General features: G+C 42.6%; 1 protein-coding gene and 3 long non-coding RNA genes across 6 annotated transcripts; all 4 read left to right on the top strand.

Moving 5' to 3' along the window:
* Window positions 1-49454: 49454 nt before the first annotated feature.
* Window positions 49455-55851, top strand: LOC142020242 (uncharacterized). 2 transcript variants are annotated; one of them, XR_012647319.1, is made up of 3 exons: window positions 49455-49557; window positions 52587-52751; window positions 55664-55851. It is a non-coding gene; the product is annotated as an uncharacterized LOC142020242 (long non-coding RNA). The 2 variants fall into 2 exon arrangements; XR_012647320.1 differs by having other exon boundaries at window positions 49459-49557; window positions 52592-52751.
* Window positions 55852-62798: 6947 nt separating this feature from the next.
* On the top strand, window positions 62799-110292 carry LOC142020337 (uncharacterized). Of its 2 annotated transcripts, none has more exons than XR_012647369.1 (5): window positions 62799-63593; window positions 64239-64345; window positions 65576-65680; window positions 86944-87042; window positions 109480-110292. It is a non-coding gene; the product is annotated as an uncharacterized LOC142020337 (long non-coding RNA). The 2 variants fall into 2 exon arrangements; XR_012647370.1 differs by lacking the exon at window positions 109480-110292 and adding an exon at window positions 89853-90218.
* Window positions 110293-112622: 2330 nt separating this feature from the next.
* On the top strand, window positions 112623-115114 carry LOC142020234 (uncharacterized). The gene is made up of 2 exons (XM_075007917.1): window positions 112623-113442; window positions 114252-115114. The coding sequence occupies exons 1-2, from the start codon at window positions 112797-112799 to the stop codon at window positions 114821-114823; spliced, it is 1218 nt and encodes a 405-aa protein (XP_074864018.1). The 5' UTR covers window positions 112623-112796; the 3' UTR covers window positions 114824-115114.
* A 2402-nt stretch (window positions 115115-117516) lies between these two features.
* On the top strand, window positions 117517-124190 carry LOC142020113 (uncharacterized). The gene is made up of 3 exons (XR_012647276.1): window positions 117517-120140; window positions 122604-122700; window positions 123199-124190. It is a non-coding gene; the product is annotated as an uncharacterized LOC142020113 (long non-coding RNA).
* Window positions 124191-144179: the final 19989 nt, after the last annotated feature.

The following is a 144179-nucleotide window of genomic DNA, read 5'->3' as shown; positions in this document are numbered from 1 at the left end:
ATTTAGTTCTTTGTGGTTCTGCAGTTCGAAGGAGTCTGATGTAAGGAAAGTTTCCAATATTAATTAAGAACGGTAAAGTTTAATTTATTTATGTTGATTCAGTTACATTGTTCTCAACAGAAAAAATATCTGATCACTTCACACATCCTTTTTACTTTGCATTATTGTAACATAAATGCTTTAAGGAGAGTAAAAATTGTGGGAAAGAGTTTGAAAGTGGAGGAGCTAAATTAACAGCTTGATTTAAATCTCCAATTAGCTATACAATTATGCATATCTTTGCCTGAGAGTCAGAGCTCAATTATTTTCCCATTTTGTCCACAACATGAAGTTTTGAGAATAATGATATCAGCCTGTGTGAAATTACTTGTGGGTTTAGCTTGAATGTGAAATGCTTCCTGTGATTCCTGACATTTAAGATAAAGATTGCAGTGGTTTCATACTGATGACATTCTTAGACTAAGACATCCATTCTGCTTAGGATTCATTCTGAAAGTTTACTACAGTACATCCTGAAATCCAGTTTGCCATCTGCAGATCAATTTCTTCTTTTAATGAATGAAAGCCATCAGGTTTAGATAATAAGAAGTGTGTAGTATATTTCAAGCAAACATTATTTGTTGGGAACCAGTGCCAAAACTGACTCCTATCTTCCCAATATGTGAGATTTGCTTCAATTAATTCTTCCAATATTAATTTCCCTTGTGCTTCAAACTAGCACTCAGATCAACTGGTTTAGAAAAAAAAAAAGGTTGTTAACTGTCTTGATTAGTTAACTTTGGGTAAGTGAAAACTACTGATTGCATTCCAGGAGAGAATGACTACCTTTTGCAAGTGGTGTTTCCTTTTTATTTAACAATATGGTTTAAATTTTCAAAGACTGGTGTAAACACATGGTGGTTTCCTGTTGTTGAGTTTGGGTTTGGGGAGGAAATTGAACACCTGAGTAGTGTCTTAAATCATATAATTTGATTATTTTCTTTAATCATTTTTGTTTGAGTTCATTTGGTTACAGCCCCTCAGTTTTACGACATGCAACAATCAAACTTTTGCATGAAACAATCCTCTGAGCCCACTCACCCACCTTTTCAGATGCTGGCGTCGATGTTGGAGGAGAAGGCGGGGGGGCTATGCAGAGGGGCCTGGAGTTTCAAAGGGGCTGGGTGCTCCCAGCTGCAGCTTCTGCTAATGCAGCAATGGTGACTGCCAGAGCTCCAGGCCCCTTTGAATTGCTGCCCAAATCCATTCCTCGTGGCAGGCCACATGACTTCCAGAGGCATGGAACTCCCCTCCACACACACACACCTTGCCCAAAGCCTAAAGTGTCTGTTGGCCTCTCTGCATGTGTTGGTTCTATTTCTCTCCAGTCTTGGAGGAAGCAGGGACTGGTACACTAGTCATTTCCCCCAGAGCAGGAGCCTTTTTCAGGGGGTCAAGCTCTTTATGCCCTCCTTCCTAGCCATTGGCATTGGGACTCCATTTTTCATGTTGCTACTTTTTCCAAGTCAAAACATCTTGGAGTGTATGTCTTTGATGAGTGTAAGCAGAAGCAGAGACCCACCCCAAGTATATGTCTTTGGCATGGAACCTATTCTAGAAGCATTCTGAGCAAATATGATGGAACAGCAAGCTCCCAAATTTCTGGTCAATAATATGTATTTTAGCATTTGCTTATCTCTCTATAAATCTGCCTACCACTAAAAAGTTTTAGATTAAGCTCATTGTGAGAGAAGAAAATTAGGGGCTCCAGCCCAGTCAGTTAGACTTGGGTTTCATGTAATGATGAGGAAGCTCCTGGTCTGTTTCAATATCTGTGTGAATCCCCCAGAGATCTCAGGCTGATGTGCCATTAATTTCCAGAATTCTCACTGCTTAGCTCAGAGCAGCCCCTGGCGAAGAATTGGGTGCTGGCCGGGACTCAGGAAAAATGGAGGTGATGATTAGAAGTCAGATATTTTATAAGAAAGGAACAATCCTACTATTATCTGTTGAGGGCATATTCCCTCAAACCATGAAGCTAATTGTATCTATAGATCCTCATTGCTACTGTATGTTCAAACAGCCATGGCTGTTGAAAGCACTCTTCCATAAGAGAGAGATCAGAAGACAACACTATCTTTTAACCACTGAGATCTGTGTATTTATGTCCTCTAAGTTTGAGTACTGCAACTCATTATACCTATGGAAAAGGTGGAAAATCTGAAATAGGTACAAATAATTGAAGTTCACCTGTTGAGCAACATATGAGCACTTTACAACAGTGTTGTGATCTCGGCTTTGGCTCCTTATCGATACTAGAGTCCTGGTGGTGGTAATCTTGGAGAGCTGGTTGAAATATATTTTTGTTTTTCTGCTGGAGATTTCAATGAAAACAGAACAAAATGCCATGGAAAATTTCTAAATTTAATTGAAAAATCAAATGTGAAAATATTTTGTGCCAGGATACCACACAGAGATGTGGCACAGGTGCCTCATGGTCCCCATCTCCTTTATAGGATAGGGGACTACATTTTGCATGGTGCCTCCTAATCTTGTCTTTCGTATGCCAGGTACAACTTTGAAGGGGGCATGTTAATCAGGATGATGGGAGATTACTAATGAAGTGCTGTGGTGGATATTCCACAAATTTTGAGGAGTAAAGGCACTTCAAAGTAGCATGGGCACTTCAAAGTGCCCATGGCTACACACATGCCAGCACTTTGAAGTTTGACTCTTCGAAGTTGCTGCGAGGGAGAATTAGCCTAATAAAGTGCTGCATATTCACCACAGCACCTTATTAGTAATCTCTTGTCACCCTGATTAACATACCCCTTCAAAGTTGGGGGCAAGTGTAGACAAGCCTCAGGAGAGGTATACACTAGCCTATGGCGGACAATGGAAATATGAGACAATTGAACTTCCATAAGACACTACACCAGCACAGCCAAATCCGAATAGTTTTATTTTCAGGCAAAATATGTTTGTGATGAAAAATTGAAATTTTCCGTGGCAAAGGAGCATTTTTCATACTCAGTTTAATTTTATGAAAAATCAAGTTTTCCATACAAGTAATTTCAACAACTTTCAACTAGTCCTGCTCAAAGACATTTATGATGGTGACCCCCAGTACCTGAATGACACTCCCTCTTTCTGTGAACCATCTAAATAGTTGCATTTCCCTGGAAGAATAAAACTCTTGATAGTAGGAGACACAATTGTCTCAGGAGCTGGACCAAGAATTAGATCCAAACATCACCAATACCTACAGTTAATGTTAAGCTCATTTCTTCAATTTACATCAGTCACAATAATTGGTTCACAGTTTTAAAACCACAGATAACCAACCAAGTAATCAAAAACAACCTCCTGTTCTCACACATCCCAATTAAAACAAGCAATTTACTTCTCTATGAAAGGAACAGAAGGATTTTTGTTTTGATTAAAAAAAACTGATGGGGTCTCAGTTTCTTTGGCTTTTGTAGCTGTCTGAAATAGCACAAATAGATGGAAGTAAGAGGCTAAGATCTGAGTTCCTTTTAATCAAGAGTCATATATGGTACATAATGAAGTAAGAGCAAATATTTTAAAAGGTTCAACACTTTTTCTGTGTTAAAATATTTTTCTAGACTCTTCCAGTAAATATGTTCACAGTGCAAGTCAAACACACCAGATGATAGCAGAGAATTAGTCATCTAATCAATAAAATAGACAACCAAATGCTTTGTACAATGAATGAATCATTGAACCGCAGGCAAGTTTACTTTGCAATCACTTCCCCGGTAGGATCTCCAGAATGTGTCATAACAGAATAAAAACTCAGCCTCCTTTTACTCATCATGGTTACACCTCAATACCCTTGTGCTGCTGCTCAGGCCCATTGTCCATGTACCAATCCAGATATGCAAAGCCTTGCCTGAACCAAGCAATAATGGAAAGAGTCTTGAATAAAAATTCCACTGAAATGTAAGCGAAAGACACGCAATTGCCACTGAAATCTTAAAAGAATAAATCCAGGATATTATGTGCAATTGGGAGACAACTGAGTCAGAGCAGCCTTTCTAGCACTTACACAAGAAGAATGAAGTCTAATCCTACTCAAGGCTTAAAAGCTGAAATTAAGGAAATGGCACATATGGAATGTGCTATCTGGTGCTCTGATCATTCCTCTGTATTCCTGCTTATGTGTCAGCAGGGGGACCAAAATAGGCCATCAAAATATTTTGACAAGCTTTTTTTTTTAAATGCAAAAATGAGTTTTCATGGGAAATATTATTTGCCAAAGTTTTCATTTGTACTATTAAAAATTCAGTAAAATTAAAAACATATCAAAAGGCCTATTCTATTTTTTTCACTTCTGATCCTTGTTTCCCACTAGAAATAATGTATGTGTGTAACTCAGTTTACACAAGTAAGGGACAGTGGTATTTTCACTTTAAAAGTAATATTTTCTCTCTCTTTTTTTTAAAAATCCTCAATGGAAAAAAAGTCAGAGATCCTTTGCATCTCGCTTAAAGAAGATAAAAAAAGTTTGTGACAGATATATAAACAAATTCACACATTTTCTGTGTGGGCAGGGAGTAAAAAGTGAAAAAAGGTGGGTTTTGTCACAGCAAACTAAAACATCCATTAAAAGGATTTTTTTTTATACAAGAACTTTTGAAATAAACTTTATTTCACCCCTCTCCATGATTTTTGGAAGGAATTAAAGAAAGACCAGTTTTGATCAGCACCGCTTGCTCTGACATTGTTTGGGATCTTCTTCGCGCTCCTCCTGAAGCATGCCTTTGGATCTTCAACAGAGGGCATCTTGCTGCATACAAGATCTGATGGGAAACTGTTTAATCTTGCAAGGCTGAAAGCTAAGTCTAAGGTGCGGGAAGTCCTCATCAGAGACATGCTGTTTGCAGACGATGCTGCTGTAGTGTCTCACACAGAAGACCAGCTTCAAAAACTGCTGGATCGGTTCTCCAAAGCGTGCAAGGACTTTGGGCTTACCATCAGCCTAAAGAAGATGAACGTACTCGGTCAGGATGTTGCTGAATCCCCATCAATCAGCATTGACAACTATACGTTAGATGTTGTCCACGAGTTCGTTTACCTCGGGTCCACCATCACTGATACCCTGTCGTTGGACACTGAGCTAAATAGGAGGATCGGAAAAGTGGCCACAACTCTGTCCAGACTCAGCAAGAGAGTGTGGAATAACAACAAGCTGTACACTCACACCAAAATCCAAGTCTACAGAGCCTGCATCCTCAGCACCCTCCTTTATGGCAGCGAGACTTGGACCCTGTATGCCTGCCAGGAAAAGAGGCTGAATGTCTTCCACTTGCACTGCTTCAGGCGCATCCTTGGAATATCATGGAAGGACAGAGTTACCAACACTGCCGTCCTCGAGCAAGCTGGAATCCCAACCATGCACACCCTCCTCAGGCAGCATCGACTCCGCTGGCTTGGCCACATCCACAGGATGAATGATGGAATGATTCCAAAAGACATCCTGTATGGTGAGCTAGCCTCTGGCAAAAGACCTCCCGGACGCCCCCAGTTGCGTTACAAAGATGTCTGCAAGAGAGACCTCAGAGAGGTAGACGTCGAGCTGGACAACTGGGAAGAACTAGCAGACGACCACAGCATATGGAGGCAGGGGTTACACAAGGGCCTTCAGAAGGGCGAGTTGAAGATCAGACAGCTAGCAGAGGGGAAGCGAGCACACAGAAAGCACAATAAGGACTTGCCAGACACCCACTACATCTGCAAGAGATGCAGCAAGGACTGTCACTCTCATGTGGGTCTTTATAGTCACAATAGATGCTGTAAATGAAGTCCTCAATTGAAACTTTAAAGGGCGCGATCCATAGTCTATGCAGACTGAAGGATGCCTACTACTACTACTACTACAGTGTAGAAGAACTGGTTTGGGATTTATCTGCAGAGGAATGTGTGGCCTGTGAAAATAGTATGGCACAAGATTCAGCAGAAAGAATTAGATTTCATTTACTGTGCAAGCATTCTGCAAATGCTGTTCTTAGATGGGGACCCAGCAACTAAAGAACTCTTAGTACCTTAAGAGCTGACACCAAAATAACGGTGAATCCAAACACTGAGAGTAAAACACTGTGGGTGCGTCTACACTAGCCGGCTACTTCAAAGTAGCCGGTACAAAGTTGAAATAGCATGTGTCATGTCTACATGCACCGTGTGCTATTTCGACGTTGAAATTGACATTAGGTGGCGAGACGTCAAAATCACTATTCTCATCCGAAGATGGGAATAGCGCCCTACTTTGATGTTCAACGTCGAAGTAGGGTGTGTGTAGATGATCTGCGTCCCACTACTTCAAAATAGTGGGGTTCTCCATGGTGGCCATCAGATGAGGAGTTGAGAGATGCTCTGTCCAGCCCCTGCAGGGCTCTATGGTCACCACGTGCAGCAGCCCTTAGCCCAGGGCTTCTAGCGGCTGCTTCTGCTGCTGCTGCTGCTGCAGCTGGGGGTCCATGCTGCATGCACAGGGTCTGGAACCGGTTGTCAGCTCTGTGGATCTTGTGCTGTGCAGGCCGAGAGTGTCTGGGTGGGGCCCCTTAAGGGAGTGGTTTGGAGCTTTGCTGGCCCCTTATTTTGACAGGGAGCACTTGTGTGTGTGGACACTCCACATTTCCTTCCAGGGCGGCTCCTTTTGACGTTTTCCATCGCTACTTCGACGTTGAACATCAATGGCACCAGCCCTGGCGGAAGTCTAGACGATACACGTCGCAGTAGCCTATTTCAATGTTCTTATGTCGAAATACACTACTTCGACGTAGTGTGCTAGTGTAGACATAGCCGCACTGTGCATCTTCAAAGCTCCAGTTATCTGTTTGCTTTGGAGCAGTATTGTTACGTGGGTGAAGATTAAAACGTATTTTCTCAAATAACTCTGTCATAGTTGAGTGATGAAGCGGATGAGAAGTCTCATCCACCTACCTTGTCTCTCAAACATCTTTGGTCTAATAGTACTACAACTACATTGCATACTGGTAGCTGGTTTGAAGACAACGTCTTCTTACGGCCTACTATCAGCCTCCATTGTCTCTATCCAGTTAATGTTCAGATAGAATTTGTTTCCTCTAACACTGCCCAAGGTAATGTTTGTAGTGGTTGTCTGCTTTGTAATTGCTAGTCAAAGGTGAGTTAAAGCCGCCTGGGTCAATGGTCTCTGGCATCTGACATTTTAATTTCAGTTTGTGAAATTGTTTTGTGCATGTGTGAGACCAGATGAGGCAAATGTATCTGTAGAAAACTAGGTTATCTCTGAGCATTAGTATGGTTTTGTGGTTCATTATTTTGTTGCTATGGGCTTGATTCTGCCTATCATGTTTGTCTGATGTTAGAATGGGGCAGTCTATATGGGACCTGGCAAAAGAATGAGATTGCTGGAAACTGGATAACTACTGTAGAGTACCGCCCATCACATTATACATTTGCACTTTGTGCTCTCTACTTTAATGAAAAAGGAGTCAAAAACATTTTGATTAAAATCAGAGACTTTTTAAAATAAAACAAAAAACAAAGCAAAAAAAAACCAGCTTCCAAGTATGTTGAGGTCATTACATATCCAGCCTAATGTGCTACCTCTGCTACATCTACAGTGAGAAATGATGTTAATAAGGATGGCCCTGGGGCACTGAAAGATCCTGAGGTTCCTTGTGAATCATCAAAAAGTTTAAATTATGTTCAGTATAGTTTCAGAGTTGTGTGTTTTAGTGATTTGATAGTATGCCATACACAGCCCATTGTGATATGTAGTGACGTAGAATAATATATTGTATAGAAAACTTTACCTGTATACCATTCTGCAGTGCAATCCTCCTGTTAGATTGGTGAGTATCTGTGCACTATATTCTACTTTATTTATTTTATTGTACTCTCATTCTTTGAAAATTGGTGTTGCATCGGTAAATATAACTCCTAGATAACCAGACTATTTGATTAACTGGCACCCTCCATTCCTGAACATGTCAGATAACAGAGTTTTCAGTGCACTTGAGATTAGGGCAATGGATTAAATCTACTGCGCTGTTAAGCAGTAAAGCAACTGTAGCAGCTTAATGAATTGTTTTAATGGCATGGTGATTTCTCTCTGTGCATTTTAACTGGAGCTAAAAATATTTATCTAAAATGCCCAGACCATGGTCAACATTTAGTTATGCAAAGCTTAATAAAAAAAGAGTGATTCACTGAATTAAATGTCTTTCAAAAATAGACATTCAGAAAATGCATGCATCACTAAGATTTTAATTTTACCACAGGCAGGAGATCTGTCTTTCATGCAGAGTACTCAGATGAAGAATCCTCTCTATCATATGAAAGACAGCGTAAACTGATCATGCCACTCAGTTGACTTTCCTTTGCATTGTAGTGCTATATGAACTGTGGGCTTAAGGTTTAGCCCTTTGTCCCACTGTCATTTTTATCATGCAAAAAATATCAGATTGTATGTATGTATAGTATGACAGTGCTGAAAAAGAAACAAGTAGTGCTCTTGGAAGCTGATTTCCAGTCATATGTATTAAATTCTCCCCATGTAAATTAGAACAGTAAAGAGGGTGATTAAGAACATAAGAACATAAGAATGGCCATACTGGGTCAGACCAAAGGTCCATCCAGCCTAGTATCCCGTCTGCCGACAGTGGCCAATGCCAGGTGCCCCAGAGAAGGAGAACAGAAGACAATGATCAAGTGATTTATCTCCTGCCATCCATCTCCTACCCTTGTACTGAAGGCTAGGGCACCATACTTTACCCCGGCTAATAGCCATTTATGGACCTAACCTGCAAAAATTTATCGAGCTCTTTTTTAAACCCTAATAGAGTCCTGGCCTTCACAGCCTCCTCCGGCAAGGAGTTCCATAGGTTGACTGTGCGCTGTGTGAAGAAAAATTTCCTTTTATTAGTTTTGAACCTACTACCCATCAATTTCATTTGGTGTCCCCTAGTTCTTGTATTATGGGAAAAGATAAATAATTTTTCTATGTTCACTTTCTCCACACCATTCATGATTTTATATACCTCTATCATATCACCCCTCAATCACCTCTTTTCCAGACTGAAAAGTCCCAGTCTCTCTAGCCTCTCCCCATATGGGACCCGTTCCAAACCCATAATCATCTTAGTCGCCCTTTTCTGTATCTTTTCTAATGCCAATATATCTTTTTTGAGGTGAGGAGACCACATCTGCACACAGTACTCAAGATGTGGGCATACCATAGTTTTATATAGGGGAAGTATGATATCTTTTGTCTTATTATCTATCCCATTTTTAATAATTCCTAACATCCTATTTGCTTTACTAACTGCCGCTGCACACTGCATGGATGTCTTCAGAGAACTATCCACTATAACTCCAAGATCCCTTTCCTGATCTGTCGTAGCTAAATTTGACCCCATCATGTTGTACGTGTAATTTGGGTTATTTTTTCCAATGTGCATTACCTTACACTTACCCACATTAAATTTCATTTGCCATTTTGCAGCGTAATCACTCAGTTTGCTGAGATCTTTTTGTAGTTCTTCACAATCCCTTTTGGTTTTGACTGTCCTGAACAACTTGGTGTCATCTGCAAACTTGGCCACCGATCATTGATGAACAAGTTGAACAGGATCGGTCCCAGGACTGACCCCTGGGGAACACCACTAGTTACCCCCCTCCATTGTGAAAATTTACCATTTATTCCAACCCTTTGTTTTCTGTCTTTTAACCAATTCCCGATCCATGAAAGGATCTTTCCTCCTATCCCATGACCGCCTAATTTACATAAAAGCCTTTGGTGTGAGACCGTGTCAAAGGCTTTCTGGAAATCTAGGTATATTATGTCCACTGGGTGCCCCTTGTCTGCATGTTTATTAACCCCTTCAAAGAATTCTAATAGATTAGTTAGACACGACTTCCCTCTGCAGAAACCATGCTGACTTTTGCCCAACAATTTGTGCTCTTCTACGTGCCTTGCAATTTTATTCTTTACTATTGTTTCTACTAATTTGCCTGGTACTGTTGTTAGACCTATCGGTCTATAATTGCCAGGGTCTCCTCTGGAGCCTTTTTTAAATATTGGCGTCACATTGGCCGTCTTCCAGTCATTGGGTACTGAAGCGGATTTAAAGGATAGGTTACAAACCACTGTTAATAACTCCGCAATTTCACATTTGAGTTCTTTCAGAACCCTTGGGTGAATACCGTCTGGTCCTGGAGACTTGTTACTATTCAGCTTATCAATTAACTCCAAAACCTCCTCTAATGTCACTTCAATCTGGGAGAGTTCCTCAGATTTTTCACCTAAAAAGGCTGGCTCAGATTTAGGAACCTCTGTAACATCCTCAGCAGTGAAGACTGAAGCAAAGAAATCATTTAATTGCTCTGCAATGGCACTATCTTCCTTGATCGCTCCTTTTATATCTTTATCGTCCAAGGGCCCCACTGCTTTTTTAGTGGGCTTCCTGCTTCTAATGTATTTAAAAAACATTTTACTATCATTTTTTGAATTTTTGGCTAGCTGTTCCTCAAAATCTTTTTTGGCTTTTCTTACTACGTTATGACACTTAATTTGGGAGTGTCTATGTTCCTTCCTATTTTCCTCACTAGGATTTGACTTCCACTTTTTAAAAGCTGCCCTTTTCTCCCTCACTGCCTTTTTAACATGGCTGTTAAGCCATGGTGGCTCTTTGTTAGGTCTCTTACTGTGTTTTTTTGTTTGGGGTATACATTTATGTTGGGCCTCTAGTATGGTGTCTTTAGACTTAAATATTAATATTTAGACTTAAATATTAATATTTAATAGGAGAGAAGTTGGGTTCGGTACTGCCTTTGACTGGATCAACTCTGAGGATGAAACAGGGAAGCTTTCAAGCTTAGCAAGAAGAAGAACATTCAAAAGCATGTCCCTCACCAATAGAAGTTGATTTAATGAAACATATTTCCTCACCCATTTATATCCTGGTACCTATACCACTGCAACAACACTGTAGCTCTTCATACCTTAAATAAACAGCAATGCACTCCATGCTCAAAGAGGGATATTGTTTATTGTTGGCCTGTACCAGGAACAAATTGCTACCCTGAAATCCATGCAACATGGACCTGCTGAGCCATGCTGCATTCAAACCATAACAATGAGCCCATATAAAGAAGGACCTTACAACAGTGCACAGTCACCAAGACCCAATTTTGCAGATTGTAGGGTACCTATGCAAGTAGTGGGCCTGATTCACATTTCCTGTCAGCAACCTGTCAGCAACCTTTTCCCCTCCACTCAGAACACATTGACTACCTCACCATGGTTAACTGTCATTTGGGTTTGCACATTAAAATACACAGGGGCCTGAAGGAAGAAAACTAGGTGCAAAGGACAACACTTACACCCCTCTTCCGTGTCTGATCTTCTTCCTGTCAAACTGATAGATCATCAGCTGTGCAGAAGAGCCATGTGTGCTGGGGCAATGGGTGTGTGTTATCCCTTTGATGTATATTTGAACAAGTGATGGACATGCTTGCTGGTGCCATTTAGAGAGGCATATACAGTATATATAGCAGGTACTGTGTTGCTCCATCCATGCTAGAAGCTAAGCCAGGAAACTACTAGTTTATATGCATCTTCGTGAAGGCCCATATTCTGAAGCTAAGTAGTAGGAACATTACCTTCAGATGAGAAGAAAGATTATATTTATATTTAGCATAAGTTATTATAGTTCCCTAAACAATTATTAATGCTGACAACACAATTAATGCATGGCTTGAATCATCATAGCAATAAATATATTTGAAACCTGATAAAAAACACAAAACTACAGATTAGCCAGTGATGAATTAATTGTCATTCTGCAACTGTAATAAAGCTGCAAAGTTATCTTCCTAGCAATTGAAATAGCAATCACGGCCTTACTTACTTCTCATATATTGTACAATTTCTGACACAATGTTAGATGGATCTATGAATAAACTAATAAAACTATAAAAAGGAATTTGTAAATTAAATATATAAATGTGACAAGAGCTATAAACTGACATGATAATCACTCATGTAATTATTTATATTTTGGCAGTAATGAAATTCATAAATAGGAATAACAGTACTAAAATACACTGGGGCTGGGGAGAGTCGAGACAGAAGATGCTGAGGTCATCGCATGTTTAAAAGCTCTGATAGTCAGTTCCAGAGGAAAAAAATTGTTCTTGGAGGGGAATGGTAAATCAATGTATTTGGGAAATAACCTTTAATTGCATCACACATACTTATAATGTTATATTTCTTCAGCCAAACAATCCTGAAGTTGGACCCACCTGAATGTGAATTTAATTAACTCCAGACCTACAGACTTGTAAATGTTAACTTTTTCATTGTTCAGCCACTGACCAGATCCCCACTACAGTTAGGTAAATAAGAATGGCTGCATACATTGTACTTGACGTCCTTGCATTTCCAGCAGTATGTGTTGCATTCACTAGATGCTACAAGCCATCAGAGTGTGAGATTCCACCTCAGTTCTTTAGAATTTTCCCCCATATCAGTATGGCAGAGACCCTGGAGGGTTTTCACCTTCTTTTGTGTCATTTGCTAGTTTGAGTAGAGTAAATGGGAAATTCTCTGTTAATTGAAGTATTTAACTCAACATTTGAGGACTCTAGTAACTGAACCATATGTGATGGGCCTAGTACGGGTAGGTGAGTTTTTGTGGCATGTTGTGCAGGTCAGGCTAGAAGACTGTGATGGACTCTTTTGGCATTTAGGGTCTGAGTCTTGGTTTAACTATGAACATTTCTGGCTGTGTCTGCATCGTATGGGTGTATTCAACATTTCTTCATCTTGTAGAACACCAAACACTCTATCGAATTTTTAGTGCATTATCTAAAAGAAACGCTGGCTGCTATGGATAAGAATATGGCTGGGCATATTTGCAAGAAATTACATAGAAATTACATAGAAAACCAGTAACATTTGGGGAAGTTCATATATGGATTCACACTTTCCATTTTTCTCTCTAACAGGCCAGAACAAAAGCTGACCACACCAAAATTTTAGGACAATTGTGATCTTTATGTGGTTGTGAACTTTACACATTGAGGCTACTTCTGTTAGTAACTCACACAGGCAAGAAGTGAAGAATGTCAAATCCAAAATTACAATTCAGTCAAGAAATTCTCATTAACATTCAAATTAAGTGACACACATGATTCAGCCTTTGATTTATACCAAAATAACACTTCCACTAGCCCAGTGAACCCTAATATCATTCTTAGGCTTTAATTCAGTTTTGATTTAGATACAAGAGTATCACCTTCTGACAGTCCAACACTACCTACAATATGTGGGTTTTCCTTAAATGTTTTTGATCATAGTGCTGTCCTGGCTTCACCCTGCTTGGTTTGCGAGACTCTAGTGAAATAAATATCACTTACCTTATACTTACTCTGCCCCAAATGTCGTAGTTCTTGGTCCTACAACGAAGTGTGTTAATGTGTTACGTTACTTGCGTGGAGGAACTCTGTATGTAGAGGGGTCTGTTCTAGTGACTGTTTCAAGGATAAAAGAAAACCCTCTCCTAGGATATATATTTTTATTTTATTAATTTTGGGGTCAGGCTAGTCTGAGCTATTATGTTTTCATTGAGAACTTTAATAGCAGAGATGCTGGCCTTTATACATTGCATATGTATTTAGTTTTGCAACATCAAATCCTTAAAATAACAATATACACATAGGAAGGAGAAGGAAAAGAGAATATGGGGAAATGAACCTATTTCACTTTATCTGAGGCTGGTGATTACCTTTGTGGATTAGCTTTGTCTAATCCATGTAGCTATTGATTTGGCAATAATTTGTCTCGAATCACATATTTAACTATGGCATACCATCTCTTCTTTCACATTTTAATTATTTTTTAAAGCTTTGTGAATGCACATCAATTAGAATAATCAATATCTCAGGGATTTAATCAGAAAATGGTACTGTCAGGTGTTTCATATCTATCTCTCCCTAAGATCCAAAAGATATTTCATGATACAAAAGTACAATGTTCTTTTCACGTAAAAATCCTCATGACTTCTTGTGTGTTTTTAAAAGCTTTTGAAACACTGAATCTAGCACATTTTCATTGAAATACAGGTCTGGAAGGGGGGCGGCCCTAATTTTAAAATTTTATTTGACCTTGAAATCAATTGTCTTTGGAATTGATTAAGAGCAGGGGACAGCAACCTTTCTATGGGAGAGTGCTGAAGTTTGACCTTTTAACCTCTGTGAACAGCTCAAGTGCCAGTCGTAATTTTTAAAGTTATTAATAGTCCTGCTTACAACAGCATCATTAATAAATACATTGAGTTGCAGAGATTTACCATTTAGGTGGTGGTTGGTAACATTTGCTGGTTTTTTGTTAATTCACAGGCTTTGAGGAAGCTCCCAGGTGCATTGGGGAGAGGGAAAATCAACTCACATGCAACTCTTGGCAGCCATTCTAGGGGTTGATGACCCCTGATTCAGAGCATGTTACCAAGTATATGAAGCAGCCATGAGCAGTGCTGTAACTGCAGAAACAGCAATTTCTGATCTTTATGCTCATGAGCAGAACTAGTGCCTCAACTACAACATCCAAATGGTATATATTTTTTCACCAATATAGAACAGGGGCTGGGGAACCATTTAAAAGTCAGCATTTCACATTGCTTTTTTCTTTACAGTTAATGCAGTGAATATGAGATAAATGTGCAGTTTCTGTTGGCAAATGGTCATTTTATTTATGTTGACTGTGGTACTTCCCATAAACTTCCATAGGAAATGGAAGTTCTGAGTTTAGTGTGATTTAGTATGAGACAGCAAAAAGCTCAGGTTTTGTTTGCTCACATAAGCTGCAAAAGAACAGTAGATTGTTTGTACTTATGAGGTAATTTTCTTAATTACTTTGTGAAACACTGCGTCCCAGTGTTTGAACCCGTACACTCACTAGTGTGCACCTTTTCAGTAGTTACTCCACTGAAGAAATGCTCTTATAAGTAGTTGCTTACCAGTAAGATGAAGGGACTTGCAATTATGCCTTTTGGAATAATAAGTTATTATGTATTAAAAAGGCAATATATTTTCATTTCATCTTAATTATTTTAATTTTATGAAGTTTTTTTTTTCCAGTTCTGGTTAATTTCCTTCAACCTGTGGCTGGCTAGACTTTGCTGATTCAGTTTGATTTGTATGTAAAATATATGCCACATTTTCACTCACAGGAGATTTTCCAAGTGATCACTGTTTTATTATAAATCATAAGTCCTGGAAATTATTTTGCCTCTGCTCAGTTTAACCCACACATGTCATTTCTTACACATATATATACCTGCCTGCCGGAAAGGAGTTTTTCTGCAAATAGATAGGTAACTGCTATCTAGAGTTCTTCTTTTATTGAGAGTTTGGCAATTTACGTATTCAAAATAAAAAGCAGAGGGAAAAGATTAAGCAAACCCTTCAGAGAATTACCCAACTAAACCCAATGCAAATCCATAACATATAAATGAAACTGAAGAATGGATCCTGCTCACAGCCAACACCAATAAGCTGGTCCACCAAAAGAGGAACTGGTTGTATGGGCTTTCTAAGATGTTGAAAAAGGGGCAAATGGAAAGAATGCTGAATAAACCTTGATCCCACAAAATGCCAAGCCTCCAGTTATCTGGTGAACTACCTCTGTTTCCATCAACATCAACAGGAACTGAAGATGCTCCACAATATGTAGGATCAAGTCAATCAAATTTGGGGAGCAATGATAATTAGTTGGACAATGTGCAAAGTTGGGGTTCAGGATACTTTTTCTTTTCCCAGCACTGTTACCCCGTGTGACTGTAGGTAATTCATTAAACATGCCATTAACCTCTAGGGAACAAGAAGTCATGAGACAGTCATGTAGGGTGAGGTCATAACTTGTTTACCTAGGACATAGATGCATAATTGTCTCCTAGGTGATTGAAGAACAAAAATACACTGTCGAACCAGAATGACAGCTTTCTAATGTACAAGTGTATCTGTATTTTTAATACTCAGTGCAGTATGAAGATTCCAAGCGTCAAGATAATGAAAGCTTGGGCTATAACTTCTGCAAATGCTAAAATCATCCCCAAAGTCAGCCAGACTTGAAAATATAAGTGCATTCACTCGGTTCATTTTATCTGCGTGCAGGTCAGCACCATCTATGCCATTTTTTAATACCAGAATACAGAAGAATGCTAATTTCCCCCTGAGGACTACAGGGGCCTAATATTACAAATGCTGATTTTATATGTTGATATTATAGATTCCAGTACTTTCTGCTTGCGAGAACAGAGCACCAGGTTAGATACTTTTTTGCTTCTGTGTCCTCTGTTCCTTTAATTTTCTCTTACATTTTGTCCTTAGCACCATTTCTTTTGCATGTAAATCAGAATGTTCCTTTTTATTAAACTCTATGAATTAAAAAAAGAAAAAGTTCATTTTTCTCCCCTCACCAAATAAAACCCATTCAAGGAAAAAAAACACATCCATCTTGTTTTGCATATTGATCTCATAATATTAGCTTCACTGCATCAGCAGCCCATTCCCTATAAATATCATTGTCGTACATAACCACAGCATCCTCATCCTAGGTTTTTTATGCTTTCAGAGTGCACTACTGCCAAAAAAATTAAAATTTAAAAGATAAAATGCCATAGTGGAGACAAAATTAAAGTAAAAACAGAGTTGCAGTAGAAAATTGCTGGGAAACCTCAAAACTTTTTGTTTTTCAGACAAGCACACAACACATTTTATTTAAAAAGAACACAGTGTCAGAAGCTTCTGTGTGTGTACTTGTATTTAGAAACAAAGAACTTGGTCTATTGTAAACTGAACTCAAAGTTTTTCCACTGATTTCAAAGGACTTTGAAACAGACACTTAATTAGGCATTAAACATTGTTATGAATGTCTGAACCAAGGAATCAGAGTCCTCATGTTTTTGCCAAGTTTTCAAATATAATGGAAGGCAGCCAGTGAAAACAAAGGGCAAAGTACTATGAGTTAGAGTCCACAGTGGCAGTGAAGTATTTCCTAAGTAAGGAGCATAAGAACAGCCATAGTGGGTCAGACCAAGGGTCCATCTAGCCCACTATTCTCTCTTCTGAGAGTGACCAATGCCAAGCACCAGAGGGAATGTACGGAACAGGTAACTATCAAGTGATCCATCCCCTGTCATCTATTCCCATCTTGTGGGGAAAAGGATGTCATGGTTGGACTCACTACAGTTCAACATACACTAGCCACTTAAAATAAGCAGTGACCTTCACTTGTGGCCTGCTGGGCTGATAAACAATGTATTTGTCTGACCATGTCCCCCTGCAGTAATGTAGCAACTTTAAAGACTAACAGAATGATTTATTCGGTGATGAGCTTTTGTGGAACAGACCCACTTCATCAGATGTACGCCATTTCCAGTCCAGACTGACATCTCTAAGTGCAGAGGTCCAAAACAAAATTATAATAAAATCTGACAAATCAAGTACATAGGACTGAAGGAGGGGGAAGGGGAGTGGGGGAGAGGATGTTAAGTATCTTGCCTGAGATAATTACGAGCATGAAAGGAAGGGAAGCAGTCCTTGTAATGCATGAGGTAATTGTTGTCTTTGCTCATACCAAGTGTTAATAAATATCTTGTCTGGCACTGGTAAAGCCTCGAGTGTTAATGTGTCAAATTTGAATATGAGCTCCAATTCACAACTTTCTCTGTGCAATCTGTTTTTAAAGTCTCTTTGTTGTAAGATGCAAATCCTCAGATCTTTAACAGAATGGCCCACTCCATTGAAGAGTTTGCTGACTGGATTATTATGTGTATTGAGATTCCTGATGTTTGCTCTGTATCCATTCATTCCATCCTGCACACATAACTAGATCCATTGTTTACAGTCAAGCCCTTAGGTACAATCGCATTTGCTCTGATCCTACTGACAGAGACAAAAAACTACAAGATGCTTACCAAATACTCATAAACCTGAATTACCCACCAGGAGAAATAAAAAAAAACAAATCAACAGGGCCAGACGAATACCCAGAGACCAGCTACTCCAAGACAGGCCCAAAAAGGCCAAGAGCAGAACACCACTGGTCATTAACCTTCAGCCCCCAACTCAAACCACTGCAACACATTATTAAAGACCTACAACTTATCCTTAATCAGGATGCCACGCTCCAGAAGGCCCTAGGTGACAGTCTTGTTCTCTCCTACAGACAACCTCCCAACCTCATGAGGATTCTCACCAACAGCCACAGTCTATACTGCAGGAATACCAGTCCTGGGACTTTTCCTTACAACAAAGCCCGCTGCCAGCTTTGTCCACATATCTATTCTGGAGATACCATTACTGGACCTAACCAGGTTAGTCACAGAATCACAGGCACATTCTCATGTTCCTCAGCTAACATCATATATGCCATCATGTGCCAACAATGCCCAGATGCTTTGTATATTGGACAGACTTCAAACTCCCTCGGACAAAGAGTTAGTGGGCACAAAACAGACTTCAAAACACTCCTGATCCACTAATCAGTTAGTCTACATTTTAATGGAATGGGCCATTCTGTTAATGACAAGAGTTTGCTTCTTGTTGAAAAAGAATTTTCACACTGCTTTGGAAAGCGAGACTGTTGAACTTTCTTTCATATTCAAATTCGACACATTAACACGTGGTTTGGACTGGGATGCGAATTTTCTGGGACACTATAGGTGCTCTTTTGCATACTTAGCTTAATCCAATTCTTGACTTCTCCCCACCCCTCTGCTCTCTGATTTGCTTATCTTGATAATTTTTTTTCTGATTTGTCAACCTTGATTACTATTTTTGCTTCTCTGTGCCTTAAATATTGAGTCTGCTCTGGTATGGCTATGGTCTGAGAAGTGGGTCTGTCCCACGAAAGCTCACCTAATAAATTATTTTGCTAGTCTTTAAAGTGCTACTTTACTGCTTTTTTGTTTTGATATATAATATCGGTTGAGGTAATATGAGAAAGAGCCCTTGATCTGGTAACTAACATGGTTAGGAAATGATATTGATCTGATGAAAGGGTCTGTCCCTTGAAAGCTGATCACTGAATAAATCATTTTGTTAGTTTTTCAAGTGCTACATTACTGCTGTTTTGTTTTCTTAGAATACAAACTAAGAAGTCCCCCCTGTGTTATATTATTTCTGATTAAACTACAGTTCTTCAAATCCAAAGCTATACATGGTACTGTTGTACTTTGTGTGGCATTTTGCCCTCCAGGTCAGTGGTCTTTAATGCAAGATATTGGGCTGCAAAGTTAGTCTAACATGTTAAGACCCAGTCCTGCATAGACTTACACGTACATTTAAATTTATGCATGCCATTGATCCTATTAATTTCAGTTATCACATGGATAACCATCAGAACAAAAAAGCAGTCAAGTAGCACTTTAAAGACTACTTGACTGCTTTTTTGTTTTGATAGTGTATAAACTAGCATGGCTTTCTCTCTGTTACTATGGTTTACCATCTTAGTCTATATCCACAAAAACAATGAGAAGTCCTGTGCCACCTTGCAGACTAGCAGATTTATTCGAGAATAAGCTTTTGTGGGTGAAGACCTACTACGTCAGATGAATGTGCTGAAAATTCCAGAACAGTTAATTAATTTTATTAATTTCAGTGGGAGTATTTATATGTATAATGTCAAATACGTGCACCTTTGCAAAACTGGGCCTTAGGGCTTCCCTCTATCTATCATCTTCAGATTTTGACATTTGGCAGCAGGGATTGTAGTACTGGTTCAGACTGGGACTGTTGGGAGCTACTACAAAGTACATGGTAATAAACAACTTTCTATTGATGGAATGATATTTTTAGAAAATATAGAAGTGTGGTAATTTTCAAAACTTACTCATTCTCATTTGGATGATGATGAATAATGAATTTAAATGTCCCTTGTCTAGTAAAACAGAGGAACAGTTTATTAACTGACTTATCAATAAATATGGCTCTATTTCTTTGGAACCTTCTATCAAAGGACACAAATATTAGTTCTAGCTGTTGCAGATCATGTGATTAACATGCATCAGAGCAGATGCAATTTTATCTTTTTCCCTTTTCAGTACAAGCATCCTTTCAGTTTAAGCAGCAAGGAATTTTGACCAGCAAAACATAAGTAATGAGCATTAACAATTGTTTTTTTTTCCCTGTTCAAAATGAGGATAACGACAAACTTTCTCAGTTCTTTCACCTGTCTGAACCAGAGCCTTAAGCAGAAACCATGGTTTCTGACACCCTGACAGGGATAAGTGCTGATTAGTAGACATTGACATAGACATAGAACACATTACAGATTCATCTCAGAAAGGGGCTAGTGGGGAAAAAGAAAAGTTGCCAACATGTATTCTTCATTCTCGGGTTTGTCAATGAGTTATGCCCTTTGTTTCTGTTATTATAGTTGGGTCCTACTTTTTTGCACCATGGGCTAAGTAAATCCAGAGCTTGTAGCAGTCTGAAAAATAGGAAAGTAGGGTTTAGATATGTACTCTCTGATTCTGAATCACATTTGGTTTTCAAATATTCAACATTTTCAGATGGTTTCTGAGCAGGGAAGGTGAGGAGTGAAATAATGGTCTTGTCTATCACACTTTTATGTTCTCAGTTTAATTTGAATGGCAGGTTCTTTGCCACTATACCTACATTTGGATATAATGAATATAAAACCTGATAATTTTGCTTCTATCAGTAGATGTAAGAATTAGCAGTAGAAATGAAGTCTGCAATAGGTATCCCTTCTGTTATTGTTATATTCTCTCTCACCTCCATTGTGGCTCCACAGCATTTTTTGTTTGCCTTTTAATACTCATGCCCCTAGCTATCCCTCATTCTTCATTGGGTGCCATTTCTCAGGCAGAAGTAACAAACACTTAGCATGTGTTATGGGGACCTAGGTAAAAATTTTCTCACTGAACTTTTTTGATGTAAAATGTAGTTTTGGAAACATTGAGATGCTATACATTCATGTAATTATCCCCAGATAGTTTTAGGAAAATCAAATTGAAAAAAAAAAAAGAAGCTTTTCATTTTTATGGAAGACAAAATCTTTTGATTTTCAGTTTGAGATTTTTTTATTCAAGAATTTTCTTTAATTTTTTTAAAGACAAGTGTGAATATCCCCAAAATTGAAATGAAAACATTTTAGTAAACCCAAAACTTTTTGAAATTGCCAATTAACTGAAAAAAATAGGTCCTGTAGCACCTTAGAGACTAACAAATTTATTAGGTCATGGGCTTTTGTGGATAAGACCCCTTCCTCAGATAACTGGAGTAGACACGTGTGGCACGGAGGGAGGGGGGAGCAAAGAAAGAAGAAAAAGAGGGGATTGTGTGTCACTGGTATTTGATACCCTTCTTTCTTCCCCTCCTTCCTTCCCTCTTCTGTCCCTGCCTTCTATGTATTCCAAGGCTAGCACATAAAGATGAAGGCCCATCCTTCCTGCCAAACAATGACTTGCTAACATGCTATCTCTTAATTTGAGGGGATCTGTATTTGCACATCTTTTCACTTTAATGCATTCGGTATTTTCTCTCATACTCACAAGCACATTCTCATTTCCATATATTTTCCAATCCTATTTGTACATTTTGGACTTGCATGATGTCAGTCCTTTTCCCTCTTCTCACAAGAATTTGTTTGCTACCTCATTCTTTTAATTCAGAGTTAGCCTTTGATGTTTCACAAATAAGCGTGGAAAATTATTGCCTATAGGCCACATAGGAGATGCCACTCCAGATCTGACCAGTGAGCCAAGGAGAAAGCAGCTTTACTCTCTCTCATTCTCTCTGTGGCTATACACATCCATCTGTATGTAGAAGGATATATATAGACACCCACTCGCACACACAAACTCATACAGATCTCTCTCTCGCATTTTAAATCGCAGGTTTCAGTAGAAGCTTATGGCCTGGCACTAGCTGAGTTTTGATATTAAAAAAGAGCCCAATCGCTGTATGGAGGTCTGTGTCTCAGCTGAACAGTTGTGGCATCCTGCTAATCACAAGTTCTTTACAGGTGTATTGGTCTGATACGGCTTACGTCAACAAGGTAGCCACAGACAGAATGGTAAATTTCATCAGAAAATATTTATTTCTGCAGCTTGTGTGAGATAAGCCACATACAAACAGCATTACAGTGTGAAGAAACCATACACATCAATGTTTCACTTCATTCATATTCAAATATATTCATATTCAAATACAACCACTTAAGTACTTAATAATTTTCCCGATTGTATGGTATTTCCTCCCTTCCACTGGACAACACTGAGTTTTGAACACTGAATTTTGCAGGACAGCTGGAACTTTAAAGCTCCAAGACTATATAGTATTTGCTGTTCAATATTCTTAACTACACTGGGACAAAATTTAACCCCTAGAAAAGCTCCTATGTGTTTCAGTGGGCATTTTGCCATACTGAGGACTGTATGGTGTGCTCCCTTGTTTGTTTATTAGGAAAAAAGTATGATCCATGCAGTAATTTATTAATATGTAGATACTTTTATTAGGGTTGAAAGAACTTTATAAGATTAAGATTTAAAATTTAGGCTCTTCTTGTATATTTACTAATATGATAATTAAATCCAAATCAGACTGTGAAGAGCTTCAAAAGGGTCTCAAAAAACTAGGTGTTTAGGTAACAAAATGGCAAATGAATTTCAATATTGATGATGCAAAGTAATGCATATTGAAATAAATAATGCCAACTATACAAACAAAATTATGAGGATTAAATTAGCTATTACCACTAAAGAGAGAGATATTGGAGTCATTGTGGATACTTCTCTGAAAACTTCCACGCAACGTGTGGCAGCAGTCTAAAAAGCATTTTAGGTATAATTAAAAAAGGGTCTTGGTGAACTCTACATCATTGACAATTTTTAAATTAAGATTTTTAAAAAAAAAATACTGGAATTACTTTGAGGAAGTTCTATGATCAGACCATGGAGCTCTTTGGCAGAGATGAATCTCCGCAGCCAGATTCCCTAACAACCTTTCCCAAATACATAAAAACAAAAGAAGAGTGAGAATATGTTTCAATCTTTAACTTGCCTAGAACTGTGTACGGCTCTTTGAAAAATAATTCAATGTTAAATTCAAAATCTTTTTATGGTTCTGCCTTCTTCAGAAATGCAGCCCTATGCATAAAGAAGCTGATGAGAAATCTTTGCCATTGACCTTTCAGTTGTTGAGAATACAAATGAATTGCCAGTCTTCAGCTCTGCCCAGTACGAATATGGGTGAATCTCTTGCATTGACAAGATTGTCTCATTCACTTGCTAACACATGGAGTCAAACAAGCCAAATAGATTTATGTGTTTGCTTCAGAATTCAGTTTGAGTGAACATGTTATATTTTGCTGAAGCACCAAACATCTGTTTGCACAGATAACAATTACTTCTTACAAAACAATTTGTTCCAGAAAACTCCTTTCTTGTAAAAGCTGTAAGAGGTTGGTTACCATTTCCTAAGCTGTCCTTAAGTGAACAATCAAATTTCAGAATTAAATGAGTATCAGTGGGTGGCAAGAAGATGCTAACAGTAACAAAGAACTAATGAGAGGGAGGAAATTGTGCAGGGTTTTGTGGTCTCTTAGATAAATGCTACAGTAAAAAGCATAGACATTATTAGAAACGTACACATGCACACACAAAAGAAAGGAATAAAGTTGACTGCACTGTGAACCCACACATGAAACAGATGCTTGCCTCAAATTTGTTCTATGCTTCCCCTGGAGAAAATTTCAGAAGCTGAATAAGAAGATTATATTTAAACCTCACAGGAACTGTACTTACTGTACACTTACTTTATTGGAAGAACCTTGTGGAAATGAGGGAGATTTTTGGCCTGCTTTTTTTAACAAGGCACAGAATTATTTGATTGTTTTGGTGAAGCAGTGATTTTGTGGCATGTTCATTTTGTGATAATGGACCAGAGTTATGCCCACAGGGAGTTTCTGTGCAGACTTCAGTGAGCTTTGATTCTTCCCCTCTCTTCTTCCTCATCAGGTTGCAGTTCCTGTGTTTGTTTTCCTCTCCAGGCTTTACACAACACTCTCCTGTTTTCACCTCTGACCATATTTGTTCCTATGGCCTCTTCATCCTCTGTCCTATTTGTACCCTGTGTCTCCTTCCTTTCAGGGCCTTCTGTTTTCAGTGGCAAAACCCCTTTCTCCTGGAAGGGCCTTCCCTTCCTCACAAAGCAAGCAACATACCAAGCAAAATGATTTGTTGGCCTGTACATCTGCTGTGGACCCAAGCATGCAGATGCACATTGATCATAGGCAGTGAGAAACACATGAATTCAGGGGGTCATGCATGAAATTCTTGCAGGATCAGGGTTTTAGCTTGCAATTTCTTCTGGGTAATGCATATTGTTTTCCAAATATTCTGTAAAGTACCATATTTGCTCATGACACCCTATAGATTATGCATGTACATAATTCTTCCAGTGGGGTGTTTGTGTCTGCTCCAGAAGAAACTGTGATATGTGAAAGATACTGTCAGCCTCTCAAATGGAAATGATGCTTGCAGAACGCAACCTATGACTGTGGATGAGAGTTTGTATGAGTTCTAAATCTGTTTCACAAGCATCACCACTCGAGTTGTCAAAAATACATGACAAAGCATTCCTGAGAAACAAATAAATCTTAATGTCAAAAAGAACAGTGGACTTTAAATGAAAGCTTTGGCTGAGTGCAGAGAGTGAGATACTTTATTTAATAAAATGATTTTAAGATGCAAATAATGGAGCTTTACATGTGTCTATTTCCTCTTAATTCACTTTGACCCTCCTATTCCTTAATTTATTTTAGACATTCCTTTCCTTGTCCAAAGCATTAAGATTATTCATTAGCTCTTCCCACCCAATGTAGTCTGTCAGCACATTTCTTCCTTCTTCCAGTCACGTAATTTATTAACACTGAGATGTGCTTGTGCATCTGTTATATATTTAGCTATTGTTTTTCTGCTGTTGCAGCTTTCACACCACATTTATACTTGGAACCTAAACCAGCAGAACAGGTCAAAAGTAAGATGAGGTCTAATCATCTGGACAAATGTAAGATATCAAAAATATTTTACATATAAAAATAATGGGGATGTTATGTAGCAAACCAAGAAATAGCCTACAATGTCTGCTTTGAGCAGTTTTTTGTTCTCTCTGGGCAAGCTTCTGTTCTGCAACTGATGGCTGAAGAGATGTTGTGACTGAGGTGGAGTCAGCTCCTGGTTTTTGTAAAGCCAGTACAGCTGGGATATTGCTCTACTACCAGAGATCCAGATCCGGATTTCCCTAAAGTTCAGCATGTTAGAATCCAGTGTGTTGTTTTAGGATATTCATTGTTTGTTAACATGATCAGAGCTACTCATAAATAGAGAAATTCAGCAGGTGGCAAGAGATGGACTTGGTATAGAATCATAGAATACTAGAACTGGAAGGGACCTTGAGAGATTGCTGAATCCAGTCCCCTATAGTCATGACAGGAGCAAGCACTGTTTAGAACATCCTAGACTGATGTTTGTCTAATCTGCTTTTAAAAATCTGCAACAATGAAGTTCCACAATCTCCTGAGGCATTTTTTCCCGATGGTTAACAAGGGGGCATAGAGGGCTGCTGTAAACTGATGCATGGCTTAGGGTTGGGGTTACATACATAGCATGAAAAATTTAATATTTTGTGTGAATGCTGTTATTACTTCTGCCTGTATTTTTAAATCTTGCCTGTAATAAAGCTGCAGACTTTTTCCATAGATCTTTTTCATCCTTATTTTGCATTATCTTTGGGCAAAAGACTCAAAGATATCAGCAGCTGTCCAATATTTGACAATGTTTTTAATAGTATATGTGAAGATCGAGCTTCTTTGATATTATATCGAAGAATAGAAAATGTGTATATTTACATTCATCGTTTTACAAGCAAAAGCAATTGAGAGTGATAGATCTTTAAAAAATTCAGCCCTGGAGCCATAATACAGGCAAATATAAATAATTATGTTAAATTGGTTACCAAGGTGGTGTAGAAATATCAAGTTGCTATGGAGATGTTTGGTCCCTGCCTGGATAGCCCAGAAAGGCTAATACAGTCAACTATATTTGCACAATTTTATCCAGATACAAATCAAAGTAGACAAAGGAAGGAAATCTCAGTAGTGTTAAAAATAGGATGGTGAATGCACGACAGTTAGAAACCTGAAATTACCCTGAAATGCAAGTGCACATCAATTCTAATCTAGTCCTCAAACTTCAGCCCAGGTCTGCAACACTTTATGAAACAAGTTTCTTATGTTCTTCTCCTTGAGATGTTGGAAGAGAAAAACAGAGTGTCAGGATTTACACAGCTCCTACAGTAATTTGGTCATATATTCAATCTGATATTAAAATATATTCTCGCTCTTTTTTATTTTTGTATTTGTGAATGGTTGTTAGGGAATTTGGCTGCAGAGTTTCACTTCTGTCAATGAGCTCCATGGTCTGATCATAGAACTTCCTCAAAGTAATTCCAGTAATTTTCTTTGTAAAATCTTGATTTAAAAATTGCCAGTGATGTAGAGTACACCAAGACCCTGGGTAAATTGTCTGATGGTTAATTATTCTCACCATTGATAATGCATGCCATTATTTCCCATTTGACTGCATATAGGCTAGTTTTTCCACTGTTGGACAATGTTATTTTTTCCCCTAACCTGAAGCCCCCTTCTTAAATATTTGTTCCCTCTGTAGATATTTACAGACTAACCAATTCACCACTTGGCCTTTTCTGTAGTAAGATCCTTGATTGACGGCAATCACTTGTTGCTGAGTATGATTATCTTCCATGGGAGCTATGGATCTTCAGATGGCTAATAAGGTATCCTTGAACCACAAGTTCTTTTACAAAGCTCCTTGATCATTTTGGCCAAATACAGAGAGAAAATAATCTTTGCATCCCTACTCCTAATATTAAATACTATCCTGGTACTGTTTCTCTAGAATACACTGTATGGATCTTACATTATTTGACATTGTTCCTACAAGACATTGTTACTGGTGCAAAGGCATTTAGACATAGAAATAACACACACTCATTGTCTACTATTATCAACTAGTTTAGCGAATTCCAAATTTCATGCTCATATACAGTAAAAATGTGGGAAATATTAGCTGGGGACAATGCTATGGTCTCAGCTCCTAAGGACACTGCAGATTGTATAGCATGAACCACAACTTAGTAATGGTACATCTTCACTACAGGAAAGATTGACCCTGCCACAATCAGTCTTCCAGAGCTCAATTTAGTGTACCTAGTGTGAACACACTAAATCAAACTTATAGGGCACCAGTGTTGGTTCCAGTAATCCTTCATCCATTAGGAGTAAGGGAAGTCACCTGCAATGCAGGTTCCCATCAACTTCCTTTAGTGGAGACATCATGGATTCTTGAATTATGGCTCATCAAGTCTAGCAACGTGTTAACATAGCTGGAATTGTATACTTTAATTCAATCTTCCACTTCCCTAAGGCACATGGCATTGTGGTTGCTGTACTTAATCTCATTAAGGATTCTCACCTAAGAACAGCCCATTCAATCCATCCTTTTGAATGAATTGATAAAAGATATTGCATTCTTGGGCAAACTAATGAGCTTGGAGCAGATGTTATGTTTCTAATATGGATGAGAAAATGAATATTACATATTGCTGTTCTACAAATAACAAGAGCTCAAGGACTTGAAGCAGCTGTTTTGTGTAAGGACACAATGAATATTACATTACTGGTTCCAATTTAATTTGAACCAATACAATTTTTCAATACAGCAGCAGAAAAGAACATTGGATTCTGAGTTTGGGTGACTGTAGAGGAGTAGATCATTTGTGTTCATTTGGGGTGCTATTTTAGCAATAAATTAGTGCTACCTGCCATCCCATTCTTTCTGTCTAGAGCAATGCTTGAATTCCTTCACTTCTAAAAGAAGGAGGTCCACCACCAACTTTAGTAAGTGTAGATAATGACCTAACTGTCATGGGCTATGTCTACACGTGAACGCTACATCGAAATAGCCTATTTCGATGAATAACGTCTACACGTCCTCCAGGGCTGGTGCTGTCGACGTTCAACGTCGACATTGGGCAGAACCACATCGAAGTAGGCGCTGCAAGGGAACGTCTACACACCAAAGTAGCACACATCGAAATAAGGGTGCCAGGAGCAGCTGAAGACAGGGTCACAGGGCGGACTAGTGCTTCCGGGGCAACAGCTAGCCACTCCCTTAAAGGGCCCCTCCCAGACACACACAGCCTGCACAGCACGCGGTCTGAGGAGCTATAGGCACACACACCTCGGGCAACGCAGTCATGGACCCCCAGCAGCATCAGCAGCAGCAGCAGCAGCAGCAGCCAGAGGTGCACCCAGCCGCCCCTGTAGGAGCAGTGCTCGCCCTGCTCAATGCCATGCAGGAGGCAGCTGATCACATCCTAGCCACAGAGGAGGAGCTGCCCACAGGGGAGGAGGAAGCAACCCCCAACCCTGCAGCACCCCGCCCCCCCCGCCTCACACGCCGCCGGCTGTGGAACTACCCCACGAGCACCGACTGGTGGGAGTGGCTGGTTCTTGGCGAGTGGGATGACGACCGCTGGCTCAGGAACTTTCGCATGAGCCGGCAGACATTTCTGGAGCTATGCCAGTGGCTCACCCCCGCACTCAGGCACCAGGACACCGCCATGCGGCATGCCCTCAGTGTGGAGAAACGGGTTGGCATCGCTGTCTGGAAGCTGGCCACTCCAGACAGCTACCGATCCGAGGGCCAGCAGTTTGGCATCAGCAAGGCCACCGTCGGGGCTGTCCTCATGGAGGTAAGAGGACACACGGAGGGAGGGGGAGGCAGCCCTGGCAGGGGAGGGGAGGGGAAGGGAGGGGAGGGGGGCCCTAGCAGAGGAGGGCCACACACGCCCTGCACACCACTCACTGGTGCTGTACCATGTGCTTCCCCTGCAGGTCGTCCGCGCCATCAATGCCCTGCTCCTCCACAGGCTCGTGAGGCTTGGGGACCCGGATGCCGCCATCACGGGCTTTGCCACCCTGGGCTTCCCCAGTTGCTTCGGGGATCTGGATGGGACCCACATCCCCATCCGCGCCCTGGAGCACAGTGGAGGATGCTACCTAAACTGGAAGTTCTACCACTCAGTAGTCCTCCAGGCATTGGTGGACAGCCGGGGCCGCTTCCTGGACATATATGTGGCCTGGCCTGGCAGCACCCACGACGCCCGGGTATTCCAGAGCTCGGCCCTGTGCCGCCGGCTGGAGGCGGGGACCTACATCCCCCAGGAGGAGATCCCTGTGGGGGACACCACCATGCCCCTCTGCGTCATCGCAGACGCGGCATACCCCCTCCGGCCCTGGCTCATGCATCCTTACACGGGCCACCTGTCATCCAGCCAGGAGAGCTTCAACACGCACCTGAACCACACGCGCCACGTGGTGGAGAGCACATTTGGCCGCCTCAAGGGGCGTTGGAGGTGTATCCTCACCAGCCTTGATGCAGGCCCCACCAACATCCCCCAGACTGTGGGCGCGTGCAGCGCCCCCCACAACCTCGTGGAGAGCAAGGGGGAGGCCTTTCAGGGCTGGGCTGTGGAGGCTGGCAGGGCCGATGTGCAGCCACCCACTGCCCCCAGTCGCCAGGTGGACCCCGAAGGGACCGGGGTCTGGGAGGCCCTGCAAGCCCAGTTCAACGAGGCCACGGGGTGAATGCTGGCAGGCCCCTCACTGCACCCTCCCCACATCCTCCACAAGACTCTCTGCCCCTATGCCCACACCACAAAGCACCCAAGAGCACCCCCCCACATTTTTCTTGTAAATAAAAACAGACATGTTTTTCGTGAAACCACAATATATATGTTGAACTCTTATTATATTATTATATCATAACTATGTATGGCCAAAATAAATATCATATATATACGTATTATAAGATGAAAGGAAAACAAAGGGGAAGACAAGGAAGGGGAGAACTATTTACATGGGGGGGCAGGTATCATCATAACATAACAGAACAGGGGTCTAATACAAACTATTTACAAAAGATAGGTGAAGGGGATATATACAAAGGGGGAGGCGGGGAGCCACGTCCTGGGCCCCACACCCCCGAATGTCCAGCGCTGGGGGTGGGCAGCCGCGAGCCATGCCTTGGCTGCAGCCCACGCCGGGGCTGGCTGGGGGCTAGGCCGACCGGGAGATAAGGTCAGCGGGAGTCAGCTGGCCCCATGTCCCCCTCGGCGGAAGGGCCCTCGGTGGCAGACGGCGGTGTGACGGCGGGTGGAGCAGCGGGTGCAGAAGCAGGTGGAGCAGGCAGGGCAGGCAGAGCGGCGGCCGGTGCAGCATGGGGGTCAGGTAGTCTGCTATGTGCTCAAAAGTGCGCATAAAGGCCCCCCATGCCTCCTGGCACCAGGCCAGTGCCCGCTCTTGGAGTTGGAGGCGACGCTCCTCCACCCGCAGGCACTGTTCGGAGACCTCCAGATGCCGATGAAGGATGGCCAGCAGCTGGGGGTCTGTCGCCGTCCTTGGATGGTGCTGGCTCCACCGTCGTCCCCGCCCTGGGGCCGGTCCGTGCTCTGCCGAGGGGCTGGCCTGGAGTGATGGCCCCGGTGGGCTCTCTGTGACCACTGACACCTCGCCGGCGCTCTCCGGTCCTTCCGATGGTGCAGCTGCGGAACACAGGGGGGGAAGAAGAGTGGAGACAGCCGTTAGTGTGGCCCCCGAGCCGTGGCCCTTGTCCTCCCACCCCTCTGCTGCTGGTTCCCCATCCCCGTCCCTGGGAGATGCTTCTGCTGCTGCTGATGGGTGTCCCACCCCTCCCCCCGGGGGACCCTAGGTTCTGCTCCCCGCATCCCCAGGGATGGGGCATGGCACTGTAGTGCTGGGGGGGCAGTGGCTGATGCACTCTTCTGAGGGACATGCCACTGCTGTCCTTGGGGCCATGGTCATCTGGGCATGTGGAGGGCCCTGGTCATGCCTGTTACCCCCACCCCTCAACCGCGGGGGTGTGCACTGTGGGGGTACATACCTGATGGTCCACTCCCACAGTCAGGGGACACCCTTTGGGCGGATGCCCTGCTGGAGCTCTGGGACAGGATGTGGATCCGGAGCCCTGCATCACTGGAGGAGGACTCCCCCTCCTCCTCCTCCTCCTCCACCTCCGGTGCCCCAGGGGTGGGGTCCTGGGGGGGCCCCGGGGTGCGGGGGCTTACCTCCGGGGTGGACTCCGCCTCCGGGGCCTGCTGGGGCTCATCGACCGAGGTATCAAGAGTGGCTGGAGGGGAGGAGGTGTGCCGGGGGCCCAGGATGGCCCTGAGCTCCCTGTAAAAGGGGCAAGTGATGCGGGCGGCCCCAGATCGGCCGGCCACATCCCGGGCCCAGGCGTAACCATGCTGCAGCTCCTTCACCTTACTCCTCACGTGGTCAGGAGTGCGGGCAGGGAGACCCTGGGCGGCCAGGCCCTCGGCCAGCCGAGCAAACGCATCCACATTCCGCCTCTTGCTCCCCATTACCTGGAGCACCTCCTCCTCACTCCAGAGCCCCGGCAGGTCCTGAAGCTCGGCCTCCATCCAGGAGGGGCCCCGCTGCTGCTTCCCAGCCTGGCTGCCAGTCTGGGAGCCCTGGCTCCCCTTCGGGGGGTGCCCTGGGGGCGCTTAGGGGGCTGGAGGGTGGCCATCGCAGCGGTGGAGGATTGTTGTGGCTGCAGAGGAGCGTGCTGGCTGGCTGCGTGTCTGGGCTGCCGCCTGCATGCTCTCTCAGCTGCCTGCACAGGAAGGCAGGGCGTGGTGACCTTTCAGGGGCCGCTGCACGCAGCTACCATAGAGCTCAGGGGCTGGAGAGAGTGTCTCTCAACCCCTCAGCTGATGGCCGCCATGGCAGACCCCACTAAAACCCCAAAAAACAATAGTAAAATGTTTTTTAAATACATTAGAAGCAGGAAGCCCACTAAAAAAGCAGTGGGGCCCTTGGACGATAAAGATATAAAAGGACCGATCAAGGAAGACAGTGCCATTGCGGAGCGATTAAATGATTTCTTTGCTTCAGTCTTCAGGGCTGAGGATGTTACAGAGGTTCCTAAATTTGAGCCAGCCTTTTTAGGTGACAAATCTGAGGAACTCACTCAGATTGAAGTGACATTAGAGGAGGTTTTGGAGTTAATTGATAAGCTGAATAGTAACAAGTCTCCAGGACCAGACGGTATTCACCCAAGGGTTCTGAAAGAACTCAAATGTGAAATTGCGGAGTTATTAACAGTGGTTTGTAACCTATCCTTTAAATCCACTTTGGTACCAAATGACTGGAAGACGGCCAATATAACACCAATATTTAAAAAAGGCTCTAGAGGAGACCCTGGCAATTATAGACCGATAAGTTTAACATCAGTACCAGGCAAATTAGTAGAAACACTAGTAAAGAATAAAATTGCAAGGCACGTAGAAGAGCACGAATTGTTGGGCAAAAGTCAGCATGGCTTCTGCAGAGGGAAGTCGTGTCTAACTAATCTATTAGAATTCTTTGAAGGGGTTAATAAACATGCGGACAAGGGGCACCCAGTGGACATAATATACCTAGATTTCCAGAAAGCCTTTGACACGGTCCCACACCAAAGGCTTTTATGTAAATTAGGTGGTCATGGGATAGGAGGAAAGATCCTTTCATGGATCGGGAATTGGTTAAAAGACAGAAAACAAAGGGTTGGAATAAATGGTAAATTTTCACAATGGAGGAGGGTAACTAGTGGTGTTCCCCAGGGGTCAGTCCTGGGACCGATCCTGTTCAACTTGTTCATCAATGATCTAGAAAATGAGGTAAGCAGTGAGGTGGCCAAGTTTGCAGATGACACCAAGTTGTTCAGGACAGTCAAAACCAAAAGGGATTGTGAAGAACTACAAAAAGATCTCAGCAAACTGAGTGATTGGGCAGCAAAATGGCAAATGAAATTTAATGTGGGTAAGTGTAAGGTAATGCATGTTGGAAAAAATAACCCAAATTACACGTACTACATGATAGGGTCAAATTTAGCTACGACAGATCAGGAAAGGGATCTTGGAGATATAGTGGATAGTTCTCTGAAGACATCCACGCAGTGTGCAGTGGTAGTTAGTAAGGCAAATAGGATGTTAGGAATTATTAAAAAAGGGATCGATAATAAGACAAAAGATATCATACTTCCCCTATATAAAACTATGTTACGCCCACATCTTGAGTACTGCGTGCAGATGTGGTCTCCTCACCTCAAAAAAGATATACTGGCATCAGAAAAGGTTCAGAAAAGGGCGACTAAGATGATTAGGGGCTTGGAACGGGTCCCATATGGGGAGAGGCTAGAGAGACTGGGACTTTTCAGTTTGGAAAAGAGGCGATTGAGGGGCAATATGATAGAGGTATATAAAATCATGAATGGTGTGGAGAAAGTGAATATAGAAAAATTATTTACCTTTTCCCATAATACAAGAACTAGGGGACACCAAATGAAATTGATGGGTAGTACGTTCAAAACTAATAAAAGGAAATTTTTCTTCACACAGCGCACAGTCAACCTGTGGAACTCTTTGCCCGAGGAGGCTGTGAAGGCCAGGACTCTATTAGGGTTTAAAAAAGAGCTTGATAAATTTTTGCAGGTTAGGTCCATAAATGGCTATTAGCCAGGGATAAAGTATGGTGCCCCTAGCCTTCAGAACAAGGGCAAGAGATGGATGGCAGGAGATAAATCACTTGATCATTGTCTTCTGTTCTCCTTCTCTGGGGCACCTGGCATTGGCCACCTTCGGCAGATGGGATGCTGGGCTGGATGGACCTTTGGTCTGATCCAGTATGGCCATTCTTATGTTCTTATGTTATGTTATGTTCACTATTTCGATGTTGGGGGGCGCACAATGGCTACATGTTCCCTACTTTGACGTTGAACATCAAAGTAGGGCGCTATTCCCATCTCCTGATGGGGATAGCGACTTCGACGTCTCGCCGCCTTATGTCAACGTCAACTTCGAAATAGCGCCCGCCACGTATAGCTGTGACGGGCGCTATTTCGAAGTTGGTGCGGCTACTTCGAAGTAGCCGGCACGTGTAGACACGGCTATGGAGTGTTATGCGTACAGCATTGATTCCATGTTAGGTGTTTCATTTGGGGTTGAATAGAAGGAAACACGTTAGAGAAATAACACTGCATCCATCACTCAAGAATATTTCAAATTTGTCTTCTTTCTTCAGCTTATGTTCTCAACTTTTTTGAAAGTTGGGAAGGAGAAAATATTATTGCAGTTGTGTTCATTAACAGTAATTAACTTAGACCTGCATCAGCCAGGTATTTGGGGGGTTTGTTACTTTCAGATTTGGCCTCATATTAGAAAATGTTGGATTGAGCTTCTGTTCTGAATTGAGAACATTCCTTCATTTTCTTTTGTTTATGAGATGACACCACACCCTTCTTGGCTGTAGTCATGGCTTTTCTGGAGGCTCAGATGACTATTTCCTGCACTCCATCTTGTGCTATTTCCAATTTAAATTCCTGTCATTCTTCAGCACTTCCCAAACCTCACTGCCTACTGTATTTCAAACCCCTTTTCTTACTTAGGAGAATGAAACTGGTATGAAGAATTCAGTAAAGTGAAGATTAGGGTGTTAGAATATGGAGTTTTGAACTGTAGATGGAGTGTGGTAGAGGATAGATTTCTGTAGTGGAAAGCGGCAGTCCAGGGTTTCAAGGACACCTGAGATGAAATAAAATATACTCTTGACCTACTAGTGAAGCAAATTAACCTGGGACCCAAGCCTAAAATCTGTAACAGCACTGAAATATTTCTCGCATGGTGTGCCAACAAGGCACTTCCAAGTGTTTGCATAGCAAGACATAAATAGAATAAGGAATGACTTACATAATAAATCTCTGAACCACAAAGACATTTCTAGGGGCCAGTTCTGTGATTCTTGCTTACAGTGAGATAAAGCGTGCAACCTTTGGAAACCAAATTGTCTAGTCATAGTAGATCTCACCAGGTGTGATAAAGGAAACACCAGATCTGCTGCCAAAGCAGTCTCATTGAACTCGTAAGTATGGAAAAGGTGGGAATACATTTAGTCCTCTGAGTTAAGATAGCAAATTCAAGACCAATGTTAGGTATTCATTAAAGATGTAAAGTAACAGTTAAACTTTCAGTGATCCCAGACTAAGCTTCAAGGGAGCCGTGGTCCAGTGATGGTTTCCAGTGCAAATCATAAAAAAAACACAGCTTTGCTTCAGCTCAGAGGTTGGGGCTTTGCATTTGGTGACAGGAGAACTTATGCAAGAGTAGCATGAATTCTTGGGAAGTGAAATTGGAGAAATTGGTCAGATTTCCTGTTCTGTTCTGCAGTACTTGAACCCTGAGCCAAGGGTCCATACACCTATCGTGAGAAATAGTAATAGAACTATTTCTGAACTCATTTTAATGTAATTACTACCCAAAAGTGGGCCTTTAAACTTGAATTTTTCCTTTGTGAAAGCAATGTGCTATATGAATCACATCTTTATAATTACAGGTACTTGTTTTTTGTTTGTTTGTTTGTTATTTACTTCTGTTTAATGCTACAAGGTGAGAACAGTTCCATTAATGCTCTTCTACTAACATACTCCTGTGCAGTTAATAAAAATTCAGAGCAAATTAAATTATATTCATCCCTTTATTTTGTTTTTTAAGGGGAATGTGCAATATTATAGACACATTGGATCTTCATTAGTTTGTCATCTGATATCTGAATTTTTGTGATTTAGAAGCAAATAAATGAAGAATGTGACTGTGTAATAAATATGGCATGTAGTCAGGAACATCAAGGCTATGGTTACAATACCATGATCTGTTGACAGAAGTTATTGTTGGAAGAGATTTCCCGACAAAACTTCTGTTGACAGAGTGCAGCCACAGCAAAAAGCCAATAGGAAGAGCAGACTGCTCTCTCAACAAAACAGGCACCTGGAAGCACAGCAGACAGGTCAGTCCATTGTTCTGGAAGCCCCGTCTGTCAAAAGCAGGCCCTCCAGAATGCCCACACAGCTTTTTTGTGGATAGAATCTGCCAACCGCAGCCTTATGCCTCATGGCTCAGAGGCATAATATTGTGGGTGAAAGTGCTAAGTTTTGTCGACAAACTGTTGAACAAACACATTTTGTGTGTGGATGTTCCACCAGTTTTGTTTGCAAAACCAGGGTTTTGTCAGCAAAACTTGCTAGTGTGACCATAGCCTTAGATTTTCCCTTCTTTCAATCAAATGTGAAATAGGTTAGAATTCACAGTAGCTGCTACATCCTAAATTTCCTAACTTACCGAACTAACTTAACAAAGGGTCCTGTGGCAACTTACAGACTAACAGAAAAGTTTTGAGCATGAGCTTTCATGAGCACAGACTCACTTCATCAGATGCTCATGAAAGCTCATGCTCAAAACTTTTCTGTTAGTCTATAAGGTGCCACAGGACCCTTCGTTACTGTTACAGATCCAGACTAACACGGCTACCCCTCTGATACTTAACTTAACAAATTAATTTTGGTTCACAGTTTATGTTGAGGGCTACTACCTGGTGCTAATAATGTGAGGCTTCCTTTTGTTGTTGTTGAAGGAAATAGGTAGTTTTCCTTCTGTGACTTAAAACATCCAGAAATAAATTTCTGTGGATTGATTTCAGTGTGGAATAGCAACGGTAGCTAAAAATACTCATTCTGTCCTCAGAATGATTGGAGACCAACAATTTAAAACAATTTCTTTTTCTTTTTTGTGTGGTGCAGTGGAATAGGTATGCAGCAATCTGTCAAGAAAAGCCAATAGAAACCAGCTAGTTTGTTTCAGTCAATACTGTAAAAAAAAACAAAAAACAGGATATTTTAAAAATCAAATACACTTTTCAGGAGCTAAAAATTAACATATCACCTACATTACCATTCGTAACAGATGGAGTATATTGCTCCAAACATTCTTGGATGTTATGGAAACAGAATGGAAAGTTGATGATATTTACTCATTTCACTTGCTAAAAATATCTGAGTGCCACATTAGTAATTTTGACTGATTATTCTTTGCAGTGAATCTGAGGAGGAGGGTCCCTGGAAGAGTACACTCTTCTTATGGAGCAATCTTCCTATCCTTTTTGGAAAGAAGAGATCATAAGGTCTTCATTTATAAGGTATATAAAAGATAGTGAATGCTTCCAAGGAGGATGAAAGGAAAATCCCTTGCAGCCAGATGCGCCACTGAAAATGGAGAAAGGAGCAGGAATGAGCAGGATCTGGTCAATGCAACATGGAGGTTATGGGAGGAACTAAGTAAATTCACTATCAAATCTCTCTTTGTAGCATGTTCTCTGGTTTTAGCTACATTCTTTGTGGTGAATTGCACTAATTTTCCTGACTGAGGTGGACAAATTATTTGCAATTCTCTTCCCAGAGTAATTATTCAAGCATAGGTGAGAGCAAGAACTTCCGTTTCAACAACCCTTCACCTTCAGCTCCTCCTCAGCACTCCTAAACACCAAACAATGCAAACATAATCTAAATAAATAAACAAACAAGAATGCAGCAACTCAAATATCAGGAAAGTTGCTGAAAAGTAAAAATTTAAGGAAGTCCTGTTCAAGAAAACTCTTCTTGTTGTTCTCTTGTGAAAATATCTTATGGAAAACATGGGTCAGGAACTGTTTACTCAGTAAGCAAAGTCTTCTGTACAGCCTGTGGAGGCTTTCAGTTATTATATTTCAGGGACAGGTATCATAACCTGAAAAAAGTCCTCTAGTATATTCCTGATATATTAAAAAAGGGAGAAAGATTAGCCATGTTTATGCATTCTTTCACTACAACATATATCATCAACTGGAAAAGTGCTGATTTCGTGGATAAATGTGAAAGAAAACAAAAAAAAGAACACTCAAGGGCTGCGTCTACACTGGCACAAATCTTCAAAATAGCTATGCTAATGGCCATTTCAAAGATTACTAATGAGGCACTGAATTGAATATTCAGCGCCTCATTAGCATGAAGATGCTTCTGGCTGTGGCGCTTTGAAAGCACCACTTTCAAACGCTCACAGCTCAGTAAGGCTACACAGGGGACCTTTTCGAAAGGACCCCATACATTTCAAGATCCCCTTATTCCGTGAGGCTGTGGCCACACTTGGCCAAAACTTCAAAATGGCCGTTTCAATGATTACTAATGAGGCGCTCAATTCCTCTCAGCTGAGGAATAAGGGGATTTTGAAATATGCAGGGTCCTTTCGAAAAGGACCTTCGTGTAGCTGTGCCCAGCTGCGCGGGTTTGAAAGCGGCACTTTTGAAGTGCCGTGGCCGGAAGCGTCCTAATGTTTATGAGGCACTGAATATTCAATTCAGCACCTCATTAGTAATCTTTGAAATGGCCATTTGCATGTCCCTTTCAAAGTTTTGGCCAAGTGTGGCCACAATCTCACAGAATAAGGGGATTTCGAAATGTGCGGGGTCCTTTCAAAAAGGACCCCCGTGTAGCTGCACCAAGCCGCAGGTGTTTGAAAGCAGTGCTTTTGAAGCGCTGCAGCCAGAAACATCTTAATGCTAATGAGGCACTGAATATTCAATTCAGTACCTCATTGGTAATCTTCAAAATGGCCATTAGCATGGCTATTTTGAAGGTTTGTGCTGGTGTAGACATAGCCAAGGAGGCAATTTTCACCCAGTGAATCGGGATGAAGTGTATGAAAACAGGAAATAAAAGTGAAATTTTATCGAAATCTATATCTTTCCATTTTCAGTTGTATTGCCCAGTCCTCCAGGTTACCACACCACAGAACATCAACTTTTAGAAATTTTACTGTCCAAAAAAAAAGGTTTTGGCAAACATTTGAGTGACAAAGCAGGCAGTGGCTTTTGTCACATTGTTTGTGTTTTGCTGCTGCTTATTACTTTAAAAAAAGAAAGTCAGCCCTGCCAAATCATTAGCTGTAACTAAATTCTATAGTGAGTCAGGCTTTTGCAGATGCATCAGATCTTCCACTTGACTAGTTATTTTTAATGTGTCCTGTTATCTCCTTTTTGCATATATGGGGTGAAATCGCCACCTGAGCACCATGTGAAAGGGTTGCAGAGGTGTAAATAGGCCCTAAGAGCCCTAGGGCTAACTGAGGGAGGAGGGATACCCTAGTGCAGGCTCTGTAGCAGAGAGCTGTATGGCTGCCATCCAACAGCCTTCTCACTAGTCCTGGCTTAGAGAGTGTGCAAGGGGTGTGGATGGGGGCAGGAGAGTCATGTCAGAGGTGATGCTGCAGAATCTTGCCTTGAGATCCAGAAGGCAGCCCCAGGGAGACAGCTCCAACTTAAACAGACTCCCTGGGACACTTTGGCTACGTCTACATGTGCACACTACATCGAAATAGCTTATTTCGATGTAGCGACATCGAAATAGTCTATTTCAATGAATAACGTCTACACGTCCTCCAGGGCTGGCAACGTCGACATTCAACTTCGACGTTGGGCAGCACCATATCGAAATAGGCGCTGTGAGGGAGCGTCTACACGCCAAAGTAGCACACATCGAAATAAGGGTGCCAGGCACAGCTGCAGACAGGGTCACAGGGCGGACTCAACAGCAAGCCGCTCCCTTAAGGGGCCCCTCCCAGACACAGTTGCAGTAAACAACACAAGATACACAGAGCCGACAACTGGTTGCAGACCCTGTGCATGCAGCATGGATCCCCAGCTGCGGCAGCAGCAGCCAGAAGCCCTGGGCTAAGGGCTGCTGCACACGATGACCATAGAGCCCTGCAGGGGCTGGAGAGAGAACGTCTCTCAACCCCTCAGCTGATGGCCGCCATGGCAGATCCCACTATTTCGATGTTGCGGGATGCGGATAGTCTACATGTGCCCTACTTCGACGTTCAACTTCGAAGTAGGGCGCTATTCCCATCCCCTCATGGGGTTAGCGACTTCGACGTCTCGCCACCTAACGTCGATTTCAACTTCGAAATAGCGCCCAACACGTGTAGCCATGATGGGCGCTATTTCGAAGTTGGCGCCGCTCCTTCGAAGTAGCATGCACGTGTAGACATGGCCTTTATGATTAGGAGGTTGCAAAAGTGTCTTAGAGCCATCTTAGCCCTACGGCTCTCTGGGTTGTGAGCTCCTCGCTGTGCCTCTTAGAATATATTTATACTGCAGCTGGGGGTGTGCCTCTTAGCCCAGGTAGACAGAACAAGGAGTCAAGGGGGTTTGTACTCCAGGAAGCTAGTGCATGTCACTACACAAGCTGCGATCTCCATGCCCGTATTGTCAACTTGATAACTTGGGAAGGGCTAGTGCATGTTTCTCTAGTTGGGATGGTTGGCACTGGCCCAGCTCTAGTACAGATATACCCTTAAAGGGGTAGCACAGACTCTCAACCCTAACACGTTAAAAATAAATAAAATAAAAGCCAAGTAGAATTCCATATTTTCAGGAGTGTAGGGTCCAATTTTTCTGGTGCCTAGAATTGGAGGCTGACTTTCAAAAGTACTCAGGGCATGGCAGCTCCCATTTCAATGCTAATGACCAATATGCTAAATTCATTTGAAAATCAGACTTTTTACTTAGGTGCTTAAATGGGAACTGCACTCTTTTAAATACCTATTTCAGTGTTGGTGGTAGGATCAGATTTTTGAAAGTGCTTAAAGTGTATGTACAGATAGTGGCACATTCCCCTAAGGGAAGTAGGAGAAACTCTATTATTTGTCATTTAAAGCTAAACTATATTGATGATGATGACATATAGCCATTCAGCAGGTCAGACATTTATGAAATACCAGGTTCTTTCTTGTCTAGTTGGAGCTCACATTCAAATGCACATACTCAGATGAAGGGATCCCCTAACTGTACACTTAAGCTACGTCTACATGGAGCTGTGCTGCTGGCAGCATGATGCAAAGAAGGGGTCTCAAAATTGCAAATAGTCACTCATTTCTATATTCACATGGCTAATTTGCATAGTCACATGAGATCGTGCTGCCAGCAGAGGCTGCTGCTGACAGAAAACAAGCCATGTAGATGTGGTTCTGCCAATAAAAGCCACCTTTGTTGGCAACCCCTAATGCCTGGAAAAAATCAGGCATACGGGGCTGCCAAAAAAGTGGGTTTTCACCAGCAGCAGCCTCTGCTGGCAGAGTGATCTTGTATGGCTATACAAATTATTTATATGAATATGCAAATGAGCAGCTATTTGCATTTTTGAGACCCCCTCCTTTGCATCATGCTGCCATCAGCACAGGTTCTTGTAGATGTAGCCTTTGTCATCTGCTGAAGGAATTGGTTATATTTGTTCCAAATTTTGGCAAAACAGCTCATACTAGCAACCATTTGCCTTCTGTATTGTTTTGCTTTCATGTAGTTGTTCAGATTGTTAATGGTGCTAAAGTGTCTTGTTGGCCATATCATATATCTTATGGTAATTATGAAATGAATTAGCATGACAAAATATGCAAAGGAATTATATGGAACTTGTTATTGACATCAATTTTAAGTCAGAAGTTGTCAGAGTTTCTAACTGCTAGATGCTCCGTTGCTCTTTCCTCATTTACATAAGTTTTTCATCTCTGACTCCTTTGACTTCAGTGTAGTTTATGTTTGTCTGACTGACAGAAGAATCACACTTACTAATTGTTATAATAATCCATTCTACACATGCCAGAATGCAGACACTCTGCCTCCAACAGTGGAATATATTTGGAATATCCAACTATGAATGTACAGAAAGCTGCATACATATCAACAGTTTATTTTACTGTCTATAGCCCTTGGCATGTTGTAGAGAGTAAATGGAACAAAATGGACATGGTGGATAATTCAAAGTAAATCATCATCCTTTGAAAATGCAATCCTGTCAGGCAATTGTAGTCTGTGTAACTGAATGGAATTGCCATAAGATTTTCTTAAAAACAGAAAGCCGGGTGACTGGAGGAGGCGGGAGGGGAAAATGGGGATTTTAAAAGCTACAACCTGCTACAACCTATTTGTGCCAGACGGTAATAGCTTGATCTTAGGTAGAGCTCGGTAGAGAAAGGAACCTCCTGGTCAGAGAAAATTTTGCGGATTCAGAATTTGGTTTTACTTGAAAGAAAAAGTAAAACCTTTGAACTCCGCCATAAAAGGCAACAGAGCTTTGGTGGCTTGGCATGGGTGACTGCAGTTATTGACTGTGAGGCAGTCGAGCTGGTGGGCTCTGAAGGCCCTGGGAATCCAGCTAGTGAGGAACTGCAAACCTGGGAGCAAAGACTCCTAGGCCCGTCCTATTCCCCATCAGCTCCACAGAAAACCAGTCAGGTTTCTGACTAAGCTTCCCCTGGGACATTGTTGAACTCAAACTGCCTCAGAAAAAAAATTCTTAATGCTGCTTGACAACCAGTGCTGATCTCGGTTTTTGTAGACATGGTGACGGGCACCCCAGAGAAGGACAGGCAGTAATGCAGGGACCTTGCTGGGAAAGAACAGCTTTTGAGTTCAACCAATGTTCCAAAAGACCACACTTGTGGAAGATGCCTGAGCATTATACTGAGCCAGTGCATTTCCTGTGTATCTCAGTGCCATGTCACATCGTGTTGGTGCAGCTAGCTGGAAACAGAGTTGAGGCAGCTACGCAAGTCACTTAAGGCTAGATAATTTAATACCATCCTACATTTTAGAATGGAATGGTGTCTCTAGTAGTCATAAGAACTATATAACACAGGGATAACTGAAAGTGGCTGTCTGAATCTTGGTGCTGTGTTCCAGAGCAATATCCAAGTACAATGTAAGCCAACATCATGACAGAGACCATACTATTAATTCTACACACACATCTCCTAGAACTGGAAGGGACCTCTGGAGGTCATCTCATCCAGTCCCTACCCTCTTAGCAGGGCCAAGCACCATCCCTGATATCTATTTGACCCAGTCCCTAAATGGTCTCCTCAAGAATTGAGCTTGCAACCCTGGGTTTAGCAGGCCAATGCTCAAAACACTGAGTTATCCCTCCCCCACAAACTCATTAGCAGATTTGTGAAAGGAAAGCTGCAGTTTGGCATTGGATGTTGAAGACTTTGAACTCAATGGTCCTGAGTGACTATAATGAAGGAACTTCAAACATCCCTTTCTTCTCCAGACTGAGACATTAAGCTCCCCCTCCCCTGACTTCCTTTATTATTTCAATTTCATGATGCTCACAGTAAGGGAAATTTCAGAAGTTCACAGGTTTTGGCTAGAAAAGAGGCTGGCAAAATGAGGTAGTTGGGTGAAAATGGAGCCAGATTTCTATTTGGCATTTCACTAGCTGGACAGAGGTTTGGCTGAGCTTGCCAGTTGGCTTTTAAGAGTCACTTAATGTTTCTGAGACTATGATGATGGCGGAAAAATGATGTCAAAGAAAAAAATAAGATTAATCCACTCCGTTCAGCCAAAGGCGAATGAGTGATAAAACAAAGCAGAGAGAACAAATGTTGATGAAGTTTTATACATGACTCACACACCTGATGATGAAGTCAATCTAAAACATACACCTGCATTTTCTGTTAAAAGAGTGAATTAAATGACATGTTGGATGACTCATGGTGAATCTTTTAAAGTCAGTGGCAACTTTACAACTTTTAGATTATAAATATGAATCCAGACCACATTACTGACATTTACAATCTGCTCTTAGTTTGGTGTTCTGTATGAAAAGTTGTTCCAGTCCATTTCTTAGCTGACAGGCATATCCAAAGGCCACCTACACTCCATGGATCTAACACAATGTGCACTAGAAGGTATTCTTGTAACAGAGTAAACATTGAGGCTAAGATGGGACTTTGTAATGGAAACTAAGTGATCTTTTCATCATTAATAAGTAGTGGCGATATGAAATATGAGATTTAGAATGTTGAGGATGATTCAATTCAGTTAATTAAATAAATTTATTCCCTAGGGCTGTGTCTACACATGTCCCTCCCTTTCAGAAGGGGTATGTAAATGACACAGATCTGAACTTTTAATGAGTCGCTGATATGAATACTCAGAGCCTTGTTAGCATAATGGCAGCCAGTCATGCTTCAAAAGAGCTGCTTTCAAAATGCAAACTAGCCAGGTAGATACAGGCATCTCAGAATAAACCCCAGATTTCTAAATTCCTTTATTCCTGATTCCCATTTTGGGTAAGGGAATTTTGAAGTCTGGGATTTATTTCGAAGCACCTGTGTCTATGCAGCCAGTTTGCATTTCAAAAAAAGCACTTTCAAAGCTTGACTGGCTGCCATTATGCTAATGAGGTGTTGAATATTCATATAAGGATCTCATTAACCAGTTCTGATCTGCATCATTTACATTCCCCTTCCGAAAGAGAAGGACGTGTAGACACAGCCTAGACTGTCAGTTCAGGATTTTAGCTAGCAAGCAAATTTATTTACATATTTTTGAGAAACTAACTTTGAATTAGTTTTTATTCATGGTTAAAGTACCATCTGAATAATACATGGAGAATGAATGAAATGTTTTTCATGGTAAGTAACCCACTACACATCATGCAAATTCCTGATCAAAAGAGTCTTCCTAAAATAGTAATGCTCATTCTATTTGTCTTTGCCTTGATTTGGGTTATTTTTGTGTGCCCGAGTGCTCCAAGGGTTAGACACTTACCACGTTTTCACTACTTTCTATTACTGTACATATTGCAATATTCTCAGTTTTGTTTGTCAGACCTAGCCTGACACTTACAAGGAGGATTATTTTATTAAGTTGAACTACGTCCCCCAAGACATTGTGTATGCTACTTCTGTAGACCTTTTACCTTTCCATTTCGTAAAGTTCTTCTGAAGCATCATGAACTAAAATCTGATAAGCACATCAGTACAGTTCAAATTATTAAAGAGAGCACAAAAGTGTGTAGTTTAACAGGTAAACGACATCAATGGCAGCTTATGTGAACAGCACATTACATCAGGGCTTTCTTTATAAATTTGCCCACCCAAAGGGCTTGAGAAATGAGTTCTCAAGTATATTTGAATGTCTATATTTGAAAGAATCTCTGTTTCCCTTCCTGAAATAAATGTGCCTTGCATAAAACAGTAGTTGACATCCTGCTACTGTATAAAGAAGTAAATGGAAGGCACGTATTTCAACCTAGTTAAAAGTAAAGTTTACTTTTGCTTTGAATCTACTTCAGACTGGAAGCACTATTTTATTATTTCAAAAGTAGAATATTGGTTTGTTTACTTTACATGGGAAAACATTATATTCCTATTATGAAAGAGATCCAGTGAAGGAATGCAAACGTGCACATTTCACTGAATTTCCTATATATTTATGTCAAATATGTTGAATGTTGTACTTCTTTAAAATTATATGCATATATATATGTTTCTAATGAAGGCACACATAAGGGTCACAACAATCCACCTCCCTGGCCTTTTGTGAAAATTAAGTAAAGGAGGTAGTTGAAATTAATGCACATTTAATTAGACATGGGCAAAACTCTTTTTAATGTGGGGCTGCTTCAGAAAGGGATAGTTCATTGCTGGAAGTGTCAGTGTAAGCAAATCAATATTTCATTATTGTACAAACTGCAAAAATTAAAGTTGCATCTGTTTCAGCAAGGAAGCTAATATACAAAACCACTAAGGAGCTGCAGTTAGTGCAGTGTCTTTATCTTACATTGGAGGTTGTTTAGTAAACGCTAGTGAGACCACTTTATGGGTGTGTCTACACTTGCATTCCTCTTTCGAAAGAGGCATGCAAATGAGGGAAATCAAAAATGCAAATGCGGTGCATATTTACATACCTGGCATCTTATTTGCATATTTTTCTTTTGAAAAAGCTTCTTTCGAAAGAAGAAAAGCAGTGAAGACATTGCTCTTTCAAAAGTAAACCCCATCTTCAAAAGAATCCTTTTTCCCATAAAAAAGGGAAGAAGGGTTTTTTTGAAGATGGGGTTTACTTTGAAAGAGTAGTGTCTGCACTGCTTTTCTTCTTTCAAAAGAAGCTCTTTTGAAAGAAGAATATTCAAATGAGATGCCAGATATGTACATCTGCACCCCATTTTCGATTTCCCTCATTTGCATTCCTCTTTCGAAAGAGGAATGCAAGTGTAGACACACCCTATTTGTCTGTCGATCAAAAAAAATGATTTTTCCTCCTTTTCCCCATATTCCATTAAGGTTCTTTTGAGTGTTATGTTGTTTGTATTCTGACCCACCCTAGCTCCTACTTTTATCTATACTATATAAAGTCTCTTCAACACTGAGTTGAATTAGCAAGTCAATCCTGGAGCTGGCCAGGAATTTTTCAAAAAAAGTAATTTTGGTGTATTTGTCAGTTTGTTGAGATCTAAACTGTCAGAGGGAAAGGATCCGTTTGGATAAATTTCCAATTAAACATTCAAACATATACAAATTACGATACAAGATTCCAGTTTTTGAACTATTTTTGGTTCAAAATGTAAGATATAGTTTTAAAACCCCAAACTGCAATCAAGCCTGCATCAAGCCAGTGCCATGTGTGGACTTGCATCAAGGATCATCTTTGAGTGTGCACAAAAGGAAGAGAAAAATGTAGTTTGAATGCTTTCAAAACAGATGTTGGCAACTTACGATGGTGAAGAGGAAGTTTGAAGTGAAACTTTGACAAAGGAGACCAGGAAAATGTATTAAGATCAAACAGAATGAGATGGATCCTAGTGCTCTGGCCCCATGCAGCAGGTAAAGCAGAAGAAACTGTAGACACCATAGTCCATGCCAGATACTGGTAGTGAATAGATTAAAATGCTGCAGAAAGAGATTATTCACATGACCCACTGTACTGAGGAGCAGGAGGTATTGTGAAAACAATGTTCTACATATATTGTGCATAAGTTATTTCCTGAGAGCCTGCAAATCTCTCATGAAACTTTTACCAGCCAAAAAATAAAATCTGTCGTGCAACACTTTGTGATGATGAATGATAAAAAATTGCATTATATTTTATCATCTACCCACCACAAAAAATACTCTCTTCATGGTACTGTACAAGTAGACATTTGCCAGACTAAATTCTGATGATTCTGTTTCAGCATTACCATGTATTTTTCTGTTGCAATAACTTCCTTGTGAGTTAGTCCATTGCTTATAGCAAGATATACTGGCTGGAAATTGAAATTGGGCAAATTCAGACTTAAAATAAAACAAAGTTGTTGACAGCAAAGATAATTAACCATTGGACCAAGGGTTGTGGTGGATTCTCCAACACCACCAATTTTTAAATCAAGATTGGATATTTTTTCTAGGAGGTACACCCTACCTTGAATAGGAAATAATTCAGGAACATCCTATGGCTGGTGTTGTACAGGACGTTCAAGTGGATGATCACAATGGTCTTTTCTAGGTTTTTAGTATGGGAACCTTTAGCAAAGTGTTTTCAGGAATGAAGCACAAGAAAGAGAACTACTAGAGCAGGAAACAGCTTTGTAGAAGAGCATTATGGATATTCACTCGAATTTTTAGAGGATGTTTCTTTGACCAAGCTTACATTCCTTAGTGTTCACTTTATCTGCAGTAGAGTTTTATGGCCCTGAAATGCATAGAAGTTAATTTCAAAATCACCTGCACAATTGTTTTTAGTTTATAAATGCTGCATCCCAATGCTACTTCTAAAACATCCATTATCTCTGGGGCCTAAAGGTGTTTTGGAATGTGGACCCAGCTGAAGTGTCCTACAAATCTAAGCATCCCTAGAACTTTGTGTGGTTTGAAATCTAAATTTAAACACTTCTTAGAAAAAGAGAATGTGTATGAGTCTGTTTGATATAATGTCCAATGAAATGTTTTTAGTCTTTCTTGCTGCTAAAGACGAAACTCTCAAAATGCTAAAATTAAAATTTATTGCATTTGATCTGTTGAACAACATGCAGCAACTAGTGAATGTTGGATCATTGCTGTGATTTTCTGGTTTCCGGCACCATAAAGTCAATGATATTGGGTAAAGATAACTGTCAGAATGTGAATCTTCTGGGTAATACAGTTTAAATCCCCAGTTATTTGTCTTAGGCTATGTCTAGATTATGCAATTTGTCAATAGAAGTTTTTGTTGGAAGATATCTTCCAACAAAACTTCTGTTGACAGATCGCAGCCAAACTGCCAAGTGGATCACAAGAGTGATACTCTCTGTCACCAGTTAGCAGTCGAACTGCTCATCCGATTTCTCAACAGAATGGCCAACCAGAAGCACAGAAGACAGGGCTGCCTGGGTCCTGGAAGTCCTATCTGTTGACAGACGGCCCCCGAGCATATCCAGACTGGCTTTCTGTTGACAGTTCTCTATCGACAGAGGTGTTATGCCTCCTGGGGAGCAGGATAAGGCTGTCAACAAAAGTGGTGCATTCTGTCAATGTGACGTCAACAGAACACCTTGGAAATCAGGAAGCTCCCAGGGTTTTGTTGACAAAACACCATTTTTGTTGATAGAACCCTCTTGTGTAGATATAGCCTTTGAGATTTTGAAATTCTGGAATCGGTCCATAGGGTTTTCTGGGAGGCTGAGGAAAGAACATCTAAAATATGCTAAAAAAATAGCTTTCAAAACTACAATGATTTTAACAAAATACTTCCCTATATTGATATCTAAATGTGGCATTATTATATTGGTACCTAAATGTGGCATCACCAAAAGACACATGTCTCATTGTTGATGAGGTCTCCTTGTACACTGAATAGTAGCCAGAGGATGCTGCTGGTGAATGTCTTTGTTGTGAGCAAACAAATTAAAATGAAGGGAAAAAAAGACATCTTTTCAAAAAAATCTACTTTTTGTGTGCATATCCAGGACTTGGTTTTGAACCAGCTTTGTGTTGTTTTTCACATGTAAGTATCAGTTCCTCCCCAGAAATCACACAATGAATTCCAGATATTAGGTTGGTTTATATAAAGTGCTACTACTATCTTGACTAGATTTCTCTTGTGAGATGAAAAGTGTCTTAGGAGACTATTTGTAAAATGCAAGCCAGTACTCAACACAAAATATCCAAACTGCTCAGCACATCTTCAGCTTCTTTAAGTAACAAAGAAAAACATTCCTTCCTGAAAAGACTAGATGATGAGCAGAATGTGTCAGATAAAATACAACCTAACCAGGAAGAAGCTTTATTCAGAACTGCAACTGATTGATCAGTCAAGTTAGGGAAAAAAAAAGACCAAACCAAGCCTGTGGTTAACTTCTCCTCTCTCTCCCAGTTGGGTTCCTGTAGTACAGAGTATTTTCTTCAGTGGTAAATTTTCAACTTTCATAACCAAGTTGCGAACTGGGATTGGCCTGGAATTTGTCACGTGTATTACAAAAGCAAAGAGAATTTTCTTGGTTAAAATATAAAGAAAAAAGCATGATTGCAATTTTTTGTAAAATCTGCCGTGATTTAAAATTCTGACTTTTCTCTAATTTTAAGTTGTTTTACTCTCAATTAAAAATGATTTGTGATTTCCTCTTCAGGTTTCCCAGGTCATTGTATCTCCTTGAAAATTCATGTACTGGGTGTCTTCAAAGAATCCTAGAAACCTAGATTGTAAGCCAGAAAAGATGTCAATCATATGTTGTGAGTATATTTTTGTGAGCAAGCTGCCTTCTGTTGTTTTCAGTGATGGTAAGGGTCCAGTCTTTCCTCCACTGATGTCAATGGGAGCAGGTTTGGGAACTAATTATATTTGTGAGCATTTTACTCTTGGCTGGTGAAAGTGAATTCCTACACCTCCAATTTAGCTGAGATTTCCCTTTGGCTCAAACACTAAAGGGGACCCAAAAGTTGGAAAGTATCAGGAATAAGAACAATAACAGAGAAAATAGTGTTCTAGTTTATTTAAAGGAATACATCAGCTGATATCTGGTATCTCACTGTCCTCTCAAAAATTGTATTAGCGTGAAAGAACTTTGAAGATGTATTACAAAATAGGAAACAATTTTAAAAATATTTAAAATCATAAACATTATTGCTTTGCAGTACATGTTGAACCTCTCCAGTCTGGAACTCTCTTGTCTGGCATCATCTGTAATCCAGCATGATTTTAGTTAGCTGGATGACCACTTACGGGTGTGGCCAAGTTTCCTGTGGTCCCATAACATTTATTTCCAGCCAGCAGTGCTGGATCTCAGTATTCAGTGCTGTTATTTAACTCTAATTTACCCCTAAATATCTTCTAAGAGCCCAGTAAGCAGTGGAAGTGTTCATAATGCTACTAGAAAATATTGACTTCCTGTGGTTAAGCAGATTCTCTCATCTGGCACTCTTAAGGTCCTCAGGGTGCCTTGATGAGAATGATTCAATCTGTACTCCTTTTTGAATGCCCCATGGTTGTCTTAAGGACAATTTGAAATGTATTTAAAAAAAAAAGATGGGAGACCAGTGAGATCAGTACAAAAATAGATTAATTAGATAAGAGATTAAGGGTGATTATATGAACAGAATAATGAAGTGTAAAGTTTGGAACCAGGCCAATTATACACATGGGAGAACTTAAACTATGGGCCAATTTTGAAGTTCAGACCTGCTGCAAAACATGGAGAGGTATTCTAATAGCGTGAAGACTAATTGCTCACATGGGACATTTCTGTTTACAAACTTGTTTGGTTTTACTAGTTAAGAACAATAGAAGATTATCCAGAGATCTTTAGAGCATTGCAGAAGTTCTACTTGATGTTGACCAAAAATAACATCTTTATTTATTTCAAACTAATTGTTGCAATGGCCATGTCTACACTAGCCCCAAACTTCAAAATGGCCACGCAAATGGCCATTTCGAAGTTTACTAATGAAGCACTGAAATGCATATTCAGTGCTTCATTAGCATGCGGGCGGCCACGGCGCTCCGAAATTGACGTGGCTTGCCACCACACAGCTCATCCCGATGGGGCTCCTTTTCGAAAGGACACCGCCTACTTCGAAGTCCCCTTATTCCCGTCTGCTCATGGGAATAAGGGGACTTCGAAGTAGGCGAGGTCCTTTCAAAAAGGAGCCCTGTCGGGACGAGCCGCGCGGCGGTGAGCCGCATCTATATCTAAGTGCCGCGGCCGCCCGCATGCTAATGAAGCGCTGAATATGCATTTCAGCGCTTCATTAGTAAATTTCGAAATGGCCATTTGCGTGGCCATTTGGAAGTTTTGGGCTAGTGTAGACGTAGCCAATAGGTTTAGAATAAAGCCTTCCTAAAACCAGTTGGAAACATCTTTGTTTCAGTGTAAGTCATTTAAATATAGCAGTTTTATATAATAGGTTACCCATTCTTTTCAGTACATTAAAGTTATTTTAATGTGATCTGCACCTCTCTGATGATATCTGTAAACCAAGGTGAATAAAGCTACTCTTTGGGGGACAGAAGATGTGTCTAAATCAGACTAAACTACTTAGGAATTGAAAAGTTTGCAATTCCTCTTAAAGCCTAAATTTACTATAGTTTGGACTTGACAATTCTGAAGGGAATTTCGAATCAAGGTCAGTAAAACCACGAGAGTATCACGTGTCTAAACTGGAATGAGCAGTTGGGGAACTGAAAGAGTATATTACAAAGACACATGAATTGTTGAGTGACTCAAAGGACTAAGAGTGGAAATCATTAATCGAAAGGGGAGGTTTCTGACTTAGAGTTTAAATAGGTCCTTCCAAAACCAAAAATGTAAGCCTTCTGTTCATTCGTTTGTTCTTGTGGGCCGGACTACAAAACAATTAATGATAAAGGCCAACATCTTTAGCACCCACCCTACTGAAGTACACAATGGCATGGCACAATGGGAAATATTTTAAAGAAAACACCTACCAGTCCATTATTTGTGTATTTATTTTAATTTCCTCTTTGTCTAACTGAAAACCCTGTCACACATAAATGAGGTCATAATAAGGAACATCAAACTGAAATTAAAACAAGTGGCTGGGGGAAAAATTTTGAATGAGTGATGAGAAGATAAATAGCAAGCAAAGCTGCCGCAAGAAACCTAGTAAAACCTACTGAGGCAGTTCTTCAGAGGGAAAGCAACAGGAAACATTTATATGACAATTAACATTAAAATTGCCCAGGTATAAGAAAGTTTTGTGCTCTGGAATTAGCTATAACAGGAAGACAAAGAATGCTCTTTGACATGCAATAACTGTTCAAACAGTTTTCTACATTAATCTTCTGTGTCAGTCAGTTCCTGGATGCTGTATCTCCAGAGAAACCCTCTGCAGCAGGAAGATACACGCTCACAAGGAAAACTACAACACAGAAAGGAACAGAACAGAGAGAGGGAAATAACTCCAAAAAACACATTCAGTCAATGCAAATAAAGCAGAAAATAACAGGGGAAACTCAGGCCCCAGTTTCAACACAGAGGTTATTAAGAAGCATTTTGACATGCTTTTGAGAGAGGGGCTGCTATGAAGGGTAGGAAAAATATTCAGTATGATAGCTTACCAATTTTTAATTAAGCTGAGAGAGACAGACACAGGGAGCCTCCTATTTTAAAGATTATTTGCAATACATCTCCCATGTCCTTTACATTTCTTCTCCTGGCCACAAAAAATATCACATAGAATTTAGTGTACTTTACAAATCCCAAAGTTAAAATATTTCTTTTTTTTTTTTTTTATTCTGAAAGGACAGCTATGTTAAATGCTAAGCAGCAACCCTGGATCAACTTATCCATGTACATCCTCAACTGAGTGCAACATGCCTGATGAAAGAAGTACGTTCATTTCCACATATTAAATTCCTGAATCCAATGATGGCGCATCCAAAGTCAGAATTGGGTCTGTATGTATAGGTAGGTATAGCACTATGCAATGGCACGTGGGGGTTGCTGTATGTAAGCAGCACAAGGTCAGCAGTGCACGCACATGCTTTTTGAAAATTTGGTTCCACAACTCTAACACTTGCCTACTGAGCATGGTACTTCTGTATTTTATGGCAAGATACATTGATCTTTCTCCCTGCATCTTGACAAAATCTGTTCCACAAAAATAACTTCTGAGCGTATTACTGAAAAGGTTAGTCTTAAATTGCTGAGGGCCACAGAGTGATCTTATATCAGTAGATAACAAAGACCTTCTAAAAACACTGGTAGATGTAGCAGCTATGACTTGCTCTTTCCTAAGGTGGAGAAGAATCCATCCAGGGAAGTGAAATTCTGAGGTTCCCTTTGCAGATGTCTCCTATTTTAACCTAGGGGAAGGAGGCAAAGAAAGGCTACTAAGGTTTGTACTGTATTCCCCTGCCCACAGGATAAGCAGTGGAACCACTGGAAGTTAGAGCTGTTCATGCAAAGGCCTTCGCCACAGCATGGCCTGAGAGGCAGATGGTACCATGCTTTCAGTACTCTCCAATTAGTACTAGACCCCTACAGGGCGTTCAGTAGTACAGAGGATATACCTGAAGAAGATAACAGAGATACAATCAGTGTTCTCTTTCATGAGACTTCCATGTGAGTTTGTCTTAGGAGACAACCTCTTGAGGTTCCTACTATCTCACAGAGTAAGGCCTTGGGGCCACAAATTATCCCTGTAAGGCCATTTGCTTACATCTTATCCAATTATATGATGGAGGTTTTTTGTTATTCTCTGTTGTTTATACAAATTACTTTTATTTCTGGTAAAAAGAATTTTCTTTTGATGAAACAGTTGATAATTGCATTGCTGTTTTGTGTCTGTGACGAATAATTCTATGATTTCAGAGAAAAAATTAGGCAATTACTTAACGTCTCTCCAGTTATGCAAGTATTTAAGTACGTTCCTGTAAGTGGCCTGGAATCTGATTTCTGGTGCAAGTGCTTGAAGAAATCAGATTTAGACCTTCTTAGTATTCAAACATTTATGTTGAAAACTCACTTTATACAAACATTAGTGATACAGGACATATGTCCAATGGATAGTAAGGAAAAGAAAAGGAAAACAAAGATGGACAAAGGTAATTCTCTCAAATCTGTGAAGAAATATTTCGCACTAGTTTCCCATCACTAACATTGTTAATGCATAGCAGAGACTGCTATCATTTTTGGCGTTGGGACTATGGATGAGAAAAAGTCCATTAAAATAGTCTGAAAATGTAGTGAGAAAGAGCTTGTGTCTAACACTTCAATTGGATGGCAATGTAATAGGAAAAATTCACAGCAACTAAATGTGGGTTCATACACTTGTTTGCAGAATACTCTACAGCTGTGATTGGCACCTTTGATTAGTGAGTGGGCCCCAGGACAGGCCCTCCTTCTTCTCAGTGTAATCAACAAGACAGTCTCCTGGGACAGGGTAGATTTGATAATGGGTTGTGCCAATTGAATTGTAGCAGCACTCGGAATGGATGCAGAAGGAGTGCATGGCTCTCACAGTCAATGTTGTGTGGAATCAGCATGTACCTCACTTCACATGTACCTCACTTGCTTTATGTGTGTGTCACTTTAGTAATATTGGTAGAAAAAAAAGGTGACTGAGACCAATAGACTCTGGCAACCCTGCACATGAACAAAGGTAAACAAAATGTCTTGTGGGCTACACATAGGACCCCAATGCAGGCCATGGGCAAGCTGCTGCCCATGTTGCCTGTGGACTGCAGGTTGCCCACCACTGTTCTACAGTTTCCATTTTTTGACCTCTGGCTTTACTTTCAAAACTTTCAGAAAACTAGTAGTGCTGGTGACATTTTGTTCATGAGGGCAATAAGGTCCTATAATTCATCTTTGTCCCCCTTTGATAATAGCTTTTCCATTAAGGCAGGGCATTAACTTCTGTGTTTAGTAGCGTGAAGCTGCATGATGATGTTTTCTAGAGTGGACAGGGAGTTTCAAGATGAGATCTATTGCTCTCCTTCTCAAAGTTAGTGGTTATAGCATGTGCTCCTGCTTTCTTCATTTCTGTTCCCTGTCATATTTTACTGTAGACATTAATTCACACTTTGAAAGCAGCCTTCACTCACCCCCATACTCCTGATATGAGCCTATGTCTAATGAATATGAATGAAATGAAAAGCAATCACTCATAACTTAAAATAATTATTATAAAGCCTGATAGAAGTGGGTAGGTTTATATAAAACACACTGAAGAATATTTTGAAAACTTTCTTTGTAATTCTTTGAATAACAGATGTCAAAATGAGCGGCAATCATTTATCTGAAAAAGGGAAAGTGCATTAAATTAGAAGAATAAAAATCATACATGAGAAGCAAATACTTAAATTCTTATAATTAAATTTCATACAACACTGTGCATATGAATGGAATTGGTTGAATTATTCATGAATTATTCATTCTGCATAATTCATTGTCCCAGTTTAGACCTTTTTTTCAAGGCATGTCATGGTCTTTATGTATATATTTGTTGACTACAACTATTCAAACATTTAATGTAGCTCTGCTATGAAAAATTACCTCGACAAAACTGTACCATGAAAGTCCATGATCTGTCCCAATGATTCAGTAGTAAGTCTCCTTTTATAAGTAAAATATGTTAATCTCTTTCCTCATGTGCATCATCATTAGTAATTAGAAAAACTGGGAGACTCAATAACAGCATATCCACAAGTTACCCTTGTGCAAAGCTATTGACAGTCAGGTGGAACAGAATAGATTGGAAAGAAATGTGAAAGGAAGAGTCAAAGTAGACACTATGATGAATTGGTAGTGGAACACTTATCACATTAAAGACTGTTGGAAACATACAACTAGCTCCCTTTAAATATTTTTTCTAGTAAGAAAATTACTTCAATTTCCACTGGAATGGAAACCAATGGAAAGAATGCAGTCCATGTGGATATGACCTGAAGATGAAGATAGTTTCTCTGTTAAGCTGTTGTCCACAAGCAGGATACAGAAACCTCAAAGGGAAAACTGGAATGTCTGAGTCAAAAAGAACAAGCAATTGAATCAACTGGTTGTATAAAATAGTACTGTGAATAAAAATATATCAAGTGAAGTATTTTATAAATGGTTATAAAGTTCTGAACTTGATGGTCATTATGGCTATGTCTACACAGCATCATTATTCCTGAATAGACTATTCCAGAATAATTTATTTGGATATAGCACAGCTACACACTAAATGCATTATGAAATAGCGCTTAGCTATTTCAAAATAGAGCGTCAACATACTTCAGAACCCATTTGAAAATAGAGCCATTGGGCTCACTATGGCTTGTTTTGAAATAGTCATTCCCTGTCTACATATCCCTCATTTTGAAATACTTATTTTGAAATAGACAGTATTCCTTGTACAATGAGGTTGACCAATTTCAAAATAAGACAGCCACTATTTCAAAGTTATTTAGAAATAGTGGTTGCGTAGTATAGACACTAGTGCTGTAACCACACTAGTTCATAGAATCACAGAATCATAGGGCTGGAAGGGACCTCAGGAGGTCATCTAGTCCAGCCCCCTGCTTCAAGCAGGATGAACCCCTACTAAGTCATCCCAGCCAGGACCTTGTCCAGCTGGGACTTAAAAACCTCAAGGGACGGAGAATCCACCACCTCTCTAGGCACCGCATTCCAATGCTTCACCACCCGCCTGGTGAAGAAGTTTTTCCTAATATCTAACCCACACCTTTCCCTCTTCAACTTCTGACCATTACTCCTTGTTATGCCATCTGACACCACTGAGAACAGTTTCTCACCCTCCTTTTTGGAGCTCCCCTTCAGGAAGTTGAAGGCTGCTATTAAATCACCTCTAAGTCTTCTTTTCTGTAAACTAAACAAGCCCAAATCCTTTAGCCCATCCTCATAGGTCTTGTGCTCCAGACCCTTAATCATTTTTGTTGCCCTTCATTGAACCTGCTCCAGCAAATCCGCATCCTTTTTATACTGGGGGGCCCAAAACTGGACACAATACTCCAGATGTGGCCTCACCAGTGCCGAATAAAGAGGAATAACTACTTTACTAGATCTGCTTGAAATGCTCCTCCTAATGCACCCCAGTATGCTGTTAGCTTTCTTGGCTACAAAGGCACACTGTGTACTCATATCCAGCCTTTCATCCACCATAACCTCTAGGTCACTTTCCATTGTACTGCTGCTGAGCCAGTCAGTCCCCAACCTGTAACAATGTTTGGGATTCTTCTGCCCCAGGTGCAGGAGATGGAGCATGTTAATGAGGGATTTTGGAAAATGCTAATGAGGTGTTGACATGAATATGTAGTGCCTTATCAGCATAATGGTGACCAGGTGTGATTCTAAAGTGCTGCTTTCGGAACACCGCCAACTGTGTATACAGGAGAAGTTCAAAAGAACCCCCATGACTTTGAAAGCCCCTTCCTCCTATTTGGTTTCCAAAAGGAGGGGGCTAATGTGGCCACATCCTAGGACAGTTATTTTGAAATAGTGGCTGCTATTTCAAAATAATGTTACTGTGTAGACATACCCATATAAGGGTTATATGTAAATGATGTTTATGAGGTTATGTATTTGCAGAGTAGTGGCCATGTTTTGTGATACAACATTCAGCTCCATCTCACAGCAAGGAGAGGTTGTATCCCCAGTAGGCAAGACTACCTCCATGCACCTAGCACTGGACAGCCCAAGAAAAGCCAAATGATGGCCATTATGGTTATAGGGAAAACAGTGAGACATCCCAATTAGAATTTTCCACCCTAAATGGCACTGAGCCACCATGCCAGGAGAATAGGGGTGGGAGAGAAAGTCTTTTAAAAAGAAGCTTGACATTGAATGCTCTATCTAGAAACTGAAGGGCAGCATCTAGACATGAAGCTGTCCATAAAACCTTAGCTCCCCTGTCTCTACCAAGTTCACAGGAAGACTGTTCAGAGGACATAGGTAACATATATTAGAAAATGAAATTTAATTACTGTAGATATGTAAAGTTTAATTTTGGTGTATCTTGTGCTCACTTTCCCATACTATTTCATCTTAGAATCTGATTTTTCTATTAAATATATTATTTCACTATACTTTTACCTCAAGCAGGTCTCTGATAGGCAAACTGTATGAAGTCTGTCAGAACAGTAGCCATGTTAGTCTGTAGTGTCACAAAAAACAAGCAGTCCTGTAGCACCTTAAAGACTAAAGATTTATTTATTAGGTTACCATAAGGATAGTTGGGTAACCATATTAGACCTTTCAGAAAAAAAGACACTTCTGAGAGGGATTGTATACACATTAAACTCATTTCCAGCAGCCACGGGACTGGGAGGTTGCTGAATCTTCAAACATTCTGGGTAATAGAAAGCTAGACCTAACAATGCATAACACTAAAGAAAAATAAGATTAGGTATTAAGAAACAAATGTATGCAGAGTACTTTATTTACCAACAACAGTAGTATTGTACGCTGTAAACTCATACTGTGTTTGATATATTTACTGGAATTTTTTTCACTATACTGTAGTTATGGCAAACATAACTAAAATTTACTTATGGTTAAAATGCTGGTTATTTGAGAGAATCTCTGGAATGCCTGAGATCAAAGAGTTTTCTCTTTATTAGTATGTACCATTTCATGTTGTATTAATGTACTATATATGCTTTAGCACATTAATACAATGTGAGTTGGTAGATAATAATACATTGCCTCCCATGGGTGTCCTCTTTTTTCATATGGCTACCCTAGGTAGCTCATTATTTTTCATAGGTAAGACCCACTTTATTCATATGTATGAAGTGTGTGTCCCAATATGAGCTGACAGCAGGAAATAAGTTTCATTCCTGTTGGGGGTAATGAATTACAGAGGAAATGTGGACTCCCACAGGAAGTCTAAGGGCTCAACACCTCTGAAAATCAGCTCCTTTATTGTACAACACTGCAGTTTTTCTAGTACACTAAAGTCATGTCTACACATGCCTGCTACTTGGAAGTAGCCGCGCCAACTTCGAAATAGTGCCCGCCGCGTCTACACAGGGCAAGCGCTATTTCGAAGTTGACATCGACATAAGGCGGTGAGACATCGAAGTCGCTATCCCCATCAGGAGATGGGAATAGCGCCGTCAAAGTAGGGCACGTGTAGCCGATCCACGTCCCGCAACATCGAAAGAGCGGCGTCCGCCATGGCGGCCATCAGCTGAGGGGTTGAGAGACGCTCTCTCCAGTCCCTGAGCTCTATGGTCACCACGTGCAGCGGCCCCTTAAAGCTCCCCGCCCCCTGCCTTCCTGTGCAGGAAGCTGAGAGCGCGTGCAGGCAGCAGCATCGCCACGCAGCTAGCCTGAACACCTCCCTGCAGCCCCAAGACACCCTCCCGCTGTGATGGCCGCCCGCCAGCCCCCCAAGCACCACCAGGGCACCCACCCCAAGGGGAGCCAGGGCTCCCAGCCTGGGAAAAGGCAGCGGGGCCCCTCCTGGATAGAGGCCGAGATCCGGGACCTGCTGGGGCTCTGGAGCGAGGAGGAGGTGCTCCAGATAATGGGGAGCAAGAGGCGGAAAGTGGATACGTTCGCTCGGCTGGCCGAGGGCCTGGCCGCCCGGGGTCACCCTGCCCGCACTCCTGACCACGTCAGGAGTAAGGTTAAGGAGCTGTGGCAGGGTTATGCCCGGGCCCGGGATGCGGTCAGCAGATCTGGGGCCGCCCCCGCCACTTGCCCCTTTTACAGGGAGCTCAGGTCCATCCTGGGCCCCTGGTACACCTCCTCCCCGCCAGCCACTCTTGACACATCAGCCGACGAGCCCCAGCAGGCCCCGGAGGCGGAGTCCACCCCGGAGGCAAGCCCCGCACCCCAGGGGCCCCCCAAGGAGCCCACCCCTGGGATGCCCAAGGAGGAGGAGGGAGAATCCTCTTCCAGCGATCGGGGGCTCCACATAATCCTGCCATCCTGGAGCTCCAGCAGGGCATCCGCCCAGAGGGTGTCCCCTGACCATGGGAGCACACCGTCAGGTATGTACCCCCCCGGTGCACACCCCCGGGGTTGAGGGGCAGGGACCAGAGGCATGACCAGGGCCCCCCACATGCCCAGATGACCATGGCCCCAAGGACATCAGTGGTATGTCCCTCAGAAGAGTGCATCATCTCCTGCCCCCCCCAGCAGAACAGTGCCATGCCCTGTCCCTGGGGATGGGGGGAGTGGAACCTAGGGTCCCCCGAGGGGCAGGGGGTGGAACACCCATCATCATCAGCAGCATCTCCCGGGGAAGGAGATGGGGAACCAGCAGCAGAGGGGTGGGGGGACAAGGACCACGGGTCAGGTCCCACACTAACAGCTGTCTCCACTCTTCTTTCCCCCCTGTGTTCTGCAGCTGCACCGTCGGAGGGTCCGGAGAGCGCCGGCGAGGTCTCAGTGGTCCCGGAGAGCCCACCAGGGCCATCCCAGCAGGCCAGTCCCTCGGCGGAGCACCGACCAGCCCCAGGGCGGGGCCGACAGCAGAGCCACCACCATCCGAGGACGGCGATGGACCCCAGCTGCTCGCGACCCTCCGGCATCAGCTGGAGGTGTCGGAGCGGTGCCTGCGGGTGGACGAGAGGCGCCTGCAACTGCAGGAGCGGGCACTGGCCTGGCGCCAGGAGGCATGGGGGGCCTTTATGTGCACTTTTGAGCACATAGCGGACTACCTGGCCCCCAATGCCACGCCGCCCGCCGCTCTGCCCACCCTACCCGCCCTGCCCGCCGCCGTCCCACTGCCGTCCCACCGCCATCCGCCAACCCGGAGCCTTCTGCTGAGGGGGAACCTGGGGCCTGCTGACACCCGCCGGCCATACCTGCCAGTTCGCCCGGACCCCAGCCAGCCTCGTCCAGGGCTGAGGCCGAGGAGAGGGTCGCGCCCGCCAACCCCGGGCGCCGGACAGTAGATGGGTGCAGGGCCCAGGGCGTGGCCCCCCTCTCCCCCTTTGTACATATCCCCCATCATATATTTGTTGTATATAGTTTGTGTTACACCCCTGTTCTTTTATGGCACCTGCCCCCCATGTAAATAGTTTCCCCCTTTTGTTCTTACTATATATATATATAGTTAGTATTAATATAAGAGAATTCACTGCTTTTTTTTTTTGGTTTCAAAAACAACAGCTCCATTTTTATTTGCAAGAAAAGTGTGGGGAGGGTGTGCTCTTGGGTGCTCTGTGGTGTGGGCATGGGGGCAGGGAGTGTTGTGGAGGATGGGGGGTTGCAGTGGGGGGGCCTGCCAGTGTTCACCCCGCGGCCTAGTCGAAATGGGCCCGCAGGGCCTCCCGGACCCGGATCCCCTCAGGGTCCACCTGGTGACTGGGGGCAGCGGGTGGCTGCATGTCAGCCCTGCCAGCCTCCACAGCCCAGCCCTGAAAGAATGACTTCCCCTTGCTCTCGACCAGGTTGTGGAGTGCACTGCATGCGCCCACAATCTGGGGGATGTTGGTGGGGCCTGCATCAAGGCGGGTGAGGAGACACCTCCAGCGCCCCTTGAGGCGGCCAAAAGTGTGCTCAACCACCTGGCACGCATGGTTCAGGCGCGTGTTGAAGCTCTCCTGGCTGGCTGACAGATGGCCAGTGTAAGGGTGCATGAGCCAGGGCCGGAGGGGGTACGTCGCGTCTGCGATGACGCAGAGGGGCATGGTGGTGTCCCCCACAGGGATCTCCCGCTGGGGGATGTAGGTCCCCGCCTCCAGCCGGCGGCACAGGCCCAAATTCCTGAACACCCGGGCGTTGTGGGTGCTGCCAGGCCACCCAACATAAATGTCCAGGAAGCGGCCCCATCTGTCCACCAAGGCCTGGAGGACCACAGAATGGTAGCCCTTCCTGTTCAGGAAGCATCCTCCGCTGTATTCCGGGGCACGGATGGGGATATGGGTCCCATCCAGAGCCCCAAAGCAATTTGGGAAGCCCAGGCTGGCAAACCCCACAATGGCAGCATCCAGGTCCCCAAGCCGAACAAGCCTGTGGAGGAGCAGGGCATTGATGGCGTGGATGACCTGCAGGGGAAGGACATGGGAGAGCACCTGTGAGGGGTGTGCAGGGTGTGTCTGACCCTCCCTCCCCGGGGTCCCTCCCCCCCAGGTTCCCTCCCCCCCCAGGGCTCCCCCCTCCCCCGTGGGTTCTCTTACCTCCATGAGGACAGCCCTGACAGTGGCCTTGCCCACGCCAAACTGCTGCCCCACGGACCGGTAGCTGTCTGGAGTGGCCAGCTTCCAGACAGCGATGCCGACCCGTTTCTCAATGCTGAGGGCATGCCGCATGAAGGCATCCTGGTGCCTCAGTGTGGGGGTGAGCCACTGGCAGAGCTCCAGGAATGTCTTCCGGCTCATGCGAGAGTTCTGGAGCCAGTGGTCGTTGTCCCACTCGCCAAGCACCAGCCGCTCCCACCAGTCAGTGCTCATGGGGTAGCTCCACAGCCGGCGGCATGTGTGGCGGGGTGGGTGGTGGAGGACAGCAGGGTCTGGGGCTGCTTCCTCCTTCCCCGCGGACAGCTCCTCTTCTGTGAATAAAAGGTGGTCAGCTGCCTCTTGCATAGCATTGAGCAGGGCAAGCACTGCTCCTGCAGGGGTGGCTGTGTGGACCTCTGGCTGCTGCTGCTGCTGCTGCTGCTGCTGCTGCTGGGAGTCCATACTGCTTCGACAAGGTGTGCGTGCCTGTGGCTCTGCAGACCACATGCTGTGCAGGCTGAGTGTGTCTGAGAAGGGCCCTTTAAGGGAGCGGCTAGCTGTTGCCCCGGAAGTGCTAGTCCACCCTGTGACCCTGTCTGCAGCTGTTCCTGGCACCCTTATTTTGATGTGTGCCACTTTGGCGTGTAGACGCTCCCCTGCAGTGCCTACTCCGATGTGTTGCTGCCCAACATTGATGTTGAACATCGACGGTACCAGCCCTGGAGGACGTGTAGATGCTATTTCTATGTAGCATACAAGTGTAGATGTAGCTTAAGTGATATATTCATTACATGGAGATGGATAAATTCATCCCATGACTGAAAGTAGATAGGCAAAAAAATCTATAGGTTTGTTTTTCTCTCCCTGCTACTCTCCCGATCAGTGGTCTTCAATTTCCAAAGCAAATAAAATTATTTTTGCAAGAAGAAAAGGAGAAATCATGATCAAGGAAGATGTTACTTATCTCTGTGCAGTGACCAGCATCCTTGATGTCTCAGACAGTAATGATTTCACTTTTTGTAGCTATGAATCAGGTCGGAAAAGCTCTGCTAATGCCAAATTACGTGTTTTTCTATTATAAGCAGACATCTTTGCCAGTTTCAGAATCTCCTTCTCCATCCCAGCCCTCAGGGCTTTCTCTGTAGGCATATTTCCTCCTCTGTGGAGTTTCTGAGGTTCGGCTGCTTGTCTGGGGATTGCTGTTACTGTTCTGTTTCATCTCAATCTGCTCTTCTTCCTGTCTAAATCTGTCTGGGAGAATTGTTTGTCTCTCCTCAAATGTTCTGGTCACTGAGTCTTTCTTTTTGCACATGAAACATAGTATTTTACTTTGCATGAATCTCCTGGATCTTCGTGTTTTAGCAAAGACTAAATGGGCTTCATGTTGTTTTCTTTTTCTTCAGTGTTAACTCTGCTAGATTCTTATATGTGGGCAGTCTATTAACCGAATTAATAAATATTAAGGTGCTGTCTGATTTTTATTTCATTGACAGGTCTTTCACATGGGATATAAAGACTTACTCTTTCCCCTCGGGGCTGAAGAAAAAGTCTTTGGGTCCAATCCTGCTCTCAAGGAAGTAGATCGAGTTTGTACGCTGAGTTTGAAGGAGCAGGATTGGGTATTTTTTGTGTATGATTCATTCTTTCTACACCAATAATTCATTTAACAAAATGTTAAATGTCTTTGCCTAAGTTAAATGTCTTTGCCTAAGTCAGTTTACAGTTATTAAAAAAATCCCTGAAATAAAATGATTTATGGATGTTAATAGTAGTATAATTCAAGCAAGTGAGAGAAAATAAATAAGGGAGGGCTTAAGTAAAAGATGAAGTATATAAGCAATAATAGAGATAGGACATATATTTATTGAGAAGAGAATAGCTGAAATATCTTTCAACAGTCTTAGAATTAAGCCAACAGAATTATTTTCTTCTCTCTCACCTGTTCCTTCAGGTTCTCTCATTACTCTCATGATACCCTTTCCTCCCCTGTCCCATTGGCCTAAAAGTTAATTTTAATTTTAAATCTCTTCCTTTTAAATCTCTTCTTAGTTTTAAATCCCTTCCTTGGATTGCAAAATAAGTGTTATTACTAGTTACTGTAATCTATTGCTACTTACTGCTTACTCATTCAGTGCCAAATATTTGCACAGCCCTGTAGAAATAAAGGGAAGACACTCACCTCGCCTTGGAGAATTTAGGTAACCCACTATAAAGTATGTATTCTGTATTCTGCTAATCTGCCATCCAGAAGATGACAATCTGCTACATTCTCTAGTTACAGATTTTAAGATGTTATCTCACACTGGTAGCGGTCTGTGGTTCATTCCTCACTTGTCCTCAAGATGGCAGCCATAAAACTGAGGATCTATACTTTGACATCATGTGAGTGCATGATAGCTCAGCATTCTAGGACAAATATGTGGAGGAGGGGAGGAGGGTGATACGGCACCTGGAAAGATAAGTATAAAAGCTGTGAGCATGAAGTTACTTTGCTTTTTCTCAAGGTGGTTTGATCAGCTGCATTCTCACTGATAAGCGTAAGCTGCTGTTTATGACCACTGTAATCTTACAGGGAGAGGACACAGGTTGGATGGTGAGGAACATCAGCCTTTTTCAAGGGGAAGAGGGGGGAATCAGGAGGTAGACAAGGATAGCCAAAGTTAAGCCTCTGGCCACAGTGTGTTCCTCTGGTGGTGAATGGGTGTGATAGTCATTTGCACTAAGTCACCTTGAACAAAGGGGTTTGGAAGCTTCCCATGGGGAGGGCCTTGTGGCTGGGGAAACCCCTTCTGGCCTGATCAGGAGTCCATAAAGGGCAACCCTTCTCAGTGAAAGGAGGGAAGCCTATCGTTCTACAGTGACACTCTGTGCAAACTACATTGGATGTCATGAGGTCTGCCCATGTATAACTGATTGGAACTGGGTAGCAGTTTTCTCAAGGATGGAATGAAATCTAACTTGTCTTAAGTTAGGTACATTAGATATATAAGACAAGGTGGAGCCAAAAAAAGGAAACACTAAAGTCTGACACCACAGTTAGCAGCTGAAACACATCCAAAGCAAACAGGCCATTTTTACAATAACTCCTCAGAGTGTAACTGCACAGCCTCCATTAACCTTAGCTGAGCTACTTCTTGCCTGGCTACAATTATGATGTGTTTAAAACCTCTACGCAGTCAGCTAGCTGGGGCATGTTTCAGATAGCCAGTAATTCGTTGCTACTTCAAGCGAGCATGTAAAAGTTGGATGAACATTCAAAATGTGGATGCTTAACCCAATGTCTTTGTATAAAACAAGACTGAAAACCCCATGAAAACCAAGAAAAAATGAAGATATCTGCTCAGGTCAGACGTGTAGAAAAGATTTATAGAGTCCATGGTGAGAAGGATCATTGTGATCATCTAGTCTGATCCACTGAACTTTCTCAAAACAATTCATAGAGAAATAAAAACATCAGTTTCCAAATTATCTGTTGTGGAGAATCTACCACGACACTTTGCTTACAACTACAGAGGAAGTCAGAATATTTTTCCCGACAAAGAGTATTCTCTGTGGCAGAATCATTTCAATAGTTAATTACTCTCACTGTTAAAAATTGTGCTTTGTTTTCAGTGTGAGTGTTTCTGCCTTCAGTTTCCAGTCACTGGATCATATACTCCATCTCTCTTGTTCTCTGCTGCTACACTGAAGAACCCATTATTAAATATTTTTCCCCAGGTAGGTACTTATAATCTGTAATCAAGTCACCCCCTGTAGTCAAGTTAATTAGACTGAGGTTCTTTCCTCTATGACTATAAGGCCTATTTTCTGATCCTTCAATGAGCCTTGTGGCTCTTCTCTAAATGCCTCCAGGTTATCATCATCCTTCTTCAACTGTGGACACCAGAAGGGGAAACAATATTCTAGGAGTCATCATATGAATGCCAAATAGAGTTCAAATACCCTCTCTACTCCTGCTTGAGTTTCCCCTATGTAAGCATTCAACCTTTGCATTAGCCTTTTTAGCCACAGCGTTGCACTAAGAACTCATGTTCAGCAGATTAGCCCCCATGACTGCCAAATCTTTTATTCAGTAACTGCTTCCAAGCACAAAGTCATCCAGCCAGGAGGACCAACAGCCTTTGTGGCCCTGGTTCTGTGGTCCCAGAAGGGACAGGGCCTTGGGCAAAAGGAGCAGTCCCCCGGGGCAGCCAGCTTTCCATATAGCATGGAGTACACCATGGCCTGTCTCCAGCCCTCACAGCAACCATACTGCATGGCATGGCACGCAAGCAGAAATGTAAAGCTCCTGGAACACCAGTCACTCTCACAGTGGCAGTGGTGGTGGTGGTGGTGGCCAAGAGCCCCAGTGTGCCTGGAGCAAATGACTCTTTTACCCGCTTCTGTCACTGGATCTGTCCCCACCCTAGGTATGGTGTTTATACTTTGTTCCTAGTTTTTTTACCTGTATTGAAACATATATGTCTATCATCAACCAGCAAACATGTGCATGGGCCTCAAACTTCAAAAGTCACTGGAGACTTCATGTGCTTAAATTTAAGGGTGCACAGTTTGGGAAGGGGTGGTGGCTACTTCATGCTTTCTGAAAATCAGGTCCATTTGCTTTGTCTCAGGGTGGGTACCTCCCCCGCCAAAATAATTGAGGTACCCAGAATTCTTATTGTATTTCTGAAAATGCAATGTAGTTGGCACTCCAGCTTACCTAGCCAAAAGAATGTGCTCAACTGAATTACTGTTGCAAAGTTGTCAATCGCACAGCATATTCATAATTAAAATACGGAAAGACTATCTTGACCAACATTGTTCTCACAAAGAGACATCCTATTTTATCTGTGAAGTAGGACAAATCTTCCTGTTGAAATGTAATTGAATTCAATCAGCCTAATCCTTAATTTACTCTTACTGTATGGCTTGATGTTTGGTGTTAAGCCATCTGTTTTTTGAGGGTAAGGGGAGACTGAAAACGCAAGTGCATTGTATTTTCTTTGTTTCATTAAACTAAAGGTGCCTCCAATCAATCTGTGTGTTGCATCATACAAAAGCTGAGAAACAGAAAATGCAATAAGGAAATGAAAAATAGGGTTAATTAAGCCAACTTTATCTCTGGTTGTTGTCCAAGCAGCATTATTCTTTTGTCATTTCCTCCCCTCTTGGGTATGCAGCCGGTCTGCAGCGATCACAGACGTTGAGAGATCTGCAGAGGAGCATTAGTTTCTGGGTCACTGGCACCCATTTTTATTTCAGTAGCCATGCCAGTTGGTTACAAACAATTACAAAGTAAAAAAAAATAAATAAAAATCAGAATTACTGATCTAGCCTTTCTGTTGTTGCTTGGTTATAGGCGGCATCAGACTGCGAACGCCACAGAATTCTGTGACCTAATCAGCTTGTAAACCTGAAAGCTGTCTACATGGACATTTTTTTTTGTAGCAAGTATGAATCTACCCCACACTAGCCTGCTATGGACCAACTGTGTAGATCCTGCTGACATTCATTAACAATTTTTAATGTATTTTAATTAGTCCCATTTCAAATTGGACTCAAAAACACAGCAATGAATGGAGAATGAGCATCAGCAGCATCCACACAGAAGCTCCCAGGAAGCTAATGTTAGGTTGATTCATACCCCTCTTATAGCAAACTAACTGTTCATGTAGAGAAGCCCTTGGTGCAGATGAAAAGACTAAAAAATAAAGACAAATTTGGAAGATACCTAGAAGTAAAGCAAAGGAAGAAAAAAATTGATTTTAGCAATACCCTTCAGCACATACCCTGTGTCTACACATGCCCCTTCCTTTCGAAAGCGGCGTGTTAATGAGCGGGTTCAAAAGATGCTAATGAATATGCAGTGCCTCATTAGCGTAATGATGGCTGCAGCGACTCAAAAGTGAGGCTTTTCAAATCGTGCACCGCCCCAGGAGATGGAACTTTCCGAAAGGACCCCCCACCCAGTTTTCGAAAGCCCGTCTTCCAATCTGGTGAGCAGAAGGAGGGGGCATGTGTAGATCCAGCCATAGTGTGTGTGACTATTTTGCACAGTCCATTTTAATCCGATATGATAATCATTTAACAGGGTCTAGGATATCTTTTAGACACCATTAAATTGTAGGTTGCACCACACTCGTGTAAAATCTATGTTTAGGCCGTTTCAGCAGATACTTAAGCACCTCTCTTACTTTAACCACATGAAAAATTGCACTAAAGTGAAGAGGGTTGCTTAAATACTTGGAGTTAAGAACTTGCTTAAGGGCCTAAACCCTGTTGATGAATCAATAAACTGAACAGAAAATCAAAATTTAAGAAAGCTGTTGCTTGTAGTTGTTTTCAGAGATTTCTTTATAGTGGTGATTTCTTTATTCTTTCTGCTGCTGATTCATTGTTGACTCATTTGTAGTAGTTCATTAAGATATTAATACATTTCGGTTTATGATTTTAACTGGCAATTAAAAAGATAGAATGCAATACTGTGGATTATATTTTATTCAAACAAAATTACTATGCTGTTAAATCCAGAATAATGTCCATATTTAAAATATTTAAAGTGTTATTAAATCTTAATTATTTGAGGCTGAAGTTTATTATTTTACATTTACCAGTAAATTAAGTTGTTTCAACTGTTGCCTAATAAATGTAAGATATGAAATGTACTTACTCGGAGCTCCGTTCACTTCTCTATCAGGCAGTTTAGCACTGACCAATTTAATTAGTTTATGTAACTGTAAAAATCTGTTTCAAAGGAATTTATACCATTTTTCTCTTCCATCAGTTGACAAAATTGTGGTACAAATAGTGATGGTATTTCCTTCCTCAGAGCTCATCTTAGCTGTGTCTACACGTGCATGCTACTTCGAAGTAGCGGCACTAACTTCGAAATAGCGCCTGTCGTGGCTACACGCGTCGGGCGCTATTTTGAAATTAACTTCGACGTTAGGCGGCGAGACGTCGAAGTCGTTAACCTCATGAGGGGATCGGAATAGCGCCCTACTTCGACATTCAACGTCGAAGTAGGGACCGTGTAGACGATCCGCGTCCCACAACGTCGAAATTGTGGGGTCCTCCATGGCAGCCATCAGCTGGGGGGTTAAGAGACGCTGTCTCTCCAGCCCGTGCGGGGCTCTATGGTCACCGTGTGCAGCAGCCCTTAGCCCAGGGCTTCTGGCTGCTGCTGCTGCAGTGGGGGATTCATGCTGCATGCACAGGGTCTGCAACTCGTTGTCGGCTCTGTGGATCTTGTGGTGTTTAGTGCAAGTGTGTCTGGGAGGGGCCCTTTAAGGGAGCAGCTGGCTGTTGAGTCCGCCGTGTGACCCTGTCTGCAGCTGTGCCTGGCACCCTTATTTCGATGTGTGCTACTGTGGCGTGTAGACGTTCCCTCGCTGCGCTTATTTCGATGTGGTGCTGCGCAACATCGATGTTGAACATCGACGTTGCCAGCCCTGGAGGACGTGTAGACATTATTCATCGAAATAGCCTATTTCGATGTCGCCACATCGAAATAGGCTACTTCGATGTAGGCTTCACGTGTAGACGTAGCCCTTATGTGACAAAAGTGATATTTAATCTGGTTCCTTATTTTGGGAAATAAATCCTTTGTGGAAGAAAATTTGTGACTTTCTCCATAATTTTAAACAGAGAGTATTTTCTGTGATACAGTATAAAGTAGAGAAATGGGTCTTCAAGACTATATTTCCTCTCTGTGCATAGCTACACTGCAGCTTCTGGGATTTTCATTTGAGATTGCTGGCTAATTTTATTATTTAAATTGATTTTTTATTTATATGTAGAGCTGGATGATTTTTTTGTTTGCTTTTCATTTTTTGCTTTGTTTTGCTTTTCCTTTTTGTGAAGAGTTCAGTTCAAAGTGCAGTTTCAGTTGACTTAAACCTAATCACAAATTTGTCAAGTTTGACAGTTTCAACTAAGCTGAACACAATCAAAATGCCCCAGAAATGTCTAAACAAATGTTCTATTTTGACCTGATTGTAAAATCACTGATTTTTTTAAAGTGTTTCCCCCCAAAATATTTTCTGAACTGCTAGTAAACTGAAAAAAAACCATTATTCATTTAGCTCTGCTTATTTTTCTTTGATGCAGTCAAGTCTGAGGGACAAGGAATTATCCCTTTTGACTTTTATATTCCTTGATTTCCTTCTCTAGACATTGATGGAATTTAAAGGAGTACATTGTACTGTTGGACATTTATCATTGCATAGCACGTTCTTTTTCCTAAATAAAGTATGTTTTTGACAACCCAAATGAAACATTTCTAATCTTCTCCAGTAGTGTACAGTAGGTGATTGCATTGTTCCACAAATCAAAATTCAATGAAGAAAGTGTTATCTAAATAGTCTTTTTATAAGTTATTGGCCCATGTAATGATATTGACTGTTTCTTAATGTTCCAAAATCCATATGAGGCAATAAGAATATGAAATATCTTTAATGGACATATTTCACGGGATAACACGAACAAAAAGGACTCTGTTTGAAATTATGCAGTGAGTCAGGTTTCTATCCTGTCAGAGGGCTGAGTGCTAGAACTGGTTTGACATTTTTTATAAGAAACCTTTTTTCCCCTCAGAAAAGGCCAAATTGTCTAAGTCAAAACTTTTTATGGGAAAGGCTTCATTCTGACAAACTTTTCGATCTTGAAAATGTTCATAAGAAAAGAGAGCTATTTTCCTCCCAGTACTGCTGTTGCGTGGTTACTGCACGTTGTGTTTCTTGCCTGCTTTCTAAAATGTCACTCAAACAGTCATGTTTTCTATATTATGCTTTGTACTTCCTGGATAAAACTGGTAGGACGAGAGACAATGGGAGGACAGAGGGAGGACAAAGTGCCCTCTGAAAGTAATGTGAGGTAGGGAGAACATAGTGGCCCTGGCCTGGCATGGAGAGAAGGGAACAAGTGACTTGGTCATTAGATTGTGGCCTCTCACGTGCTGTTGGGCAATACCAATTGTATATGGGTTTCCCTCAGGGGCATAACAGCAGTGGAAAGAGATGTAGAGGTTGAAGACACTTAGGATGAAGAACAGTTCAAGCTCCCCCTGGGAAATCTAGAATTCAGAGTGCGTGTTCCTAGGTACATACAGGGTGTTACTGGTGGGGGAGAAGGCAGCTAAGTCAGGCATGTGGAAACCCTGGACATGCTGAAAGAGAGCTCTCAGCAGCTTAGCCAGCAGCTCACTGGACACCAGTGTGAGCCCATTGACTGTTCTGCCCTGGGGCCTGGAATTGCTCTGAGCCAGCCTGGAGTTACTCAGCTGGCTAAAAAGGCAGGAAGTGGGAGATTATGATCCCAAACAATGTTTAACCTGAATATGTCTGAACACCAGAGTATCCAAAAGCACAGAATTGAGTCAGTGCATCTCTGCTACCTGTATTACAATGACTCCCTGCCAACAGTGATAAAAAAAAGCAAAGGGGGGGCAGGAGGGAAAGACGTTGGGAAGAGTATAATAGGTTCCCAAGGAACAACATGAAATATGTATGCTGAGATGAGGATTAAAAATTAAAGGGTAAAAGATGTGCCCATCCAAGTACAAAGTGAACCAAAGGACCTATTAAAGATGTGAAACATTCCAGGAAAGCCCCAGTGTTCCACAAAGTGGAAAACAACAGACAAAAATAAAAACTAGGAAGTGGAATTAGCAAGGAAAGGGGCCATTGTCTTGGAGACAATTCTATGGCCTAGTCCTGATTACACTCAATCTTCATGCACAATATTTAGGGACTGGCCTATCATCTTTCAAATGAAGGAGAATCTATCCATTCATATCTGTGAGCACTGGGCCAATTCCTTAACCAAAGTTAACATCAAAATAGAGTGTTCATTTAAAAGCTTTTGGAAAATACTTCAGATTGCTGAAATGGTTCAAGGTTACAGACCAAAGACCTAATTCAGCAAATTACTTGAGCGCTTGCCTAACTTTAAGTCCCAGTGATTTCAGTGAGATGACTCATAAAAAGAGCTTGTGTATTGGCTTTCTTTAAATTCAGCTTAATCTATAACTCTTTCTTTAATAGGTCATTGACTCAGACGTGCAGGATACTTTGGTTGACTCCTAATTATTGTTCCATTCATTATAAATTGCTCTGCATTGACTAGCTGATGAGATGGCCTTTCCTTCCTGTCGCCATTAGCTTGGGAAATCACTCTTTTGTTTAGCATTATTTGCTTTGTGTTTCTTTGAAAAGATAATGTATTTTATTTCTTTTCACATGTATTTTGTTTGATTTTCTTTTTCTCTACGTAAGAAATTTGTCTGTACATATAGAATCTTTTCAGGGGGCATGAAACATTTTCATCATTATTCTTGTAGAGATATTTCACTTTTACAAATGAGATGCATTTATTTATATAATTTGCATTTTCTTATCTCAGTTTAACATTGATCTGTCTCTAGTCATTGGCTGCATTTCCTTGCTACTTATGATCATGTAATCGAGGTTCTATGGTTCCTTCCAGTTCTGTGAGATGAATGTTTCCTTTCAAAATGTCCATTTTAGAGGTTCATGTTCTGTTTTTAAATTATAAAACACAAAATCCAAGACTTTTGTGGGTTTTTTTATTTTAATCATGTCTTAAAAATTAATTGTTCAAGATACAGTAGCCAGTATCTAATCCAAACTAATTATTCTTGTTAGTTTGAAAAAGAATGAAGGAGGTATTGTGGGAGGGTCAGGCCAGTGGGCACCTTCAGGGTGATGGGAGAAAGGCAGCCCAAAAAGGGAGAAAGGCAATCCAAAAGACACCTGCTACACAGAAGCAAAAGGCAGCAGGGCAGTTAGAGCTAGCTGGGACGGAGCTGCCTCAGGCAGACTGGGGATAGCTGACTCCGCTGCTGGCTTGATGAAGGCCTTTATAAACATCCACAGCTGGAAGGTGGGGGAGAAGGTAGGAGGATGGGAGAAGAGGTGTAGGAGAGACAGAGGCAGGGAGCAAAAGTTTGAGAGTGAGACATACCAGCTTCACCACAGGAAGAGCTGGGGAAGGAGTCTCAGGAGGTGTGGTTGGGCTCTCTACCACAGAGACCCATTTCAAGCCCCAGCCCCTGATGGGGAAAGGGGGAAGAGACTGACCCAAGCAATGGCCTGGGTAAGAGGAGACTTGCTGTAGTATTTAAATTAGAACATAAAAAGGCTACTGTTATACCAATAGTCATTCATTATAATACAGGTTGAAGCTGTCTGATCTGGAATTCTCTGATCCAGCAACATCTGTAATCCAGCATGATTTTAGTTAGATGGATGACCATATATCAAGGGTGTGGCCACATTTACCACAGTCCAATAACGTCTGTTTACCGTCACCCATCCTAGCTCTCAGGCTCTGTCTTCACTACAGTGATCTGTCGACAGAAGTTACTGTTGGAAGATATCTACTGGCAAAACTTCTGTCCACACAGATCATGTCCATGCAAAAATGTGGATCAAAAAGTAATATGCTCTGTTGACAGAGAGTGTCCAGACTGCCTGTTCACTCTCACAACAGAAGGGCCAACTGGAAGCCCGTGAACAGGGCTGGTGAGGGAACTGGAAGCCCTGTCTGTTGATGAAAGGGCCCTGGATCGTCTACACAGCTTTCTTTTTAACAGAAAACTGTCAACAAAGGTGTCAGGCTTCAACACAGAGAGGCACAATGCTGCCATCAGATATGCTGGGTTTTATCAACAGTCTGCTGACAGTCTGTTGCATTTTGTGTGCAGACAGTCTGTGGGTCTTTCTGGCAAAAGTCTCTTGTGAAGATGTAGCCTTTGTTTTCTGTGATGTTATTAACTGCAATTTACCCCTAGGTGTCTTCTAAGAGACCATTCAGCAGTGGAAGTGTTGGTAAAGCCATTAGAAAATATTGACCTCCTATTGTCCACCAAATTGTCTTTTCTGGTACCATCTGAAATGTGCCGGATTACAGAAGTTCAACAGAAAAGAGAGGCTACATCTACACAAGAGACTTATATATATAGTAGGCGTGTTCATTTATATGTAACAGCATCTTGAGACCTTTAGCAATTATGGATTACAAACACTGTACAATACCTGGTAAATAATAGTACCTACTGGCTATCTAATGCATCAGCAAACTTTGTTGTATATAAGACATGACTATAAAGGTGGGTGAAAAAAATAAGCAGGTAGAAACAGAATGGGAATATAGTATATGGAGGAAGTATACTGTAACAAATTTAAGAGAATGTTTCAGCCCCGATTAGCTCTGCATACTGTCCCTACCCAATCAGTAATATAAGGCATTAATCAGTGAGAGTGTTACATGCCTCTTTCTGCCCCTGATGCATGTAGGTTATGTGTGACAGTTTCAACTCCCCAGATGGGGTCTTTATCAAGAGCTGTAAGAATATGTGCTTTCTGCTTTGGAGGTCTCTGGTGCAATTCCCTTGCATGTTGACCAAAATGGTACCATCATAATTGCGGCTTGCCATCTGTCATCCTTATCATCCAAAGGCATAAGGAGTTTTAGGGCACTATTTTTGTATTCATCCCAGATATTCACTATTTTGTCATAAATGGATACTGTAAAAGCCTTTTAAATATATTTGAATAATTTGTTGATAGAGCACAAGAGGTAGTAATTAAATATTTGTATGAGTGCAATCTGTATTGACGCTCTCCAAAAATAACAATATTTTTATTTTAATTCATGTAAATAGAAGTGGGGTTTTTATTAGTAATGTTAGCCAGCTTCACTGCATAGAAGTTGTCAGTATTTTCTGAATCCTAGCATATATAATTAATTAATGTAGTATAAAATATGTCATTTTAAAAAGATTTTAAAGGCCTAACTCTAATCAGCTAATGCAGTAAAGTAAACCTACTCTTGTAGGGGGGCAAAAAGTTAATTTCCTGTCCCAACATACAATTGTGCTATTTCGTTGCACAATCTTTTGCCTTTATGAAAGTAGCAGAAACAAATGGGTTAACCATAAAAAATTGCAAAATGCAACTGTTGTCACAGATACGGCTGGGCACCTGTTCTGTCCATGCACCAAACTGGAGTGAGGGGGCTGCAAGCCACTAGATCCCTGGATGTTTTAAGATTCCCTGGGTCTCACTGGGCTGCAGCATGGTTTCCTCCATTGGCCTGTCTGGAATATTTTCTAAATGTTGGCTTTCAGGTCTGCTAAGTGGAACTCGTGAGCACATCTGCCTTAGATCTCTTGGGTCAATGCTAACCCCCAAAACACCTGCATAGGCTAAACACACCCAGTCCCAGAATTGCAGGGAAGAGGTAAGCCTTCTGGCTTACAGCTTCTCTCTCCTCAAGAGCTACCTGGTTATTGTAAAGGATGTGACACTGACACCTTGCTTACTGTTTAACACAGTTGCTCTTGTATTCTTAAAAAGCAAAACACAACATCGAACAAAACAACAAACCCTACCTCATTTTCCTAACCATTCCACAGCATTCTCTGGGCTGAGGTAGGGCCAATCTGGAGCTATCCACATATTCTGTGTTCTAAAGCAGGTTTTTCTGTGGTTATACTGGGCATGTCTACAAATCAAAGTTATTTCGAAATATCAGCCGCTATTTCAAAATAACTATGCAAGCATCTACACATCATAACAACTATTTTGAAATAATTTCAAAATAGTGGATGCCTTATTCTGAATTTGGTAAACCTCATAGCATAAGGAATAGCATCTATTCTGAGCTAGATATTTGAAAGTAAAGCTGCTGTGTAGACAAAGTATTTTGGATTAGAGCCCCTATAAGCAGTGCTGAGCAGGGGCTCTAATCCGAAATAGGCTCTATTGTGTGTGGACACCCTATTTGGGAATACGTTTTTCTTATTTTGGGGCTTCCCTGTAGTGTGGATGTGTTATCCCAGAATAGATTATTTTGGGATAATAATTCTGGAATATACTATTCCAGAATAACTCTGTAGTGTAGACATGCCCAATGTGACCTTCCATCCTCATCTGTGAATAACTCCATCGGTATCTTTCTCCCTTTCTTTCTCCTCAGAATCTTCATTTAACTTTCTGACTGGTCTCCTGAATTCTTTCATTCTCTGTTTGAGTAACTTTCCACTCTTTTCACCTCTCCGTTCAGACAGCGAAGCATCTTTTTCCCTGTTGTGCAAATACACTTAGCACATGTACAGTCCATTCAAAGCATTGCTGTTAATATTAAGCATTCTGCACTGAGACTACTCTGGGGAATGTGTGTGTTCGGCCTGGTAAAATAGGCCAGATACAAATCAGAGGAGATAAAGCAGTTTTCATAAGAGCGACTCCATAATATTATCTATCATTCATGGGCTGTGCTAACAAATCCCCAATATCTTCACCTCTATTAAAATTAAATACACTATAATAAGTAATACTGAATCATGGCCAGGTGAATATTTCTGAAATAGCTTCTGCATATTGTACTACATTTATATATTTACAATATGTACTAATACAAGCTTTGCAGCTGATAAAATGCACCCCATAGAGATGCATTAAAGTTAATTAGGCTCTATATAGACCCCAGAGTCTGATCATGTGGTAGGAAATGCAGGATCAAAGCTATTGTGTGTCCTGGGGAATGTGAACTCTTATCTTCAATATCACCTGCTGTTATTCAGGGGTTGGTCTTTCTTCACAATGATTAAGAAAGTAACAAAAACAGCAGAAATGTAGCACTTCAAAGACTAACAAAATTTTTATTCAGTGATGAGCTTTTGTGAGATAGACTCACTTCATCAGATCAATCTCATTTTCAATACAGATGACATTTATAAATACAGAGGACCAAAAAATATTGAAGTAAAAACTGACAAATCAAATACATAGAACTAAAGGAGTGGGATGAGGGGCTGGGGCAGGGGGATATTAATTGGCCTGCCTGAGATAATTACAAGCATCAAAGGAAAGGAAGCAGTCTTTTTACGCATGACGTAGTTGAAGTCTCTATTCATACCACGTGTTAATGTGTCAAATTTTAATATGAATTCCAATTCACAAATTTCTCCCTCTAATCTATTTTTAAATTCTTTTTGCTCTAGGACACAAATTCTCAGGTCTTTAACAGAATTTGATCCTCTGTACTTATAAATGTCAGTCTGTATTGGAAATTAGATTGATCTAATGAATTGGGTCTTTCCCACAAAAGCTTATCACTGAAAAAATCATTTTGTTAGTCTTTATAAAGTGCTACATTTCTGCTGTTTTGTTTTGTTGGAGTACAGACTAACACAGCTACCTCTCTGTTACTAAGACAATAAAGAGATTTTGGTGGTGTTAGTGGATCCATTTCCCATGTCCACTGACTTCTTGGGTTCCATCTCCCTTGAAAGAAAAATATTCCAGTTCTGACTGACAATAACTCTGAAATAATAACAAAATTCCAGCTAATGTGAAAAGAAAATATTTCTCTAGTGCCTGCTTTAATCAGTTGGACACTGTGACAGGATGCATTCAACTGTCATGGGCACCTCTTGTTGATTGAGTTGCCCCCAGCTGGTTGTTGCCACATCCGAGGGGTCATCAGTGTTTCATCCCACTGGCTAAGCCACTCATCCTCTAAAATAATGAACCCCTTCCAAGATAAAAGTCCCAAGAGGGCCTGTCCTTGGGCTCTTGTTAATTCTTTAGCCCTCTCTTTGGGCTCACTCCTCACCCACTTCTGGACTATATTTAAGTCTGTGTCTGCCCTGGTGTAGAACAGTGTCCCCAGGGCATTTTCCCTGGGGACTCTTTGTCTTTATCTGTTCTTTTTACCACAAGTCCCCAGCCAGGTCATTCCTTGAAGGTGAGTCCCAATCCACGGGAACATCCTAGCTCTCTGCAGGATTTTCAGTCCCATCCCTGAGCCCCTTAAAATCCAGCCATGTGCTTGGGCTTGTAAACAAAAGTTTTCTCCTTCTTTGACTACTTGCCAGTGGCCAGTAGGGAGACTTGAGCCCACCCACTCTTACTGGTACCAACTCAAGGATCTTGCTAATAGGTTTTCTTTAATAGTCACTGGGGCTATTTCCTAGGCCACTTCCCACATGACCCTCTTTCTCTTCACTTTTACCTGAAGTCTCAAGTTCTCAGCTGTTCTCTGAATGCCAGTGCCACCAGAACTCTTCTTCTGGTTCTTCCTTCAGTCCCAGCCAGTAACTGAAGCCAGGTCTACATTAGACCAGAAAGTTGATCCTAGATATACAATTCCAGCTACCACAATTGCATCACTGGAACTGATGTATCTAATATTGACTTACCATGCCATCCTCACATAGGGTGGTCGATGGGAGAAACTTTGACTTCCCTTATTCCTCATGATAATGAGGAGTACCAGGGTTGATTGTCGAGCCTGATTGTTTGACTTTATGCATCGCCACTGGGCAAGCAAAATCAAAGCCCAGAAGATCAACCCTGAGTCCTCTATCTCCCTATAAGTATAGACATATGCTGACATATGAAGATCTTGCTGTTCTTTTAAACTGAATTTTCTAATTCCTGATTGGCTTCTTCTCTGAAGCCTTTTCAGGCAGCGCTATTAGGCCCACTTTCATTGCACGTTTTCTGGGATGGAGTGTCCAGGTATCTCAAGCCTCCAACGGGAGGTCCTCAGAAGGCGTGGTACACCCTTTCACAGATATGAAGATTCCTTACCACCATGCCCAGGGCAAGAGATCACTGGTACTTCTCTTGCCATCAAATTTGTTGATTTCTCTGAGTGCAGAATAAGGATTTAATTTATTTTAGCAAATGTGTTCAGCTAAGGGGCACCATGCAACATAGAATGAAGTCAACGGAAAGATTCCTGGGGCCAACAGTCTCATCTCCGAGACCCTATTTAAAAGAAAATAACACACTCAGGCATATGCTGAAATGCTTTGATGAATCAAGGCCAAAAAAGACAACGATCACCTGAACTTATGACTCAGATTTCCTCCCCCCATACTTAAAAATATTTCATCTTTTGATGTAGATTGGTGATAACATTGCACTTTTAATTTTCCATGTTACTTCTGCCCATTTGAGTGTTATATGTATAGTTTTTCTCTTACTAGATACCTTTAAGGTTTAGGGAATCATTTTTCAAAGGGTCTTGTGCATGTGACACCCCTTGAAAGCAACAGGGCTCTTGTTGCCTTCTTTGAATCCTAATTTAAGCAAATTCATTTATAGCCTTCTAGTCTGCTTTAATTTCACTCTTCATTCTAAGCCAATCTGAGTAACTGTTTTCAAATAAGAATTCCTGGACACAGCACAAAATGCTTTGCTAAACCTACTATGAAAAGGTTACATATTTACACTTTAACAGACCTGTAGAATCCTATCAGGAAATTATATATTTTTTTTCAATAAATTAAATCAAATGGTCTACATAGTGGGTGAATGCATCAGTGATTGTCATTCATAGGCCCAGATCCTACCAACACTCATGTGAATAGCTTCATTAAGCAAAATGGCAATACTCCTGTGCAAAATGAAGCTCATGCATAAATTGACCTTATGTATTATAAATCTTTTGCACACAGATTTTTATCTTGTCATAAGATTGATTAGTTCCAGTCACCACTACGTTCTGTGGAAATAATTGACATCAGGAGATAAATATATTCTCGTCACTTCTGTTTCTAGCATGCTAGCAGAACTGAGCCTGCAGAATTACACACAGAAAGCTACTGCAGTGGAAGATAATGTGTTGGGTCTGTAGCTTTCTTTTAAGAATCTTTTGAAGGACTAAACCTGTTATAGTAAAACTAAATTATACCTCATATTCAATTTGTAAAGGTCTCAATTACAGTGTATCTATGGGTCAAGTTAAGTTCAGTTTGAAAGAAATTGTAAAAATAATGATTAAAGGGATTTTAAAGAAGGGTTACAGATAAGCATGGCATAGTCATAGAATGACTCACCTAATTCATCCATCAAATTCAAAGAGAAAAGTGAAGTCTTCGGAAACTGAAGTTTGGTTTTCAGGCAAATATTAATGATCAGGAAAGAGAGGGATTGATAACATTATTCTGGTTAAGTCATTTTTCCATCACTGTCATAGCAGCCTCATTGTAATCAATAGGACAGCTCTCATGAGCGAGTCAAGATGGGTTTGGCCTGTGCTGTAATTAATACCATCCATCATGGAATCATATTGGATATAAAAAATAGTGGTTTACCATAGTGTGTATGCCTCAAACAAACAAACAAACAACAAAGCACAGTTTGGGCTAGGAAAACCTGTGTAAATGTTAATGGAGATCACTGAGATTCAGTGAAATCTATGAGGAACATTGTTATTGCTGTTCTTTTTACATGGAAGATGCTCAGATACTGTGATGGTAGGTTGTTGTATCAAATGCTTGGCTGGATGGATAGATAAGAGGTATTTAGGTTCCATAACAGGGCTGTCTAGCTCTAGAGGAAGGAATTCAAAAGGGAAAATATCAATAGTGAACAGATCAAACACTGATAGGAACAATATATTATGATCAGGTTTCATACATCTGATAAAAATTCTGTGACTTCACTCTTCCTGGAGAACTCATCTTCCCCTATTTCTCTGTTGTAAAGACTTTAATCTCTTCTTGATTGGTGTAACTGTACTAAACAGGGATACTAAGCATGGAAATAACAAAGTTAAAAAAAAATTGTAAATATTGGATGAATGGTTTCTACACAACTGTTATAGATTGGGGTACACAGACCTTTTTGTTATTGTTTGAGTGAAGCCTGAGGCAGGAAGGAAGGCAAATTATTACACATTATAAGATTCCAATGTATTCTGACACTAATCTATAATAAATATAGTTACTTTCCTTAGATCCTAGGCCCAGCTAATTTTTTTATTAAATTGATATAATCATTTATGTCTTTGTCTTTTAAAATATGAGGCCAAAATATGTGATAGCCTTTAAAACAAAGACAAGGATTGTCAATCATCCTATTTGTCTGCCTTCGTGATTAAGTTAATTTGGAGTTACATTAATCTGAAGATGCATTGTGGTGTAGAAAATCATGCTTTTGGTGGGAAATTCCAAAAGCATAGAATCATAAAATGACCTTTGATTTATCGTCCCAAATCTAGTTCTTCAATTTGTCAGATAGGGATACTTTCACTTGCTCAATTCATGGGGGAACTGTGAGGATTATTTAATAATTGTAGAATGTTTAGAATAAGTACAAATGAAAAGGAGAGACGATGGAAGGTGAAGTCAATAAGACATCGGGAAGCCTGGGTGGTGTAGGGAAAAGTTGTAAACAAGATGAGGAAGGAAACTAATATGAGACTGAGGTAGTGGAAAGGAGACACACCATGGGGGAGAATGAAGAAGGAACAGAGAGAAGAGGAGAATCAAGATAAAAAACCCTGTGAGAGTGAGATCTGACAGTGTAGATTGTGGGAAAGTGAAAGTTCGAATGGATGACATAGATGTGGAAGAGGCAGAGGGACAGGCAACTGGGGAGAGAGACATTTACAGGAAAGGTAAAATTATCCCTAGGAGAAACTGATGTATGAAGAACAGGCTGACTGGGAAGGAAAAAATGCTGAGTGAAAAAATAAAACCAAAGAAGACACAAACAAGAAAGCTTCCCATTTACATATTCACATTAGACATTCAGTAATACAGTACATTGTTCATATCCAGCAGCCATGGGACTGGGAGGTTGCCGGATATTCCAATATTCTGGATAATGGAAAGTTATATCTAGCAATGCCTAACACTAAAGAAAAACAAGATTGGACATAAAGAAACAAACCAAAATGTATGCAGAGTATGTTATTTACCCACAACAATAGTACAGTAAACTCTGCTTTATTTGGTATTCAAACAACTGGAATTATCAGTTAGTCGGCATTCCATCCTGCCCCACCCATCCCCTTCTTACTCTGGTTCCTCTGCTCTCCTGCCCAGAGCCCACCACCCAGAGCAGCTCCCAGAGCAGCCACAGCCCTCAGAGCAGCACAGTAGCTGCCCCCAGAGCACCTCCCCAGCCAGTGTCTGCCTCCAGCAGTGGCTCCCTGAGCAGCTGCATGGCAGCTGACCCTGGCAGCAGCTCACCACCCAGTGCCTGTGCCTGGCAGTGGCTACCCGAGAAGCTGTGTGGCACCAGCTCCCTGAGTGACTCCCCGCCAAGTGCCTAGGACCATAGAGGCCCCTTGAGCGTTTGCGGTTCCCCAGAGCAGCTCCCCACCTACTGCCCACCAGCGGCAACAGTTCCCCATGCAGCACAGCCCTACCCAAGCCCCACAAGTGGCTGCCTGCCATTCCTGCCAAGAAGGTCTCAGGGCAGCGACTGAGCAGGAGCTGGTGCTTGGGGGTTAGGGAGATGAACTTTCTTATCCAGCATATTTAAATATTCAGCAGTCTCCCAGTCCCGGGGCTGCTGGATATGAAAGAGTTGAATGAAAGATAAATGATGAATGATGAATTTGTTGTTTTATTTTTATACACCCCCATTGCTATTTTTGGAATGATACTTTTTTATCTGAATGAGTTTAGCCCATGTGTTTTATGATGTACCAACACACTGCTTGTCTAGATTAGCCCAAGCCAGCAGGGATTACCAAAGCTAAATGGACATTGACAGAAATCTTTGAAAAATATGAATGTTACTGAATCTGAGAAATGAATGTAAAAATAGGAAATGTGAAAAATCATTGTTCTTATTTTTTATTTAAATTACAGGTTTGATAAAGGAGAATCTTTATTAATGCCCAGTTGTGCATTGTAAAATCCAGTATACTGCTCATTTACCTTGGTAACAGATGCAATTAATATGTAAATTCAAAGCATTCCTGATTGTACAGATATTGAAAATCATTTCTCTGGCCCTGCCATGACACTATTGGGAACATACATTAGCTGATGCAATGACATCCCCAACAAAAGTATTTACCTCAGGAGGCTGAATTTCCAGATCTAACATCTTAATCATGGTGTCATGTGGTGGTGCCCCAGCTGGTATGACATTTAGCAAATAGTGCTGATCTAATTCTTGTCTAAAAGAACCATATTGAGTAATGTTCAATGGAGTTAAAGAAAACAATATAGTTGATTTGCTGTACACTTCCTTGTCAAAGTCTCAAAAATCATCTCTCATGCCCAAAATCTATTATCTGATCTTTGGTGCATATCTCAGATAAGGGAGTTAATTGAAGTGATTGGAGCTTAATGTACTCAAGCTATTAATAGGAAAAATTACAGCCATTTTTCATGGGAAAACATGCTGAATCATTGAAAGATGGAAAGCACTTGTCACCTTGAATAAACACCAAAGTTCATTTAGCCTTGCTTTTTACTTGGGTCAGAAAAATGGTCACTTTAGTTTTGTTGCATAAAATTGGGCAAAGTTTGTCTATAATTAATTTAATAACAAGAGCCTTTGAGAACAAAGGAGCAGAATAAATTCAGACTGAGACACAAATTCCATCTTCTGTTAAATTCATACAGACCTACTGAAACCTGGAGGGTAGCTTTGGCTGAGAACCTAAAAGAACCAGAGGCTGCCCAGATGGCTTTAACTCTTTGGACTACTTCATTCCAATGGAAGAACTTGGGTCATTGTATTATCTTCCACTAGGCCTATGTGGTCTCAGTCATCAGCTTCTGGAGTTAGCATGTAGTTCTCCACAGCTTTTTTGTTGTTAATGTAAACTATTCAAAATCAATAGACTCCCGCTTGAATAACTTGCTGCAAAACAGCAACAACCCAGTGTGAGAATTATGAGATGCAAAGTGTTGACCAATAAGGATATTTTCTATGTTATTAACCAGTTATCTATGTGCACTAAATGATTAACTTAATTGCCATTAGAAGAATTATATATAGTATATTACAATATAGTATATGCATATAGCTATATCTTTATCTATCTATCTATCTATATATTAATTATGAAATGTCAATTATTAACTAATGAAAATATTTTTATCATGTTGTTATATTTATCTATGTGCACTAAATGATTAACTTATTTGCTGTTGGAAAAATATATATAGTATTTTTGTGAATGAAACAATCATTTCACATGACTGTGGCTCTGTTAGGCAATATTGATGACTATATTGGCTCTCGGACTATGGAAGTCTCTTATCTCTTCTTTAGACTCTATGCAGATCCTTCATAGTGAAGTCTACCGAACTGGCTTTTCCTTAGTTTGGCTGGATGGCTATGCCGGTTGGATCATAATTTACTGCCCAGATACATGAAGTGATCAACTTTTTCCATGGTTTGTCCAGAAGCACCATCATCTCTGTCACAATTTCTGTTGCAATACTCTGGATTTTTGTTCTAGCCAGAGAAATTTTAGCCCCAGGAGAGCTGCCTTGTGCTGGAAGCTCTCAACTATATTTCTGAGATTGGTAGCATCCTGACAAAGAGAGTTTTTCCTAAGTTACATGCACTGTTGAACTGGATGAGCCTTATTCTGTTCTCCTCTGCTCCTTGCATAGTCATTTACACCAAAGTGCAAAGTGCCTGTAAAATGGAACCATATCAAAAGGGTAGCATTTTACAGCCACCAGACATAGGTGCAAATTGCTACACCTGGTCCAGGGCAGCAGAGAATCAAGCTGTAAACAATCTTTATATTGAAACACTGACATCTTAAAATGTTTTTCTTTTATGTCACAATTCGGCTGAAGGAAACCTTTTCCATTTGAATATTGAATTAAGCTTTCTTGCTCCAGCAGGAAAATCAATGGTTATTTTTCTTCTGGCAACTAACTTCCAAGTCATAAGGAAAAAAAGTTCTTAAATCTCATAACAAACCCTCATAACATAACATAACAGCATCTGAAGAAGTGAGTTAACTCACGAAAGCTCATGCTCTAAACTTTTCTGTTAGTCTATAAGGTGCCACAGGACCCTTCGTTGCTGCTATACCATAACCCTGTTATCAAAAATAAAATTTTATAATGTTTTTGTGCTTACAGCTCTCCTCTAAGAGTTTGAGACCTGGGCACCATACAAATGGCATATCACACAACTACAGGCCTTCCATATGTGGTCTCTGAGTGCCATAGGGATTTGCTGTCAGAATAAAATTACTAATTTGGAAGTTCTCCAAAAGTCAAATGCCAGAAGCATTGAGGCCAAGCTGATAAAAACCCACCTATGGTGGATTAGACACATCATTGGAATACCTGAAAATCAACTCTGCCAAAAAAATTTCTGTGGAGAATTGGCCATCAGACTTGAGACCATCCTAGAAAGCGCTACAAGGAAGCATCGAGAACAGCATACACTACTGTGCAATAAACTATATGATCTTGAGAAGACTGCATGAACTAGCTCACCACTGTACCACACAACACTCAGAGCTTTCCTAGTCTTTGAAGTGGACAGACATAATCAATGGTTAGAGTTGAGGGGAAAACATCAAACTATTGCTGTAGCTGCCAAGTTGCTCACCAATGACTTTGTTTGCCTGATCTACTCACAGGCATGTGTGTCAAACTGTGGACTTTAGAGTCACTCAAGATCCCACTAATAAAGCATGAAAATGTCATCATCAAACTGACAAACTATACTCAGTCAACTAGCTACAGTATCAGACTATCACAACAGTTTGTTCTGTCTTGTTGCAAAATGCTTAAAAAAGAAAAAAAAAACCCTTCCCCCCTGCAAAACAAAACAAAAATTAAAAACAAACAAGACTTAATATATTACTTCAGGAAATAAATATAAAGCTTGAAGGTATAAAACATAGAGTGTCAGACAATGCAACATGTTGCTTTATTTCGTGCCTGATTTAGACATACCCATTGACGTTTTCCCTCATGCTACCAAAAGGAGCCCTAACTAAGTCAATTTGTTTAAACTCTGATATCATGTCTATTAGTGGAGCAATTCCCTGATTGAGGTTGCTATTAAAAGTGTTTAAGGCATAGTTAGCCCCCTCCTGCTTCAATCAAAATGTTAGACTAGAGCAAAGTTTGCAGGAGGGGTTTGCAGGAGATCCTTATTCTAATTAAAAGTCAGTTCAGTCCAGTTGATAGGAAAATAGATGAGCATCAGGAGACATAGGCTGTATTCCTGGCTCCATCACTGACCAAGTGTATGGCCTTATGCTGGTCATCCTGGGACAGGTTTTTAAAGGTATGTAAATGCTGAATAGTACAGATAGGCACAAAATGTGATTTTCAAGAGAGCCTTGGTACAATATCAAAACAAAAAGCAGTCAAGTAGCACTTTAAAGACTAGCAAAATAGTTTATTAGGTGAGCTTTCGTGGGACAGACCCACTTCTTCAAAATCCCCAGTCACATTGTATCTGCACTTTGAAAAACTAAATACTTTTAAAAATATGTTATTTGCCTTTTAGTGCTTGTTTCCTCTACCACTGTTTGCTTGTCTGATCTATTTGGATTGTAGGTTCTTCAGAGCAAGGTCTTTGTCTCGCTGTGTTTAGTACAAAGGGGGCTTGATATCAATGGAAGCTCTGGCTGTTATCATAATAGAAATGGTAATATTCTTCATCTCCCTTTACAAGAAAGTGTGGGTGAACTCCCTGTCTCTAAATTTCTGCCTGCAGTGTTTTATGTGAGACTTACCAAAGGAATTCTGAAGAGTAATGTTTGTGCTTGAATGGACCAGACATAATTAAATAGCATTTTCAAACTGTTCCCCAAAAAGAATACCCTCTATCCGACCATTCATGGAACTATAAGCTCCCCTCTGCCCTTGTTTGACTGTATTTATAATATATCCTATCACTAAAATTATTTCACAGAAAAGTAACCCCAGTAATGCTTTCTTCCTCCTTGCTTCAGACCGCAGGAAAGATGTCTAAATTGAATGGGCCAAGGAAGGAATAGATTGTTCAGCCTTTCACACTCTATCTGTGAGAGGGACTGAATCTCCAGGGTTTATTTCAGGCTACCGGGGAAGATGTTTATGAGAGATGCATGATATAATCTTCATAATGCATCATTGACCTGGATGAACTAAAAACCCTCTTCGAGTCTGTCATCTCTAGCCACATTTCTCCAAGTCACCCAGAATTGCTGCTAAAAGTTACATTATCATATTTTATCAGTTCATAGGCTGCGTCTTGGAATTCCATCAATGGCCTTATAAATTCACAGAGGACGCCAACGTAACATCTCTTGATTTCACTGAACATTAACACTTATAGGTGAGTATGTGTCAACCTTTGTCTTAGTCTGATGTTTAGCCTTAGCTACAGATTGCTGGCATGTAAGACATGAAGTATCGTAAAAGCTAATATTGAATCAATGAAACAAGGTTGCCTGTATTTAGAATATGTGCTTTCTGCAGCATGTTTTTAATTCCTCCTTCTAAATTCCCCATTGTTCTACAAGATGGAAAATCTTGAAATATGTGCTAGATCCATCTCCTAGTAAATTTCAGGTTAGTACTTTTGACAAGTGGTATAACTGGCAATCTAGTAAACAACATTCCTGAGCATAGCCATTTCAACATGTGGTGTATGTGCTCAGAAACTTAACTGACAATAACAACATGTTTGATATTTGATCCATCAGGTAGTAAAAGTGCATATTATCTTGAGTTCTCATGATTCTTTTATAATTGAAAGAGGTAGTGTATATTAAAATTGTTTGTCAAAGCCTTCAAAACTTGTATTTAATCTAGTGGTGAGATGAGGAAGTCAGAAATACAGCAAAAATGTATGTATTATAAGCTTGTGCTGAAAGTATAAAAATGCTGGGAAAAAATTGCTCAGTTATCTGCAGATGAAGAGATGAAATAGTGTGTGCCCTGAAGGTATTTTGATAAATAGATGTACAATTTGGAAAGGCAGTTTATCAAAAGTTTCTATGCTGAGTTTATGCACCCTTTCTCTCCAAGTTCCCTGAAAGAAGTCTTTCTTCCATACACTTTCTTCCACACATTTCTGACCAGCAAACGCAGGTCAATTTCATCATAGTCAGAAAATAAAAGGCTTTATTACTTCCCTCTAAAATATTGAGATGTTTAGTTAACTGAATACAAAATCGTTTCCTCCTTGCTTGTAACTTGACATAGTGCAAGTGCTATTTTTTGAAAGTTTTTTCTAGACTTATTTCCACTATTAAATATTCCTCCTGAGACTAAAATTATGGTGAAAAATTGTTCTAGTACTATCTAAGGTGAGTCCTGGCAGAACTATCTTTCTGAATGTATACTTCAGAAACTGGAATAGAAGAGAATGACATAGGCAAATAAAAATGGGAATTTTATATTTCCTTATTGGCATATTGCATATTGCAAGAACTCTACTCAAACAATGCATCCAGCCCTATGCTTGTCTTCAGTATGTTTGTCTCAGTTGGACTAGTTTCCCCAACCACCATTCAACTCTGTCTTCTCTTCATAAGCCATCTGTTGAAATTCCACCATATCTCAATAATCCTTTTTCTCAGCACAACTGACCTCCTGATTGCAAAGGCATCTATGGTTCCTCATATTTTTTCTTCTCCTTTCTTTCCTACATCTATATTGTGATCAATCCTGCTGATGTTGCTCCCACAATGGACCTAAAATTTAACTTTCTCCTTTTCTTGTTACTTACTTGTTATTATTACTTGTTAATTTCCCATCTTGAATCTTCCCGCCTTCTCCTCATCTTAGTTGTTTTTTGCATGGTGAGGCTCTGTAGTTTTTCCCAACAAAACCCCAGTTTTGCTGGGAAAAGCTTCACATGTGAACATAGCCTATGGGTTAGGGAACTGCACTAGAAAAGAAGCCAGGAAGACAGACTATAATGTGAATTACATTGCGTTATAAATTATAAAAAAAATTTTTAAAAGATGACTTATCCATAAATTATCCCTTCTATTCCCCACTGTCACTTGTCTTCTACGTGTCTATAATTACACAATAAGCCATTCGAGACAAAAACTGTCTTTGATTTTGTGTATTGTAATAGGCTGGAACACAAAACATACATATTAATAAAAGAAAACATCCTCTTTGTGATATTAAGAGCATCAGACCTCATAGTTTCTGCCTAAAACTCATCAGCAACAAAATACAACACGTTCCCACTTCATGAAAAGAATTATTTTTTCTATGAGGAGGGAGAAAAATTATTCTTCTTAACCTCTCATGGCAGGAGAAGCAGCAAGTGGGAACAAGAGAGGTTTTAGGTTGGACATTAAGAAAAACTCCCTAGCTCTTTGGGTGGTTAAGCACTGGAATAAATTGCCTGGGGAGATTGTGGAATCTCCAGCACTGGAGACATTTAGGATCAGGTCAGACAAATACCTGTCAGGGATAGTCTAGATCAGAGGTGGAAAATAAGATGGTGGCAGCTCGCTAGGGTTTTCCCCCTAGCAGGCTGCTACCTCTATATTTACTTTTAACTCCTCATATATGGGTGCTTGCAGCTATCATTGACCATGTATCACTATTCCCAGCCAATGGGAGCCACAGGAAGCGGCCCAAAACAGGACATCACTTCCTGCATCTCCCACTGGACAGGAATGACAATTTGTGGCCAAAAGGATCTGCAAGCACCCATACATGTAGAGAAGTTGAATGGCATCCCAGTGGGTCTAACTCTGGCTAACTGGATCTGGCCTGCAGACCAGTATTTGCCCACTGCTGGTCTAGATGGTGCTTGGTCTTACCATGAGTGCAGGGAACTGGATTTGATGACCTGTCAAGGTTCCTTCCAGTTCCAGAAGTCTATGATTCTATAACTTACTCGCTGTGCATGCCAATGTTGGTGGAATCAACACCTACTTAGCGTCATCTGCTATCACCTGTTTGCTGTGTGCTATTGTGTATATTCTAAATAGCATGCTTCAAAATAATTTCCTAACATGAGACGCCGATTACTATGTCTTGCCTATTTAGTCTAAATTTTCATGTTCCCCTTGCTTAGTGAAAAACCGGTAAGAATGCCTGGTCTTGACTAATTGTTGTTTACTTAGAGTGACACAGAGAGCTGTCTGAATGAGATCATCTGTTTCCCAACAGACCTATACAGATGTATGCATTGGTGTTTCAGCCTGTGTTCCCTGAAAGCTGAGCACTTGGCAGGTACCCAGAAGAGATTCAATTGCTGCCCAGCTGATTACCAGAGTGCTCACAGCTGGCAGCATTTGTTTCTACTGGTGTTGCACAGCCACACAAGCGTCAGTGTGAATAACAAAATTTATTCTGTATGTGGATAGCAAATATTAGAGGGAACATTGGTTGACACTATGTTGATCCCAGGATATTAAAGGGACAGGTAATATCTTCTATTGCCCCAACTGCTGTTGGTCAGAGAGAGAACTTTTAAGCTTACTGTGCTCTCCATCAGGAACCTCCTGAACACTAGTGGTCAAAAAATAGCTGAAAGTTATTCTGGGTTCTCAAAGTTAGTAACAGTCTGTCCACTGGTTTTAATGGGAAATGGATTTGGCCTACATGGGATGTCATTGGTTAAGAAAATTTGTACATGAAGGAGAAAGGCAGCATATGAAAAACAATGTATTGAACCTTTAGAAATATTTCCCTCTCTCTCTCCCAGCTTCTGATTGTGTCAGCAGAGAACAAAACACAAATATCAAAAATGTCCATTGTACCAATTCGTCACAAAACTCATGGGCATTCCACCAAAAGGTGTTGGCTTGTTAGCTTTTTCCTTCATCTCTCTCCCCACCCCTCTACCCTCCATTGTGTATTTGCTCCAAAGTGGGAAAACAACCTTTGTTACAAGATGGTAGCCCAATTTTGGAAGTGAAAAATTGCTTACAAGGAAAGGGTGAAACCGTGCTCAAACTTTTCATCACTTTCCTATAACCCTACTTGTCACACCTACATTGATATAGGAATTGTTCCACTACTTTTGTTGTTGTTTGCTATTGCTTAGCTTGGTTGTGTCCAGTTCAAAATTAAGTAGGCTGCATTATTAAATTCTAAACACTTGGTTGAACAAAAGTCTGCTTCATAAATCATTTTTAATAGCCTGTCTAAAATTTCTTTAGGGTGTTGCAGCTGCACTGCAATGTTGCTCAGCCAGTCGGATTCTAATTATTGAAATTATACAGCCAGCAGTTAAACCAGCAAACATTACCACACCACTCTGGTTGGGTTTTTGATGTCAGTTAGGCTCAGTCATGTTGTTTCGGCATTTTGTCATTCCCTAAATGACTAAGCCCCAGTGCTCTGACTGTTTGACACGCTAATCTTTGGAATTCCTGGGCAGGACTGCTTTAACCTCCTCTGGTTAATAGTCTCAGAGGGGTTAGGCTTCCTTATTAGATGGCAGGCTATTCTCTCTGCATGCACAAGACTTTTCACCCTGCTGTGCATGAATACAGAGGCGATCTAGCAATTAACTTGATGAATACCTCCATATTTATTTATTTATTTATTTAAATAATCTATGGCCAATTACAACACATTTTACAAAAGTCGGGAAAAAACAAACAAGTGAAAAACAATAGTGAGTCCCTTTCCAGAATACATAGTTTTTTCTTCGTCATTATTGTGGTCCTTTAGTGCTGTTAACTGCTAAATGATAGAAGTTATTGTTTAATGTATTGGTAGTAAAGGGAATTTGTAGTTATGAAGTTTCTGTCTTCAGTGTTTTTTATCCTGCTGTACTGTAGTCTATCTTTTCATTAAAAAAATGCATTTTTTACATCTCAAGTGTTGGAATTCTTTCTGTTACATTCCAGGAAATAGTAAAAGCACTGAACATTTCTTTGGCTTACTGCATGTAAAACTGCTCATAGTTAACACCTTTAAGGGCAGATCTACCCTACCCTTGAAGATCAACTTGCTCAGCAAAGACTCATGAAATTGACCCCTCAAGGGTTGCAGTCATCACCTGGACTCCTTGCAAGATGTGAAGAGGAAAGGAAGTTGAGGGGAGAAACTTTCCAATCAACCTTTTGCAATACAGACAGCCAAGTATCAGAGAGGTAGCCGTGCTAGTCTGTATCTTCGAGAACAACAAGAAGTCCTGTGGCACCTTACAGACTAACAGATATTTTGGAGCATAAGCTTTCATGGGCAAAGACCTGCTTCATCAAATGCATGAGTGGGGGGGGGTTGTTTCAGAGGGGTATTTAAACAGTTAGGTCCCAGTAAAAGGGAGGGCCAGAGCTGACAAGGTCTATTCAGTCAGGGTGGAAAAGGCCCTTTATCAGTACTATGTTGCCTCTTTAGTTTGACCATCAACCTAGGAAAGACCAAGGTACTGTTTCAACCTGCTCCAGGATCTGCTGTTCTCCCTGCTTCAATCTTTATTGAAGGATCAGAGTTAAAAACAGTGGAGGAGTTCAAGTACCTTGGCAGTGTGATAGAAAATGATGGCTCCCTTGACAAAGAAATCAAAGTTAGAATCTTCCAGGCCAATGCCAGAATCTGCCAGGCACTAGGACGTCTGACAATGCGAGTGTTGAATCAGCACAATATCCGACAGTCCACTAAACTGAGAGTGTACAAGGCTGTAGTCCTGACCAGTCTCCTGTATGGCTGTGAAACCTGGACCTTGTACAGAAAACATGTAAAACTGCTGGAGCGTTTCCACACATGCAGCCTGAGGTCAATACTGTACATTCCATGGTAGGACAGAGTTACAAACCTGGAAGTCCTGGACAGAGCAGGAACCACGACCATCAAAGCCATGATTCTGAAAGCCCAGCTTCGCTGGACAGGGCATGTCATATGAATGGAGGAATCCCTAAGCAACTCCTCTACGGTGAACTCTCCCAGGGCAAAAGGAATCAAGGTAGGCCTCGCAAGCGATATAAAGACTGCATGAAGGCCACCATTACTCATGCTGGTTTAAAACCAGATCAGCTAGAGCAGCATGCAAAAGACCAAACAGGCTGGCGTGTTCTCATATGACACACATACGACGACTTTGAAGAGCAGTGATGTGTACACCTCATTGATGCTCGTGAGAGGAAGAAAGCAATAGTAGCAGCCACACCCACAGAGCCAGGACAATTCCCTTGTCCCCACTGTGAACGTCCATACCAGTCAAAGCTTGGACTCCACTCCCAGTCTCTATTTAATCCTTGGTCAATGGAGTGAAATTTGCAAATAAATTGCAGCTCTGGGAGTGGCTCACGCCTTACAAAAGGAGCTTCTCTGTCCTAGGTGTTAACATCTCCACATTAGACTGAGAATGGGCCATTAACCAAGGATTAAACAGAGGCTGGGAGTGGCTCACACCTTACAAAATGAGCTTCTCTGCCCTAGGTGTTAACATCGCCACATTAGACTGAGAATGGGTCATATCCCCCACACCCACCCCTCCCACGGTCTTATATGACCTGTTTTTCCCTTTCTTCATACATACTACTGAAACAGGCCCTTTTCCACCCTGACTGAATAGACCTTGTCAGCTCTGGCCCTCCCTTTTACTGGGACCTAACTGTTTAAATACCCCTCTGAAACCACCTCCCAACTCATGCATCTGATGAAGCAGGTCTTTTCCCACAAAAGCTTATGCTCAAAAATATCTGTTAGTCTTTAAGGTGCCACAGGACTTCTTGTTGTTCTCATAGACAGACAAGTTAGCCAAGCACAGGTAGTCAATTCTGGCTAAGCAATTTCCATAGATAGAATTGTATACCTGTGGTTGACTTACTTTGCCCAATGCACAGGTAGCATAAGAACTTTAAGAAGATGGGAAAGAGAATTGCAGATGGCAGGTGACCAGGGATTGAAAGATAGGATTAATTATATCTCAAAACAGATGAAATATATAAATGGAGACACCGACTCTTTTTCCTGTCTTCTGGAACATTTCAGTGACAGTCTTATCATGAGCTCTTTCGAATATTGTTTCCACTATCTGTGACCCGTTTGTTGGAATTAATATGTGTAGGAAGCTATCATTTATACTCTGTCTACAATAAACATCAGGAGGCAACAGCTACTGAACAGAAAGTGGCTAGATTAACTGGCAGAAAAGTAGCACATTCTCATTTTGTAAAGACAGCAGTTTCAGAGACAACTCTTTCAGCATATTGAATTTAATAATCTGGTTCAGAATATACATATGAAGAATGCTAAATCGGGTAGCTTGCTGCTGAATTGTTGATATTTTTTCTCTGTAATTGTATTGAGTAACAGAAATGTGTGCTGTCTCTATAGAGACAAGATTATTGTACTATGTGTGGTAGGATCATGAGTTACCAAGTTTTTCTTTAAAAAACAAGCCATCCCCTTTTTAGATACTTTTGCCATAGAACTGATAAGATGGTGTGTCTTAATTTATCTTTTGGCACACCACAACATTTCCTTGGTCATCATATTAATAGCTTTTAGGCCCTTGAATTAAAGGTAGGGTAATCTAAATGTATAACAAGAAGTCCAGTGGCTCCTTAGAGACTAACAAATATATTAAGGTATGAGTTTTGTGAGCAAAACCCACGCCCACAGATGAAAAATGGAGAAGAAAAACAGAATCTATGAATTATATAGATAGATAATGAAGTGAAACATTTCCGTTGACAATCTACTCTTACTCGTGAAATATTAGTGTCAAAAACTCACTCAATAAAAGTGGGCTTTTAACACAGATAAAAGCTAAGACATCAGAACAGTGCATAAGAGGAGATCCTGGCAATTATAGACCGATAAGTTTAACATCAGTACCAGGCAAATTAGTAGAAACACTAGTAAAGAGTAAAATTGCAAGGCACATAGAAGAGCACGAATTGTTGGGCAAAAGTCAGCATGGTTTCTGCAGAGGGAAGTCGTGTCTGTCTAATCTATTAGAATTCTTTGAAGGGGTTAATAAACATGCGGACAAGGGGCACCCAGTGGACATAATATACCTAGATTTCCAGAAAGCCTTTGACACGGTCCCACACCAAAGGCTTTTATGTAAATTAGGGGGTCATGGGATAGGAGGAAAGGTCCTTTCATGGATCGGGAATTGCTTAAAAGACAGAAAACAAAGGGTTGGAATAAATGGTAAATTTTCACAATGGAGGGGGGTAACTAGTGGTGTTCCCCAGGGCTCAGTCCTGGGGCCGATCCTGTTCAACTTGTTCATCAATGATCTAGAAAATGAGGTAAGCAGTGAGGTGGCAAAGTTTGCAGATGACACCAAGTTGTTCAGGACAGTCAAAAGCAAAAGGGATTGTGAAGAACTACAAAAAGATCTCAGCAAACTGAGTGATTGGGCAGCAAAATGGCAAATGAAATTTAATGTGGGTAAGTGTAAGGTAATGCATGTTGGAAAAAATAACCCAAATTACACGTACTACATGATGGGGTCAAATTTAGCTATGACAGATCAGGAAAGGGATCTTGGAGTTATAGTGGATAGTTCTCTGAAGACATCCACGCAGTGTGCAGCGGCAGTTAGTAAGGCAAATAGGATGTTAGGAATTATTAAAAAAGGGATCGATAATAAGACAAAAGATATCATACTTCCCCTATATAAAACTATGGTACGCCCACATCTCGAGTACTGCGTGCAGATGTGGTCTCCTCACCTCAAAAAAGATATATTGGCATTAGAAAAGGTTCAGAAAAGGGCGACTAAGATGATTAGGGGCTTGGAAAGGGTCCCATATGGGGAGAGGCTAGAGAGACTGGGACTTTTCAGTTTGGAAAAAAGGCGATTGAGGGGCGATATGATAGAGGTATATAAAATCATGAATGGTGTGGAGAAAGTGAATATAGAAAAATTATTTACCTTTTCCCATAATACAAGAACTAGGGGACACCAAATGAAATTGATGGGTAGTAGGTTCAAAACTAATAAAAGGAAATTTTTCTTCACACAGCGCACAGTCAACCTGTGGAACTCCTTGCCCGAGGAGGCTGTGAAGGCCAGGACTCTATTAGGGTTTAAAAAAGAGCTTGATAAATTTTTGCAGGTTAGGTCCATAAATGGCTATTAGACAGGGATAAAGTATGGTGCCCTAGCCTTCATAACAAGGGCAGGAGATGGATGGCAGGAGATAAATCACTTGATCATTGTCTTCTGTTCTCCTTCTCTGGGGCACCTGGCATTGGCCACCGTCGGCAGATGGGATGCTGGGCTTGATGGACCTTTGGTCTGACCCAGTATGGCCATTCTTATGTTCTTATGTTCTTATTAAGTACTTGGGGAAACGGTGTAAATATATTCAGCCTAAAAAGATCATGGCCATTTTTGAGTTAGAGCCTTGCAGACTAGTAAGCCTTAGATTTTAGGTAAGAATTAAAATGTTTAAATGAAGGTGTTTCACAGGGTAGAGACACACAATCTATAGCAAGAAAATGTTAAGGCAGATGATGGTGATGGTAGCACTTTTATATAGCCCTAGTGTTCCCTGTAAGCTGAATGCTTGGGTGGCTACCCAGGAGAGATTCAGATGCCTCCTATATGATTACCAGAGTGCCCGCAGACAGCATCGTGCATTTCTACTGGTGGTGCACATCCACACATGGCTTCGTGCACATAATAAAAAATATTCTGTCCACAGACAGGAAAAAAAACCAAAAAGCAAAGGGCGCACTGGCCACCATCGAAATACAATATTTACACTTTACTTTGGCCTCTGAACTTGTTTCCTTCACATTTCTTCAATATCTTTCAACACTTTCATGCCAAGTATTATAAGCAAATTTATATATGGGGTTTACTGCCACTAAAAATCTGTTTCCAAAATATTTATGAGGACATTTTTAAATTATCTGGTTCTGAGGTGGTTAAGGAAGTGTTCTTTGGAGAACTTCTGTATAGTGGAAGTTCACAGTCTACAGAAATGTAAGGTTGAGTGAAGGTATGGTCCTGTGGGGAAGTCCAGGAATGTGACTCAGGAGAGCATTCTTGGCTTAGTCACTTTAATTTGTCAGTACCTCTGTTACCCTTCTATATAATAGAATTGATAGTATTTTGTCTATCCTGTAAACTTAGCCAGTGAACTCTTACCCTGTATCTACACAAGCCCCTTCCTTTTGGAAGGGGCATGTTAATGAGTGGACTTGAAAGATGCTCATGAGGCACTGTCATGAATATGCAGTGCCTCATTAGCATAATGGCAGCTGCGGCAATTTGAAAGTACAGCTTTTGAATTGTGCACCGCCAGTGGAGATGGGGACCTTTCAAAAGGACCCCCCCGGTTTTTGAAAACCCCTTCTTCCTAACACCAGATGGGAAGAAGGGGCTTTCGAAAACTGGGGTGTCCTTTTGAAAGGTCCCCATCTCCACAGGCGGCATACAATTCTAAAGCTGCACTTTCAAATCTCCACAGCTGCCATTATGCTAATTAGGCACTGCATATTCATGGCAGTGCCTCGTTAACATCTTTTGAACCTGCTCATTAACATGTGCGTAGACCCAACTTTAGTCTATGTCTTCACTAGAATCATCTGCCGACAGAAGTAACTGTCAACAGGGAAATCTCGACAGAACCTCTGCCAACAGATTGCATCTACACACACACACAACTTACTGTGTCGACAGACAGCTGCCAGACTGCACTGCCCTCTGGTGCCAGAAAGCAGAATGGCAGCTCTGCAAAGAGGGCTGCCCAGCAAATGAAGCCCACACTGTCAAACATTCTTCTCTTCTACCTCCACATCCATTTTCCAGGCAAGAAATTGCAAACTTAAAAAAAGAAAAAAAAGATTGCATCTAAGAAGCAGCAAATTCTTTAAAAAATCCCATTAATTATCCATTTTAGTAGACGTTCCTGTCTGGTGGTCCTCCTTTTGGTGGTCCTCCTTACTTTTCTACATTGTGCCAATACTATTGCCACATCTGTCAGTTGTACCATAAACTGCAATTTGGCTTTCAGCTCCATTTTGATCATGCTGCAGAATCCTGAGAGATGATTTCCTCCACTCATTAGTTGTTGACCAGTGTTATGAATGATCAAGTGCTCACAGTCTTGCTGTAGGTCAGGATAAAAACAAATTTCATGAAAAGCAGTAAGATACTTTCCTGCTACTACACCAAAAGAGAAATTCAGTTGAACTGAGAACACCACCCTGCTGTAAGGATTTCCACAATCTAAAACAGAAAAATCCTTGTCTCTCATTAAAAGTATAAGTAAAATCCTGTTTATGAAGCCTGAAATGGTGTTTCTCCAAGAATTCTTGCTCAGGTGTTAAAATGTCATCAGTTAGTGTTCCTAAGGTCAACACCTAAGGTAGCAGATTTTTATTTTGCTATATGATCCATCCTTGTGTATTTCCTGGGCATTTTTTCTAATACTGTCTTATCTAATATCAAAGCAGACAGACTTAATGAGCACATTCTTCATTCAATGAAGATAAAAGGATATGAATTTAAAAGATGCTGGGCCTGAGTTTACCTTGTAATGTGTGTCACGATTTTCACCTGTACAGTAAGAGGGTAAAATGTGATCAGTTCTGATCAAATAGCAATCACACCTAGGCCGTGTCTACACTAGCCCCAAACTTCGAAATGGCCATGCAAATGGCCATTTTGAAGTTTACTAATGAAGTGCTGAAATGCATATTCAGCGCTTCATTAGCATGCGGGCAGCCGCAGCACTTCGAAATTGACGCGCCTCGCCACCGTGTGGCTCCTCCCGACGGGGCTCCTTTTCAAAAGGACGCTGCCTACTTTGAAGTCCCCTTATTCCCATGAGCTGATGGGAATAACGGGGACTTCGAAGTAGGCGGGGTCCTTTCAAAAAGGAGCCCCGTCGGGATGAGCCGCACGGCGGCGAGGCGCGTCAATTTCGAAGTGCCGCGGCTGCCCGCATGCTAATGAAGCGCTGAATATGCATTTCAGTGCTTCGTTAGTAAACTTCGAAATGGCCATTTGTGTGGCCATTTCGAGGTTTGGGGCTAGTGTAGATGTAGCCCTAGTTTGCATAAGATGGAAATTCTGACACAAGATATATCAACATACCCATAATATTTCTAAGATTTGAGCATCTTACCAGTTTAATTTTTTGTTTAATTTGTTATTGTTTTTGTAGAAAATAACCATATTTACATTAAAAAAGGCAAACCCTGCCTCTCAGAAGACCCATTAAGCTGGATTTTCATCATTCCATGCATACAATTGCACATGTAATTGGTATTTTACATGGGTGATTACTTCAGTTGTATGTACAATTACAGAAAAGTATGAGGTCACATTTGTGTAAACACAGCTATGTACATTTAATGTTCATATTGAATATAGGTGAAAAATCTAAGACTAAAAAGATTTATGAAATCTTTGTGCTTTGTGAATTACTAGAAATGCAATTAAATAATCTATTATTTGCAGTTTTTTGCTTATTAGATGTTCTGTTTTGAAAGATTACATAAAAACAGAGATTCAGTATCAAAACCAAAAAGCAGTCCAGTAGCACTTTAAAGACTAACAAAATAATTTATTATGTGATGAGCTTTCGTGGGACAGACCCACTTCGAAGCTCATCACCTAATGAATTATTTTGCTAGTCTTTAGAGGTTCAGTATTTTACTGAAATACACAAGTTTAGTTCAGTACAGCAGAATTTATTTTATACTATGTCTCAGAATTATTTCCACTTGCTAACTCAGAAATCTCAATTCCCAGACCTTTTTTCTATTTTTAGCTGCTTGCTGTAATATATCAGATAGATTCTGGCATATTGTTGATTTTGCTTATTAACATGGACTTGATCAAGAATCAATGTCTCCGATCAAAATTGCCATATAATATTTTATTCTTTTGATATTTTATTAGTGCCAATAACAAACATTTCATTCTTGTCCTGCTGTCCTGTCTGGTTCAGGCAATGACACATAGTTTGGGTTTGGCTTCCTTTTGTGATGCTCATGAAATTTTTTCCCATTAAGCTTTTTCTAATTATGAGAAGAAAGGTCCTTGGAGGCTTATTTTACAGATGTGGAAAAACATTAATGAATCATAATGATGGACTGTAAGGTAAAAAAAAGGAGGGAAGCCAGCACATTATTTTCAGTCTCAGGGAGAAAAGGTATGGTCCAGTCCCCTTCTGAAGATGAAGTGCTAGATGTAGTTTTCTGCATTCTAGAGGATAGGGTGACATTTCAAACCCCAATTTTTGTTCTGGATTTTTTCACAGTGATTGATGTGCCAGCTCAAAAGCGCACAGCCTTGTTGGAAAATTTTATTTCAAGTAATCTGGGTCACTCCCTGGACACAACAACAGTGGTTAAAATTGAATCACCAAGAAAAAAATAGTGTAACATAGATATAATATAGCAAATCATCCAATTACCCTCATTCCAGAGGGCTTTTATGTCTATCTCTGACAGTGTTCCCCTTAATTTGTTTCCCTCTATGGCTGGGATTCATATTGGTATGTGCACCAAGGTATTGCCAGTGAATGTTCTAAATATGAGTACATCACTGATCCTATGAGTAACAATTAGCATATCACACTATCCCATAGGTTCCTCCCTAAACTTCCCTGCTCCTTCCACTTTATACCTGGACTTACCATCATCAATGACATCTGGAGGTCCTGTCTAGCTCTATGAGATATGTATATTTCTATTAATCCTTGGCACAGCTGGGTGTATCTCTCCATAGCAGGCATTTCTCACAGCTCAGATGAGACATTGATGTATGGACACCAGGAAGGTTATTAACCCTTTGCTGCTTGTATCTCATGGGAGGATTCATAGGCACTATTTCAGTAACTAACAGCAATTTACCTTGATTTTTCCAAAGGAGGCTAACAGAATTTTGTGCACAAATTCCACTACAAAATAGTTTTATGAATTGTCCCCCAACTACTTAATATTCTTCCCTGCTAACAGATTTCACCATTTTGCATATCCTTTTAATTTTTAGTCTTCCCTCTTTTCCACTCTTTGCACATTCACCTCCAGTTTTTCTTTCGTTTGTTACATTACATTTAGAGTAACCCTTTCCCTTTTCAGAATGTGTCCTGCTCTTTCATTCTATGTTTTCCCCCTCCATATCCACTGTGTTAAACCTTTTCCACCTTCTCTCTCTCTTCCCCATTGCTGCTTCTCTCTGCATCTACCTCTTCTACCTTTCTTTCTCTCTCTTCTGTCTTCCATCACTTCTCCATGATCTTTCAATCCCTTTATTTGTAATTTCTCCCCCAACCCTGTAGAGTCTTTGTCTTCCTTCCGCTAGCCTATGTTGATACTACCATTTTAACACTTTCAGAAGATGAGCACATTGCACTAATTTGAGGTGCAGCTGTTTTTAAACTCCTAGAAAAATGATTCCCTGATGGCACTAAGAATGTGAAAACATCTGCTTTTCCAGTTACACCACTGTGTGCTTATGTCTTTTATTTGTTCAAGACTGTTTCATTACAGCACAAACAGGCAGGACTCTCATCTGCTGAAAGGGTGGCCAGAGGAAAAGCCCTGCCCTACTGCATTGCACACACAAACATAAATGTGGTACACGGTAAAATGTGATACTTTTAAAAATATTACGACTTCACCTCCTTCTGTTTCCTCCAAAATCAAAGTTTGGACTTCTTTGTGCACTCTTTTTGAGGCTATATATGAAAGAGAAGAGATTTTGGCAGCAGAATGTAAATCATGAGATCATTAACATTTCAGCACAACTTAATGCCTCCCTTATATAATAATCTTAGCTCTGCTGATTGATGGGATCAAGGATTCACAAGATGGATATGGTGGCTTATTCCCCTTTCTTTCCTCATTTTCTTTACCCTTTTGTTAGTCCTAGCCTCAATCAACTTTACAGCCACTGAGTCAACTTTTAGTGCGATATGCCTCTAATATCGCATATCGTAATTTATCTTTCTGGAAACAGGTATGAAATATTTTGCTTTTTTCATACATATTTCTTTTATTATTGTTTCTCATCTATTATAAACACCACTCAAATATTTCCATTAGTATTTCTATTGGCTTTATTTTTTTCAAATTGCAATATTTCTATATGATAGATGTGCGATTTATTCCTAGTCAGAGACAGCATAAAAACTACAGCCAGTATCTAAACTTGGGAATGAGTGAATTACTTTATATTTTCCCATAGGGCGTTTGTGTGTGTATGTGTGTGTGTGTGTGTGCGCGTGCGCACACGCACTTGTGCATGTGTGCCATGATGAAATGTATTTCAAAGTTAAAATACTATTGTTGCTACTTAATTTTTCACAAAACATATCCTTTGCTGCTAATAATAAAGATACAGGAAACATATATTATTTTATTTGGATGTAATTTGAAAATGCAACATTCAACTAATCCTGAAGCATGAAGTTATTTGATTTGTTACAGTTCTTCACACTGTGAAACAGATGAAATGTACATAATGTTTGGTGTTGTTTTGGATTAACACTGACAAACTGAGACAATAGGTACATGAGGGATTCATTTTTACAGGGCCTAAAACCCTGATTTGTGAACTTTATATCAATGAGGTTCTTTGGCATTGTGTTGAGCTAGGCATGTTTGATTTATTGCAAAAAAATGCTTTGACAAATTAAAAGGGTTTTTTTTAAAGAGAAGGAAGATTAATGATTAATTCCACAGTCACATACAAAACTTCTACTGTCTTTCTGAAACTGCAGGTTCCTATTGCAAAGTAGTAAGGATATATCTACACTAGGCAAAGTAAGTCGACTTCATATGCTCAGTTCTAGCTATGGCCATTGCATAGCCAGAATTGACATGTTTGTGCTTGACTAACTTGGCTGTTCATACTGAAGAAGGTTAATGGGAGAATTTCTCCCATCGTCTTCTCTCACTCTTCACATCTTGTGAGGAGCACAGGGATCAACTGTAGCCCCTGAGAGGTCAATTTTGTTCATCCTTACCAGATACGCGAAACTGAGCCCTGGAAGATTGACCCTGAGCAGGTCAATCTTCCAGGCGGGTGTAGACATAAGCCGCGTCTGCACGTGCCAGCTACTTCGAAGTAGCCGTGCCAACTTCAAAATAGCGCCTGCCAAGTCTACACGTGGCGAGCGCTATTTCAAAGTTGAAATTGACATAAGGCGGCGAGATGTTGAAGTCGTTATCCTCATGAGGAGATGGGAATAGCGCCTTACTTCGACGTTGAACATCGAAGTAGGGCACGTGTAGCCGATCCACGTCCCGCAACATCGAAATAGTGGGGTCTGCCTTGGCGGCCATCAGCTGAGGGGTTGAGAGACACTCTTTCCATCCCCTGTGGGGCTCTATGGTCACCGTGTGCAGCAGCCCTTAGCCCAGGGCTTCTGGCTGCTGCTGCTGCAGCTGGGGATCCATGCTGCATGCACAGGGTCTGCAACCAGTTGTCGGCTCTGTGTATCTTGTGCTGTTTAGTGCAAGTGTGTCTGGGAGGGGCCCTTTAAGGGAGTGGCTTGCTGTTGAGTCCGCCCTGTGACTCTGTCTGCAGGTGTTCCTGGCACCCTTATTTTGATGTGGGCCGCTTTGGTGTGTAGACGCTCCCTTGCAGCGCCTACTTCGATGTAGTGCTGCCCAATGTCGACGTTGAATGTCGACGGCACCAGACCTGGAGGACGTGTAGACGTTATTAATTGAAATAGCTTATTTTGATGTCGCTACATCGAAATAAGCTATTTTGATGTAGCATTCACGTGTAGACGTAGCTATAGCCTCAGTAGTACATTGTGTCCCAATCCCACAAACACTTTGGTTTATGCTTCTCTGTAAATCCCATCCTGTATGCGCATGCTTAAAGTTAAGAGCAAGTGAAAGCATTTGCAGTATCCCATCTTTAAACTAAAAAACTATGTCTGGCTTTTAGGGAGATCAATATTTTGATTAAAAACACTGACACAGATGAAGAGATACAATCCATCAAGGGACACAGTCCAGCCATGTACCTGACCACTTCACCGTCACTGACTCCAACTCTATAGTCACATCTACATTCTAGCGATCTTTCAAAAGAAGTTCTGGAAGATTTCTTCTGAAAAAAACTTCCTTAGAAAGAGCACTTCCACACATAAAAAAAGCAGATGAAAAGATCAATCTACTCTTTTGGTACAAACCCTGGTCTTTTGAAAGAATGGGCCAGAGATTGAAAAGTCCAGCACCCTGAGGACTGCTCTTTTGAAAAAAGGGCCCGCAGAGTGTCTACACACTCTTTTTTTCGAAAGAAGCTTTCAAAGGAAGCTTTATTGCAGAAGAACGGTGCCTTCTTCTGGAAGATCTGAGGAGTTGCTGCAAGGTGATCTTTTCGCTTTCTTTTGGAAGAAGGTGCCCCCTGTTCTGGATTCTGTACTCTGCTTCAGAATCAGGAAGAGGACCTTCTGCTGGAAGAATCTTCCAGAAGAAGGCATTTATAGATGTTCCAGGACTGCTTCTTATGAAAGAAGCAGTCCTCCATGGTGGCAGCCTACTAGAGAGTGGGGCCGCTCTAGACACCCCCAGCGGGCCTCTATGGTCTCCAGGTCCTTGCAGGCTTTAAAGCTGCAAGGACCCGGAGACCCCGTGGCAGGAAGCTGAGAGTGTGAGACAGGCAGCTCATTCAGGGCTGCCTGCCACACTCCCCCGAGGCCCCGTAGTGCTCAGCAAGTCCCAACCCACAGAGAGGGCCAGCAGTCCAGCACTCCGTACTGTCCATGGGAGCCCCAGAAACCCAGACGAGGGCAGCCAAGACCCCGATCTGGCTCCAAAACGGAGGGCCCCCATCTGGCCTGAGCTAGAGCTCCAGGACCTCCTGGGGCTCTGGCATGATGAGGAGGTCCTCCAGGACTCCACTGGGCACCAGAGGAATGCCCCAGTGTTCACCTGCTTTGCCCAGGGCCTGGCTGCCCATGGCCACCCTTCCCAGACACCGGAGCAAGTCAGGTGTAATGTGAAGAAGCTGCTGCAGGGGTACATGAGGGCCCAGGATAGCGCCTGCTGATCTGGCCATGCCCCTGCCAGCTGCCCCTTCTACCGGGAGCTTCAGGACCTCCTGGCTGCAGATGACGCCTCCCCCCATGCCACCATGGAGACAGCCACTCCTGAGCCCCCTGGTGCACTGGAGGAGGAGAACAAGGGACCCGCCACTGTGGATGTCCCATCTGATGGGGAGTCCACAGATGGGTCCCTCATCATCACAGTGACCTCCACCACCAGAAGCCAGGCCCCCTCCAGTCGGGCATCACCTGACATATATGAGGCCACCTTGGGTAAGTGCACTCAGTGGCAAAGTATAGTGGGGGGAGAGGGACACCTGGGCCCCAGCACTGGGACCCAAAGACCTAAAGCCTGTCCCCAGCCAGAGCTCAGGGCACACCCATGCCTGTGAGCAGCACCCAGCTCCCTCTCCCATGGAGTGCCCCCTGAGCATGATGAGCACCCCCGCCCCGGGCAGCATAACTGCATCCAGAACTTCCCACGGCCAAGCCCCCTCCCAGCCCACAAGACCAGTGCCAGGGTGGGCCACTGTGGATAGTGCCCCAGCCCAGGCATCATGCCCCAGTGGACGCCGTAGAGAGTGCATGTGAGCCTGCATGGTGGCCTCCCCTAGCACCTGTCCATCCCATGGGTCTGTGGAGGGGGTAACTGGCCAGGGAGACTGAAGCCATGCCACCCAGGTCCCAGATGTGACACTGATGCCCCCCCTCTACCCCCACCCTCTCTCTCTTAATGGTGGTACCTTCTGAGGCCCGGGGCAGCTGTATGAGGAGCCTGGGGCCTGCCAGCCCCATCCAGGCTGGAGGACCCAGCAGCCCACCCAGCTGCCCCCCTGCATTCTCCCCTGCAGCCCCCCGCTGGTCCCTCAGCTGCTCCCATGCCCCCAGCTCAAGACCCTAAGGCCCTGGCAGCCCTACTGACCCTGGGCCTGCCTGATGCTGCACTGAGCAACCTCACGGAATGGCTTGTGGCCACAGTGGGCACTGTGGAGGGTTGCCTGAGCCACAACCTGTCCCCTGTCTGGACCCTCTGCTGAGGCTGGGCCACATGCTGACTGGCCCTACCTGCCGGTGCTTCTGGCTCCATCAGCTCCCCACAGGGGACCATGCAACTGGGGTGGGAGGGAGCCTGTGGGCACTGGGGCTTGTGGCCTTCCACCCTATCCCTTGATTAGGGCCCCCCACCGTTCCTGCTCCAGTCCCCATGCAAGTTTAAGTGCCCCTGCCCCCTTACCCCCATGTATATAGTTCACTCTCTATCAGGTTTTTGTCATTATTTTTATTATTCACCATTTACTATTTACATTGCTCTTGGTTGATAAAGGTTGAGGGTTAAATACATGTTAGCATTCTGCACCCCCCCATGTCATTGATTACTGTGGGAGAGGGTGGGGGTTGGGGGGGTGTGGGGTGTGCCCATGGGGTGTGTATGTAGGGGAAGGCCTGTGGGGAGGGGTGCAGGGGTTAGTAGTCCTCTCGGCTGAATGCCTCGCAAAGTGCCTCCCGAATCCAGAGCCTGTCACGGTTGAGCCATCTATTGGGGACTGCAGCAGGTTGCTGGTAATGGGGCCAGATTCACCATCCAGCTCTGGGGAAGAGTCCCCTCATGTGCCTCGATGAGGTTGTGGACCACGCAGCAGGAGGCCATGACCTCCGGTATGTTCTCCACCCCACCTCGAGGCACGTGAGGAGACACCTGAACCTTGCCTTCAGACCACTGAAAGCGCACTCGACAAGATACCAGGCTCGTCTGAGCCAGTCATTAAACAACTCCTGGGAGGGTGTGAGGTGGCCTGTGTATGGGCGCATCAACCAGGGATGGAGTGGGTAGGTCGGGTCACCCACGAGGCAGAGAGGCATCATGACATCCCCAACAGCATGCTTCCACCAGGGCATGAAAGTCCTGGCCTCCACACTGTGGAACAGAATGGAATTCTACAGGATCCACGCATCATGTACTCTGCCCAGCCAGCTGACATAAATGTCCGTGAACTTCCCACGGGCCTCCACCACTGCCTGGAGCAGGATGGGGTGGTGCCCCTTGCGGTTAACATATTGGCTGCCACTGTGATCTGGGGCCCTGATGGGGATATGCATCTCATTGATCATCCCGAAGCACTGGGGGAACCCAAGCGCAGTGAAGCCCTCAACGACTGCGTCCAGGTCCCCGATGCTAACCAGCCTCCACACCAGCATGTGGTTGATGGCCCTTATGACCTGCAGGGGAAAGGGCGCACTCATGGACATACACAGAGGGGTCACTGCCCCCTTTCCCTGCTGCCCAACTTCTTGGCTTCCAACAGCTGCAAGTATCTCCAAACTTTGAAGCTATTCTATAAAATGGGACTATTCATTCTATGCAAAAGGTACGTAGAATATAAAGCTAGTGGCAGAGGTGTTAAAACACTTGTCCATTCCTATAGCTTTTCAAACAGGCCTAGATTTAGTTTAAAATGCGAGAATATTTGTGAGCCCTCTGTGCTAGCCCTGCACAGAATGGTGCAGAGGATACAAAGCGGGTGCTCCAGTGGTCTGGACACATCCTGCAATTGGCATGGGGGGTTGCAGCTGCCATTTCATCCATAGGTTTTGAATTCTTCATCCTTTCCTCAGTAGCATTATACCTCCATGCTCCTCTGAATGGAACCATAAAGCTCGTGCCCCCTGCGGGTGGTGTAAATGTCAAACTGTGCCAGAACTTCCCCTTATGTTCTTTGGCCCACACTTCCTCGCCATCGGATTCCGAATCCCGTGTGAAAACTTACCTTTTCCATCCAGTCCATATCTTTAAAATATTTTAAACTGCTTCTGCTTCCTTTGCCTTTTCCCTTAATTTCAATTGTGCTATTGCAGTCACTAAGGCATTTTGAGATGGGAAATAAATTAAACTATACGGTACCATGTATTGAAACTCTATTCAGTATTTTTTTTCTGATGGAAAGAGACCTGTCTAGGAAATCCTATGGTCATTTTTATGAACATGAGTACTATTATTTGTTTTTAGGAGACATGAACATAGATCAATTGCTACTACCTTTGTCACTACCTAAGGACCAGATAAGCAAAATACTTAAAAAAAAAACAAATTGGGTCTTATTGTCACCACCTCTTGTTTAAGTAACATCAGCCAAAGATACTAAGTAATTAAAAGAAATTGCTTTCTGGTGGTATGGGGCTATTGCCATTGCATTTCACGAGAGATTTATTGACTCTGATTAAACTGTATTCTAAGGATATCTCCAACCACAGAAGAATACATTCAGGGTATAATGAGGATAGTTTATAGACAGCCATTTCTAACCTGCAACATTTTCAAAGCAACTTTGAATTGTAGCTGTTTAATCTTCAGTGGTTTTATTTGACATAGTAGAAATTGGTCATGCAACTATAGATATTACTCATTTTAAAAGGTTAAAGGTGTCTTGAGATGGGGAAAATGAGATTTTTACTTAATGTTGTGTGCGAAAGATGTATGAGACATTCATTCTGGATGAATAGTGTTGAACAATGCTTTGTTATTTGACTCAACTAGCATTCAATTCAAAATGTGATAATATCTCATGTAAGCCCATGGCACTCTTAAAAGTAGAGTTGCTAATCAGTGGTATAGCCTAGGAAATAAAATCTGATTGGGGGAGTTCTACTCAGAGGCTTCTGATAGTTGATGACACTTTGAATGGTGGGAGAGTGTGTTGTGTTTGATTGCATGTTTGGTATTCGAGAGAGAGACTCACAAAATATTCCAGCTGACACAGTGAGGCTTTTACTCAAGGTGATCCTTTTTGAAGTATGTTTGTTAGGAATGGATAATGAAGTACTGTAGCAGGCGGCAGCTGCACAGTTTGATGGATCTTTGTGTTCAGCTGAGCTCCCTTTGGATTGGGAAACTGTTGAAAAATACTGCACCTTGCTTTTAACAGTCAGGTCATCAGGATAACCATAGGCATTTTGCCTCATTTTCACATTTTGACAAATTTTGAAAGGTACAATATCTTACCATCTCTAAAGCATCCTGATTCTGCATTGAGATCCTTCCCAAACAAGTTTCTGCTTAGCACACAGAAGTGACCATACTATAGCAAACATTTGTGTGATGACTTTTTTTTTTGGGTGGGTCATGGATGAAAAGTGTGCTAATAATCTTTTGATATACTCGATCATAATACCCATTCAGATGAGTGCTCATAGAATACATGTTTGCAAGGAAGTCTGCATAAAAATAGACAATAGCTTATTGTTTGTTCATGATACAATTTCTGTACTACAGCATATGTGACAGTGGGGCTGCAGGGTTCTATAGCATAATGAACAATTGTGTGCTTGTATTTTCTTGAAAAAATCCTTGATGTGTAATGTTGTCTACAAACTTCGTACTGAGTGTAGATGGAGGACAAGACGGGAGGGAGGAAAGTGTCTCCCGTTTACATGCAAACAGCTTCATAACTACCTTGTGCAGCTACCAGTCAGCAAGGCAGGCACCTGCAGCTGGATCTGATAGAGAAAACAAGTCCTTCTGTAATGAAGATGACAGAGAAGGAATGAGGACTTAGAAGGTTGAGGATAGCAAAGAGGTTATATCCCTGCACTAGGCGACCTCTGGGGGGGATAAATAAATAAATAAAGCCAGGAGGAGATTGCAAGCCCAAAAAGTCAGTGGCTGACAGTAGTCATTGAGAGCTTGAGAGCAAGTCAGGAGAAGCTGAGACCTCTTTCAAGAGACCACTAAGATACATCAAACCAGAGGCGACCCTGCTGTAATGAGAACAGTCTGGTCTTACCAGGGAGAGACACAATGATGTCTCAAAGACAGTTACAGGGACAGTGTAATCATTGTTATTCTTTCTATACAGGATTGACCTGGAGAAGGACTCTGAACAGGGATTTTGAAGGGTGTACCCTGAAAAGCCTAGCTGTGGAGCAAAGATGATTTTGCAGACAGAAGCCTGAGACCCAGAATGTGTGAATTTGATTTTTCAAGACTGCTACAGACTTCCTGGATGGCACTGGCCACATCACTTGGAACCAAACTTTCTAACATACCAAAAAAGCATCCAGAGTGACTTCTGAGCAGATTTTTTGGGAAGTCACAGCCCCAACCTGCTGAATACTTCCAGGAAACCTAGCCTTTATGGCAGTGCCTAAATGGGAACTGCATTCATTTAACTATCTGGTTCCACTGTCGTGTGCGCTAATGTTTTCTGGCCTGTGTTATGTAAGGCTACGTCTAAATTAGGCTAAGAAAGTTGACCACAGATGTACAATTCTAGCTACTGCATTGCGTAGCTAAAATCAATGTATCTCTGCTCGGCAAGCTTGGCTGTCTATACCAAGGAAGGTTGATGGGAGAGTTTCTCCCATCAACTTCCCTTACTTCTCACATCTTGAGAGGAGTTCATGGGTTGATTGTGACCCCTGAGAGTCTGACTTCACATGTTCATACTAGATGCACAAAACTGAACCCCCTGAGCAGGTCGATCTTCCAGGGTAGTGTAGACCTTCCCTTAGAGGTTGCCTACAAGATCCCAGCTGTTCCTTCCAGCCTTAAACTCTGTGAAAATGGTCTTGAAAACCTGGTCCTTAATCTCTGAGCCACGGTATGTTTCCTCTAAGGCTACGTCTACACGTGAAGCCAACATCGAAATAGGCTATTTCGATGAATAACGTCTACACGTCCTCCAGGGCTGGCAACGTCGATGTTCAACTTCGACGTTGCGCGGCACCACATCGAAATAGGCGCTGCGAGGGAACGTCTACACGCCAAAGTAGCACACATCGAAATAAGGGTGCCAGGCACAGCTGCAGACAGGGTCACAGGGCGGACTCAACAGCAAGCCGCTCCCTTAAAGGGCCCCTCCCAGACACAGTTGCACTAAACAACACAAGATACACAGAGCCGACAACTGGTTGCAGACCCTGTGCCTGCAGCATGGATCCCCAGCTGCCGCAGCAGCAGCCAGAAGCCCTGGGCTAAGGGCTGCTGCCCACGGTGACCATAGAGCCCCGCAGGGGCTGGAGAGAGAGCATCTCTCAACCCCGCAGCTGATGGCCGCCATGGAGGATCCGGCAATTTCGACGTTGCGGGACGCGGATCGTCTTCACGGTCCCTACTTCGACGTTGAACGTTGAAGTAGGGCGCTATTCCGATCCCCTCATGAGGTTAGCGACTTCGACGTCTCGCCGCCTAACGTCGAAGTTAACTTCGAAATAGCGCCCGACGCGTGTAGCCACGACGGGCGCTATTTCGAAGTTAGTGCCGCTACTTCGAAGTAGCGTGCACGTGTAGACACAGCTTAAAACAGGGATTATGCCTCCCTACCCCAGTGCAGGGTCAGAAAGTATAATTATTGGTACTGCTGAGGGGCTTAGAGAAACCACACAAGAATCCAGTGACAGGGCTATTAGCATTGCTTGCACAGGGCTCATCAGAGGGACAATGAGAATTATACCTAATAGCTATGTCTACACTAGCCCCCTCCTTTCGGAAGGAACATGTTAATGAGGCAGTTTGGAATATGCTATTGAGGTGCTGACATGAATATGTAGCACCTCATTAGCATAATGGCAGCCACATAAGATTTTGAAAGTGTTGCTTTTGGAACACGCACCGCCTGTGTAGATGGGGGCCTTTCGAAAGGATCCCCCTGACTTTGAAAGCCCCTTCTTCCTATTTGGTTTTAGGAAGAAGGGGCTTTTGAAGTCAGCGGGATCTTTTTGAAAGACCCCCATGTAAACGGGCGGTGTGTGTTCTGAAAGCAGCACTTTCAAATCATGTTTGGCTGCCATTATGCTAACAAGGTGCTGCATGTTCATGTCAGTGCTTCATTAGTATCTTCCTAACTGACTCATTTACGTCCCTTCCAAAAAGAGGGGGCTAGTGTAGACATAGCTAATGTGTCTGACCAATGACCTGGAGCATTGTGGGCCTTTCATGTTCATGAGTCCCCAACCTCCATTGTTATACCGTGTATCTTTTCCTGTCTATCTGTATGGGGGACTTATCTGTATTAGCTCTTCCAGTATCTTATTGTACTTGACAAATGTAAAACTTTCCACTGTGCCTGCCTTTAATTAATATTCCGGGCTTGCAAGCTGACATTGATACAATTTTTTGAACAGTGTGGTTCTTACATAAGGAAGAAGTAAACACCTTACGGTAGCAGGAACACATTTGACACCCAGGCATATGTTATCTGTCTGACACTGAGGAGTTGGAACTAGCTGTGTTCAGAATAGAGGAGGGTTGCCAGTTCTGGGGTCACTTCTCTTTTTCTGCCTGTATAATGTACAGCCGGCAAGTGGAGTTGTCCTTTCTCATGATGCTCCTTGTTTGACTCTCCTGTGAATGGCTGTTTTTATAGCTTTTTGCTATGGTTACACTACAGCGATCTGTCAACAGAAGTGACTGTTGGAAGTGATTTCCCAACAAGTAGGCTGTTGACAGAGTACAGCCATAAGCAAAAGCCAATCGGAAGAGCACTCTGCTCAGTCAACAGAATGACCAGACTGTCTGGCTGCTCTCTTGACAAAACAAGCATCTGGTAGCACAGCAGACAGAGCTGCCCCTTGTTCTGGATGCCCTGTCTCTCAAGAGAAGGCCCACCAGAACTTTTTTGTCAACGGAATCTGTTGACAGCAGTGTTATGACTCCAAATCATCAGCATGGTGGCCAAGGTAGTCTGTATCTTCAAAAATGACAAGAAGTCCTGTGGCATCTTATATACTAACAGATATTAGCCGCGTCTACACGTGCACGCTACTTCTAAGTAGCGGTGCCAACTTCGAAATAGCGCCCATCATGGCTACACGTGTTGGGCGCTATTTCGAAGTTAACATCGATGTTAGGCAGCGAGACGTCGAAGTCGCTAACCCCATGAGGGGATGGGAATAGCGCCCTACTTCGACGTTCATCGTCGAAGTAGGGAACGTGTAGTCGTTGCGCGTCCCGCAACATTGAAATTGCGGGGTCCTCCATGGTGGCCAACAGCTGAGGGGTTGAGAGACACTCTCTCCAGCCCCTGAGCTCGATGGTGGACGTGTGAAGCGGCCCCTTAAAGCTCCCCGCCCCCTCCCTTCCTGTGCAGGAAGCTGAGAGAACGTGCAGGCGGCAGCCCAGACACGCGGCCAGCCTGCACATCTCTGAGAGCCACAGACACCCACCCCAGCTGCGATGGCCGCCCCCCAGCCCCCCAAGCGCCCCCAGGGGACCCCCTCCAAGGGGAGCCAGGGCTCACCGCCCAGCAGCCAGGCAGGGAAGCGGCAGCGGGGCCCCTCCTGTATGGGGGCCGAGCTTCGGGACCTGCTGAGGCTCTGGAGCGAGGAGGAGGTGCTCCAGGTAATGGGGAGCAAGAGGCGGAATGCGCATGCGTTCGCTCAGCTGGCCGAGGGCCTGGCCACCCGGGGTCACCCTGCCTGCACTCCGAATCATGTCCGGAGTAAAGTGAAGGAGCTGCGGCAGGGTTACGCCTGGGCCCGGGATGTGGCCGGCCGATCTGGGGCCGCCCCCGTCACTTGCCCCTTTTACAGGGAGCTCACGGACATCCTGGGCCCCCGGCACACCTCCTCCCCTCCGTCCACTCTTGATACCTCAGCCGAGGAGCCCCAGCAGGCCCCGGAGGCACAGTCCGCCCCAGAGGCAAGCCCCGCACCCCAGGGGCCCCCCCAGGAGCCTACCCCCGGGGCACCGGAGGAGGAGGAGGAGGAGGAGGGGGAGTCCTCCTCCAGCGACGCCAGCCTGAGGATCGTCCTGCCATCCAGGAGCTCCAGCAGGGCGTCCGCCTCCCGGGTGTCCCCCGACCGTGGGAGTGGACCGTCAGGTATGTACCCCCCCCAGTGCACACCCCCAGGGTTGAGGGGCGGGGGTAATAGATATGACGAGGGCCCTCCACATGCCCAGATGACCATGGCCCAAAGAACAGCAGTGGCATGTCCCTCAGAAGAGTGCATCAGCCCCTGCCCCCCCAGCACGACAGTTCCATGCCCCATCCCCGGGGCTGGGGGGAGCGAAACCTCTAGGCTCCCCCGGGGGGAAGGGGGTGGGACACCCAGCAGCAGCAGCAGCAGCAGCAGCAGCAGCAGCATGTGATGGAGTGGGGGGAGTGCAAATGCGAGACTCAGGCTACATATGAGAAACAAGCTGAATAGCTCCCAGTGGCTAAGGATGATCCTGGGGCTACAACTGGCAGGTTACACCTCTGCCCTGAACAAAGAGGAGGGAGGAGCCGAGCTGGGTTTGAATCGGGGGCAGCAGTTAGAGGCTAGGGGAAGGGAGAGCTAGAAGGCAGCCAGCCTGAGGAGGGGGAAAGCTACACCCCAGAGGGGCACCCCTCGGGGTCTTCTCCCCAGGATGGGTTGGAAGGACTGTCTCTGACTGCTGTACTGTCGCTTCTGTGAGAAACTGGGCATCTGTTGCCTAATAAACCTCCTGTTGTACTGGCTGAGTGAGAGTCACTCCTGCCAGTGGACGGGGTGCAGTGCAGGGGGACCCCTGAACCCCAACACAGCAGCATCTCCCAGGGACGGGGATGCGGAACCTGCAGCAGAGGGGTGGGGGGACAAGGGACATGGCTCGGGGCCCACACTAACGGCTGTCTCCACTGTTCTTCCTCCCTCCTGTGTTCCGCAGCTGCACCATCAGAAGGACCGGAGAGCGCCGGCGAGGCGTCAGCGGTCCCGGACAGCCCTCCAGGGCCATCACTCCAGGCCAACCCCTCGGCGGAGGACCGACCAGCCCCACGGCAGGGAAGACAGCAGACCCAGCACCAGCAGCCCACTGCGACGGACCCCCAGCTGCTGGCCCTCCACCGTCGGCAGCTGGAGGTTGCCGAACAGCGGTTGCGGGTGGAGGAATGCCGCCTCCAGCTGCAGGAGTGGGCGCTGGCCTGGCACCAGGAGGCATGGGGGACCTACATGCAGACTCTCAACTGTATCGCGGACTCCCTGGCCCCCCATGCCGCGCCGGCCGCCGCAGCGCCTGCCCTGCCTGCTCTTCCTGCTGCTCCACCTGCTGCTTCAGCCTCTGCGCCGTCCGCCGTTGCACTGCCACCTGCCACCAAGGGCCCTTCCGCCGAGGGGGACCTGGGGCCAGCTGACACTTGCCGGCCGTGTCTCCCGGTCCGCCCGGCCCCCAGCCAGCCCTGGCCAGGGCTGAGGCCGAGGCGGGGATCCCGGCCGCCCACTCCCAGCACTGGACTTTAGGGGCGTGGGGCCCAGGACGTGGCCCCCCCCTTTGTATATATTCCCCCCCCAGTTTTTAAGTTACTTTGCTGTAAATAGTTTGTATATTTGACCCGTTACCATGGTGATCCTTAACCCCCCATGTAAACCCCCCATGTTCTCCCCTTCCTTGTCTTCCCCTTTCATGTTATCCCTATTTTTATAATGTATCTATATTTATTAAGTTAGAATTTCCCTGTACATAGTTAGTTAGTCTTGTTGATAATAATAATAAGAGTTCTAAAGATATTTGAGTTGACGAACAACTGTCTGCTTTTATTTTTATAAGAAAAGTGGGGTGGGGGGCTCTTGGGTGCTCTGTGGTGTGGGTGTAGCGGCAGGGAGTGTTGTGGAGGATGCGGGAGGTAGTGGGGGGCCTGCCAGCATTCACCGCATGGCCTCATTGAACTGGGCCCGCAGGGCCTCCCGGACCCGGGTCCCTTCGGGGTCCACCTGGTGACTGCGGGCAGCAGGTGGCTGCACATTGGCCCTGCCGGCCTCCACAGCCCAGCCCTGAAAGAAGGCCTCCCCCTTGCTCTCCACCAGGTTGTGGAGGACGCTGCATGCGCCCACAATCTGGGGGATGTTGGTGGGGCCCTCATCAAGGCAGGTGAAGAGACACCTCCAGCGCCCTTTGAGGTGGCCAAATGTGCGCTCCACCACCTGGCGCACGTGATTCAGGTGCTGGTTGAAGTGCTCCTGGCTGGCTGACAGATGGCCCGTGTACGGGTGCATGAGCTAGGGCTGGAGTGGGTATGCCGCATCTGCGATGACGCAGAGGGGCATGGTGGTGTCCCCCACAGGGATCTCCCGCTGGGGGATGTAGGTCCCTGCCTCCAGCCGGCGGCACAGGCCCGAGTTCCAGAATACCCGGACGTCGTGGGTGCTGCCAGGCCAGCCCACATAAATGTCCAGGAAACGGCCCCTGCTGTCCACCAAGGCCTGGAGGACCACCGAATGGTAACCCTTCCTGTTTAGGTAGCGTCCTCCACTGTGCTCTGGGATGCGGATGGGGATATGAGTCCCATCCAGAGCCCCGAAGCAATTGGGGAAGCCCAGGGTGCCAAAGCCCACGATGGCGGCATCCGGGTTCCCCAGCCTCACGAGCCTGTGGAGGAGCAGGGCGTTGATGGCGTGGACGACCTGCAGGGGAAGCACATGGGAGAGCACCAATGAGGGGTGTGCAGGGTGTGTGTGGCCCTCCCCTGCCAGGGCTCCCCTCCCCTCCCCTCCCCTCCCCTTCCAGGGCCCCCTCCGACCCCTCCCCTGCCAGGGCTGCCTCCCACCCCTCCCTGTGGGTCCTCTTACCTCCATGAGGACAGCCCCGACGGTGGCCTTGCCGACGCCAAACTGCTGGCCCTCGGATCGGTAGCTGTCTGGAGTGGCCAGCTTCCAGACAGTGATGCCGACCCGTTTCTCGACGCTGAGGGCACGCTGCATGAAGGTGTCCTGGTGCCTCAGTGCGGGGGCGAGCCACTGGCATAGCTCCAGAAATGTCTGCCAGCTCATGCGAAAGTTCTGGAGCCAGTGGTCGTCGTCCCACTTGCCGAGCACCAGCTGCTCCCACCAGTCGGTGCTCGTGGGGTAGCTCCACAGCCGGAGGCGTGTGCAGCGGGGGGGCGGCGGGGTGCTGCAGGGTTGGGGGTTGCTTCCTCCTCCCCTGCAGGCAGCTCCTCCTCTGTGGCAAGGAGGTGCTCAGCTGCCTCCTGCATGGCATGGAGCAGGGCAAGCACTGCTCCTGCAGGGGCGGCTGGGTGGACCTCTGGCTGCTGCTGCTGCTGCTGGGGGTCCATGACTGCGTCGCTCGAGGTGTGCGTGCCTATGGCTCTGCAAACGGCGTGCTGTGCAGGCTGCGTGTGTCTGGGAGGGGCCCTTTAAGGGAGCAGCTAGCTGCTGCCCTGGAAGCGCTAGTCTGCCCTGTGACCCTGTCTGCAGCTGTTCCTGGCACCCTTATTTCGATGTGTGCTCCTTTGGCGTGTAGACGTTCCCTCGCAGCGCCTATTTCGATGTGGTGCTGCGCAACGTCGACGTTGAACATCGACGTTGCCAGCCCTGGAGGACGTGTGGAAGTTATTCATCGAAACAGGCTATTTCGATGTTGCTACATAGAAATAAGCTACTTCGATGTAGCGTTCACGTGTAGACGTAGCCATTGTGGAGAATAAGCTTTCGTGGGCTAAGACCTGCTTTGTCAGATGCATGAGTGGAGAGTTCCAGAGGAGGGTTTAAAGATGGAGTCTCAGTTGGGGGAGGTCGGGGGTGGGGCAGAGCTGAAAAGGTCACTTCTGTCACGGAGGATGTCGCCCATTATCAGAAGTTAATGTGGAGTTGTGAACATCAAGGCTACAGCTACACCAGGGGACAACTTCAAAATGGCCATGCACATGGCCAAATTGGAGAATACCAATGAGGCACTGAAATGAATAGTCGGAGCCTCATAAGCACACTGCAAGCCGCAGCACTTCAAAAGTACCACGTTTTGCTCACATGCGGCTTGTCTACATGGGGGCTCTTCTCAAAAGGACCCTGCAAACTTTGAAATATCGAAATCCCCAGCTGATAGAAATAAGGGTTTTGGAAAGGACCTCTGTGTAGATGAGCCATGTGTGAGCAAAACACAGCACTTCCAAAGTGCCACAGCCGGCAGCATGCTAATAAGGTGCTGAATATTCATTTCAGCACCCCATTAGTATTCTCCAATTTGGCCATTAGCGTGGCCTTTTTGAGTTTTCCCTGAGTGTAGAGGTAGCCCAAGGGAGGAGAAATCAGGTCAGTTCTGTCAGGGAGGATTTGGCCCATTATCAGTAGCTAATGATGAAGTGGGTCTTTGCCCATGAAAGCTTATGCTCCAAAATATCTGTTAGTCTATAAGAAACCAGTGGACTTCTGCTGGGCAGGATAGTTCTCAAAGGCTGTCCAGTCTTGCCTGGTTTCTGTGCAAGCAAAGACAAAGGATGTTCTCTTATCCCCTCCCCCACACCCAATAGAAGCCAGAATATCCCCCTCTGTTAGCCATTCTTTTCTCCTGTCAGAGTTTGATAATGTGCAGCTGCAGCTGGGGAAAATAAATTATTAATGAATGCAAATAAAATCCAAGTCCTGTTTCTAGGGCAGAAATATATTATGGAAATTTGCCAAGACACAGGAGATTTTAAGCCAATCAAAATACATTCCTGACCATCATTTTCAAATATAAATGCATGGACCTGAGGATGGAACCATTAGTATCTAGCTTGGCGTTTACCAGAATATTTATGTCTCAAGTCTCCAATAGTTTGGTTCCATAAACTTAAAAGTAGTTGGTCCCTTATTTCACAAAATAATTTCCTGCGAATTGCTTTAGCTAGATTTGTCTCGCACTGAGAATTTTGCAGAGATTGCTGCCAGATGTTTAATCATTTTCTAATTGTTCAGTCATTAGAGAACATAGGGCCTTTACCTGGTATAATGTTTGAATTAAACACTACCTAAGAAACTGTCCTCTTAGACTTCACCTTGTGCATTAATTCAGAAGGCTATCTGAAGTCTTAGGATTCTGAACCAATAGTATTTGGATTGGCTACATTGCAATGAGGTTCGTGGATCAATCTGTGTATTGGGCATAGGAAGGCTGATGAAGTGCAAACGAGAAGGCCTACCCAGCTCCAGGAAAAATGCCTAACCCATCAGGTAAGAAGAGAGGGGAGTTCTTCCCATGCTGCTCCTGGGACTCATTGAGAGGAAATAAGGAACATGTGGTGTTTGGTGGAAGGGTTGCAGGAGCTGCAGAGGACGTAACTTCTCTCTACTCTACCTGCTTAGGGAGGAGGTTCCTGGAAGACAGATCAGAGTCCTAGAAAATGCAGTGGATTTGATATCCATGCTGTACACCTGTGTATGTTTGCATCTAATCATTGGAGGTAATTAGCCAAGGGAATTCTGGATTTCTCTATTGCTCTGTGAGATACAGATGAAATATATTCTAGAGAAATATATATGTGCTTAAAGGGGTGGGAGAGGGATCCATTCTGTTGTTCTTGACTAATCTTCCATTTTCTGAATGACTAAAGTTTCTTTCCTTCCCAAAGCAGGTTTGCTCTCTCCCCTCACTAGTTTCTGCCACCCTTCCAGCTGATTACTCTCTGGAATCACAACACTTCACTAGCTGCAGCACAGTCTTCCACATAAAATAGGCAGTGTTCATAAGACAAGGACCCAGCTGAATCTAATCAAGCATGGAGCAGAGTACAGGAACAAATTCCTCTAACAAGAAAACTGATGACTGCAAGGAAATAGGTGATTCAACTGGCTGACGAGAGTCATCCAGCCAGCACTTGGAAGAGTGGATGGTCTCACCAGGAGCCACAACCGTCATCACTCCCGTTTGTTTGCTGAAAATATTTTAGCCTGTAAAGTGAAAGAACTTCACACTGTGGACACAACTTACTTTTGTCCTGCTGTGTATTGATTTTGACAGGACAATATGAACTTCTGCTTAAATGTACAAACAGACCTTAGATAATAAAATATAAAAGGAGACTTGACAAGGCAGCATAATAGTACCAGCCTGGGAATCTTAGAGAGTTGGTTTCTATTCCCAGCTCTGACCTGAACAACTCTGTGACTTTACATCAGTTGCTTCACTATTATCCCCCAACTCTCAATCACTCACTTATCATCCTTGTCTAATTGTAAGCTCTTTGGGACCATCTCTTATGATGTGTTTGTTCAGCACCTAATGCAATGAAGTCATCGTCTCTACCGGGGCCTCCTTATGCCATTGTCTATCAAATAATACCAAATATTACAGGTAAATTAGTAAAATGCAGGAACACATACAAGTGAGGAAGATGGTAAAGGAAGGATGAATGATGCTGGCATGGCATGGCCTGTGGTTCTCATGGAATTTAGGAAGACTTCTTAAGAAAAAATATCAGCTGGAGTGACCTGGAATCTTCCAGGCTGGTAGAGTCATGGATCAGCTATCTATAAGAGCAAGCAGAAAAGAAAGGGATGAAAATAACTGAAAGAGTTAAGTAATGAAATGGTAGGTGATTAACACATGAGGCTGAGAAGGCCTCATCCACTTTGTCTTCCCACTTATCTGGCCATCTTTTTTTTTTCCGATTGGGAATGATTAGCAACTGTTCTTTCAAAGTAAGAAGAGCTGAAGGGTAGAATCTATGGAAGCCTAGTTGGGCTGATGCTGAACACTTCAGAAAATACTACACCAGCACTTTCCTTTTACTGAGTTTGTGACCTGAGGTGAGGAACAAGCCAGAACTGCTGAACTGAGTGTGGAATGGGAGGACAACTGCTTGTAAGTAAAATCTTCCTGGTGGCATCAGGTGCTCTGTAGATATCTGTTCCCTAGTTGTTACACACAAGTAACACACTGTAGTCTGAATAGGTATGTTCAAAGGCTCGCATGCAGAGTGCAGTGTGGTGCTTTAGTTATTCTCAGATCATTAGAATGCATCAATTCAAAGTCTTGCTTAAATAATATGCACAGAGGTTTTTAAATAATATAATCACCAGCCGTAACAGCCTGTCTGTGATGGGGCACTGCCTGTTTCCCCATATGTCTTAGATTAGTTGGCAAAAGGGTAAGATAATGTGGTTTGTTACCTTGATGACATTTATAAATGGCTCCACTGACAGAGAGTGCACAAAAGCAAAAGGTCAAGTCTTCAAAATTGAATGATGGTTTAAAAAAATAAAAAAAGCATTCCCTAAGGCAATTTTAGGGTTCTCTCCAGAGTCAGCCTCCTGTAAGGAAAACAGTTGACCTGCTGTGTAAGGGTAACTGCTGCTTGCTGTACTGATCCAAACAGGACAAGCAGGGTCACATTTCCAATCCCTCTTCGATTGTATTTTGAATCTAGCTCTCTCTTCCTTTCTCAGACCTTATTTGTCCTCTCTCCTTTCTACCTGCCACTTCTAATTATACACATACAAAGTCAACCATTCAATTGGTTTCAATCAGCATAGCTCCATTGACTTCAGGCCTGCTTGCTGAAACAGCTGAGTTCCTGACCCAGAAATTCCTCTTTCAGAGGCACTATAGAATGACACATCCTCTTGAAAATAGATTGAAGGCTGCAAGACCCTGCACCAAGATTTATTTTTCTGAATGTCAAAACAAAAAAGCAGTCAAGTAGCACTTTAAAGACTAACAAAATAATTTATTAGGTGAACTTTTGTGGGACAGACCACAGCCATACCAGAACAGACTCAATATTTAAGGCACAGAGAACCAAAAAATAGTAATCAAGGTGGACAAATCAGAAAAAAAATTATCAAGGTGAACAAATGAGAGAGTAGAGGGGCTGAAGGGGGGTAGCGGGGAAGTCATGGTCTGAAGCTATAGTCTGAAGAAGTAGGTCTGTCCCACAAAAGCTCACCTAATACATTATTTTGTTAGTCTTTAAAGTGCTACTTGACTGCTTTTTTTGTTTTGATAGTATATAGACTAGCACGGCTTTCTCTCTGTTACTGTTCTGAATGTGTTTTTGTTGCAGTGTTTGTGACCTGAACATATGTGTGAAGAGGGCCACATTTTATCATGTGGTATCTGGGAACTGAGGCTATACCTTTGCCTCATTTTCAAACAAGATTTAGGGAATTAGTGCCTGATACTCAAAGGTGTTTACTCTCCTCACCTGCACTGATGTTAGCAGATGTTTGGAATCTAAATAAGGATCTAGGCCTTCGATATCTGTTTCAATATAAGGCAAGGGTACCTAACTTGCTAAATGAATGAGGCACTTCCTTACTCTATTCCAAAGTGACTGGGAACATGTCACCTTATCTCTCTATGCTTTAATCCTCGACTGTAACGTGGTGACAACAGCACTTCCTTAAATATAATGGCAGAGGTCATGTAAGTATCATGGCATGAATGGAAAGGGTCTATGTTGATTTATGGAAGTGGAGGCTCTGACAACGACGACTTCGCATTTGAAATAGATTTTGCTGTTTCTTTTGGTTAGAGAGTTTGGTGTCATTCCTGGATTCACCTGTGCTGATATTTGGAATGCACTGTCCTGCGTGCAGTCTTCCCCAGAAGCTGAGTATAAATATAGGGTTAGATTTTTATGCCTATTATTCCCTTACAGCTATACTGGGGCTGAAAATGAATTATTAGCACTTATGTGCAGTTATTGTTATTGGAACCAAACCCCTAATTATTTACCTGTCCTTAAAGGAGGCTGCTGTGGACAACCACAACAGTCTATGGTGACATCCACTTTTCCCTCTGGCAGTAACTGCATGGCTGAAGGATATGCCCTTTAGACTCGTAATCACTGGTGTTTCCTCTGCTAGTTGATAGTATTGTCACCATGACAGTGGTGCTGACATATTCTTGGAGAAAGCCTTGTGGTGTAGTCCCTTTGGACCCATTATCAAGGTTTTCTGGCTTATACAATCTACCTTCCATCTTCTTATCACCCCTGTTACATAGTAACCATCTGGTTTGGTAGATGCTGCCTTCTAACAGGATTTTTTTTTTTTTCGTATTGGTCCTTGTGCCAAATCTCTGTTCCCATGGAAACTATTGTAAAAGTGTCTTAATGCCTGAGAGATGTTTCATTTGCCGGCTATAATGAATCACATTTCCTTTTACTTTTTTGACTTTCTGGTGTTTTTTTCTTCTTTTTCTTCTTTTTATGGCAATTTTTGCTGCCACCTGTCCTGAAAATTGCAAAAGATAGAGGAGGGTCATGATTTTTGAATATCAGTCCTGTAGCTCCCTTTGCTCTTTTTTTGTTTTTGGTTTTAGAGCCATGAATACATTGGGAATAATTACTGTTAAAATGTTGAAGATGCCTCAGAGTGTCATTAAGGACCAGTCAAGAAGCTGAGCTCACTAATAGATGGTATGAAGAAGAACAATATTTTCAGATCCATACATATTAACAGGGCTTGCCTGCAGCAGGTGGGCGGGGTGGGGGGCTGTGTAGCTGTTGCCATCAGCGAGTTCATAGGGTTGTTAACGATCAAAGGAGTTGCTCTGATTGCATCTCAAAGCATGTATCAATCAGAGAGCTTATGATGGGAAATGAGTTACCCCCCAACACTGTTAAAAAGATTACTTGAATCAGATAATCATTCACCTTTCTGAGCTTCCTCTCCTACACGGGAATTGAATGCTCTATTTCCCACCTTAAAATGAACTTTTACTGTGAAATGATTATAGAGAAATAGAAGTGTCATAGTAGGGGAGCTGTACCCCAGTACCAAGGGAAATCTCCATTAACTGTACTGGCCCTGGTCCAGCAAGCATTGATACACAATCTTTTACTTCATCGTGGCATTCATGTTTTTCAAGTTAACCTTGTGTCTGCAGAGTTATTTTATTTTATTATATATTTTAGAAATGAACATCTATCTGCCTGTCCATCTGTGAATCTGTTTGTTCAAGAATGCCTCCTAAATGGTCAAAACTAGGATCACCAAATATGGAGTGCAGCTTCCTCATCTCATAACTTCAAGTGAAGTCAGGGTTTGGTTATGCCAGGACAATGCAACAGGTGTTGAATGTAATTGTTTTATATCACATGGAAGGGGAAGGGTGTGACAGCAGGGGCAGTTTTGCTGATGCATGACCACGGGGGGGCAGTAAGCTTGGGAGACATAAATGACCACCACAAGGAGGCAGCAAATGCCTGAGCACACAACCACTGGCTGGCAGCACTGCCTCTGTCACCTTTGTCTGCCCCATGGATCATCTGCTGGCCACCTGTGTGCCCCACCGCCTCCTTCCAGGGCCAGCCCCGGGCAGAAGCCAGTTGGCCACCTGTACAACTCCTGCCATGCTGGTCCAGCTCCAGGAGAAGCCTTCTCCTCTGTGCCTCTCCTTCCAGCCTCCTACCCTGATATTTGCCCCCCACACCCTAACCCTGACTCCTGCCCCCTGCATCCCCAAGCCCCTGTCCTGACCCCTGCACCCCCACACCATCAGTGTCTTGCCCTGAATGACCTGAGCAACAAGTAAGACATAAACAGTATATAATTTTCGTACATAAATGGCATATAATCTTTGTACTTATCTACTTCTCAGGGCTAATTTCAATCTATATATACAGTTCAGCAACCACCAGAAGACTGTGTATAATGAAAGCAAAGGGTTTGAGTGCTCATATGAATAATGGCATGTAAGGAGGTGTATTACAGAGCCATTTGCAATGCACAACAACTTTTATTGGCTGTACAAAACCTATGTGTTCCTGAGAGCCATCTTCTGTCACATTTTCTATTAAATATTTACATAAAGACATCTTTCATAAAGCTCTATCATAATACATCTTTGGAGATAGGAGACTGAGGTAAAACCTAACATTGTAGTATTTCTATGTGGATTTAATACTGAGGAATGTAGTTTTCTTCCAACAATTCTGTGCACCGAGTGTGGTTGATTAAGCATAAAAAAGGTGTGCAGCTGGACATAACAATCCCTGAGTCCTGTTGCCTGCCAAGACTTTGTTTACCTAACTGCCACCATCTGCTCTGCTTGGCCTGCCACTGCCTATAAAGACTGAAAGCATCATTAGCTTGCCTTGCTATCAATCTCAGGAGAGCAAGACAGGTTTTAATGTAAACAATGAGGAGTCATGTGGTACCTTAAAGACTAATAGATTTATTTGGGCATAAGCTTTCATGGGTAAAAAGCAGTTTGTCAGATTCGTGGAGTGGAAATCACAGAGGTAGGGGACATCCCCACACACACCCCCACACACACAGATCTCAAAAGAAGTGGGTTATGTTTCAAATGTAGAACTAGTGTTAACAAAGCCAATTCAGTCAGGGTGGATGTGGCTTATTTCCAGCATTTGATGAGCATTGTCTCCCTCCTAAGATAACCATTCTAAATCCTTAGTCCATCCTAATTTGATTGTATAAATTTGCAAATGAATTGCAGCTCTGCTGTTTTTCTTTGTAGTCTGGTTTTGAAATATTTTTTTATGAAAGGATGGCTACTTTTAAGTCTCTTTCTGAAGGTACCACTTAAAATGAATTAAGAGCTAGGGTACTAAGAAAAGGTGGTAGGTAAAACTCAACCCTGACTCAAACAGGTTATGTTTTCCAGAGGGTATCATGTAAAACATCATTGACAAGCTACTTACCGGGGAAGTGCTCAGATTAGGGGGAAAGCACCCAACTTTTAAAGAAGAAAGGCAGACAACAGACCTGAAACACACTGGAAACCTACTACTCCTGTCAACAGAAGTCTGAGCGACAAAATGGGTGAGATAATATCTTTTATTGGATCAAATTGTGTTGGTGGCACAACTTTATGAGCCACATAACTCTCTGCTTTAGGTGACCTGAAGACGAGCTCTGTGTGGTTCAAGAGCCTGTCTCTCTCACCCACAAAAGCTTGTCCAATAAAAGATATTACCTTGCCGACCTTGTTGCATTATTAATATACTGGGACCGATACAGCTGCCTTTACACTGTCTATAACATAAGCGTGAGGGATTTAAATGCCTTGATCCAAAATAATTCAAATTTATAGACTTCATAGACCCTTTCCAGTGCTACAAAGAGAAAAAATGAAACAAGCTGCAAACAAATAAATGAAATGGAATGGAAATTGTTGAAAAGTTCTCGGTAATGCAGAAATACATAGAGAGATCATCCAAGAGTGAAAAGAAAAATTAAAAACAAGTGGAGAACAGAATAGTTCCACTTTAAATTAAAAATGGAGGCAATTCTTTGAAATGGAATGGGAAGATATATTGTAATCAAAGAGCCTTAGCAAGGAAGATTGAGTAGGGGAAGGGAGGAGGAGTGTGAAATCATCAGTTCAGTATAGATTGTGAGTCACCAAAACCCAGCCGCAGTGAGGCTTCCTTTCAAGCAGTCTACATTTAATGCCTATGGCTGAGTGCTGTTTTGACAGGGGACTCTATGTTCTGCGTGAGGTGCTACCCCGACTGTACAGCTGAAGGGCACCATGTTGAACATACCACTAGTATTACTAATGTTAAGGCTGGCATTCACTGACTGTAAAGAAACACCTTGGTGCTTTATCATCTGAGGGCATGTTCGAAAGCTAAGTACGGTGTCAAGCACTGCTTCTGAGACGTGCGCTTGTTTCTCTGACCTTCATGTCATCTGACGAGATACTTACATCACAGATGACTGTTGGCACAAAGAAGGTATTGAGCAATAAAGCTGCTTGGCGGGGGTTAACCTTCTGAAAAAGAGGGAAATACCTGAGTCATCCAACCAAAGTGAAGCAAGTGTAATCTCTGAAAAATACAAGACAATAACACGTAATTTCTGATGTTGAGATTAATGGCAATTTCCCCTCCTCCCCTGCCACCAGAGAAGAAGTTCCTGTCCTTTGTTCCATAGGTTATCACTGCACAGGGCAGTGGGAATAATGATCTTCGCTTTGTGAGGTGCCCTTCAGTTCTTTCAGCAGAGCCCAGGGTTTAGTATGTGACTCAGGGAAGTTGTCAGTGCTTGTGCCCCAACCACATCTACCTTGATGTGGGCAGGCCCATCCTTAGTGTAAGACGAACAAGGTGATTGCCTTGGACCCCAGATCTCTAGGGCCCCAAGCTCCGATACAAAATAGCATTCACCACCCACCATCATGCCACTTTGGCTCCACCCACCAGCCAGACCCCACTGGGCCAGCTTGTGTAAGGAGAGGCCAGAGCTCTCCATTGTTACCATGATATCTTGGGGATTTTCCATGGTAGGAATGAGCGAAGCAATATAAGTTGTGTGGTGTATTTTTAAACACAGTTTGCTGTAATTTGCTTTCTTAGGAGAGCACTCACAGCTTCCCAGCCCTACCAGTGCCTGCCCCGTGATTGTCAAAATTAGGGCTTGTGGCACAAAATCCATTCAGAACCCTCCTTCTGCACCAGCCTTCACTAGATCCATGGGCAAGAGCACCTCTCCACTCTAGGGCGGGCTTGAGATGCGGGAGGCCACTTGGCACAGAGCTGACACATTGGATGGTGTTTGTCAGAGTGCTCTGCACTAGGGAGAGGTTTTCAATGAGGAACAAGCCTTTGCATTTTATTTTATTTTGTGACAGGGATGAGCTGAACCCACTTCTCACACTCAGGTAGTTGGTTTCAGGTCTAAAGCTCCAATCCCACTTATCTTTATCCACTCTAAGGCTATGTCTACACTTACTGGGAATGTTGATGGCTACTGTATAATTTTAGGTGCTCCAATTCTGTACCTAAAATCAATTTTGCAGCCATTAACTTTGGTTTCTGTCCTCACTGTAGAATGTCAACGGGAGCTCCGCTCATTGACATTCCTTGATCCTTTTGGCTTGGAAGGAGTTCCGGAGTCAACATTCGCTGTGGAACGCAGCGTTTCACTCATGTATGGAGCTTGATTTTCCATAGCTACTGTAGACCGGAGTAGGTCACCTCTGGAAGGATGTTAACTGGTTTAAACAAAGTTTAAACTGAAAATTAAATCAACATGAAAAAGTAGTGTTCCTTTAAAAGGCTTGAGCTACCACAATTTTTAAGGGGGACACTTGAGTATTGTCCTTCTCTATTGGTCCTGAAGATCCTAAGTTTGTTAGCTCAGAGGGCTTGGTTGATGACTCCACCCTCTCTCCCCTCAGTTATATTCCTGGTTGGTTAGTTAGGTGCAGTGAAGAGGATAGCAACAGATATTGGTTATTTTATTTTATTTTATTTTATTTGCACTCTTTAGGTTTGGCGTGACATAAATAACTAGTGTCATTTTTTAGCTGGCATAATTAGGAATGAATGGAAGTTAAAGTTGCAAACAGGAGCTTAACAAGCCATCTGCTGGCATCAGGATGTCTGTGCTAAGATAAGCAGAAGCACCCTGATGCAAAGGATGGTGACAAGATCAATCTGGAATATAAAGATTATGTTCCGTTGGTTCCTGCAAAGTAACTAAGCCGATCCAAAAATGTGTGATTAAATGTCGGGAAAATGCAGTATAATGTCTCACTAGAGGAAGAGGTTGTCTGAGTTGCTGTACAAAACACTGAGGTGCTGATAATTTTTCCCTTGGCTTCAGAGCAAAGGCTTTCATGTCCCTGGATAATGCCTTGAGTTTGGAGACCAGATTAACATACAGTCCAGAAGCAGAACTGAGTCTGCATCTATGCTGCAAGCGAGGGGAGTAATATCAAGCTCATGTCAGCACTGAGAGGTAGCGTTCATTAAGCTAGCATGCTAAAAATAGTAATGTAGCTGTGGTAACACAGGTTGCAGCAAGCCATAGCATAGACCGTCCAATAGAACTACATAGTTACAGAGTGTAGGTGGGCTTGTGCTTGAGGCTGCTTTCCCTCCACTCTCGGCTGCCTATGCTACCATGGCTATGCTATGATGTTTAACAAACTAACTTGATGACCCAGTATGCTCACTGCAAATGTAAGATGGGAATCACATCCCTAGCTCTATATGTATGCATAGCTTGATTTAACCCCAAAGTCCCACATGGTTTCATTTCAGAACCATTAAAGCAATGTTCCCTATAAGCTGAGCACATAGGCAGCCACTTAGGGGAGAGTCGGGTGCCACCTAGCTGATTAGCAGAGTGCCTACTGCCACTTGCAAGGGACATGTGTTTCTATTAGCGGTTCACATCCTTACAAGCTTTGGTGCATGTAACAAAATTTATTCCACCACGGATGGAAAAATAGAGGGAACACTGTTTGCAAGATAGAACATTTGACATGGATGTTGGCATTATATAACAAGCCTTCCTGCTTTGTAACTAGGTAGGAGTTTGACGTATGTTACAAACTTTCAGCAGGAAGGGAGGCGCCTTTGGATGGGTTCAAGTCTCATTCTCTAAATGGTAGCTTTTTATTCCATATGGTCCCAGAGGGAGTTTTATGTTTACCATATGAACAGAGGCTCAAACACCTTGGCAGATGGTGGAAGGTACTTTAGAAACAAAACCATTATTTCATGTAGCCTAGTTCTAGTTGAAAGCTTAGGTTACACCAAGTCGGATATTGGGTGCTTTTCATTCACTTCAGTCTTTTAAAGGCCAGGAACTGGAGACAAGGAAACAGGTGTGATTTTCTTTGTGTGATATATTTTATGTTCATGGGCCACAGACAAGTTAGGTAAAAATAGAATGTTCTTTCTAGAAGGTTACAATTTAACACTGTTTTGTTTCTTAAGATTCAGAACCCTAGACACCAGGACCCCAAAACAGAGACAGACAAAACAGGCTGCTCTCTAAAACAGACACAAGTCATACATACATATACTCAACCTTCTGTATTCCAGCCTGGTTTTTGAAAAATCTGTGACTAACTGTAAGCTACTCTCATCACTTCCTCTGTAGTCTTCCTCCTAAGCCAGGGGTGAGCAAACTTTTTATCCTGCACCCCCTTTTCAGCCCTGCAATTAGCTGGGCCCCCTGCTACCCCCAGTCACCCTCAACCTGTGGAGGACCACAGTAAGGGATGTGGGTGGGAGGCAAGCTGTGGCTTCTCCCTGTTGCGGGGGAGAGTGCTTTGGGGCTGGGTCAGCCGCAGTGCCATGAGGGGAGCCCAAGCGCTATGCTGGGACACTCCCCCAGCCATCCCAGCCCCTGCTGCTGGGAACTAGTCCCCTCAGTCCAGGAATGGGGCAGGCATCAGAGGTGTGTCTGCTCCTTCTCCGATTGGCCCAATGAAATAGGCACCCCTCCTCACCGCTACTTCCACTGCTTCGCCAGCCCTCTTACATGGTGGCAGAGGGCTGGTGATGCAGCAGAGCTGGAGGTGGGACCTATAGTGCTGCATCCCCCTTTACAAAGTGTCATGCCCCCTTGGGGGGTGTGCCCCCCCCTGGTTTGCAGAGCTCTGCCCTAACCTACAAACAGGGCAAGGAAACTACTTACAAATTAAAGTGAGAGATTGCAGTTTTCACTTGATTTTCAAAACACCACACCTGTCTTCCCTGTTTCTCAGTGAAGCAAGGTGATATTCAATCGAATGTTTGTATTATCTGGAGGGAGCCTTCATTTAACTGAAACAGTAGCTGCTGTCACTACATCACTGTCATTGAAATCTTGTCAGGAATGAAATTAGTTTTTGTCAGCACTTAGAAAAGAAAAGAAAATCTCCTTAATATTTGCTCTCCTGAGCACAGCTCCACATTTTCTTACTGTGTGCGTATGATTTATGCTCCTGATCACAGAAGAATATTAACCTTCCAGTGTTTTTATTCCTCCCCACACTATGTTTATTTTAACTGATGGCCTCATTGCAGGGCCAGATCTGAATGTTCATAATGATATCAGCAGTTGGCAGTCTTTCTATTGTGCCCAGCTGAGGTAAAGGGAGAATTTAAGCCTAATAATCCTACAAGGTGCTTGTTTGAGCCTCTTGTGAACAATTCACATCAACTAAGCTAATCACTCTAATACGATGGAAATTACTTTACCTGACAAAATCTGCTTTTGGCAAGGTTATCATGATTACAAGTGAGTGAATGCGGCAATACAAATATATGTTAAGCACATATCTGTGCATACGTAAATGTCCCACTGGGACTGGAAATCTTCTGCAGAAGAACAAAGAGTAAATGGCTTTGGGGGCAAGATTAATTTAAAGTAATGGAATAATTTTCAATATGCAGGCCAGCATTCTGAAAAGTAGTGCCTGATTCGGGGTCTTCCAACATTGGAGTGCCCGGTTTGAAATTGTAAGGCTGGTGTTCAGAAATGCTGAGCACTCACAGTTTCAACAGAAGTCAAAAAAGAGCAGGGGGTCCTCCAGTAATTTCAGAAGATCAGAATTTGAGTCTCAAGTCAGGCACCAAAATGAGGCACTGGGAAAATTGGTTGATGATGTTAGTATGAGGTCTTCAGAGCCTTGTGCAGCTGGAGTAGACCAAAAACATTCAGAGGTGGTACCACAGGACCCAAAATGGGGAACTCTACAGTTCCTAGATTTTTGTGTAAAATTTTCCTCTAAATTTCTTGGATTATGGTACATGCACCAGTATTTGAAGAGTGAAGATGTTTTCTATATGTCTTACCCGATGATGAGTTCAACCTTACAGTGCTGGCTAGAGCAGACTTGACAACTGCACTGACTTTCACCACTGTTACAATGCCTCTTATGGTCCACTGCAAGGTCAGAGTATGGCAAGGATGGCATGGTCATGCTTCTACCAGTCCTTGACCACAAGCCACCCCAGAATACCGTCTATGCTCAGAATGCCAGAAGCAGCTGTGCATCAAGTTCATAGGTCTCAAGGGCTGCGCCTTGGGTGGCAGTGGTGAGGGGTTTCAAATCTGCTGTACTGCTCCTTGAGGTAGGTCTTCACTACACGAAAGATCGACCTGGTCAGGGTTGATCTTCTGGGGTTTGATTGTGTGCACTTAGGATGAATGCACGGAGTTAAACTATCTGGGGTTGACAGTTGACACCTGTACTCCTCAATATCATGAGGAATAAGGGAGGTCAGTGGGGAGTTTCTCCTGTTGACCTCCCTCTGCGAGGACAACCAGGTAAGTCAGTTGTAGATAAGTTGATTTTAGCTATGCAATTGCTGTAGCAAGAATTGTGTATCTACATTCAACTTTAATGTCCAGTCTTAGCCTTAGTTTTTAGAGAATACTGTTCAACATGGGCTTGCTCGGTCACCATTTGAGTTAATGGAAATTTTCTCATTGACTTTAATGGGAACAGGAGCAAGCCCTCTAAGAAGGTCAGTGTTGTTTCAAAGCATTGTGTGTCTTTCCCAGTGACATTTGAGAAGCCAACACATTTTGTTGATGTAGTCAGACATTGATTTGGTCTATGAGACACTATTCAGATCAATATCAGTTGCCTTTGAAGTCGGTGTTGTTCCTGCTGATGGGACATGAAAAGTACAACACATTAACCTCCCATTTAATAGTGGTAGTGTAACCCACACACCTACTAGGCATGGTTCACTGTCCCATGGAGTGGCACCTAGACCACTTACTGAGGGAAAGGATGAGTCTTCTCTAATGCCTTAGCTGAGAGGCAGCTGGCTTTTAGCTCAAATTGTACAGGCTCCTGTACTAAGCTCCAGAGGTCCCAGTTCCAAGGCAGCTTGTTGGGGTGGTTACACTAGCAAATAGTTTCTTCTCTGCTTTAATAATGCCCAGGTGTGTATGCAAGAGGGCATGAAGTGGAGGCACAGATTTATGCATCATAGCAATAGGAGTGGGAATTCAGGGATGATCTAAACCAAGGATGCACAAAATTGGGGGTGGGCCAGTGGGGGACATTACATTTTCATCACAATCTGGCACATGGGTCTCAGGTGCTGGGTCTCAGGCTCATCCATCTCATTAAAATGTTGAAATATGTTACTGTTTTTATGTATGTGTGCTTACATTTATATACCAATTATTCAAGTTTTTAAATTCTACAGATTTATTTTCTTACAAATGCCAAAACATATGAACATAACTAAAATTTCCATCTGTTTGGATGACATTAGACAGTTCAGGGGCCCTGCTAACTGCAGGGATGAAAAGTGGGGCCTGATGTAAAAAGTTTGCTCATTCCTGATCTTGACAATGCTTGGTCCTGCTGTGAGTGAAGGGGACTGGACTTGATGACCTCTTGAGGTTCCTTCCTGTTCTAGTGTTCTGTGATGCTATGATAAACGTTTATCCAAGGGAATTGCAATCAATGGGAGTGTAGTCTCAGATTTGCAGGGCTGTGCCTCAGTAAATGCTTCTGTAAGTTTTGTTGTCAGCACTCGCTTAATACCTAACACTATCCGAAGATGTAAAATGAGAGAGAAGAATACAGCCGGAAGAAATCACAAGATACTTACAGATGGCTGAATGTACTGCCCTTTGAAAACAGGGGAAGAACTTTGGTGTGTATTGGATCAGTCCATAAGACAGCAAAATTGGAGACCTATGTTCATACCTACAGATCTCTGAAAACTGCAGACCCTGGCCCATACAGTTCTAATACTAACAGCTGTATTCTTTCTTTGTGATGCATTATGGTTTAATCTTGACACCTCTAGGAGCCAATGAAAGCTTAAAGCAATGTGTCATCTCCTTCTCCTATATTTTCAGCTCTCTCATTTGTTGTAGAAGGGGAAATTAAATTAGTTGATTAATCTTTAATGAAGGAGAAAGAAATCAAGTGCACTTATAATTTATTTGGTTATAAATAGTGCCAAAGTTTTCCCTTGGCATTTGACAAAACATAAATAACTGCATCCAGTTTACAAATTCTAGTCATTACACTGAGTGCATGTAAATCCTCATGATTCCTGTATTAAGTTCTAGCATATTAAATTGCAGTTCATGATACTGGTTTAAATGGATAACACATGAAGCATAAACATTTTATACTGGAGGTCAGCTGTGTGGTTTCATTTTCAGGGCTTACTTTACATACAGTGGTACCATAATGGAGCCAATCAGCTGGTCTCTTTCTCCAGAGCTCTGTCCATAATTCTCAATAGCTACAGGCTCTAGCCTGTAATGTGCTCATCACCTCAACTGCTATTGAAACTGATGCAAACAGAGGGTGTGTTTATCAGATTTTAGGAAGCGCTCACTTCTTTGCCGGCCTGAGCCTGATCATAGTTTTCTTATTTATTCTTGCAAACAAGGCCATGGATGCCTCTCAAAGACCAAGGATCACATTATTCTAGCTCACCAGAGGGCAACTTGCAGTCCATTGAGGTTCTCTGTGAGTCCCACCAGACATTTAGTTTACCATTGCCCATGCCCAGGAATGCTAGATACTGCTGGTTTGAATCCACATAGTTATTTTCCTACAGGTATTCCTGGGACACACATTTAAAGCAAAGGCATGTGAAGTGAGGGAAGTGCTGATTATACACGACATTGTGAGTGTTGTTTGTTCCCTTTGCATCCAATCAAAGTGCTGCTATGCTTCAATCAACACACCCCACAAATTCTAGCTACTTAAAACCAGTTAGCAAAATTACTGTATCCCAGGAGACCATCTTGGTTGTGACAACCTTTTGGCCAACTGAGATGAAGGAATCTGGTTCATGTAGACCACTCAGTAACTTAGGTTGCCCCTCCCTGTCCTGGTTGTTATCCATACACATAGCAGAAGTCCTACAGATTTGTTTTGCAAAGCTCTTAAGATATTCAGAGAGTTCATTTCCACCAGTATTCTTGGCCTGGCAGGATGATGGGATTAAGATACTGAGAAAAAATGATATATCCCTAAAGCATTTCAAAATATTAATTATGTTACACCAGTATAGATAAGAATACTCAAGTATTAAGCCTACTATTGGGCTCTGCTTTCTGAGATCACAAAGCACTTTTCCAGATGGGCAAATAAGCTTAGCAAAATGATAAATACGAATCTGTTTCAGAAGAGTAGCTGCTAATGGGCACTAATTTGAGTGGTTTTAAGGCTTTTTTGACTTCCTATGTCTTAATTGTTCCATTTTCCTTTGGCGATGCATCAAAACTGGTAGGTATTCTGCCTCCAGCTTATACTCACACTTTGTTGATGGGGCCCTGTGCTGTTCTTGACTCCCTTCTCTCCTCTTTCACCACTGCTTCTCTCTCCAGTTACAGTATTGAGTGGCTTTGTTACTTATGGAGAGACACACATAGATTGTTAAACACTAGAGACGCTCACCATCCGTCATGTTCCTCAATTAGTCTAATGTCATTTTCTTTTGGATCATGGAGCCATGTGTAAAAAAAATGCAACAGGGCTGGGGAATCCCTGCATAATTGCAGATTTTTGAAAAAGTCAGAAGTATAAATAAAAATAATCCTCAAATTACATTATTACCCTACTCCTACTGTTGGACAGTTAGCAATCCCTCTGTCCTATGCCAAGGTGAAAGAACACTCAAGCTGTTGTGTGTGCTAAGAAGGACAGAAAAGTTACCATTTTAATGGTGTGGAGAGTCCAGACCATTGTCTCCCACCTCCTCTTGTATCAATTATTAATCAGTACAATAACATGTGGAGGTGTTCCTAAAAACATCCATACATTAAAACATTGGGGATATTTATTTCTGTTTTGGTTACAAAATTGTTTTTCATGTCTCTTTTGAAAACAGTACATATACTAAATTCTTTCATATCCAGCATTCTATTATCCAGAACTTTAATATAACTGTCATGTTAACCATAAGTAAATTTTAGGTATGTTTTCCATAAGTACAGTACAGTGAAAGTGAATGCAAATAAACAAGCAAATACAGTACAAGTTTACAGTGTACAATACTAGTGTTGTTGGTAAATATTCTGCATACATTGTTGTTTGTTTCTTAATATCTAACCTTGTTTTTCTTTGGTGTTATACTCTGCTTGGTATACCTCTCTATTATCCAGAATATTTGAATACCTGGCAACTTGCTGGTTCCAGGACTGCTGGATATGAAAGAGATTGCTGTTAGTCCACTTTCAAAATCAATTTCTTAGATCGTAGCAATGTCATGAAACAATTAACATTTCTGTAGATAAAGGAAGTTACTCAGCCTGTTGTTGTGATGTGTAGGATGAGAGTCATTGGTGCAATGTCTAAAAGAGTATTTGCAATTGTGCTAAACTACCCTGTATTCTGGTTTTGTACTGCTACAATTATGCTGGGTAGAGATGAGCTGTGGAGTTCTTTGCCAAAGCACAGGTTACACAGGTATGAAACTTAGTGTGAACACGGCTATACTGGTATATATCTTCCTAAAACAATATAGATAATTCCAGTGATTCTCAATCAGAGGTTGACAGACTCGCCAGACCCTTGGCCAGATGGTGGGTGGCCAGTTCTGTGCTCTGGGAAGGGGCAGTCATGGCCTTGGGTGGAAGGGGTGAGGCTGGGGGTAACCAACTCTCAGTACCACCTGGACCACAATGCACATTGCAAGCCAGCCCTTTGTGCCACATGGGACTCCAGCAGCAATTTAAAAGGCCTAGGCCTCTGGCCATGACTGCAGCTCTGAGTCATCATGGTGGCCAGTAACCCCAGGCTCTTCTGAATTGTCAGGCTCCAGGGCACTTCCCCACTCCATGTTGACAGGCTTGTTCTCAAACTTTGTTACTAGTGGCCCCATTCTCACAGCAAGCCTCTGAGTGTGACCCCTCTGTCAATTAAAAAGAGATTCTTTAAATATTCAACATTATTATAAATGCTGGAAGCACAGCAGGGTCTATGGGTGGAAGCTGATAGCTTGTGACCCCCCAAGTAATAACCTTGAGACCCCCAGTGTGAAAGCCACTGGCCTGTTCTCTTTTCTTGTATGGAAATGAACTACATTAGTATAACTCTCTCTCTCTCTCCCAATATAATTGACTCTATGAAGTGGGGAACATCTATACTGGCGCAGTAAGTAGCACAGCTTTTATTTGTAGAAAGGCCTTAGCTGAGGTCAATTAGCAGTTGGTCAACCCAAATGAAAAGGTCACAGACTTTAGTCTAAACAAACCTTTCACAGTAAAAGCCCATTATTCAGAACTTGGGTTAATCAGCCCTCGGGAAAGCTGCCCTGGGGTGGGCTGGCCTGCCGGGACTGGCTGCCAGAGGGCTGGCTTCCCGCTCTAGGCCAGCACCCATGGTACATCCTTCCTGGCTGGGGCAGCTGAACAGGCCAGGGCTGCTGCCCTGGGGCAACTCCCCTCACCATGGCTGGCTGAATGGGACCAGCTTCCCAGCTGGGGCTGGCTGTCACAGGCCAACTCCCCCGACTGGGGCTAGCTGCCGTGGGGCTGGATTCCCAGCCTGGGCCAGCCACCATGGTGCAGTCTCCCATGCCAGGGCGAGCTGAGTGGGGGCTGGCTGCACGGCCAGGATTGACAGCAGTCCCCCTCACCCCCCAAGCCCTCAGGACCAGTGCACCTTCCCCACCATGGTCAGCAGAGCGGGGCCAGCTCTGCTAACTGGCAAATTTGATTAACCAACACTCCCTGTTCCTCAGAGATGCTGAGTAATCAAGCTTTTCCTGTACATAGCCTTCCAAGATGACGCGATGGTCAAATGCTGACCTTCAGATGGCCATTAAAATAGAAATCAAACCCAACTTATTTAATTACATGGGCCAACTGCAAGGAGTCAATATCCTAGACCCAGGGTACCAAATCAGGCCCTGATCCTGCACACAATAATCGTGCCTTCTTAACTTACTACAAGTGATCTCCCTAAGCTCAGGGGGATGACTTGCATGTGCATACTTAAACACGTGTATTTACAGGATGGAGGGAGGGGGAGAATTAGACTGTTGTGCTTTGTTAGGTGATAACCAGCATGCTCTTGGCTTTCAAACCCTCACTAATTAAAATGTACTAATCAATATGGGTTTGGTTTGGTTTTGTTTTTTTTATCGCTGAATTCAAAAGTTTAGGCCAAGGTCCAATCTGCAAAGAGAGCATTGAACAGCTTTATGTCTTCACTCGGTTCCCACACAGTGCATTTTGCTGGAGGTTTTCTTTTTGTTTTGGTTCAAAAATCTGTTGTTCTCTCAGAGAAGAAGTATTGAACACAGAAACTGAAAAAAGGCTGCGTCTACACGTGCACGCTACTTCGAAGTAGCGGCACCAACTTCGAAATAGCGCCCGTCACGTCTACACGCGTCGGGCGCTATTTCGAAGTTGAAATCGACGTTAGGCGGCGAGACGTCGAAGTCGCTAACCCCATGAGCGGATGGGAATAGCGCCCTACTTCGACGTTCAACATCGAAGTAGGGACGTGTAGACGATCCGCGTCCCGCAACATCGAAATAGCGGGGTCCTCCATGGCGGCCATCAGCTGGGGGGTTGAGAGATACTCTCTCTCCAGCCCTTGCGGGGCTCTGTGGTCACCGTGGGCAGCAGCCCTTAGCCCAGGGCTTCTGGCTGCTGCTGCTGCAGCTGGGGGTCCGTGCTGCATATACAGGGTCTGCAACTAGTTGTTGGCTCTGTGTATCTTGCACTGTTTAATGAAAGTGTGTCTGGGAGGGGCCCTTTAAGGGAGCGACTTGCTGGTGAGTCCGCCCCGTGACCCTGTCTGCAGCTGTGCCTGGCTCCCTTATTTCGATGTGTGCTACTTTGCCGTGTAGACGTTCCCTCGCTGTGCCTATTTCGATGTTGGGCTGAGCAACGTCGAAGTTGAACATCGACGTTGCCAGCCCTGGAGGACGTGTAGACGTTATTCATCGAAATAGCCTATTTCGATGTCGCAACATCGAAATAAGCTATTTCGAAGTTGGGTGCACGTGTAGACGTAGCCAAAGATAGTAATGGTGCAGTCAGGCATTTAACAGGGAAAAAATCATTTTTTTCTCCTCCCGTGGAAGTGAACTGGCATTAAAAAAGCTGCAAGAGAAATTAGTTTGGCCCAATATATCATAATGAAAGAGGCCAAAGAATAATTCTAAATGTCTGCTAATTGCCCGTTTTAGGGTTAAACAGATGCATCAGATTCTGCACCAAGGACTGGGAACACTTTCTGAGAGTAGGAAGGCATCTTGAAGAAGTATCTGGCAAATAATTAATATTCATTTGAAATTCCAGTATCCCTTTAACTCATCCCAGAGAACTGTACTTTTCTACCAATCTATGGTATCTACAAAGGGTAAGTTTTACTGCTTTCCCTTATGGCTATGTCTACACTAGAGAGTTTTGCTGGTAAAACCAGGGTTTTGACAACAAAACTCGTGGAGTATACACACACTGTTCTGCTCTCTGTTGGCAGACAGCGCCTCTGGGTCTCCAGGCAGCCCTGTTTGCCATGCTTCCAGTTGACTATTCTGTAAGGAGAGGGCTGGGTAGTCTGGCCACTTTTTGTTGACAGAGTGGGTTACTTTTTCTCTCCACTTTTGTGTGTGGCAGCACTCCGTCAACGAAAGTTTTTTTTTTGTGGGAAATCTCTTCCAACAGTGACTTCTGTTGACAGAGCACTGTAGTGTAATCGTAGCCTATGAGTATAGGATTCTGGACATAAATGCAGAACTTTGGAAATAGGACAGATATTCTGGGATCCTTGTCCATGATTGTCTCTGAGATAAAGGAGCTGGTCCTTAGCTGGTGTCAGTGGATAAAACTTTACTGATCTTAATAGAGCCACTGTGGTTTTCACAAGCTGAGGATCTATGTCAGTGTCCTCTGAGATAAAGTTTTGGGCCCTGGAATCTCAGGTGACCATGAATCAATCTCTTTGACTCACACAAGGAAAGAGGTGCAGAAATCTTGATCTGCCTTTTCAACCCAGTGTCATCTTAGTTGAAGAGACTCTACATTATAAAGCTGTGATTCACAATAATCATTTTGTGGTGCACACTTTGACTTTGTGGGACTCTGTGTGAGTGGAGATACTCATCCTCCTGGAGCTCACTGCAGGAGCAGGAACTAACATGTTCACCTCTCACCTGTACAGTTAGCGACTGATTTTGCACAGGAGATCAGAGTGGCTTTTGTACCACTTCACTGAAATAGGAATCATGCCTGTGAAGGCCTCTGGAAAGCAAAACCTTATTGACTGCTCTACTTCCCTTGTGTTCCCTCATCCCCAGTGTTGCCCATCTATCAAACAGTGAGCGTGAGAGGGAAAAAAGGCAGGTGAGGTACAGGGGTGATTCAGGAGGGGAGGTGTTAGGGGCTATCAGATATGTGACACACCCCATCCTGGGGAAGGGCCTGGATAACCTCTGTTCCTGCCAGAGCCTAGCCTCTCTCTGCCCCTGCTCTACCCACTCACAAAGGCAGCCTTGGGGAATAGTGGAGCCCAGGGGCTAGTGCCAGCAGCAAAGATTCAGCCTCTGTCCCCAGGCAGCATGGCCAGGGGAGAAAAGTGAGCTGAGACTGTGCTGCGCCACTTCCCCCACCCCCATGGCTGGCACCAGATCCCCATCCCAGTCCCTCTGATGACTGGCCCCTTTTCCATCTCACTCATGGCATTTGTGGGATATGTGACCCCTCATAACCTCCCCCTTGCGTCTGCCCAGTGGGGTAATATTTATTGGAACAACTTCTGTTGGTGAAAGACATATGATTGGAAGCTCTACGTAGCTCATCTTCAGGTCGAGGAATCATCGTTCTCAGCATGAATATATGAGAAAAAATCTAGAGCTTCAGTTCTGGGTCAGAAAACATATTGTTTGCCCCATATAAGGGTTAGATACCATCCCATCTCCTCTACAGTCATCTCTGTAATCTCCAGAGCCTGATTTTTTCAGCATATTCCTTCCTGCATATTATGCTATTTGACATCGGTTACTTCATTTGCATCTTTCCCACTGTCATTAGCTGCATTCTGTAGGCACTGGATGCTGTGACTCATTAGCTGGTAAGTGTGACCTAATTTTTAATCAGCTTTTAACTGACGCCTTCTGGCTTTATCTTGACTATGAACTTCACTCTCTCGCTGCTTAGTTATCAAAGATATTTTTTCCAATATATTAGCAGAAATCAGAGCAACAACATCAAAGTCAGCATATGTTTCTTCTTTGTTTGCCAGCGTCAGTTGCCCTTAGGTAGCAGTTTAAAATGATTTGCTGGTGATAACTGCAGCAAGTTTGAGGCACGTTACAAGGTGACATATTTTGGAGAAAGAGGAAATTTGGTTTCATGAATAAGGCATCATTTAAGCAGAGAGAGAGTCCAGCCAAAATCCCAACTGTATGGAGTGACATGTAGAATTGGGGTTTATGGTGTCTGAAGTTTACGTTGAAGGCAGGCTTTTGAACAACATATGAATGAAATGCAACTTTTCAATCCAACAACTTTGTTTTACAATGTACCACATGGGCGGAGTAGGTAACAGCTCCTCAGCTTACATTCGCTCAGCAGGATCGACTATAAGACCCTGTTTTCATCACTTAAAACTTTCCTAAACTTTAACTTCTTGTGCTCAAATTTTACATGCCAGGTGTCTGCCGCAGGCTGCATGGGTTTAGACAGGAAAGTTACAACCAAAACAATTCATAAACTTCCACAACTAATATTCGGGAAAAACATGTTGTATTGGCCGTATTAAAAATAAATCCTATATTAATGTTTGATTGAGAAGCTCTAATGCCTTCATGCTTTTGAGCAAGGACTTGCAATTTGATAGAGATGGCACCTAGGGGCTAGGGCTGCTCCTTTTTCTGTTCTCAGAGGAAAAAATGACCAAATTCGGCCAAGTGATAGGCCTTAAAGGCTGTGGCCACACTAGCCCCCTCCTTTCGGAAGGAGCATTGTAATGAGGGACTTTGGCAGATGCTAACGAGGCATTTCCATGAATAAGCAGCACCTCATTAGCATAATGGCTGCCATGTGTGCTTCGAAAGTGCCGCTTTCAAAACTCATACCCACCATATACACAGGGGCTTTCCAAAAAGACCTCCTGATTTCAAAAGCTCCTGCTTCCCATTTGGCTTTGGGAAGAAGGGGCTTTCAAAATCAGGTGGTTGTTTTATTTCAAAAGGCCCCCAACTACACAGGCAGCATGCGTATCAAAAGTGGCACTTTCGAAGTGTGCACAGCTGCCATTATGCTAATGAGGCTTTGCATATTCATGATGGTGCCTCATTAGCATCTGATGAAGTGCCTCATTACCATGCGCCCTCCTGAAGGAGGGGGCTAGTGTGGCCACAGCTAAAGTGTTTCAGTTTGCATATTCTCATTAGAGAATATAGCTGTCGATTCTTTGAAGATTCAGTCTGCCTTGGGCATTTGAATGGGCTTGTGAAGTACATATTAAATATCAAATAGCTTCTCATTCAGTAAGCATGCTCCACTCTATGTACTGAAGAAGGCAGGATCTATGCTGAGGTAATTAAAGACTGCATCATATTGCAAGGAGGGAGTTAAGGTTACACTGGTAAAACTTTAATTTTGACATTTCCTAACATCCAAGCTCTTGACTTTGCAACCTTAACATTCTTGCAGTGTTTTGGTTTATTTTTTTTGTATGTGTGATATTCATAAAGACCTGAAATAAGAACAGGCAACAAGATTTATAAAGCTACTCTTTTGGTGTGTTTTTATAATATATATGCAATCTGCCACAAGAGATTGCATAGTTGGAACAAAATTTTGCATATAGTATGTGATTTTCCTGGTAACCTTGTTAAGATGGTTGGAAACTTTCTGCAGAATGATTAATAATAACTGCTCCCTAGGTACAGATATTTTAAAGATGAACTTTTGCAATTTCCCCATGAGAAGCATATTATGGTAAAATATTATCTATCCATCCTCAGACTGTATGTATGTGAAACTAAATTAGTGCAAGTTTGGCACATTGTGAACATTGTATATTTTATTTTTTTCCCCATAGTGTGGTGAAGAAGCAGAAGCATCCATATGGATTTCCTTCATTTACTGATTAAATACCATTTTCCTCCTTGGAGTCACTTTGCTGAAGTTTGCACTATCCCAGGAATGAATCTGCTCTGGGAGAGCAACTGATTTATTTAGGAGCTAGCAAGCTTTGCCAGGTCTCAACTCAATGTCCACACACCCTCATGTCAACCTCAAAGCCTACTGAGGGACACACAAACAAAAACTGAAAGCTTTCAGGGTCACCAGAGAAAATGTACTTCTATCCAAAAGTTGCAATTATTTATAGATTATGTGTTAGTATAGTTGATTATATTTTTTCAGGTCTTATTTGAATATAATACAATAATTTTAATTGAGAACTGAATACTTAATATGAATGTTATTGTTTTATAATTTTAATTATAGTTCATAAAATTTGATGCGCAAAATTGTTATTTGCTCATATATAATATTTTTAATTTACATATAATTTTAATGTGCTCTGCACCCCATCCAGCTCCCAGCCCCAGAGGCTGAAAAAATATTCAATTGGGCTGTCTCAGAACCATGCACAGGTAGCTATGGAGAATAAGGCAGTATAATTACTTAATGGTAGGCAACTTAATTCCAGATGCATCTGATCATGTCTCCAGAATCTTCAGAGATAGTTGACCTTTTTGACTTCTAGTGGTGAAACTACCTCAGGGGTTCAGTTAGGCCAGGAAGATTGATGACACTATAAAAGAACTGCACATTTCAAAGAATGGACTTCTTGGCCGTGTCTACACTACCCCAAACTTCGAAATGGCCATGTAAATGGCCATTTCGAAGTTTACTAATGAAGCACTGAAATGCATATTCAGCACCTCATTAGCATGCGGGCGGCCACGGCACTTCGAAATTGAAGCGGCTTGCCGCAGCGCAGCTCATCCCAATGATTGACGTGGCTCGCCGTGGCGCAACTCATCCTGACGGGGCTCCTTTTCGAAAGGACTCCTCCTACTTCAAAGTCCCCTTATTCCTATCTGCTCACAGGAATAAGGGGACTTCGAAGTAGGGGGGCTCCTTTTGAAAAGGAGCCCCACCAGGATGAGCCGCAAGGTGGACAGCCATGTCAATTTCGAAGTGCCGCGGCCACCCGCATGCTAATGAGGCGCTGAATATGTATTTCAGCGCTTCATTAGTAAACTTTGAAATGGCCATTTACACGGCCATTTTGAAGTTTGAGGCTAGTGTAGACATAGCCCTTATGTAATAGCCACAGTTTTTAGTTGAAAAACAGACCCTTGCTTTCTTAGAAGTATGAACTCCCAACAAGATAAATTTTCGTCTTCTTAGTATGTTTAGAGGATAGTATGATTAATGAGGTCTGGATTGCGTGAGGTACTAATGATGTTACAAAAGTTTAGGAGGTCATTTTATGTAATCATCTGAAAGTCTGAATGCCTGTTTGTAGCTCATCCCAAATGAGACAAACAACATCCAGGGCCAATTCTTGCAGTACTTAGTGCATAACTTCCACTTTTAGCAAATGTAATTTTGCATGTGCCTAGATTGCATGATTAAAACAAACCATATCCTGACTTTTTATTATGCCAAATCAAACTCTTCTTGTTTATACAGAATCTGCTGCCCTTTCTCTGAAGTAGTATGTCACTCAGTCCCATCAAAATCAATCAAACTCCTTATGCTGCAGTAGCTGAATGAGAGTGTCAAAACATGGCCTGAGCAAATGTTATGTGTTTACCAGGGCCATGGACATCTTGTATAAAATGTTGAGATCATCTGTTCAGCAGTTCTGTGCCATTAGCACAAACATTAATAACTCAGAACAATCTTATTAACCTTTAATTTTAAAGAAAAAAATAAAGACAGACAATGTGTGGGTGTTTGCATGTGTGAGAGACGGATCAATTGGAAGTTTGAAGTTAATCATTATAATGGTCTGAGTCGACAGTACTGTACAATAGATTTCGTTTCTATAAAAGACTGAGGTGCAATGGAAAACTTTCACCAAGGTGTTCCAAATCAACCTTCATTGAAAAACTAGTGGAATCAAGCAGGCAATATTCACTATAATAAGTATCAGAGAGGGAGCCGTGTTAATCTGTAGCTTCGAGAACAACAAGAAGTCCTGTGGCACCTTATAGACTAACAGATACTTTGG

The sequence above is a fragment of the Carettochelys insculpta genome, chromosome 13 (assembly GCF_033958435.1).
Source record: "Carettochelys insculpta isolate YL-2023 chromosome 13, ASM3395843v1, whole genome shotgun sequence".
Taxonomy (NCBI): domain Eukaryota; kingdom Metazoa; phylum Chordata; order Testudines; family Carettochelyidae; genus Carettochelys; species Carettochelys insculpta.
Note: the sequence above shows the minus strand (reverse complement) of the source record. Positions and strands in the feature narration are given on the sequence as shown.

Excerpts from the sequence above, each read along its gene's own strand:
- LOC142020234 (XM_075007917.1), top strand. The coding sequence starts at position 112,797 with ATGGCCGCCCCCCAGCCCCCCAAGCGCCCCCAGGGGACCCCCTCCAAG. Across the intron at positions 113,443-114,251 it reads CCGTGGGAGTGGACCGTCAG|CTGCACCATCAGAAGGACCG; the intron begins GTATGTACCCCC and ends TGTGTTCCGCAG.